The sequence below is a fragment of the Pinus tabuliformis genome, chromosome 1_2, assembly GCF_031772625.1.
Source record: "Pinus tabuliformis cultivar Carrire ecotype Pingquan chromosome 1_2, CPIR1, whole genome shotgun sequence".
Classification (NCBI taxonomy): Eukaryota; Viridiplantae; Streptophyta; class Pinopsida; order Pinales; family Pinaceae; genus Pinus; species Pinus tabuliformis.
The window spans coordinates 266641509-266785687 of record NC_142298.1 but is presented as its reverse complement, the minus strand read 5'-3'; positions in this window follow the sequence as shown (position 1 = coordinate 266785687).

The window sequence follows — 144179 nt, the reverse complement described above, 5'->3', positions numbered from 1 at the left end:
TTGGAGAGATCATTTATTAAAGTAGCTAAGGACCTATCGTCTCCATACTTGGTAAGAAACTCCTCTTGGCATGTGTTCCAACTGGTAATTAAACCAGAAGGTAAGGAAAAATACCAGGATCCTGCTGATCCTTGTAAAGTGTAGGGAAACAGTCTTACAACGACATCCTGCTCTGTCACTCCTTTCAAGTTGACTGCTAACATAAAATTGTTAATATGTTCTTCAGCTTGGGTTCCATTGTCTGGATTAAATTTAGGCAACCATTTTTCGGGAGCATCTGGGAGATTATGTAATGGTCCAGGCATGTTAACTGCACCTGGCCTAGTCCATGGATCTGCCATTGTGCTAACAACAGGGGTTGGTACTACTGTCGGGGTTCCAGATATTTGAGGAGGTATCAAAAATGAAGAGTGACCAGGTTGGGATATGGGAGCTCCTATTCCCTGATGAACGACAATCTGTAATGGAGGAGTGGATGGTCGACTTTGCAGATGAGGAGATGAAATGGAGGATGTGGAAGAAAAATCTCCACTATCAGATCCTTCAGTGTTTCTCTTTGGCCTTTTCCTTTTGGGTAAAGGAAACTCAATGGGTTCAATACCAAGTTTTTCGCTCTGAAGTCTGGTAAGAGGATGAGTGAGGTTAAACTGCGAAGTCGCACTGCTTTCTGATATCTCAGATTTCTGTGGTGAGATGGAGAAGGTCTGAAGTTTCTGGATTAGAGACTGGACTTCAGGGGATTCAAGACTCAGTTGTTCTGAAATATTATGGGTATGAGCAGTGGTGGTTGATTCTTCTATTCTTTGATCATGTGCTGGTAAACCAGCATGTGATTGAGAAGGAGAAGATGGTTTGGAGGGGGAATTACTCTTAGAATGGTTTGTGGGGTTGGACCTACTTGCCATTCACAGTTGATGGCCCTCCTTCTAGCGCCAAAAATGTTGAGGCCCCGAAATTCGTTGCAACAACATCGGGGAAACCACCCGGTCCGGAACTTAGTGCAGCTCCTTTTCCGTTTGGAATAGTGGCTCCGACTGGGGATAACGGGACCAGTTTCCCAAAGATCATAAGTAAACGGGATGGATGGATGATTTAAAATATGAAATGATAATAAACAAAAATAACTAAACTATAAAAGAAATACCAAAACTATAAACTAATCCCGGGACTTATCAATTCGGACAGTACAGCGTTTAATGAACTATGCTTAATGACAGGCATATAGACGACACTAACAACAAGCATAGATGTTTAATCATTTGAGATTGCTCTGCGTAAGTAGTTACGCAGAGCTATAATAGCGAATTACTGTACTCCGATATTTATATCATTGATACATACATGGGTGGAAGATAACAAATCTCTAAACATTCAATAGTGATATGAAATAAAGACCTGTTGTTGTATTACATACATGTATTCAATAACAGCAAAGTAATAACACAGCAATTGATATAATTGAAAAGAGAACAGATACAGATAATAGTACCATGCAAGCTGTTTGATCAATCCAATGTATTAATCACTATGTAGCAGTCCTTCCTTCCAACCAGAAAGCATTCCAAGCAAACGACAATAGTGCACAATTTACTTAAACAGCATTCCAAGTAAAATTAAGGACCGGTGGTCGAGTTTCAAAAAGAATATAAACTGAAGCACAATAGTGCAAACTTCAGCCTTTTAGTCTTTTACAAAATTTTACGACCCTTTCCAAAACAATGAAAGGGTCTATAAATACTATTCTAATCTAACTATTAAATATCTAAAAACTGAAAACTAAGAAATCGGCATCAACAAATATCATCTTGTAATTTGGGTGAATCGGCAGTCGGCGGCGATGCTTCAGTCAGCTGTCTCTTTGCCTTTATTCTTTCGCTGACATATAGCCAGCATTGGCTCTACCTCAGGCGGAGTATTAAGGCGAGAAGTCAGCTGTGCATCATATGTGGCATCCTGGAAATCGGCAATCAGGTATTGTAAAGCGTCGGTTAGACAGTTGAGAGCCGACCTTTGAGAATGCGGTTTAATCAAGAAAAGCCAGTATGCATCGGAGGTCAAGGTATTTACTCCAGCAATTAACCGCCCTTGCTCTTCTAGCTTAAGATAATTCTTATGTTCTAGCATATTTGCGGTTGCTATGTTTCCAGGTGTGCATTGTGAAATCATATTAGCCAGATACAATGTATCATTGACTATATTGATCATGTTCGTGGAAATTGTTCTGCATCTGGATGCTGCCCTCTCTGCCTTCATTACCTGTGTTTCCCATTCCATGAAAAGTATATTCTTGTATGTTTCACTGATTCGGGCTAAATTAGCAGCTTGCCCTTCTGGAGTATCTTGCCACTCAATATATTCTATTATCTCATCTTCGGCCTGATCCAAGTTCGTCCTTGCTTTCTCGATTTGACTACATACTGCTGTAGATATATCACAAAGTGACTCAGCCTCAACTAGCTGTCGGCACAGAAGTCTAATCTGAGATAAGTTTCTCAATTTGCTGGATTAACAAATGATTTTCTTGTTGTTGAGCCAGCAATTGTTCTTCCGCCTGTGTCGCTTTATTCTTTGCCTCTATCACTTCTGCTTGCAATGCATATACCTCATGTTCTTTAGTCTTCAAAAGAAGACTCACTTCGGATGCTTTGTCAATGGTTGCTGCCGAATAAGCTCCCGCAAATTGCGACAGCTTTGTTAAATCTTCAGAGGGACTTAATTCTCCCTTCCAGACGACATTGCCCGTGACTGTTTGCTCATTCGAGACAGAAAGTTGATCAAGCCTTCGTCTCTTCCTTGAGCGCCTTACAACGGCTTTATGCTTAGGGCTGTAGAAAATGTCTAGAGGAGGAATTTCCTCTACCTGAAGATCAACTTGACCTGATGGATCCTGAATAACTTCTTCAACACTCTGTATTATGGGTGGGCCGCTGGTTCCTTCAAGAACCGGAGAAACAGTAATATCGGGAGTCTTTAAGACATCTGAGTCTTTGGAGGCTTCTTTACGACTTATAATGGAATCAAATTGGTTCCATTCTTCAATTAATTCAGTATCGACAGAGATTTGCTTACTCTGTTCTTTTTCCTTTTCAACCTTCTGCTGTTCTTCGAATGCCTTCTGCTGTTGCTCCTCTTGTATTCTCCGTTGCTGTTCCTCCAATTCCTTTTTCTGCCTATCTTCCAGTTCTTTCCTTATCTTTTCTTCTTCCTCTTGTTTTCTCTTTTCTTCTATCTCCCTTTGCTTTCTCTTTTCTTCTATCTCCCTTTGCCTTCTCTGCTCTTGTTCAATTTGTGCTTTTTGCTGCCTTTCTGCCTGTAGTTTTCTTTGGCTTTCCTCCTGTTCTCTAATTGTAACGGGAGGTACATTTGTCTCTGGCTGATCAGGCTCGCTTGAGGATGAAGTTGGGGTCGTAGATAATAGCTTTAGAGGCAAAGTTTGCAACCTTTGCTTTCTAAGTCTATTAAATTCTGTTAATTCCATATCTCCATATCTCATTGCAGCAAATTGTTCGACTTGGCTTATTGAATCGGCACCCATGAACAGGTCGTCAAACTGGTCTTCTTGATGAACCACCTTTGTCAGCTTAGCCTGTTCCAAGGCAGTGAAAGCAGCCTTGTTCGGGTCATAGAGTCTGTTGGGAATAGAAACTAGAGATAGCATTTGGAGTTTTGCTGCTTCCTTTTCTGCATGTCTATAATTTAGCAGCGTATAAACTCCAATTCTTAAAGGAAACGATGGCCATCCTCTCTTCTTCTCCTCTTTGAGAGTTTGGGTAACACCTTCAGACATTATCTGATAAGAAATTTCTCGGGCCAACAGTTTGTCTGGGATGTATATGGGAAGAACATGTGGCCTGGCCTTGCTTCCAAAAACTCTGATATAAGAAAAACATTCCTCGCCGAACCAATGGGCTACGGCTGGCAGGTCAAAAGAGGCTTCATAGGAAATCCTAGGGATAGGTCTGTCAAAAATAGAATGATGAACGGGAACCATAAAACCATTGCAAATTTGGTATAAATGGTCTTTGTGAGAAGGTTTCCACAATTTACGATGATATAAATGAATAGGTGTTGGGTCATGGGTTGTCCATCTCCAACCAAGGACAGGGAACTCAGAATTAAAACAAAGGGCATCCATAATATATGCAGAATAGTAAAAAGGTTGGACTTTCCTCTCACTGACTCTGGTTTTGGCCCTAAACTCGCGAATAGCTAAGACCAACTTATCGGACAGGATAGTGGCCCAATCCATAATTATACTATTAACAGCCGCTTCCATCAAGGGAACCATATCAACATGGATATTTGCAGAATCGTGAAGTCCCCATAATCTACACATCATAATTCCAGCATAGCAGTAAGGTGAAGCCAGAGAAGCATTGGAGTACTTACCCGACATATCTTGTTTGTGTTTTGCTGGATTTTGCCTCCACTCTCGTAGAGGTTCGGCTGGTGATTCATTCTCTCTGGCAAATTTTTCCACAAATGCTCTGTTATAGACTTGCTCGGGATTGGGCAGATGATACATTTGTCTTAAGTCTTCGGGCTTGAAGGAGCCGAAAATCCTTCTATCCTTAGAAACGAAGGTCCTATTAGTGAGAGGAACTTCTTCAATTGCCCAACGCACCACGTCAGTATAAGGCAGGACTTGTTCCCTGGCTGCTATTCTGTGCAGAAAAGAGTCCGCCAAATCTTTAAGAGTTGCCTCAGACTTTCTTAATTCATCTACACTTGCCTCCGCTACTGTTACTTCTGGTTGTTCTCCTTCTAGCAAATTGTATGTCCCTTGCCATGTAGTACCAGTAAGACCAGTGCATGTAGTATCTGAGATTAAGCCCTTCCTTGACGGTGTAGCAGCTTGGCCTGAGGCGGGTATCGCAGTAGAACCTGCCATCTTCTTGGACTTCTTCCCCATCATATTCAGACTTCTCTCGTCAGTCGAATTCTACACAAGTGCAATAGAAACCGTAACAAAGAAATAACAATGATAATCCATAACGGGATACATATATGATTTGAAGCATGGCGAGATTATTCTAAAAAGAGGCTGCGGATTTAATGATTTGAGCAGGCGCCGTAGATGTAATGATGGTGATTTTACGGCCTTCAGCTTCATAAATGACCATTACTTAAGTTATTAAACCGAATGACTCCTTAAAGCGTGTAACAGATCCTTCAAAGGTCTAATCGTAGTTGTTCGTTGATTCGAAGGGGCAAGGCTTTTAAATACGCATGCATTACCTTATCCCTTTATTTAACGGCTTTTTGAAATCTGTGATTTTGTCAAATCGATTTAAATATAACTTTAATGCTTTGAAATAATCACCTTTTGAAACTAAGGTCATCATTATGCGTCATCATATCGCATCGGAAATGTGTGTGTGGCGTTATCGTTTGGGAAAGTTTTCAAGCGAACGCCGATTGCTGTATCGCATTCGGTGCGCGAACATAACCCCAAATGTGAGTCAATTGCTTTTACCGAATGCCGATAGCCGATATCACATCGGGCCGGAGTGTTAGAATGTTTTCCACACGACATAGTGGCATGCCGATAGCCGATCGCCGATATCGCGTCGCATCGGGGAAAAGGCATGTGCCCTTTTGTGTGTGCATTTGCTATTGCCGATGGCCGATAGCGATATCGCGTCGGGAAAAACCAAGATGGCAACCGAACATGCGATTACACCTTTGGACTTAACCAAAAATTGCTTAACACTTTGCTCAATAAGGGTTTTTTCCTAAATTCATTTGATTATCATACCTTATTTGAGCAGGTTTATTAATGCCAATTAAAAATTTTAAAAGGGACCCATTTCATATGTAACTTGTTTGTGATAAAATTATTATGAAATGGGGGGTTGTTGTAGGGCACAACAATTGGCGATTCGCTGGAAGAACCAGTTATCTCTGAATTAACAATTATATTTACATTTTCTCAAATAGAATCTTCATAAAAGAAAGGGAATTTCTAATATAACTAGACATCTATTGATTCTAAATAAAACAGGTTCCTTCATTAAACTTCCTCTTTTTATAAATGCACTTCGAGTAGTAAAATAAGTCCTTATCGGTTTGTAAGAGTAAAAATAGAAAACTTTTCCATATCAGCTTTTAAAATAGACTCCTCTGTCACAGGTAGAGCCTCTGCTGCCAGCAAACGTTTATAGTCTCGGCAGGGTTACCTTTTAACCATATTCTTGTCCATTGTTCCATTCACCTCAGAGTGTGACTAAACAGAATGAATTCAAAAGATATTCTCGTATTTTTTTGAATTTCATTCCCTTTTTTTTTTTTATTTGTTTAAGATAAAAGCCATTGTCCTGGTTTGGTGGCCAGATGGGTGACAATGCCATTCACGGGTAGTAATTAAACTGAACAAGCTGGCTCGTGATGAGACCCCTTGTCTTGAAATTTCAAGCCATTACCCTGTTTGGTATGCAGTTTTGGTAATGTCAGTTAAATTATTTTCCTATGAACATGGTAAGCAGGCTTGTGATAAGACCTCTTATCTTTAATCCTTTATATTTTAGAATTACACTCTGAGTCATCAAAAACTGTTGGTGAATGGGATGAACAATTATCTTGTTAAGAATAAATGGATGACAGGTTTAAGAGTTGAAGATGCTGAAGATGAATTAGCCCCTATTTTTGTATAGATAACCTTTGGGGACTAATTTCAACCACTCAAGATGATTCATAGATCTTTGTTTAGAGTGAAATTTGCGAAGGTGAGTCTGTAATGCTTAGAATAAAAAGACATCTAATTTCCTAGAAATGATCTCTCTTGGTTCAAGATGCTATTTTTTGAGAAAGTAAATATTAATATTACTATGGCGAGACAGCTTTTATTTACAGCGAAAGGTCAATGGGAATGTCCCACATTCTTATTCCTACAAATCCTACAAACTATGAAAAACTAATAAGCTAGAAAGAGAAGGGGTTACCTCCTCAATTAAAGAATTTCTTCAGAATTAGACCATTGACAGGGAGAGAATCTCTCACCCCTGATAGATTTTGAAGTATGAATGTAGAATGGCCTACGTTTTCACAAATCTGAAATGGTCCCAGCCACATTTTTTGGAATTTGGAATGTTTACCTTTGTCTTCATGGGCTTTGTCCCATTTCAGGACTAGATCTCCGACTTCAAATTGTCTAGGGCTGGATGAGGCTAGATCGAAAGCTGTTTTAATGACTTTCTGATGTCTTGCATGTGTAACCTTGGCTTTGTTCCTTTCTTCTTCAAGTTTGAGTATTTGATCATGTCTAAACTGTATAGAAGAAGAAGGAGTCTCGTCTATAAATTGCACTAGGGCCAAAGATGGGAGAAGAAGATTGGTTGGTACAACTGCTTCTTTTCCATAAACAAGATTAAAAGGAGAGGTCCCTATGGAAGCTTTCTGTGTAATTCTATCGGCCCATAATGCAAATACCAAGGATTTGTGCCAGTTCTTATGATTTTCTTCGATTGTTCGCTTAATGATTTTGATTAGATTTTTATTAGTTGATTCTGCTAGACCGTTGCCCTGAGGGTAATAGTTGGCAGAATATTTTAATTTGAATCCTCTTTTGATAGCGAAATCAATCATTGCATTGCCTGAGAAGTAAGAAGCATTATCAAAGACAAGAGCGTGTGGAACACCAAACCTGGTTATGATGAATTGATCTATAAATTCGATGATTGCTTCCGAGTTTGTCGTCTTTAATGGAACTGCTTCTACCCACTTTGTAAAGTAATCAGTTGCTGTAAGGATATACTTGTGTTGCTTGGAAGATGAAGGATTTATTTCTCCAATGATGTCCAATCCCCATTGTTCAAAAGGTTGTTCAATGTTGATTGGTTGTAAAGGGAAAGCTGGCTTTCGTTGTCTTCCACTGGCAGTTTGGCACTTAACGCATTTCCTTACATATTCATGAGCATCCTTAAACAAAGTAGGCCAGTAATATCCGGCATGAATTACTTTATGAGCTGTTGTATCAGCTCCAAAGTGTCCTCCTGCCGGTCCATCATGTAGCTCCTGCAAAACCTTTTGAGCTTCAGGTTTCTCAAGGCATCTTAGTAATACAGAATCATAGTTTCTTCTGAAGAGCACATCGTTAATAAGAGAAAAACTTTTAGCTTTCAATCTAATGGCTCTCTTATTTTTGTAGGACAAATTGGTAGGTGCATAACCATTCTTTAAATAAAAGATTAGATCCGAATATTGAGATTCGGAATCCGGTATACTTAGCTGATTGACTTCTTGATTTTGCTCTGTATCACCTGATTCAGGAATGTTTGATGCTCCTGCTAAGATCCTGCAAAAACCTTGACCTTTAACAAATTTCGCTGGCTTTATTTCTAGATCATATTCTTGAAGAGCTGCGACCCAGTTTGCCCTCTTTTCTCCCAATTCTTTTTGAATTAATAGTTGCCTAACTGCTGAGAAAGGAACTATCACTTTCGTATGGGTTTTAAGAAGAAAGGGTCGATAATGTTTGACTGCTTTAAAGACAGCAAAAGCTTGTTTCTCAATTTCTGAATAATTCAATTCGGCGCCTTGGAAATTAGAACTGAAGAACGAAATAGGCGCTTCCAAATTATCCTCATTCAACTGAGTTAGTACTGCTGCGTAAGATAAGTCGGATGCAATAGTATATAATATAAAATGATTAGAAAGATTTGGAGTATTCAGGGCTGGGACATTGATTATGGATTGTTTAATATCATGAAAAGCTTGCTTTTCTTCTAGTCCCCATCTGAAGGTTGAATTCTTTTTAATCATCTTTTGCAGTGGTAGTACAATTTGTGAAAAATCTGGAACAAATCTCTTAACGAAATTAATTTGTCCTAAAAATGACTGCATCGATTTTTTATTGTGTGGAAACGGAATTTCAGAAATTTCCGTAATTCGCTCAGGATCTACATAAATGCCGTCCTTAGATACAATAAACCCTAAGAGCTTGCCTTGGTTGAGGGCGAAAAAAGACTTTTTCGGGTTAAGAGAGATACCATATGTTTTGCATCGTTGAAAAATCTGATTCAAATCATGCAGGTGATTATATCTCTTTTTAGAATATACAGTAATGTCATCAAGGTAGACAACTACTGTTCGGTTAATTAACCCTCTAAAGGCTGTATCCATAGCTCTTTGAAATGTCGCTCCTGCATTTATGAGTCCGAAAGGCATCTTTTGATATGCGTAAGTTCCCCATTTTGTTCTGAATGTAGTTTTTAATTGGTCATCAGGGTGGACCAGTACTTGATTGTATCCTGAGAAACCATCCAGAAAAGACATCAATTCAGATCCTGCTACCGATTGAAGGATTTGTTCCATGGTAGGCAGAGGAAAGTTATCCTTTAAGCTTGCCTTATTTAAATTTCTGAAATCAATACAGATTCTGATGTCGCCGTTTTTCTTCCTGACGGGTACCATATTGGAGACCCAGTTTGAGTGTCGGACAGGAAAAATAATCTTAGCTTTTAAAAGCTTATTAAGTTCCGACTTTATCTGGCTCTCCAAATTTGGATGAATTTTCCTTAACTTCTGTTGGACTGGTTTTTGATCGGGAAGCATAGGGATAGTGTGTTGTATGATAGATGTATCATATGTTTTAAGGTCATCATACTTCCAAGCAAAAACTTGTTTGTTTTTTCTTAAAAGTTTGATAAAGGCTTCCTTTTCTATTGTAGAGAGTCCTAATCCTAAATTTACATTCTGAGGAATTTGAGCCGTTCCTAAATTAATCAATTCAAACCTAAGAGTAGAGCTCTGGAGTTTAGCATTAATTACAGGTTTAAACCTATCTTTAATGTCATAAAGGTCTTCGAGCTTTACCACAGGTTTAGGAATAACGTTATCTTGAGACTTTTGCTTCATTTGAGAATCATGCTCTTCCTCTTCAATGATTTGATTATCATAGGATTTTTCAGAGGTCAAAAATTGCAGAATATCCTCGTCATGGTTGAAAACCCTCCAGTTAGTGATGTTATCAGGAACTGAAGGTCTAAAAATTAACTCTACAGAAAATCTATCAAGACTATAGTCTTCGGAAGGGAGAAGCTTGGAAGCTACGTTGGCTAGTAAATCAGCTGCTGAGTTTTGCGATCTTGGGATTGATAAAATATTGAATGCAGAGAAATGGGAAGTGAGATCTTGCACTAGCGTTTGATAATGCTTAAGGTGGCTTGAGAGGCAATGGATTGTATTCCTTACCTGTTTAACAATGATCTCGCTATCGCCGAACACTTTTAAATATTGGACTTTAAGGTCAATTGCCTTATATAATCCCTGAAGTAATGCTTCGTATTCGGCGGTATTGTTGGTGCATTCAAATTCTAATCTACAAGAAAGCATTGTCTTTTCGCCTTTTGGACTAACCAAGATGCAACCTGCTCCTGAGCCTTCACTGGACTTAGAGCCATCAAAGTACAAAGACCAAAATAAAGGCGAGTCAGAAATATCTACATCCTTTTGATCTACATTAAAACATTTGGATAAATTTGATTGTGAAAAATTTTCTACTTGAGATGTACAATGATTAACTTGAAAAGGGGAAGATTGGGCAATAAAATTGCCAAAAAATGATTGTGAAGAATAATTTCCCAAAATGTTATTGTTGAAAGCCACCGGCTGGTTTTCTTGTTCGAAATCGGTTACTGTATGAGTCATATGCTTCTCACGGTCGATCCTTATTTGATTTGGCTTACCCTTGTAGGGGAGCCACATATGTGACCAATCGGTGGAAATGTATCCATGTAGTTTCTCAGACCAGTCTCTGCTCAAAATTAAACCGTAAAATTCAGGTATGTCGGCTATCAAAATGTCTATTCTCTGTACTATTCTGGGATCAGCAGACAACCTGATAGTCACGGAATTAATTTCTCCTATGACCTGAACTTTGGTTCTGTCTAACTGTACAATGTGGATGGCTGATTTCTGGGGTTCTATGTTCAGCTTAGAACAAACTGAAGCTGGCATAATATTGGATGAAGCCCCTGAATCAATTAGACAGTTATGCAGATTTCGATTATAGATTTCATAGGTGAGCAAAAAAGGTGGGGTATGGGAATTGGATCTATCTCCAATCAGAACCGAATCGGTAGCCTCGACCATATCTGGAGGGGGTTGTCCTGAATCATTAGCAGCTTTTGAACTGGGAAGAGGGGAAGAAGGAACAGCGTTAAATTCCCTTAGGAGCAGTTTTTGCTGATGTTTTAATTTACCTAGCTCAAACATAGTTATGTTTGCCTTGGTCTTTTTCATATCATCGACAATATTATACTCCATATGGTCAGATACCACTAGTGTTTTGGATGTTGAAGGAGAATTAGAAATTGGAGGCTGGTTTTGAGGGGATGCTACCGGAGATTTCTTTGGAAGGACTTTTTCTTTTGGTGTGGCAGCACCTGCACTCCTCTTTTTTGTTTGAGTAGGTTCAGAAGCGCTTCTACTTCTTGTAGTAACCGGAAAGGCTTCTTCTTCATTCTCAGTATCAGAATTTGGGAGTATAAAATCCCACATTCCATGGCACTCAACTAGTTCTTCTTCATCATCGGTCTGTTCAATTGTTTCACCTTCCTCTTCTTCTTGGTCTGAGTCTGCATTTGATATAACATTGGGTGGCTTTGACTCTGTTTTCTTGAAAGTTCTAAATGGTTTTCTGTTGGAGGTTTCAGCCACCTGTTTCTTGATATCAACCATTTCATTAGACAATGTTTTAAGGACCTTTTGTAAACCCTCCATATCATAGGGGTCCTTTGGGGTTTTCTTCTTGGAATCATCTTTAAACGAGACTTTTTTAACTTTTCGGTCTTCAAGAGCAGCTTTCTTCTCAAGAGCATTAATGCGCTTTTCAACAGCAAGTGCTTCTTTCATGTTTTCAGCTAAGGTAGGTTTGCCAGCCCTGTCTACAAAAATAGCTATGTTGGCAGGTAAGGCAGTAATATACCATTCGCTTCTGATTTGTTCACTTGGTTTAGAGTCAGTAGGGATTTTATTCAGGAGTTTATTAAATCTAGCATTAAACTCTTTTATTAGTTCCCTATGCTCTATTCTTAAGTTGGAGAGATCATTTATTAAAGTAGCTAAGGACCTATCGTCTCCATACTTGGTAAGAAACTCCTCTTGGCATGTGTTCCAACTGGTAATTAAACCAGAAGGTAAGGAAAAATACCAGGATCCTGCTGATCCTTGTAAAGTGTAGGGAAACAGTCTTACAACGACATCCTGCTCTGTCACTCCTTTCAAGTTGACTGCTAACATAAAATTGTTAATATGTTCTTCAGCTTGGGTTCCATTGTCTGGATTAAATTTAGGCAACCATTTTTCGGGAGCATCTGGGAGATTATGTAATGGTCCAGGCATGTTAACTGCACCTGGCCTAGTCCATGGATCTGCCATTGTGCTAACAACAGGGGTTGGTACTACTGTCGGGGTTCCAGATATTTGAGGAGGTATCAAAAATGAAGAGTGACCAGGTTGGGATATGGGAGCTCCTATTCCCTGATGAACGACAATCTGTAATGGAGGAGTGGATGGTCGACTTTGCAGATGAGGAGATGAAATGGAGGATGTGGAAGAAAAATCTCCACTATCAGATCCTTCAGTGTTTCTCTTTGGCCTTTTCCTTTTGGGTAAAGGAAACTCAATGGGTTCAATACCAAGTTTTTCGCTCTGAAGTCTGGTAAGAGGATGAGTGAGGTTAAACTGCGAAGTCGCACTGCTTTCTGATATCTCAGATTTCTGTGGTGAGATGGAGAAGGTCTGAAGTTTCTGGATTAGAGACTGGACTTCAGGGGATTCAAGACTCAGTTGTTCTGAAATATTATGGGTATGAGCAGTGGTGGTTGATTCTTCTATTCTTTGATCATGTGCTGGTAAACCAGCATGTGATTGAGAAGGAGAAGATGGTTTGGAGGGGGAATTACTCTTAGAATGGTTTGTGGGGTTGGACCTACTTGCCATTCACAGTTGATGGCCCTCCTTCTAGCGCCAAAAATGTTGAGGCCCCGAAATTCGTTGCAACAACATCGGGGAAACCACCCGGTCCGGAACTTAGTGCAGCTCCTTTTCCGTTTGGAATAGTGGCTCCGACTGGGGATAACGGGACCAGTTTCCCAAAGATCATAAGTAAACGGGATGGATGGATGATTTAAAATATGAAATGATAATAAACAAAAATAACTAAACTATAAAAGAAATACCAAAACTATAAACTAATCCCGGGACTTATCAATTCGGACAGTACAGCGTTTAATGAACTATGCTTAATGACAGGCATATAGACGACACTAACAACAAGCATAGATGTTTAATCATTTGAGATTGCTCTGCGTAAGTAGTTACGCAGAGCTATAATAGCGAATTACTGTACTCCGATATTTATATCATTGATACATACATGGGTGGAAGATAACAAATCTCTAAACATTCAATAGTGATATGAAATAAAGACCTGTTGTTGTATTACATACATGTATTCAATAACAGCAAAGTAATAACACAGCAATTGATATAATTGAAAAGAGAACAGATACAGATAATAGTACCATGCAAGCTGTTTGATCAATCCAATGTATTAATCACTATGTAGCAGTCCTTCCTTCCAACCAGAAAGCATTCCAAGCAAACGACAATAGTGCACAATTTACTTAAACAGCATTCCAAGTAAAATTAAGGACCGGTGGTCGAGTTTCAAAAAGAATATAAACTGAAGCACAATAGTGCAAACTTCAGCCTTTTAGTCTTTTACAAAATTTTACGACCCTTTCCAAAACAATGAAAGGGTCTATAAATACTATTCTAATCTAACTATTAAATATCTAAAAACTGAAAACTAAGAAATCGGCATCAACAAATATCATCTTGTAATTTGGGTGAATCGGCAGTCGGCGGCGATGCTTCAGTCAGCTGTCTCTTTGCCTTTATTCTTTCGCTGACATATAGCCAGCATTGGCTCTACCTCAGGCGGAGTATTAAGGCGAGAAGTCAGCTGTGCATCATATGTGGCATCCTGGAAATCGGCAATCAGGTATTGTAAAGCGTCGGTTAGACAGTTGAGAGCCGACCTTTGAGAATGCGGTTTAATCAAGAAAAGCCAGTATGCATCGGAGGTCAAGGTATTTACTCCAGCAATTAACCGCCCTTGCTCTTCTAGCTTAAGATAATTCTTATGTTCTAGCATATTTGCGGTTGCTATGTTTCCAGGTGTGCATTGTGAAATCATATTAGCCAGATACATTGTATCATTGACTATATTGATCATGTTCGTGGAAATTGTTCTGCATCTGGATGCTGCCCTCTCTGCCTTCATTACCTGTGTTTCCCATTCCATGAAAAGTATATTCTTGTATGTTTCACTGATTCGGGCTAAATTAGCAGCTTGCCCTTCTGGAGTATCTTGCCACTCAATATATTCTATTATCTCATCTTCGGCCTGATCCAAGTTCGTCCTTGCTTTCTCGATTTGACTACATACTGCTGTAGATATATCACAAAGTGACTCAGCCTCAACTAGCTGTCGGCACAGAAGTCTAATCTGAGATAAGTTTCTCAATTTGCTGGATTAACAAATGATTTTCTTGTTGTTGAGCCAGCAATTGTTCTTCCGCCTGTGTCGCTTTATTCTTTGCCTCTATCACTTCTGCTTGCAATGCATATACCTCATGTTCTTTAGTCTTCAAAAGAAGACTCACTTCGGATGCTTTGTCAATGGTTGCTGCCGAATAAGCTCCCGCAAATTGCGACAGCTTTGTTAAATCTTCAGAGGGACTTAATTCTCCCTTCCAGACGACATTGCCCGTGACTGTTTGCTCATTCGAGACAGAAAGTTGATCAAGCCTTCGTCTCTTCCTTGAGCGCCTTACAACGGCTTTATGCTTAGGGCTGTAGAAAATGTCTAGAGGAGGAATTTCCTCTACCTGAAGATCAACTTGACCTGATGGATCCTGAATAACTTCTTCAACACTCTGTATTATGGGTGGGCCGCTGGTTCCTTCAAGAACCGGAGAAACAGTAATATCGGGAGTCTTTAAGACATCTGAGTCTTTGGAGGCTTCTTTACGACTTATAATGGAATCAAATTGATTCCATTCTTCAATTAATTCAGTATCGACAGAGATTTGCTTACTCTGTTCTTTTTCCTTTTCAACCTTCTGCTGTTCTTCGAATGCCTTCTGCTGTTGCTCCTCTTGTATTCTCCGTTGCTGTTCCTCCAATTCCTTTTTCTGCCTATCTTCCAGTTCTTTCCTTATCTTTTCTTCTTCCTCTTGTTTTCTCTTTTCTTCTATCTCCCTTTGCTTTCTCTTTTCTTCTATCTCCCTTTGCTTTCTCTGCTCTTGTTCAATTTGTGCTTTTTGCTGCCTTTCTGCCTGTAGTTTTCTTTGGCTTTCCTCCTGTTCTCTAATTGTAACGGGAGGTACATTTGTCTCTGGCTGATCAGGCTCGCTTGAGGATGAAGTTGGGGTCGTAGATAATAGCTTTAGAGGCAAAGTTTGCAACCTTTGCTTTCTAAGTCTATTAAATTCTGTTAATTCCATATCTCCATATCTCATTGCAGCAAATTGTTCGACTTGGCTTATTGAATCGGCACCCATGAACAGGTCGTCAAACTGGTCTTCTTGATGAACCACCTTTGTCAGCTTAGCCTGTTCCAAGGCAGTGAAAGCAGCCTTGTTCGGGTCATAGAGTCTGTTGGGAATAGAAACTAGAGATAGCATTTGGAGTTTTGCTGCTTCCTTTTCTGCATGTCTATAATTTAGCAGCGTATAAACTCCAATTCTTAAAGGAAACGATGGCCATCCTCTCTTCTTCTCCTCTTTGAGAGTTTGGGTAACACCTTCAGACATTATCTGATAAGAAATTTCTCGGGCCAACAGTTTGTCTGGGATGTATATGGGAAGAACATGTGGCCTGGCCTTGCTTCCAAAAACTCTGATATAAGAAAAACATTCCTCGCCGAACCAATGGGCTACGGCTGGCAGGTCAAAAGAGGCTTCATAGGAAATCCTAGGGATAGGTCTGTCAAAAATAGAATGATGAACGGGAACCATAAAACCATTGCAAATTTGGTATAAATGGTCTTTGTGAGAAGGTTTCCACAATTTACGATGATATAAATGAATAGGTGTTGGGTCATGGGTTGTCCATCTCCAACCAAGGACAGGGAACTCAGAATTAAAACAAAGGGCATCCATAATATATGCAGAATAGTAAAAAGGTTGGACTTTCCTTTCACTGACTCTGGTTTTGGCCCTAAACTCGCGAATAGCTAAGACCAACTTATCGGACAGGATAGTGGCCCAATCCATAATTATACTATTAACAGCCGCTTCCATCAAGGGAACCATATCAACATGGATATTTGCAGAATCGTGAAGTCCCCATAATCTACACATCATAATTCCAGCATAGCAGTAAGGTGAAGCCAGAGAAGCATTGGAGTACTTACCCGACATATCTTGTTTGTGTTTTGCTGGATTTTGCCTCCACTCTCGTAGAGGTTCGGCTGGTGATTCATTCTCTCTGGCAAATTTTTCCACAAATGCTCTGTTATAGACTTGCTCGGGATTGGGCAGATGATACATTTGTCTTAAGTCTTCGGGCTTGAAGGAACCGAAAATCCTTCTATCCTTAGAAACGAAGGTCCTATTAGTGAGAGGAACTTCTTCAATTGCCCAACGCACCACGTCAGTATAAGGCAGGACTTGTTCCCTGGCTGCTATTCTGTGCAGAAAAGAGTCCGCCAAATCTTTAAGAGTTGCCTCAGACTTTCTTAATTCATCTACACTTGCCTCCGCTACTGTTACTTCTGGTTGTTCTCCTTCTAGCAAATTGTATGTCCCTTGCCATGTAGTACCAGTAAGACCAGTGCATGTAGTATCTGAGATTAAGCCCTTCCTTGACGGTGTAGCAGCTTGGCCTGAGGCGGGTATCGCAGTAGAACCTGCCATCTTCTTGGACTTCTTCCCCATCATATTCAGACTTCTCTCGTCAGTCGAATTCTACACAAGTGCAATAGAAACCGTAACAAAGAAATAACAATGATAATCCATAACGGGATACATATATGATTTGAAGCATGGCGAGATTATTCTAAAAAGAGGCTGCGGATTTAATGATTTGAGCAGGCGCCGTAGATGTAATGATGGTGATTTTACGGCCTTCAGCTTCATAAATGACCATTACTTAAGTTATTAAACCGAATGACTCCTTAAAGCGTGTAACAGATCCTTCAAAGGTCTAATCGTAGTTGTTCGTTGATTCGAAGGGGCAAGGCTTTTAAATACGCATGCATTACCTTATCCCTTTATTTAACGGCTTTTTGAAATCTGTGATTTTGTCAAATCGATTTAAATATAACTTTAATGCTTTGAAATAATCACCTTTTGAAACTAAGGTCATCATTATGCGTCATCATATCGCATCGGAAATGTGTGTGTGGCGTTATCGTTTGGGAAAGTTTTCAAGCGAACGTCGATTGCTGTATCGCATTCGGTGCGCGAACATAACCCCAAATGTGAGTCAATTGCTTTTACCGAATGCCGATAGCCGATATCACATCGGGCTGGAGTGTTAGAATGTTTTCCACACGACATAGTGGCATGCCGATAGCCGATCGCCGATATCGCGTCGCATCGGGGAAAAGGCATGTGCCCTTTTGTGTGTGCATTTGCTATTGCCGATGGCCGATAGCGATATCGCGTCGGGAAAAACCAAGATGGCAACCAAACATGCGATTACACCTTTGGACTTAACCAAAAATTGCTTAACACTTTGCTCAATAAGGGTTTTTTCCTAAATTCATTTGATTATCATACCTTATTTGAGCAGGTTTATTAATGCCAATTAAAAATTTTAAAAGGGACCCATTTCATATGTAACTTGTTTGTGATAAAATTATTATGAAATGGGGGGTTGTTGTAGGGCACAACAGTACCTTAGAGCTTGCATGCCTCAGTGGAAAGTTCTTCGCATTCGACGACAAGTTTGCATCATTGACCTTCGATTGGATGATTCCATGGGTGTTTGACTTCAACTTCATTGTTCACAGTCATGGATTGTGATGGTTTTACCTTGAGATCCATTGTCGTTATTGGTGCTTTCTCTCATACCTATTAATGGCTTAAATCATTGACAAGTAATCATATGGTTTTCTATCACATTCGACTTCAACACATCTATTCACGTGTTAGAATTCATACATTGATTGGGTCGAGATGGAGCACAAAACCTTGGATTTTGTCTAATAAAGTATAGGTTGTGTGGAGTTATAAGTTATTCATGATTGTACACATGTTTCCACTAGATGGATGGCTGTGACCATACTGTGGATCCATACACATGATCCCTTCTATTCGGATGGATCCGTCCATACCACAGGTTCATGTATTATTAGATTGCTATTCATGTATCATTAGGCATGATCATTAGAGATGTCAAGATATGTATATGTATATGATTGATTTGTAGGTCTCCTGAAAATGTTGTTCTAGTCCTTTCCCTAACTTGTAAAGCATCTCAGCCATCACTCCCTGTTCTGCCTTCATGCTTTAGGGTGAATCTGTTACACAAAATTTTGTTATACCTCATGTTCACTTCCTATTCCATATCCCAAAGTTCCGAAACATTGACTACTTTGCAGCATATCCATCATGATATACAGACTAAAATATCCATAAGAGATCAAAGGAAAACTTTCCTGAATACATTCTGAAGGAGGTTAACTAAAACCTAAATTTTAGCATTAGTGTGCATTGCTCCACTGCCTACCCAATCTAATGGAAGGTTTCAAATTTATACACTAGCACTGTCAGCGTGGGTTTTGATATTAAAACCTACGTTGAACCTCTTCTGCCATGTTTTCCCAAACTGGAGGAGAAGCTTCCTGCACTAGAACCTTCAAGAACAATGATATGGATATTGGTTGTTGTTTATATGGCCAAGATCTCCCATTCGGAACTCTTCATCTTATCATCATGGGCTTTCCCATTGAGATGTGGACCTTCCTCCCTCTTTTGTGGATCCCTAACTCTCTCTCCCCTCCTATAAATTCATTCCCTTCCATCCCCTAATGGTTGGTCATTGATTGTTGCATCCCTATGATGAGATTATGCTTACATGCTACCCATTCTAGCTTGGAGAAGGAGTGCTTGAAGAGTCTTTGCTTGGACTTGGACATCCACCAAAGGAGATCTCCAACATCAAGTCATAGGTTATATGCTTCCCTTTTTATCTTATTAATATATACATATGATGTTCACTTTCCATAATTGTATAAATGTCTATGCTTTTAGCTTAATACTCCTTGATATATGTTGACAGTGCTGGACCTGCCAGCATGTCAAGGGGATCTCCCCGGTAAGAAGTCCCAATTAGACCTCAAAATATTTGGTGTAGGAGTCCCAACAATGGGTCATAAGGTAATGCCTTGATTGCGATGTCACATAGAGTTAAGTAAGATAACTCTGTCAGTAGCAAGGGTGTGACTGTTGAAGTGAGTCAAGGAAGATGTATGAGAGGTTCTAACACATAGGGGGGAGATAAGGGTGAGGGTGAGTTCCAGGTTGAAAGGGATCAATCCCAACTTGGCTAGGGATAGACAACACAAAAGGACATACATAGCTTTTGATGGAGAATTCCACTTAGATGTGGTAGTCACAATGTACAAGGTAAATAACACGTACAACACTCACGGATCAGTCCGAACGAGTGCAAGGTTTGTTACAACAATGTTCATGTGAAGGGTCTATCTGGTGTCCGGCAGAGTAGTCTACATGGATGGTGACAACATTAACAACATATACAACACATTTGCAACAAGATTAATATAATTGCATGTGAATCAGTTCATACAAAAATACGTAAGTTAAACAACATATATCATTAAGGAAACTAGAGAAGTCGAACTACAATAACAACATATGCATGAAAATGTGTTGGCTCTTATTATATAAAAGTGTAAGTTCCAATCAAACAATACATCCATGTAAACCTGCTAGCCCCATGAGTGAAACGTTATAGCCACATCCTCTTGCCCCTCCAAAGAGATGTACTAGCTCCATGCAGTGGAGAAGTCAAGGCACGTTACAATACTGTCCAAGCCTTCTTCAAGATAGTCTTAGTAGAAGCTTGGTTGACCGAAAGCCCTTACAACGAGTTATGAGGGACTATTTATAGCAAAGGGTGGGGTAACCCTTGAAATTCCCCTTTGTGATAGTTTAACTACCCTCATGAGTCTTCACCTACTCTATGATTGTTACATCCAACCATTAACACTTGACTTAGACTTCACATGAATCAACATTACAATGCACATGTACTCATGTGAAACAACATGACCTGAACAAGCCTTGCAAGACATCATTGACACTCAGTCCGCTATGATGAGACCAAACCGTCACTTGATAGTCAGAGTCTCCAAAGTTGCTTTCATCATCAATGGACCTGCTTGAGCTTGCAACCTTGTTCCACCTCCGTGTTGTCAACAATCCTCATCTTGCATTTGTTGCATTTGGTATGCTGTCTTCAACTGCTATTCATGACGTTGCTTGCTGTGATGCTGCTGTTGTCATATCTTGATGTCCTTGTCTATGAAAAACTTGATTTCTTCATGGGTAGGCAAGTCCATGGACACTTGATCGACTGCATCCCCAAGTGTGCTCTGAACGGTGTATTCGTCTCTGCTCTCTTGGAAACCATTGTACTTGTACTACTAAGAGGCAAATGAACACCTGGGATACATGGAGACATGGCAACACCCATGGCAAGCAATTTGTCAGTCAAAAACCAAAATGAACATGAGAACTAACTTGCAACATATTTGGGTGCATGATCACAAAGGTTACGCAATTTCAGCCAGGAGGTCAGGAGACCAACTGCCAAGACTGCACAAGGCACAGTTTGGGCTATTAGGAAACTGGATGACTACTGGAACTGCATAATGCATAGTCCATTGTAGCTACTGACTGTTTGGATTGTGCAATGCACAATTCTAGCTGGGAAGGACTACTGGCCTAGGGATAGATTTGCTGAATTTCTTGGGCCAAGTAGCCATTATCCTCCAGAAATGCGCAAAACGATCCTAGAGGCTAGTGCTAGGTAGGAATGCACAAATATGGAGAGGAAGGTGAGCCAAGGTTGGCCCGACTTGCCAACGAGAAACTGAAAGAAACTAAGACATGGCGACACTAAGTGATAGCAGACGTTATTGACAGTGCATGAAAAACATGAATGAAAGATTCAGCGAATAGATTATCATGCATGTGGGTGAGGCAATTTTCTAGTTGGGCGAACATCTGTGCAAAACAATTTCATGCATGCGACAACAGTGAGATAGCAATGAAAACTGAAATAGAGCTAGGAAAAGCTAGTATATATGTAAACGGCAGCAAGCGTTCAAATAAATCAAGCAAACAATACTCCTACAAGTGAAAACACAAAATGCAATAGAAATGCAACACAAGACATGGGAAGCGGGCTTACCCTAAAACAACTGAGCTGAATGTGTCAACTGCTCCTAGATGTGATGTGGGATGTCAAAGCTACAAGATTGATGTGAGGGATGAGATCTTTAATGTTTGGTTGACGAGTTTTTATAACATCAAGGTTGTGACATGCATGCCACGAATCTAGGGGAAGCGATACTTGGTGGGAGGTTTCGGAATTGCTCCTTGCATGTAACCTCCAATTTCTAAACATAGATCCTTGAAACAAGGGATGCATTTGCATGCTGCCTTAGGAGAAGCAGCCCATGCATGCAAGTTTGTTTTGCTCAGTCCTGGAGGGAACCGGTCAACTCAGCTATACATGCAAGAGACTGCTCGACTACTAGAGAAAAAATGTGCATTCCTAGCTGGGAGCTGGGCTGGCTACCCAGGAGATTTTCACAATTTCTAGGCAGAGCAGTTGACTACTGCCTAGATTTACGCAAATTCTGGGCTGAGCAGCCTTGCTGGGGAAATTTGTGCAAATCCTGCTGGGAGTGTTGGCAAGCAGGATTGCACAATCCTAGAGCCCAGCAGGCTGCCAGAGAGGATTGTGCAATTTCTAGAGGGAAGGATGGTTTCCCTCTAGAAATGTGCAATTTTCAAGGGGAAGCTGCTCAACCTGCAGCTGGACCAAGTCCGGGTGAACATCCTGTGAGGGGAATGGATCAAGCTATGACTGACAGGCTGCCTTTGTGCAAGAAAGACACTAAAGCTTGTGAAATTGATGAAGTAAGGCAAGCTACTGTGAAGGTTGGAAGGGAGGCTCCAAAATGAGGTTAAGGAAAAATTTTGGAGGGTGGTTGTAGCCGCTACAACAATATATTAAGTAGTTTATGTTTTATGTATGCCATATATGCTCTTGTATCTTGCATAGCTCTTTGATCTTCTTTCAGGTACTCAAATGTGAAGAACAAGTAAGGAGCAAGGCATGGAGTGAAAGATTCAAAGTCATCTCCAAAGGATTGAGTGATTATCATCAAAGTGAGGTAGGTTTCTCCTTCTCTCTACATTTTTTAAACATAAGGTAGGAAAGTGTATGTTAGTTTGTTTAGTTTGTTGTTAGACCCACTCATTGGGCTAGAGGGATCACCTCTGTCAGCAGAGGGGTTTACCTTCACAACAAGCTATATGGTTCTCCTAGAAAGAGGAAGAAGATTATTATGATAATTTTTCTCCAGTTACCAGGTACACTACCATTAGATATATTAGTTCTATTGCTTCTTCTATGGGTTGGAACTTACATCAAATGGATGTAAAGATTGTTTTTCTTAATGGCATAGTTGAGGAAGAAGTGTATATTGAACAACCTTGAGGTTTGGAGGTCCATGATATAGAGTTTCATGTTCTTAGGTTAAAGAAATCCATATATGAACTTAATCAAGCACCGAGAGCCTGGTATACACGAATTGACAGTTATCTGACAAGACTTGGTTTCTTCCAAAGTGATTTTGATCCAAACCTGTACTTCAAGGTCGAGAAAAATGAACCTATGATTCTATTATTATATGTTGATGATTTATTTTTGACAAGCATGGAGCATCTCATTATTGAAAGTAAGAGGGAGTTGGCCTCTAAATTTGATATGAAGGATTTTGGGTTGATGCACTACTATTTGGGGCTAGACGTCTGACAGAAGGCTGATAAAACATTTATTGGTCCAAAATATATATATATATATATATATATATAATCAAGATCCAACATAAATTTGAAATGATGGATTGTAAGTCAATGTTGAATCCCATGGTTACAAATCTGAGAAAGTTGAGAGACACTAAGTTTGATTTAGTAGATCCATTCATGTACCAGAAGTTGATTGGCTCATTGAGGTATTTAGTTAATACCATGCCGAAAATTTTCTTTGTAGTGAACACATTGTTCCAGTTCTAGGTGGAACTAAGACATGATCATTGGTTAGCAACAAAGAACTATTGAAAATGCAGTAAGAAAATCTAGTTTTGACTTTTCCTTTGTCGAACGAGATTAAAATTTGAATTTGAATTTCAGAAGAATACTTGGAGGTAGTTAACTGAGGTGGCATGCACTTGTCACTTAGTTAACTCAATAAATTTTAGTTGGAGACACTTGAGTTCAGTTATACATGATTGATTGCTAATTTGTAGCAATCTATTCTAGTTAATTTGAGTCATCGTCAATTTAACTAGTTCTAACTATTAGAAGAACTAGTGGAGGTCAGGTTGTGGGTGTGTAATTTTTTCCACACTTAGTGATCAACCAATTAACTGATCGATCAACCCAAAATAAGTGTTACATGTATATAATTCGAGTTACACAGTTGAGATTGGAGTTCAAGGGTAATGTACTATCAGTTGTAAACTAATGCAAGTTGTAAAAGTGGTGCATCCAATCTGAGGATTGGCCTATGGTAATTGTGCAATTCCTTGGTGTGAAATTCCTAAATAATAGGGACAATTTCCCAAGGAAACAACACAAGGAAATAGGAGCTTGGGAAGGCTTGAAATTGGCTAAGTGTTGGGTCAGGATCAGTCATTCAAGTAGAGGGATAGACTATACTAGTGCAGGGTGTGCTTAGGCTTGAGAAAGCGTTGTATTTCTTCTCTATTATCTGATTAATGCAATACAGATGCCAAGGGGTTTTGAGAAATTTCTTTCCCTAGATAAGTCTTTTTGTATGCGTAATGTTTTCTTTTGCATGTCAATGATTCTTGTTTTAGATGGTGAATTAACTTCCGCATATGAGTAGAGTAGCTTCAAGTCTTGTGATTTAGTAAATTTCATGAGCAGTTTTGAATCTACACATTAATTTCTATGTGGTATCAAAGATGGAATCACTGTAGAGAAGAGATTTTGAAGTTGTCATTGTAGGAGATTCAAATTTCAATATCAAGTTGTACGTTTTCTTCATGAATGAGAAGATGGATTTCAATGAACTAAGGCTCGAGTATGCCCTTGAGGGAATCTCGAATTATGTTGCATGGAAGGACTGGATGGAGGAAGTGTTGGAGGATAATGGTTTGAAAGAATGCATTGATAATTATATTATGAAACCAGCAATAGTTGATGCTCAAAATCTAGCATATTAGAAGAAGAGTGTTTCCAAGGGAAGTAGGATCATATTGGAGGGAGTACGAGACCATATTATCTCTAATATCCATGGGGAAGAAACTACATATGCAATGTGGGAAGCACTGCCATATTTGTTTCAGAATAGTAGTTAAAACATGAAATTGGCACTCAAGGACAAGCTTCAAAATATCATGATGCAGAGGAACAAGACCATTCCACAGTACCTGAGCAGGTTCACACAGTGTCATGATGAACTTGGTCAAGTAGGTGTTATTGTAGTAGAGGATGATTTGGTTAGCCTAACACTTCTAGTCCTTCCCAAGAGATGGAATAGATGTTGGGTAGCGTAGGCTCTACGTAATGGTTTTGGGGCTCAAATCTCGAAATTTTGGGTAAAGAGTAGGGAAAAGACTCCGTGAAATGCGTGGAGCGTGAATTGTAAGAAGTCAAGTAAAGGGTTGTCCACTTGAAATACTGTAAAATAGTAAGAAGTAAGTCGGCCTACCCATGGTTCATGGACCAGGGGAATGTATAAATAGAGCAAGGCTCTATGGTTAGAAGGCAGTTTTTTGGAATGTATTTTTGGATCTCGCATGTAATGGGTTTGTGAAGAAAGAAGTCTTGAAGCATCTGTAAGTTCGAGTCAAGGGTGTTGGTATATATATAGAGCCTCTACAACTGTGTGCATAGAGGCCTGGTAAAGTCCACACTTATGTGTGCGGACACGTGCAGCAGAGTGCGCAGGGAAAATTTTGTTATATTGGCAAAGAGTTGAATAAAGATAAGTTGATTATAAAATACTGTGTTGCTCTTGAAATATTGTGGATCTAGTTAATTTCTAGTTAAAATATCTATTTGATCTATGCGCTTATGCTTATGTTCTGAGTTTATGCAAACTTATAACGTTTTTGGGTGCGCGCATTGGTTATCTCTATTAAATGTTTGCTTAAAGACCATAAGAAGTAGATATGATCTATAACAAACTCAGTAGTAATAATTAGTAAGAATTTGCCTTGTTTTAGATCTACACGGAAGCAGAGTGGCGAGAGGCCCTAGAACGGTGCGCGAGTCCTCCAGACCACATTAAGACATCCCAAGGGTGTGGAAACCTGGTTCCAGCACCCTCCCCTACTACCTCGGGTGAGACCTCAGTCTGCACTCCACGGACTATTGCCGAAAGGGCCAGTAGTTGCGGGATTTGTTTGGCTAATAACTCTTCCAAACTTGGGTCAGACCCCAATAAGCCAACAAATGGTTCCATTGTCGGGACTGGGATCTGCCTAAAGGGATGTCTAATGTTGGAACACTGGAACCCTACAAAGAAAGAGCTTGAAGATTGGTTGTATCAGAAGCTTCACGAGTTCATGGTTCAGGAAAACAGGAATCCGTGGGTATCAGAAGAAATGTGGTTGGATCATTATATATACACAGAGACCCACGCAATATTCTTTGTGTCATTCTCTATAGATTTGTACGAGTGGATTGCGAGGCTAGGTGACAGCATGGGAAGGTGCATAGTAGATCAACCCATTGTGTGGACTCCAGAATTGGTGCGCAGACTAGAAGCATTTGAAGATAAAGTTGCAACGCAATAGATCACTGGTTGGATTGGATAATAGGAGGATTTATTACCGAGTTCGTGATAGACACAACTGTGAGTTATAGTGAAGCAGAAAGGTGTTTTCTCCAAGGACCGCGGGGTAAGTATATCAAATCGTTGAATACTTGGATTAAAATGTTGTTGTGTGAAAAATGGATTATGTGCATTCATTAATGTCTGGTGTAACGTGGAGCAGAAGAGGCTACCGAGGAACCGAAGGCTTAGAGAACAGTCCTCTGATTTCTATTTCGCGAGAAAGCAAGGAAGAACTCACAGGGTTCTCTCCAAGAAGCGTAGTCCGACTGATAAATCAACGCATTCCACTGATACCACCACTGTCCACACCACCACCTGCTTCGCCGGCATCAAACCCATCTTCACTTACCCCACCACCGCCACCGAGGGTTGGGATGGTAGGTGCGATCAAGTTGCCAGTACTTAGGGGCGTAGGAAATGAGGAACCAGAGTAGTTCTGGTTCGTGGTAAAGGCTGTGTGGGAAGCCCAAGGAGTAATAGATGAGAACATCAAGAAGGCTTCTCTAGTTAGCGCGCTACAGGACCATGTGCTGACATGGTATATAAAGTACTTAAGTGATCACCTGAATGCAGGAATAGCGGCGATCCAGGATGCATTGAATAAGGAATTTAGTCAGCCTAAATCAGAAACACAGTCGGTTATTGGGTTCAAGGAAATCACGATGCTACCTGGTGAAACCCCATGGGATTTGGATTAGAGATTGAAAAGCACAATTTGTGAGGCTAACATGACATTGACGGATGCACAACACTGTGCGTGGTTTGTGGCGTCTTTGAAACCACATCTGAGGATGGCACTATCACAGCAAAAGATCTCAACCCAAGCCGAAGCACTAGAGATAGCCATGAGGTTGCACGAAACTCCAATATAGGATCTGGGGTTTTGAGTTCAGAAAATCCACGCACAAATAAAAAACCTATGTTTAGAGATGTGAAGTTTGAAACAAGGATAGGCGCCTTGATTAGAAGTGCATGAGGAAGTGTGGTGTATCAAATGTAAGGGCCAGGGCCACAATAAGTATCACTGCCCAGTCATTGCGAACTATGTGACAATGAGGGGACTAATACCATTGCGACCAGAGGTACCAATAGGGCCAAGCACAGTGGCTGCACTCTGGTGCATGATCTATCAGGTGAGAGGAAAGCATGCTACAGACAACTGTCATCTACTACAGAACCTGCGACGACGCGCCCCCCCCCCCCCCCCCAAGCAGCTATTTAACTTTTATAGGATAGTGGGCCATGATGAAAGAAATTTCCAAAGTTATGAGTTGTTGATGGATCGAAAAATTGTGTATAGGATGCAGATGGAGGCATACGGGTAGGATCCCATCGTGGCGATATCATGGGGAGGATTCCAAGGACGCAGACGAGGCCAAGGGCAAATGGGACTCGAATGTGGGTGGAGACAATTAATCTGCTATAATTGTATAGGAACAGGGAACTACGCGCGTGATTGCACGAACCTGACCAAAGCTTGTTTCCCATACTGCTACCAATTTGACCATGAAGCAGTCGATTTCCCCACGCTAATTTCTCAAATGTGGGAGAAAGGGGTGCTTCCAGCTAACCCCACTCAGAACGTTCAAATGATGAAGGCTGAACTGTGCGAAGAAGACCCTAACGTGAATATGATGCTCAGAAGTGGTGCAACTACAGGAGAAGATAAGGGGAAGCAACCAGAGGGGGATGCGTGGGTTCGTAAGGCCCCTACCAAACAACCAGAATTTGATTTGGAGCACACGAAGGAAACATTTATGGAAGCTAAGAAGAGCTTCGTGGAAGCTTCTACTTCAGGCAGCAAGGATCAAATGGAGTCAGATATTTCTATGCTAACTACCTTCTTAGAAACATGCATGAAGCTACTACAAGATACTAAAGCGGTGAATGGATTGCAAGAGTTGATGACTGGGTGCGTAGGATCAGATGAACCTCGAATGCTTCGGAAACTAGGCAAGCATGCATTGTGCACTGGGCGGGAAATGTGATTAATTGCCCAAATTGGGGACTATGAGATGGATTAGGTCGTTCTAGACTTGGGGTCAGATGCAAATGTCCTACCTAAACAGACCTAGGAGCGCATGGGCAGGCCCACACTACAATGGTCCCCTATCCAATTACGGATGGCGAACCAACTAAAGATCTTGCCTATGGGAAGACTACAAGGAGTTACAGTAGACATTGACAGTGCGAGCACTCAAACCGATTTTGAGGTCATAGAAATCGTGGATGACAGTAACCCATATCCTGCATTGTTGGGGATAGACTGGGCAATGGATATGAATGGAGTGATCAACCTAAAGAAACGAAAAATGATATTCAAAAAGAAATCTCTCCGCGTGGTGGTTCCGCTGGACCCAGCCAAAGGAGCGCACTATACGGAGCCAGTGTGCGACGAGGATAGTGATGATGAACTGGACTGTATCTACCAAATCATAGCGCAAGATTAGGACCAGGTGAATCCGATAGTGGATGGAAGAATCTCATGGGACCGTGACAGTTCTTGCACGTTGGACTTAGATGAAGAAATTGAGTGATGGTAGAACCGATTGCATGAGGTAATGACACTAAATTGCAATAGGATGGTTAGATCACTAAGACATGTCATGGTAGAGGCTAAGGAGCGGCTAGCTAATGCAGATGCCATGAAGGCGGAGGAACCAGTCGACCAATGCAAAACAACGAATCGGAGACAAAAGCCACAAGATGCCCCTACAGAGGCACCGTGCACGAAAATTTCTCATAGAGGGAAGACAAGCCTGAAGATTCGATGAAAGTGGTGAGGATGTCGGAGGTAGGTGCACGTACAGGTTGGTGGGCCAGACGGGGCAAGCATCCCTCACTAGCGTAGGCTGTAGGTGTGTGATGTGCAGAGCCGCAACCTACAATCCAGTTCGCCAGCAGCCCACGACAATGTTAGGAGGGGAATAGGGGGAAGCACGCACGATGTCCGCTCGATAAAATGACCCACTGAGAAGTTGCGGATACCACAGGGTCGATGGGCCTAGACTGCAAAGGAGGCGAAGATGAGGCTGTTAACAATAGGACAGGAGGGAGCTCAGAATAAGCAGGCTAGTAGGAGGTCTCACGAAACCAATGAACCATGGGCACAACTAAGAAAGAAAGGCGTGCTAGAGGAAATTAGCAGGATGAAAATTGGCGATGCCTTCGAAGGTCACATGAGTCTGTACATAAGGGAATCAGGCTTGGATGGGTTTCTCACAGAACCAGAATGAGGCGCGATCCTGCTATCATGGCTGCGCCCGCACCTACGGGAGGATACACCCCACACAACAACACTCGAAGAGATAGCGGCTACAAAGGAACTTGGAAGGTGCTTGCAGCTCGGGCTAGTAGGAAAGCTGAGACATCGCACCGGAGGTGCGACCACCTGACTAGCTGTGGAAAGCATAGTCTCAGTGCTCCCCATAGTTGAAAGAGGGCGTGGGACTATAAACAAGTCTGCGGAAGGTCGTTGTGGAAAGAAGGACCTGTATAGGACCAGTCAAATAGCACAACCATGGCTGCACCAAAAGGGCTACGCTGCCACATGGGGAGGTTGGCAGGTGACTGTTAACACCACTAGTCCTAACAAGAAGTTCCAACTACAGTAGAGAGGAGCGGGTGGCGGGTCATTAAGACAGAAGTTCCGAGATAGATACAAAAATATTTGTCGACTTGAAGCTATTAATGACCAAGAAATCGAGGGAAGGAATATATTCAAATCTGCGTGCTTCTATAACACCCTCTGGCCAACATTAGGAAAGGTGAGATCTGAACCAGTGACGACTAGCAAGCACCCTGCCACCAGAAGCCCCATGAGCTCCATGGCAAGAACCCGAGCACGGTTCGCGGAAGAACTGCATCCTACCCAGGAAGAACTAGATGAAGTAACTGCGGGCCTTGAGGTTCCAAGGTCCCCACGCACACCGTGACCCTAGAAAAACAAGCAGACGATGGGGCCAGTCAGGGTGTCACCAAGATTCAACAAAAGGTCAGTAGCTGAAAAGGGTAAGGCCGTCACCACCGAACCTGTCGAGGACGACGATGATTTGCAAGACCTGATCACCCAGATTGAAGCACAGGATGAGGATGAAGAAGATGTGTTCCAAATACCTCCATTACCCCCATATGTCTCCCCATGGAATGACATGGCAAAGATACCGAAGGACCTGGACACTGCAAAGAGTATGCTATAGACCCCGCTTCTCCCGGATGAGATAAGGTTTGATGGTTTGCCGCTGGGTCGAGTACCAAGTATCAAGTTCGAAGATTGGGATCTAGCGGATAGCAACAAGTTCCCCCAATTGGCCGTAGATAAATTTCTACCATGGAAATGGTTACTGGGCGTGGAAAAGGCAGGCTTACTTCAGCTAAGATGGATACCTCACTATCACCGCGCGACCATCACCATTTTTGTGATCTGACAGCTACTCTATTTGGTACACAATGGGTATCTCTGGTTGGAAGAGTTGATTCCGATCATACCCGATTTAGTCCACCGGATTACTCACCTACCAATTAAAGGGAACGATCCCACAGACATCGCCAGAACCAGTAGCGAAGCAGGTTTAGCAGAAACAATGAAGGCCAAATATAAGTTGGAAAAAGGGAAGCGTGGCTATGTAATAGCGAGCATCAAAGACCGAGGGGTGCGAGTCACCACCCAACTACTAGCCAGTAAAATCATGAGAAAATGTCATGCAGATGAGGTGCTAGCCCCGATTATTGCACTTGTAGGACCATGTGTAGAAGGAGTCTAGTTCAACTGGGTGCAGTTCTTATGCAAGGAATTTCTGACCAATTGCAATGAAGCACAGAAGAAAGGTAAGACTTTCCATTATGCATGGTTTCTACTATCAATCTTTCTGGTTGCAGGGAATTGCCACAGGGTAGCCAATTCCCCAGCATCGAGCCCACCCCACCTAAAGCAGTGTGGTTTGCTTCGCTCTGGGAAATGAAGGATGCCACAAGGGTCTAGGAGATCAAGGTATTTTCGATATTCATGGAAGCAAGTATCTGGACGCGGATCACGTGTAGACTGCGGATGTCCCCCACAATCTAGGATAGGTTGATCAGCACGACTGAGTTCAAAGCAGACATGCACAACCTATATATGCGAGCGTGGCAAGATCCAAAGTGAACATGGGTCAAGCTCATGTTTATTGCTACGGACGATGCAATTTACGAGGCATTGGTAGCATGGCCTCTGGAGTGGCATGCCCCGGACATGGCCACATTAGAAAAGATGGCAGCACAGCAGCAGAAGAAGGAAATCCAGCTGCGACTCACTAAACTGGCAGAGAGGGCATGATAGGGACAACAGGCCGCCTCGCTACAAGAGGCAACATAGGAAGCACCTGTCGACCAACTTACGGAGAATCAAGGAATGTCCTTAGAGCAGGACATGCAGAAGGAATTCGAGACATAGGAGTGCACGGACCTTATCACAACCTCGCCCCAAGGGAAAAGGCCACGCGACAAGGAATCGCCACATGACACAAGAAGTCAAAAACTGTGAAAACCTTGGAAAATGAATTTCTGGACAACAGCGAACCAGCGTGCAATGTCGGTGCTGGTGCATTAGAGGCATTGATGATAGAGCAGACAACTGTGTTGGGGGAGCTCAGAGCACAGTTGCAGGCACTGTAGGTGCGACCCTCGGAAGGGATGTTCCTAAACCTCGTGAGTGATATAACTGCCGTTGAGCAGACCATGCATAGTCACACAACAAACAATTTAGTGTTGCCAGCAAGTGTGGTACGAGTCGAAGCCGAGGGGAACATGTGATGTTGGGAGTTGAATCTGGCTGCTCTACCTTGCAAAACCATCCAATAATTGCAAGATGTGGTAACCGCTAAGATGCATGCCAAGGAAGGCCGTGCCCTCCAAATTGTAACAGAACATAAGGCAAATCTGGAGCAGGTCAGCTTACAATGTGATGACTTGATTGCCAGCAACCAGGAAGTGGAGTAGGTCATGGCCGAGGCTTGCAGCAAGATACCAGAGTTGGTTGTCCCAGTAGAACTTCCAATAATAGATAAGATCCATCGCATGGCAGCGGGATTTTCTATAGCCCGGGAAGAGGCCATGAGAGCTCAGTGTGAATTAAATTTGCAGATTGTGGAGTTACGGCTGCACACACCACCACCCACACCCCTGAAGGTTTGCGACTAGCAATGTGGCGAAATTCAAGCAGGGTTGGAAGTCATAAAGTGCGCGGTCCAAGATTGCTCAAGATTGTTGGATCAGTCCCTATTGATGCTCACATCTCTATAGGATGACCCAACGCTACAGCAGGTGGAAACAGAAGTGCGGGAGTTACAACAGGCATATGACAATGTCCGGGGAACCAGACAATCAATCATAGTCACACAACGACTGGCCAAAATGAGGGAGGCCCAGGATCTCCAAGCATGGGTCGATGCGGCTCAGTAGAAGGAAGTTGTGCTTAAAGAACGTCTCTAGCCATGGCTTGATGAGGCATTCGCGGTTTCCACCACCATTGAGAGCAAGGTGGCACACATGCAGGCTGAATATGCATCCAAGGAAGCAGTAGAAAAAGAGACTGATGTGTCGGCGGCCTGCGTCAAATGGGTACAACAGATGGCAGAGGAGTTTGTTGTAAGTACGATCGAAGCACAGAAGTTGCTGACTGACCTCCATGTGAAGATTGGCACACCAGCCGAGTGACTCAAGACGAGTCATGATGATTGTGTTGGGGGACTATTTGGTAGCGTAGGCCCCGCGTAACAGTTTTAGGGCTGAAAGCCCAAAATTTTGGGTAAAGAGTAGGGAAAAGACACAGCGAAATGCGCGGAGTGCGAATTGTAAGAAGTCAAGTCAAAGGGTTCTCCACCCGAAATAATTTAAAATAATAAGAAGTAAGTCGGCCTGCCCATGGTTCACGGACCATGGGAATGTATAAATAGAGCAAGGCTCTATGGTTAGAAGGCAGTTTTTTGGAATGTATTTTTGGATCTCGCATGTAATGGGTTTGTGAAGAAAGAAGTCTTGAAGTGTCTGTAAGTTTGAGTCAAGGGTGTTGGTAGATAGATAGAGGCTCTGTAGCTATGTGCGTAGAGGCCTGGTAGAGTCCACAACTATGTGCATGGACCCCTGCAGTTGATTGCGTAGGGTAGATCTAGTTGTATTGGCAAAGAGTTGAATAAAGATAAGTTGATTCTGAAACACTATGTTCCTCCTGAAATATTGTGGATATGGTTAATTTCTGGTTAAAATATCTGTTTGATCTGTGTGCTTATGCTTATGTTATGATTTTATGAAAGTCTGTAACATTTCTGGGTGCGCGCATTGGTTATCTCTATTAAGTGTTTGCTTAAATACCATAAGACGTAGATCTGATCTATAACAAACTCAGTAGTAATAATTAGTAAGAATTTGCCTTGTTCCGGATCTACGCGGAAGCAGAGTGGCACAAGGCCCTAGAACAGTGCGCGAGTCCTCCAAACCATATCAAGTCATCCCAAGGGTGCGGAAACCTGGTTCCAGTACCCCCCCCCCCTGCTACCTCGGGTGAGACCTCAATCTGTGCTCCGAAAACTATTACCGAAAGGACCAGTAGCTACGGGATTTGTTTGGCTAATAACTCTTCCGAACCTGGGTCTGGCCCCAATAAGCCAACAATATCTACCAAGATTTAGTGAACAGGAGGGAGAAGCTACCGAATTGGGAACGCTTGTGGTCCGATTTAGTACAAGAGGAGATACGGCGGAGCACCAGAGACGAGACCTCATCCAAGGGCAAGGATGAGAAGAATTGTGCCTTGGATGGAAAAGGAAAGGGAAGAAATCCTAATCCAAAGCAGATTCGATTCAAGGGGGTTATAAGAAAGACTTTTCCAAAATCAAGTGCTTTCATTATAATGAATTCGATAACTATGCAACAAAGTGTACACACAAGAAATCCAACAAGAAGACCACAGGAGGAGAAACTAGTGAAGCCTTGGATTCATAGTTCAAACTTTATTTTACCCTCATTGCATGCATGACAAGTACAATGATGGGTAGTGTGTGATATCTCAATAGTCATGCCACATTCCACATGATGGGAAACAAAGAATTTTTCAGTGACTTGGAGGAGAAGGATCTCCAAATGCACATTGAGATGGGAGATCATGGAAGGTATAGTGTGATCGATATTAGTACAAATAATTTTTAGAGGGAGTCTGGATACCCTCTCAAGCTCAAGTATGTGATGTTTGTACTAGGTTTGAAGAAGATTCTAGCTTTTGTAGTTGTGTTGGAGGACCGTGGTTATGATATGATATTCAGCAAAGGGTAGGGTTTCCCGAGACATACCGCCATGGGACAAGTGAAGAATATTGGGGTTCGAGTGAAGAACCTTTAAAAATTAGATGCGGAAGACTATACAACATTGATCACAAAAGAAGAGAAGGTGCATAGATGAGATATAGATGAATTATGGCATATAAGACTTGGAAATTTGCATCATGGCACTTTGAAGATCATGTAACATATTTCTATGGTTCTCCCCAAAGGAGCACTAGAGTAGTGGGATACATGCAAATGGTTTACGTTGGGGAAGTACACAAAATCCACCTTCAATGGTTAGGACAATAGGGTGCATGCATTCCTTAAAAGGATCCACTCTGATGTATGTGGGCCTTTCTCAACAACCTCCACTTCCAAGCATAAGTATTATGATATATTTGTATATGATTTCTCATGAAAGTGCTCGATCTACTTCATGGAGAAGAAAGACTAGACATTCTCCAAATTTATTGAGTTCAAAGCACTTGTTGAGAAAGAATCTAGTAGGAAAGTGAAGGCTCTCACGAGTGATAATGGTGGTGAATACGTGTCGAATGTGTCTAAAAGTTTTTGTGTAAAGGAAGGCATTCAACAGGAGTTGACAACACCCCATAACCCACAACAAAATGAGGTGGCTAAGAGGAAGAGAATAAGTATTGTGGGAGAAGCACAAGAAATTTTGCATGACCAAAGCCCACCTCTACACTTATGGGTTGAAGCATGAAACACAACGGTCTATTTTCAGAACATGACTCCTCACAGGATTCTTGGCATGAGTACACTAGAGGAAGAATTTTTAGGGAAGAAACCAGATGTGTCACACTTCAGGATCTTTGGATCATTAGTTCGTTGTCATGTTTCCAAGGAAGTAAGGAAAAAGCTAGAGCCGACAACTAAGTTGGACATATTTGTGGGGTAAATAAATACACCTCACAACTATCAGGTGCACTTTCCATCCCCTAGGATGATAGTGGTTAGATGGGATGTGAATTTCGATGAGGAGAAGGAAATGATGTGTTCTCTTGAGAGGGAGATTCAGTTGCAGCCTAATCAAGAGATTTTTTCTTCAAAGAAAGAATCTCAAGAAGTTGTGGAGCAACCCTAAGTAGAGGAGCAGAGAGTGTAGACACCCACTAAAGAAGAGACATCTAGAGAAGGAAGGAAGCAAACTAGGGAAGTTGAGAGATTATTGTAGGATGCTAGAGAGAATGTGGGAGCACCCACATCATAGTGCATGTAGAGGAGGTCACTAGATCGGTACATTGGCTACATGGATATGATGAGTGAGCTTGTAAAGACAAAGCCATCCTCAGTCGAGGAAGTTGTAGAGAAACTAGTATGGGTTGACTCTATGGTAGAGGAAAATGATTCCATTGTTAGAAACAATGTTTGGGAAGTGGTCCCAAGACCAGTAGACAAATCAATCATTAGTTTGAGATGTCTTTACAAGGTAAAGCATGTAGTAGATGAGAGAATAGAGAAACACAAGGCCAGATTTATGGCCAAGGGGTTCTCTCAGGTGGAGGGAATTGACTACGAGTAGACCTTTGATCTAGTAGCAATGTACTCATCCATCCGGTCAATTCTAGCACTGTCAGCGTAGATGGGGTGGAATATCCACTAGATGGATGCGAAGATAACATTCGTCAATGGAGTTATTGAGGAGGAGGTGTATATTGAGAATCTAGAGGGGTTTGAGACCTTTGTCAGAGATTCACATGTGTGCAGACTCAAGTGAGTGTTGTATGGACTCAACAAAGCACGCGGTGCTTGGTATACCAGAATCAACAACTATCTCTCTGGTTTGTGTTTCACCAAATGTGAAGTAGATGCAAACTTTTAGCACATTGTGGTATAAGGTAAATTATTGATTATTGTTTTATATTTTTATGACTTGATCCTTACAGATGATGAGAAGCTGATAAGATTTTGCAAGGAGGACCTTGCAATAGAGTTTGAGATGAAGGACATGGGCCTCATACACTAATTTCTTTGTTTGGAAGTATGGCAATGAGATGGGGAACTGTTTGTCTTTGAGGCAAAGTATGCCGATGAGATACTTCAAAGGTTCTGCATGGACAGGTGCAAACCCATGGAGACTCCTCTAGTAGGAAACAAGAGGAAGGAGGATGTTACTTCAGGTGAAGTAGTGGAGGATACAATTTATATGAAGCTTGTGGGTTCACTCATGTATTTTGTGAACACACATCTAGACATGTATTATGTAGTTAACCAACTTAGTCAAGAAATGGTTAAGCCAACCAAATTGTATTGGAAGGCATCAAATCATGTATTGAGATACCTTGGAGGCACTACTCAGTTTGGTCTTTGGTACAGACAGACAGAGGGAGTGAAGTTGCAAGGCTTCATGGATGAAGATTGGGTAGGCATTCCATCAGACGGGAAGAGCACTTCAGGAGGAATTTTGAGTGTTGGATCAGCAACAATTTCTTGGTATAGTAGGAAGCAAATATCTGTGGCACTTAGCTCAGCAGAAGCATAATACATGGTTGAAAGTCAAGAAACATGTGAGGATATTTGGATGAGAAAGATTATTGTTGAGTTATTTGGTTAGAATATGGATCCTACAGTGATTTACAGTGACAATCATAGTTGTATCAAACTATCTGATAATCCAGTATTTCATGATCGTTCCAAGCATATCGAGATTCGACATCACCATCTACGATATTGTGTGTAGAGGCAGATTATGTTGTTGGAGTACATTCTGACAGAGGAACAAGATGCATATATTTTGACAAATTCCTTGTCAAGAGGAAAATGCGAGTTCCACAGAAGAAAGATTGGGGTATCTAATAATCCCTTTCTTGTGTAGAGGGAGTGTTGAAAATGCAGCTAGAAAATCTAGTTTTGACTTTGCCTTGGTCAAACTAGATTAAAATTTGAATTTGAATTTCAACATAATACTTGGAGGTATTTAACTAAGGTGACATGGTTATTGTCACTAATTTAACTCAATAAATTTGTTTTGGAGACACTTGAATTCAATTCTTAATGATTTATTGCTAATTTGTAGCAATCTATTTCAGTTAATTTGAGTTACTATCAGTTTAACTAGTTTTAGTTATTAGAAGAACTAGTGGAGGTCAAGTTGTGGGTGTGTATCTTTTTCCACATTGAGTGATCAACCAGTTAATTGGTAAATCAACAAAAAATAGTTTTTGCATGAAGAGAATTCAAGATACCCAGTTGAGATTGGATTTCAAGGGAAATGACTATCAGTTGTAAACTAATCCAAGTTGTACAGGTGGTGCATTCTATCAGAGGATTGACCTATGGTAATTGCACAATTCCTTGGTGTGAAATTCCTAAAGAATAGGGGAAATTTCCCAAGGAAATAAATTAATGAAATAAGAGCTTGGGAAGGCTTGAAATTGGTAAAGTGTTCGGCCAAGATTAGTCAATCAGGCATAGGGATAGACTACACTAGTGTAGGGTGTGCTCAGGGTTGAGAAAGCATTGTATTTCTTCTCTATTATCTAATTAATGTAGTACAAATACTAAGGGGTTTTGAGAAGTTTCCTTCCCTTAGATAAATATCTGAGTATGTGTGATTTTTCCTTTATCATGTCATTGATTCTTGTTTTAGATGGTGAATTAACATTTGCAGATGAGTAGAGTAGCTTCAAGTCATCTGATTTAGTACACTTCATGAGACGTTTTGAATCTACACATTAATTTCTATAAGCACATATTGAGATATTTCCATGGTATAACTGACTTTGTTTTGAGATGTCTCAAACAATTATACACAACTAAAGGGTTATACAAATGCAAATTTCACAGGGAGTGTTGAAGATAGAAAGAGTAACTCAGGAGGTTGCTTTAGTTTGGGCTCCATTATGATTTCATGGATGAGAACGAAATAGACATTTGTTGCACTCCGCAATGTTGAGGCAGAATATATTGTAGCTATCTTGGTGAGTTGTGAAGAAGTATGGCTTTGAAATTTACTTGCGGGACTGTTTGATCATGTGATCGAGTTGACCTTGATATATTGTGATTATCAAAGTTGTATGAAGCTAATAGAAAACCAAATTTTCCATGATAGTTCGAAGCACATCGAGATTAAGTACCACTTCATCTGTGACATGGTGCAAATGGGAATAGTGAAGCTCCAATATATATCCACCGATGAGAAAATCTATGATATTCTTACAAAACCTCTTTCCCAAGCGAAGTTTATATGCTTCAAAGATAAGCTTGGATTTGTTGAGAATTACTCTCTCATTGAGAGGGAGTGTTGATGAGATATCATCATGGCCTGACATTCTCCCTATGTCAAGTACTTTGACACAAATTAGGGAGATTATCCATGTTTCAAGTACATTGACCCGAATTAGGGAGAATGGTCCGATAGAGGACTAAAATTATTCTTGTGTCAAGAACATTGACCTAGATTATGGAGAATGGTCTAACAGAGGACTGCCAATCTTCCTTTGTTAGGTATGACCCAAATTAAGAAGAATGGTCCCAAAGCATCATGTTCAATTTGCATCAAGATGTGGATTATGTAACTAGAGTTTGGTCTTTGGTGATTCACCATGTGTCATTGGCCTGAATGATGGTGAACCGAAACTAGTTAGGATGCCATGTGTTAGGTACTGATCCAAATTATGATGATTACTTATATGTTAAATGATATCCCATGTGTCTGAGGCACTGACCTAAATTATGGTGAGAACACACCATATGTATGAAGTACTAAACCAAATGATGATGATTAGTGATGTAGTTGATTTTCCATTCGTCTAAAGTGCTGACCCAAATTATGGTGAGGATATACCATAGGTATGGACTGCTGACCCAAATTATGGTAAATGGTTGATGCTATTGGAATATCATGTGTCATAATTATGACCTGATTATGGTTATGATTTTTTATAACGTTTCCTTAAATAAATTTTTTCACAATGAAGTGTTGAAAAGTGTGCAACAAGAAATGCTAAATTTAGAATGTGCTAAAAATAGAACTCCTAAAAATAGCATGTTTAAAAATTGCAGTTTGTCCAGTGAGGTCATTGGCCACCTTGAGTGAGAGGTGAAACTGCTAAAAATAGAAAGTTCTAAAAATAGCATTTCTGGGTCCCTTCCTATTTATAACAGTCCCTGGTCTATCTATAGGACGTAAAATTGAATTTGGTCTTAACAGAAGTTTAAAATATTAATTAACTAATCTCCATGAGTTAATTAGTTGTAAAAATTAAACTTGAAGTCTTTGTGAGAACATGCAATTAGTTGTCCCACTGATTGAGGAATTTATCCTTTATTCTCTCCACTCATTGAGGAATTAAGTATGAGTTCTATAATGAGAGAATCATTTTACCTATTGCTAACTAGTCAAGTCCAGTTAGATTATTTCAACAAGTTGTTAAAATAGTAAAATATAGTTTGTTAATGCTTGCATGCATGTGACAACTATTATTTTAGATACTTGAGTATTTTCTCATGGATAACTGATGCATGGTAGTTCAGACAGAGACCCAGTTGAGATCAGATGAGGGACAATGTACTATCAGATGCTTAGATCTTCCCTTGGAATATTGCATGCAAGAGGAACTAGTGTCCTCAAGGATTACGTAGTTGGACCTGAGGTTGACAGCAGGTATGATGTGGGGCCAATTCACATATGTTTTGTAATTGGACCCCAATCAAAATTGCACAAGGAAATAGGGGATTGGAGGACTGGTGGCCAATATATCAAGGCCTAGTAAGTCTATGATCTTCATCTTTTGATTGTAGAGAGTACAGGATAGCTCTTGAGCTGATATTTTTTGTAACCAAAAGAGGATTTCCACTTGATTGATAATACAGTGTTGGGGGTTTTATGATGGTGCTTTCCCCAGTGATACATCTTGTGTTATGTGTGATTATTTCTCTTGATCAGTTATATGTGTTTATGCTTGATGTTTCTCATGAAATCGATTTTGTTTCTGCTTAATGTTTTGTAGAAGTAGATCAAGTATTATGCTTTAGTAAATTGCATATATCAGTTTGATCTACAGGTGAAATTAATACATGGTATCAGATCACAGTTAATCAAGCAAGGAATGATATAAAAGAAAGAGAAAGAAAGTCAAAGTTTATTATTCGGGATATAGATATCTAGTTCTCATCACAGTTTAGATTTCATCCAGATGGCCTTCACTGGGTTAAGGCTTGAGTATGCCCTTGATGGCAGCTTAGACTACATAGCTTGGAAGGATCGCATGGAGGTAGTATTGGAAGATAATGGCATTAATGACTTCATTGATAAAGATGTCCCTAAGCCTACTAATGCTACTCAGGTTGCAGATTGGAAGAAGAATGTGGCTAGAGCTAGGAGAATCATCCTAGAGGGAGTTCAAGATCACATAGTCTCAAGCCTCCATGGGAAGGAAACTCCGTTTGCAATGTGGAAAACATTGAAAGATTTATATCAGAATAGTAGTGATTAGAGGAAGCTAGAACTGAAGGACAAGCTTCGAAAGATCAAGTGTGAAAAGGGCGACACGATCACTACATTCCTGAACAAGCTCACCAAATGCAGAGATGAGATTGCAAGCTTAGGGGTCCCTACTGTTGATGATGATATGGTGAGTCCAGCACTCCTTGGCCTTCCTAAGAGTTGGAATTACCAGGACTCAATGAATGGAAGGGACAAACTGCCAGATTGGGAACAACTATGGTCAAATTTGATGCAGGAGGAGATCAGGTGGAACACCAGAGACGGAGCTTCTTCATCAAAGCATGATGATGAAGAGAACTTGGCTTTATCATCTAAGGTTAAGAAAGGGAAAGGGAAGGCATCCCAATCCAAGTCTTCTCAAGGAGGGAAGAAGTTTCACAAGTCGAAGGTGAGATGCTTTCATTGTCATGAGTTGGGTCACTATGCTACTAGTTGCCCAAAGAGGAAGAAGTCCAAGAAAGATTCCTCCAATGAATCTGATGGTGATGCTCTAGCTTCAAAATTTGAGATGGATTTCTCACTTATTGCATGCATGGTTTCATCCAACATGATATGTGTTTGGTACATGGACAGTGGAGCTTCTTTCCACATGTCAGGTGACAAGACTATTTTCAACACTTTGGAGGAGAAGGATCTCTAGATACGGATCGAGATGGCAATGACGGAAAGTACCGTGTCTTAGGTGAAGGTACAGTTGTGTTTTAGAGGGAGCATGGTTCTCCCCTCTCTCTTTCTAATTTTATGTACGTACCAGGGCTGAAAAAGAATCTTGTGTCTATTTCTATGCTTGAGGATAAAGGCTATGATGTAGTCTTTAGTTTTGGAAAGGTTTTCCTAAGGCATATAGGCGCTGGATAGACAAAACAGATAGGGATTCAAGTTAAGAATCTCTATAGTTTATAGGTAGAAGATTGTGCTGCTTTGAGTTCCAAAGCAGAGGTGATGCATGGCCAAGATATTGGCGAGTTATGGCATAAGAGACTGGGCCACTTGCATCATGGGGCCTTAAAGATCATGCAACAAATTTCTACCGGATTACCCAAGTGCAAGTTGGAGCAAGTGAGCACATGCAAAGGTTTCACTTTGGGTAAGCATGCAAAATATTCCTTTCATGATCAAGATGGTAGAGCAGGAGAAGCTTTGGAGCGAGTTCATTCAGATGTATGTGGGCCCTTCTCTAAAACCTCCATCGGAAAGCAAAGGTATTATGTTACTTTTGTTGAAAATTTTTCTCGTAGATGTTGGATCTACTTCATGCAAAAGAAGGGTCAAACCTTCTTGAAGTTTTGTGAGTTCAAAGCTTTGGCAGAGAAAGAATCAGGGATGAAAGTAAAGGCCTTGCAAAATGATAATGGTGGAGAGTATATTTACCAACAGTTTAAGGACTTTGACTGAGGCTTAGCCTCCCCAACTTGAGAGGGCTCTCTCACTAGGTTAAATATTTTAGTAAAAGATTAGATGGATAACTCTATGAAACAATTAAAGGAATATGAATGGTTGAACACAATAAATACAAATCCATTGGGATTATGGAGTCAGAAAATGTTTAGTATGACAACAATATTAGCTTAACATGGAAGTCAATGCATCAAGAGTTCAATATATCAGTAACACATAAGAACATGTAGGAAACACAATCTACAAATGCATGAAGGAAGTTAGAGAATTTCCAATGAGTTCTAAGTAACATACATTCATACCACTGCAAATGAGGAAATGAGGACAACCATAAAACAATCAAGCATTGAACTCTCTTTTGAATCCTGAGTAGTAAAGCCAAACTCTAAATTACATAAAAACATAGTCTTCTACAATGACACAATATGAGTGTTTTTCTCAAAGAATTCCAACCCTTGGTGCATTACACCTCTTGTCATATATAGAGTTCATTAAAATCTTGGATTCTTTCCTCCAGCATGAGGGGAATTCGAATTTTACTTTACCTGACACCTATTGATACTTAAACAAACTATTAATTACAACTAACAGTTAACTAATAGTCCTAGAGTCCTAATACAATTAGGAGTACAACTACTTTTATGATAGTAACAACCTAATCTATGAATTAAATTTGATATTGATAGCTTCTCGTCCTTAAATTTCACCTTGGTGATGTCCATAACCCCCCAGCTAACCTTCAATAGCTTCTCCTTCATCTATCCTGAAAACTAGGAAACTATCCCCTGCTCTGTTCTAGCTGAAAAATAGGTGTTGGGACAGAGCTTTTATCTCCTCATAAAAAAATTATTTTGCAAAAATGAAGGAGGCTTTTGTAGAAAAATTTGTGTTGAACAAAAACCTCTCTTGGGTTTTTTCAATACCTTTCCTATTTCCTAGAAACTATCTTTGAATATCAGGTATAAACTGGAAAATTGTGATTTCTGAAAAACTGCTCCTACAACAGTTTCGTAGCGCAATTTGAGTCATCAACTTCTCCTAGCTCATAATGAATTTGAAGAAACTGAAAGAGGTGTTTGTATATAGGTATGTTAGGAATACTAACCTCACTCATTTTTCCAGAATATGCTTTCAGTTGCTCAAGAGACCTTCTTGAAGTTGACTACTTAAAACAATTTTTCTACTGAAAAAGGCTGCTTCAGTGATTTCATAGCACAAAACTTTGTTCTTGCAAACATTTTTCATTTTGTGAATTTTTCCTTTACTTGGGCTTTAAACCTTCTCAAATTCCCTCCTCATATTCTCCAGTAGAATCCTCTTTCAAAAATATCCCCTTCTTTCCTTTGAAGATTGATCAAAAAGAGCAAAACTGCACCTACAGCAGTTTCGTAGCGCGCTACAAAACTGCTGTGTATTGCATGTTACCTACAACAGTTTTTTCCAAAAAATTTCCTCCTTAGGATTCTTCTCAGCTATTTCCTTATTCCAATATGCCACATATACTTGATATTACCCATCCATAAAACAACTTCAAGAAGTAATGTCCTAGCTTCAATCAAAATTGTGTTAAGGTTTCATCACTTACTGCTCTATTCTTTTGTGCTAGGGCTGTCCTCTAGATTTTCTCAGTTGAATCTCCAGGCCTTCAATTTTCCTTTTCATCACTCTAATATTTATTCTAAGCCTGTCATTAATCCATCTGATGTATCTTGCCTCTTTAATGGCAAGGACAGTCCAGGTGAAGTATTGGGCCTTTCTTCTCACTACTTGAGGTTTTGAATTTCTTTGATGTTCCCACAAGGCCTTCATTTTGTTGAAGTTGGCTATCTCAACTACATGTTTCCTTTCCCTTTTCTTAAGTTTGGAAATATCAAGATTAGCAAGCTTCAATTTCTTCTTTCTTCTGACATTTCTCCTTTGAAATCCCTGTAAAGGAGAATTGGAAAAAATTGCCTTGTTTTAGTTTGAGCACTGCCTCGCTTGAGTTGAAATGGAGAACTGCCTCGCTTGAGCCTTCAAAGAACTCTGATGTATGCTGACCCTGAGCTTTCCAAGTGCTTCTTATGCATGAAAGGAACATGAAAATGACCAGGACCAATTCACCCTTACCTTTTCTTTTTGAAATTTGAAAAGAGTGTGTACAAAGACCCCTAACGAATCTAATGATGAGAGTGAATGGCTACAAGTGATGGGTAAGGTTAATGGACTGACACCTAATGATGAAACATTAACGAATTTGGGTTGATTTGACAACTAGACTCGTTTTGACACGAATCCCCGATTTCGTAGCACATCCAGTGTAAATTCTATGTTTTGCGCTACGAAAACTCCAAACTACGAATCCCCAATTTCCTAGCGCATATAGTGCATTTTCTGAGTTTTGCGCTATGAAAACTCCTAGGCAATTTCATAGCGCATGTCAATTTTGAAACAACCTAACACATGACACTTTTGAAATAATGTGGAATCTATGATAGTAGAAATAAGGTTGTTGACCTTTATTTAATAATGGAAACAAGACTCCAACTCTATGATTTAGACTCTAAAACAAAAACAATAAAAAATGACTTGACCATGTTTAACATAAAAAATTTGGAACCATGCGGGCTGTCCAAAATTTTAAAAACTTTTACAGTGATAACAATGGCTCCACTTGGGATAGTGTGCCCTTGTGGTACACTAAGAACCTGCAGTTCCAGTGCTGCTATCCATCCTTTAGAATAAAATTCTGAAATGCTGCCCAATCTGCTCCCCAAGCTTTAATGATTTCTACAAGAGGGACTCAACCTGCACCTACTAAAAAATGCTCAGTCAACCTACCCTGAACTTATTTGCACATTCCTACCTACCCTATCAGCTACAATTTCCACTTTAGGTCAGGCAACATGATATTTCCAATAAAGCCAATCAATTTTCTTTTCTGATACTTGAGGCTCTTGACTGCATTCAACCTCAAAATAACCATGATAGTGAGATGACCAAATCAACTTATAATGTATCTGATCTTCATAATGAAAATGAAATACTAGTGTGCAAAGCTTTGCCATGTATTCATTTATAGGGTCAAAGAGGACATGGTTATTTTGATGATCATCATAACATTCTATATCTTCAGACAACTGATTTTTAGCCACACATGATTCCTTTTATATGTTATCCAACTACTTTTCTGAATGGTTCCCACAAACAATGTAATTTTCCTCATTATTAAGATCGTTCATTGATGTAAGCTGTTGCAAAGTATGACATAAAAAATCAAACTTTTCCTCTACCTGAGGATTATAACAGCTATCTTCCAGTACCTCTTCTTGGTGTTTGCAATCATTTTCATACTCTTTATGATCGAAAGACTAGCAAGTTTGCTACATATTTACATTAATCTAAGAGGATGTAACATGATTTTCATAAGTAAACCTCTGCTGATTTTCATGTTGCATGTCATGGGATGTCATCCTTTCTTCTAGTTGTTGAAATGTATTGTTATGAAAAGCCTCTAAAATTTCTTCATCCATAAATTCATCATCATAACAATCCTCCAAATATTGAATAAAACATGCAGAATGTTTACAGCAATCTTTGACCAGCAATAAGGAGGGATGACACTCTTTATACATTTCATAGAATACTATCATGGAAATTAGCAAGAGAATATAATGAACCATTTTCCAAGCTTTTATACCAAGACCATGCTTTTCCTTCTAAAGTGGTCATAAACATCTTCATGAGACAATCTTCAGGGAATTGAACCTTAAGACTGCGTACATGCATATGGAACCTGACCAAATGAAGAGAAGCATTGTCTTTCTTTTCATCTTTGAATATTGGAATATCATCTAACCAATCAACCTTTGGCATAGGATTTGGAAAACCAAGGATATGAGACCAATTCATAGGGGCATACCTGGCATTCATTCTTGCAATGGAACTCATCTTGAAACTTCATCAAGCTACTGGTCTTCTAGCTGTGGAGTCACCTTCTAATTTGTTATTTGATGTGTGGAGTCACCAAGGTAGATTGCAGCCTCAAAAACTTTCTGAGCTCCTACTACCTTCAGAAGTTCAGCTTCTTGATTTTGGGAATGATTAATCTTCAGGCTTTCGACAGACGCACCAAAATTTTATCAAAAAACCTTCTCCTGGTAGGTTGCTGGCCAGGAAGACCTTGAGTAACTATTTCAAACCAACTTTTGGCTGAGGCTTAGCCTCCCCAACCTGAGAGGGCTCTCTCACTAGGTTAAAGATTTTAGTAAAAGATTAGATGGATAGCTCTATGAAACAAGTGAAGGAGTATGAATGGTTGAACACAATCAATAAACATCCATTGGGCTTATGGAGTCAGAAAATGTTTAGTATGACAACAATATTAGCTTAACATGGAAGTCAGGGCATCAAGAGTTCAATATATCAGTAACACATAAGAACATGTAGCAAACACAGTCTACAAATGCATGAATGAAGTTAGAGAATTGCCAATTAGTTCTAAGTAACATACATTCATACCACTGAAAATGAGGAAATGAGGACAACCATAAAACAATCAAGCATTGAAATCTTTTCTGAATCCTGAGTATTAAAGCCAAACTCTGAATTAGATAAAAACATAGTCTTCTACAATGACACAATATGAGTGTTTTTCTCAAAAAATTCCAACCCTTGGTGAATTACACCTCTTGTCATATATAGAGTTCATTACAATCTAGGATTCCTTCCTCTAGCATGAGGGGAATTCGAATTTTACTTGACCTAACACCTATTGATACTTAAACAAACTATTAATTATAACTTACAGTCCTAGAGTCCTAATATAATTAGGAGTACAACTCCTTTTATAATAGTAACAACCTAATCTATGAATTAAATTTGATATTGACAGATTCTCCTCCTTAACTTCGACCTTGGTGATTTTCATAACCGCCCAACTAGCCTTCAATGGCTTCTCCTTCATCTACCCTGAAAACTATGAAATTATCCGTTGCTCTGTTCTAGTTGAAAATAGGTGTTGGGACAGAGCTTTTATCTCCTCATAAAAAATGTATTTTGCAAAACTGAAGGAGGCTTTTGTATACCACTCTGTGCTGAACAAAAAAATCTCTTGGGTTTTTGAAATACCTTTCCTAGTGCCTGGAAACTGTCTTTGAATATCAGGTGTAAAATGGAAAATTGTGATTTCTGAAAAACTGCTCCTACAGTAGTTACGTAGCACAATTTGAGTCATCAAATTCTCCCAGATAATAATGAATTTGAAGAAACTGAAAGTGGTTTTTGTAGATAGGTATGTTAGGAAGAAGAACCGCTCTCAGTTTTCCAAAATATGCTTTCAGTTGCTCAAGAGACCTCCTGGATGTTGACTACTTAAAACAATTTTTCTATTGAAAAAGGTTGCTTCAATGACTTCGTAGCGCAAAACTTTATTCTTGTAATCATTTTTCATTTTGTGAATTTTTCCTTTACTTGGGCTTTAAACCTTCTCAAATTCCCTCCTCATATTCTCCAGTAGCATCCTCTTTCAAAAATATCCCCTTCTTTCCTTTGAAGATTGATCAAAAAGAGCAAAAATGCACCTGCAGCAATTTCGTAGTGCGCTATGAAACTGCTGTGTATTGCATGTTACCTACAGCAGTTTTTTCCAAAAACTTTCCTCCTTATGATTCTTCTCAGCTATTTCCTTATTCCAATATGCCACATATACTTGAGATTACCCATCCATAAAACAACTTCAAGAAGTAATGTCCTAGCTTCAATCAAAATTGTGTTAAGGTTTCATCACTTACTGCTCTATTCCTTTGTGCTGAGGCTATCCTCTATATTTCTTAGTTGAATCTCCAGGTCCTCAATTTTCCTTTTCATCACTTTGATATTGGTTCTAAGCCTGTCATTAATCCATCTGATGTATCTTGCCTCTTTAATGGCAGGGATAGTCCAGGTGAAGTATTGGGCCTTTCTGCTCACTACTTGAGGTTTTGAATTTCTTTCATGTTCCCATAGGGCCTTCATTTTGTTGAAGTTGGCTATGTCAACTGCATGTTTCCTTGCCCTTTTCTTAAGTTTGGCAATCTCAAGATTTGCAAGCTTCAATTTCTTCTTTCTTCCGACATTTCTCCTTTGAAATCCCTGTAAAGGAGACTTGGAAAAACTTGCCCTGTTTTAGTTTGAACACTGCCTCGCTTGAGTTGAAATGGAGAACTGCCTCGCTTGAGCCTTCAAAGAACTCTAATGTATGTTGACCCTGAGCTTGCCAAGTGCTTCTTATGCATGAAAGGAACACGAAAATGACCAGGACCAATTCACCCTTACCTTTTCTTTTTGAAATTTGAAAAGAGTGCATAAAAAGACCCCTAACAAATCTAATGATGAGAGTGAATCACTGCATGTGATGGCTAAGGTTCATGGACTGACACCTAATGATAAAACATTAACAAATTTAGATTGATTTGACAACTAGACTTGATTTGACACGAATCCCTGATTTTGTAGCACATCCAGTGCAAATTCTGGGTTTTGTGCTACGAAAACTCCTAACTACGAATCCCTAATTTCATAGCACATATAGTGCATTTTTTGAGTTTTACGCTATGAAAAATCCTAGGCAATTTCGTAGCGCATGTCAATTTTGAAACAATGACACTTTTAAAATAATATAGAATCTATGATAGTAGAAATAAGGTTGTTGACCTTTATTTAATAATTGAAACAAGACTCCAACTCTATGATTTAGACTCTAAAACAAAAACAATAAAAAATGACTTGACGACGATTCAACATAAAAAATTTGGAACCATGCAAGCTATCCAAAATTTTAAAAAATTTTACAGTGATAATGGACAGGTTCATGGTTAAGTTTGATGCTTTAAGGCAGAAAGGTCTGCCAAATCCCTTGGTGATAAATGACAGATTAATGCCTCATGAGGACTACAACAGGAAGATCAAAGAAGTGGCAAGAGATCAAGCCAATAATTCATCCATGAAAGGGATGCCTACAGGAAAGGTTCTGTACCAGACATTTGAGAACCTGTTTTACCTCCAGCATGAGGTAAAACACCTTTTTGTGAACAAACCCACCTTTGCAAACTACATAGGATCAAATGAAATCTACAGAAAAATGGTAAATATCAAATTACCAGATGTAGATATTTGGGAGAAATTAAATGACTTACTATAAAAAGGCAAGGTAAAAGTCAAAACAGAGCAGTAAAAGAAAAGAAAAAGGCCAGCTCAGATGAAAGAGTATCAGTTAAAAGGGAAAAGTAAAGAGAACAGTCAGTGTGGAAGACCAACAACAAATGAGAATAAACAACAAAAGATCAAAGAATAAGACAACAAATCCTAATAAATAGGGATAGATTGCAGCAGTTGAATATCTGTGTCTATCTTCTTACATGAAGATATTTCTTTTTCCTAGATTAATTCCCAAGACAGTTTGGGATATTTTGTAAACTATTTGGTATAAATACTTCATAATTCGAAGTATAGCGGGTGGATTGCTAGACATTTCTATATTTTTATTGATCTATAACCTGAGGGTTCATTGTACCAATTCTCAAGTCAGTAGACTGGACTGAGTAATAAAGAAATTTCATTACAGGATTCATGTGTTGGGCCACTTCAATAAAGTATTCTCTCTTTGTCAAATTGTTATTTTCTTAAGTGTTTCACAAGCTTGCATGTTACCTAAATTTGAATGCATTAACTAGAATTATATTACAGAATTTAGGTACACTCTATCTTGAAAAATTAATCATTTTAATGTTTTCTTCTGATATCCAGATTAGGGAATCCTTCATTGCTCCCTAGTTTCGATTGACCCCTACCTTTTCACTCATTATCCGGTTTAAGGAACCCTTAGTTACTTCTTGGATCCGATTGAAAACCACTTCACCATCTAGCCTTAATATTTGAATTTACTCAGCTACCTTTCCCTGTAAACACTATCTTTAGAACTTGATCCAATCCTGTTTGCTTGACACTTGACCCCATAGCCCAATGGTAAAATGCATCCCTCTATCCATTGAAGTCAGTGACCCCACCACCAAATCTAAATCAAAAAGCAAGTACAATCATAACTAGCCTAAAATAAATTAACTAAACAAAGTTAAATCATAAAGAGAGAGCCCTCTCTAAGCATTAGGAAGGCTAGATCCTAATCTCCAAAGTAGGTTTGTGGTTACATCTATCATTTCTTTCACAACAACTCTAGAGAAAATTTGGAGTGATAATACCTTTCATAAGTGTCGCATTGATTTTCTCGCTTTTGCACATCAGTGATCTTCATTTCGGCAACTCTCCTCACACATTTGTTTTTCCTTCCGTTTGTTAGGTTTCAACACTCGATTCACATTGATCCATCCACACTTAGTCAGATATATGGTTTTACATTCATTATCTTCCAGATATGCTTGTTTCCCACACTTCCACAAGGAAAATTTGCACATACTCTTAGCCAATTTTCACATTGCCCAGTTGGGCATTACACAATCTAGAATCTCAAGTTGAGGATTGACGTTTGATACTGTGCAATGCATAGTACAGGTTGCCCCAATTGCACATTGTGCAGTTCCACAGATCAGTCTTCCCTTTGGCCATTAAGACTGTGTATTCTCAGTCAGTACCCCAGATGTATTGCACATTGCACAGTCTCAAGCCTCACGGTTGCACCTTGGCTACTTGGAATACACAATGCACAGTTCCCACAGCTAGTCTCCCTCACTTGCCCAGAAAAATTACGTATTTTTTCTCAGTAGTGCATTGGTTTACTGCCTGATCTTGCTATGAAGATAGATTTGCAAAAGGCTAATGTTTTCTTTCCATGAGTGCCTTTTCTATCCCACATGTACCACATTTGTTGAGCACTTCTCTCCAGAAGTCACTGTTACCATGGAACCCAAGAGAACTGCTTCAAAATATACCACTGAAAGCAGTACTGGGGAAGCAGTTTAGCAAACGCCAGTAAACTTTCCAGTATACTTAGACACTTAATTGTATGTAGAGAAGGACTCAAATATCATATGGTAGCAAGTTAATGAAGCTTTTCTAGCAAAGGAATTTGCAACAGATCTAGAGGACCAACAGGTATAAATTAAAGTCCTGATATTAGGGCTACACAGTGTTGCATGGAGATATCCAACCTTCCCATTTGTAGATGTTATTAGCTAGATTTTCTCATATATTGATGTGAATATATGGGTGAAGGAGCCATCAAAGTTTTGACAGACACCCACCAACACATATAACACAAGGTCTCTCAGGAGGGGCTATCAAATACTGATCATCTTAGCTTGCAGAATCCATAGTCATCAGAGCACAAAGGCCTTTCCGGAAGGGTGGGAAATCTTTCTGAACCAGGTTGTGACCAATGGGAAGCCTCTCAAATGATCAAATTTTTTGGCTCAATAGTTAAAGGTCCATGTAGGTAACACCCTAAATCCTCCCAAGGGCAAGAAAGCAATATTCTATATGTCTTAATATTTACTAGATGCAATATGTGCACATAACACAATTCCCGGAATGAGATGGGATTTGTCACCTCGAGATCCTGATGTGCACATCCACTGCAAGATACTCTTGGATTACATCCATTGAGGGGTGATGGAGAAGCTAACTGACCACTTCCTAATTTTGATATACAGGATGATATTTGAGGAAGAACCACCTTGCATGTCGCCTACGAAAATGGAAGAAATATCAAAGATTGCAGATTGGTTTGCCTCACCAGATGGCACCTTCCTTAGAGTGTTATATGGAGATTAATCGTCACATGCGTTTCGAAGGTATTCCACTGACAAGCTCATCATACAAGGTGTCATATCATCTTGCCACAGGGTTTTCAACTACTTTATACAGGAAGAAGAAAGCACCTTGGCCAACTCTTCATATGAAAATTGGATTGTAGGAGATAAAGAACCTAAAAGTCATGGATACCAAAGGAAATCTGATAGAGAAGTTTGTGTTTGATACTTGATAATTTAATCCATACAATCCCCATAGTATTTTCAAGAACCATTGAGTGAGAATTCACTTTCATTGGCTCAGCAAGACATTTCATTGGCACGAGGAGGATCCATTGAAGAATTTCCATAATTCCTCTAAGACCTGTGAGCCAGTTAGTTTTGTAGGAACTTCACAGGTCACTCCATAGAAGACAAAAACCCTATAAGTGGTGTCGACAAAAGGGAGAAACCTTGTGTGGGATAAAGGAAACAAAAAGTTTGCTCACAATCCAGGGGGAAAGAAGCCACAAATTGAATCCAGCTATTATGAAAGCGACATTACCAATTAAGGCAAAGAATGAGCAGAGATTGCAGAGAGTAGAACAACAGAGGAGGGAAGAGGAGAGGATATTGGAGGAAGAAAAGTAGAAGAAAGAACAATAAGATAAGAAGGAGCAAGAAGAAGAAGAAAGGCAATGCACAATACTAGAAGAAACAACACAGAAACAAGTTGAAGAGTAAGAACAAAATCAGCAACTAGTAGAGGAGGAGGGTGGATAGATGCAAGATCAAGAGCTTGTTCAGAAGATTGAAAATTTAATAGAGATCAATGACATGGAGGTAAAACCAGAGCTGCAAAACCAATATGTCGACCTGATGCCTAGCACACAACAAGTCACTATTTAGTCTCCACCACCTCCAAGAGTAGAGTCAGCTCCAGGTGAGGAAGGGGAAATTCTTCCTCTTGATGATGATCTAGTTATGGACATGTACTATCCATCGTAAGATGAAATGCAGAAGAATATTGTACAAGTACATAAGAACAAGTTTTTGAATGATCTTGAATCTCCTACTTTTATGAGAGAAATGGTAATTGTGGGCGACACTAGGAGAGATCCCGAAGCCATCTCCTCCACCAACTTGGCCTTCGCAGGTGCAACCAAGTCAAACACTCAGTGTCTGATGGCTTATAATAAGAATTGGCAAAGAAATTGCAGGATGCTAGGAAAGAGGTTGAACAACTCCATGTGGCAACTTAGAACGTAGTTTTCACATGAGTCCACTTGGAGGAAATGAAGGCAGTGTTACTTAATGAAGTATCAACGCTTGGAGAGACGATGAAAAATATTTATGAGGAGCTTGTTACCATGCATAAGGTAGTTGTCTACGTGCATATCTTGCAACAACAGTGTAAAGACTTTGTCAAAAATCTCAAAAATGTGAAAGCTACAATTGCTTTCGTGCATGAATGGACAATGTGATACAAAGGGGCACTCCTTGACTTGGGTAAGAAAATGAAGCCACAGGTAGAGATAGAGAAAAAAATATTGCAAATGTTGATCCAGAAAAAAAAAACTCACCTCATTCATTAGTAACATTCATCCCTCATATGCACATATTTATAACAGTCTAGATTTCTTGGTGAAGACCCATAGGATCCCATCAGTTGGCTCACTCACTGAAGCCAAACCCAGGAACCAAGTCAAAAAGTAGATAGAGGAATACTTGGAGTAGCTAAGACATATTTCCACCAAGGAGGACTTGGAGGTGAATAGGAAAAACATGCACAACTACATTGGTGGCCCTATCCAAGTGCAGAAAATGTTGCTCATGCCTCAGAAGGAAGTTGAAAATGGTTCCAAATCATTATACCTATATTCCATGGAGGCTAGATTTTCATTCTAGCTAGACACTATCACACAGTTTGGGGATATCATCACATAGTATCAATCTTGGCATGGCTACATGACTGAAAAATAGTAAGTGGAAGTGTATGAGATAGATTTTTCCCAAACTCAAGCATCATAGTGTTTTGTATTTTTAGGTTGTCAGGTTGTCTCTACCCTATTTTGTCTTATATGGGTACAAATGTAAATTGTAATATTATTTGTAATTAATGTGTAAGTGGAATGTCAAGTGTCAATATTGGAATGCGAAGAGTCATGATGTAATGTAATGGGTTATTTTATAAATAAGTTGAAGAGTCATGAGGATAGCCCAAAGTCACAAAGGAGAGTTGAAGATTCACCCCCTCTTGTTGTAAATATAACCTCATAACTCATGTAAAGGGATTTTTGGGAGCCAAGCTTTTGACTAGGCTTAGGCTTAGAAAGAGCTTGGGAGTTTTGTGAGAGAATTGGCTTCTCTGTAGCATAGAGAGAGTATTCTTCTTTAGAGGAGCAAGTGTTGTTGACTTCACATTCCACTATTGGGTCTAGTGGTTCATCAATGGTGTATGTATGATTGGAACTTTCACTTTTAATAAAATCTCAGAGTCAGCACACTTTCATGCATATATTGTGAATATAGTAGGACTATTTTTATTATATTTGCAATGTATGTTATTTAAATTACACTTATGCTTATGAACTATTTTGTTTGCATTGGTACGAATCTTGTTGAATGTGTGCTATTGTATTAATTCGCCACTGTTAACTTGTGGACTATTCCACATATTATCTTGTGATTTAATTATGCTTGTGTGTTCCTTTCAAACTGAGTACTATTAGAGACTTCTAAGGGGCTCAATTATTTTTCCCTTCATATGTTGGAACCTCCATGCATCGCACTTGACCTTCCATAGGGTCACACACTTTCTCTCACCAAAGTCATCGTACATCACTTTATGCGTATTCGCAACCAGGGCATATCATTAACACCTACTGTTGGGACTCCTACACCAAACAGTATGAGGTCTGATTGGGACTTCACATCAGGGAGATCCTCTGAATGTTGGTGGGTCCAACACTATCATCATTTCTGGCGCTGGAAGGAGGGCCAGATGACAAGCTGAGACCATGAATTTTATTTGAACTTTCCTCTCTCATTGATTGCTTCCTCCCATATCTTATCCCCAACACATTTTTATAAAATTTCAAAATTAAAAGTGCCAGTGGAAATAATTAATGACTTGTCAAATCTCAAATTTAGTGGTGAGGGTGAAACAACCTTCTTTGAGCACACCACTCATTTTCTTGAATTCTGCATGAAGCACAATATTCATTGCAAGGAAGTTGCTTGTAGGGAATGGTGTTACACATATTTGTCGCTTACATACACTCTTTCAAAAATCTTTCCACATAATTTTACCATGCCTTTGATAGATATGATTAAAAATCTATGTTCAAGAAAATTATGCATCAGCAAAAAACACCTAATGAATCTCTTGATGATTTTCACGATTGTTTCATTCATTTTTGTTTTGAATATTTTGAAGGTGATGTTGATTATCCTTTAATGAAAGAGAAATTAGAATTTCTTGTTCACATTTCGATGAATCTGCATGAGTATGAATCTTTCAAAAGTCTCCCAACATACTACAGTATTAGAGCTTCAAAATATGCAATGGATGAATTCATTGTTCCAAGTGACTCTCTATCTCCTTCTAATTAAAAAACTCCAATTCCGCAGGTTGAGGTGGGAGAACTTAAGAATTCATCCACTGATTTACCACCATCTTCTTCCACCCCACATATTCAAAATTCTTACACAAGTTTGGACTGTGAATTTGATGTTTGTAATGAAGTGTTATCTTCTCATCCTCCACCCTTTAGTTCCTTTGGTCCTCCAGATTGTGAGTTGTTGCATTCAATTGTTTCAAATGTTTCTTTGGATGTTCATAAGGATCAAGTTTTGGATGGAGTTGGTATTTCGTAGAAAACTTGTGATATCATTTATGATGAATATGTGTGGGAGTCCACATCTGAATAAGAATATTCTATGAAGGTTGGTCTTTATACTTCCACACCTCTCCCTCATTATCCTGACATTTTTTGCGATTCTGTCATTCCTGATGAATCTTGCGAAAATTATTTTCTTATGATATTATTACTCCCAATCATTTTTAGAACTCATGGAATGCTAGTTTTTCATCTGAATGCAGAGAGGAAAAATATTCCATTTTAAATCCCCCCAATCTATCATCTCATCATTGTAGAGAACTAGAGGGTGAAATTTCTTGTTTTCCATCTTCCCCTCTTTATGACTCGTCAAATCATGAGGATGCCTCATTTTTTGATCTTGAACTTTGTGATCGTGGTTGTCGTGATCCTTTCACTCATGCATCTAATCATGATTATGATCTTTCTGTTGTTGATTTTTCGAAGCCCTCTTTGATGATGTACCTTCCAATGACTTGGAACTTCCACAAGATTTCAAGGCACTTCAGCCTCAGCTAATGGTTATTTTAGGTTCTCGCAGTATTGAGATCAGTTCCAGTTCCGATCAGAACAATAATCTATCTTTCAAGGCTCCTCATCACTCTATCGCACACATTGAAAATCAATCTCTCTCACAATTTTCACATCCTCCATCTGCATTACACGATCCTATCACTCAGTCATTGGAGGAGTCATACCTAGTGAGCACGGTTGCAAAATGAAAATTTTCTTCTTTCTTTACGTTTGCTTTTTTCCGCAGTTCGAAAGTTTGTTCTTGCATGTCTTCAAGTCACAATGTGTCTAAACACTACAATGAACCCATAGAATCTCTTTCGTGTACATTTCTTTCAAACGTTTCTGCATGTACTTTTAAACTTTGAACATTTTTGTTTATATTGTCATATCTTTTCTATTTTCTATTATGCTTGAATATATTTCTTGATATGAATTCCATCGCTTACATAGGCCAATCGATACATCAATAGTTACATTGGGAATATAATTTTACGTAGGTATCACCTATTCTCTGTTAATTTAGGAGTAGGAGTAGTTTATTTGTTTCTTTGTTTTTTTTCTTTGATTTACTTTTTATCTTTCTCCTTTTTCTATCTTTTCATTCCTTTTCAGTCATAGAATAGTTTCCGCATGAGACTGTGTTTGGTTTCGAAAGCAAGCATGGTGAAGTCCAAGAGGAAGTTATGCTACTGCCAATGCTTGGTTATCTATCTATTACCTCTCTTTGCATGAATCTTGCATCCTTTTAGTCAATGATACTTTGATGGGAAATACGTGATTTTCGAAGAAAACCATAGGGAAATCACAATTCTTGAACCTATAACCAATACCGCCTACTCTAATTAGTTTTTTATTTTCAGTTAATCCTTGTCAGCTAAGTCAAGTAGAGTAAGGAGGGGAGGATAACCTTAAAAAGTGTGTTAGAGGTATAAATAAGTATCCTTCTCTGAGGGGAAAACCTTTTCTGCTCTCAATCAGTCGGGATCCCTCTTCCACCTCATTAAACCAGTAAGTTCCTAGTAATAGTTCTATGAAAAAATGAAAAAAATAAAATAGAGGTGAAAGAAGAGAATTAATTCATGCGCAGAGAGGTGAAGCAAGAAACTCCACCAGGGTATTGTCTGGGCTCGCAGGTAGTGGAGAAATGTTTGTGTTCCTGAAGTGACTCCACCAGGGTACTACCTAGGACTGCTGGTAGTGGAGAAACACCAAAGATGAAAACTAAGACTCTAACATTTCTTTTCACTTGTGCATTTATATACTCCTCATCCCCAACTGAAACAACTTAGGCTGACTTGGCTTGGTTAAGTGTGTTTTCAATGAAAATAATGGTAGGGATTATATCTTTAACACAAGCTAAGTGAAGAAGCTATGGTAATTGATGACTTGAACAATACTTCCTGAAGATTTAGACCTATTTTTCATGAGACAAGACCCCCATAGAGAGATGGAGTTCTACCAATGTGTCGCCAAGTGTTGCAGTGGCTACAAACACTCTCAAATATTTTTCCTATGCTTTGATTTTGGAGCCTTCCTTTCTGTTGGCGTGATCTTACCTTTTACTATCGTCAAGTATTCATGATCTAATCAAGACTTATTATTTTTATATATGCTCATGTTTTCTTGATTCCATACTTAAATGATCTTTTGAAGTCATAAGCATCCTTCTAACTTGATCTTGCAGTAGTTCTGGTCTTGCCTCCAGAAACTATGCAATCATGGAATGAAAGGTAGCCTTGATGATGGAAATTATGCAATCCAGATAGGAAACTCAACCTTGAGATTGAGAAATGAATATTCATGGATGGCATCCCAATTCTAGGGTCAGAAACTACGCAATCCTCAAACTGCGCAACACATTGAGCCGTAAAATTGCCCAGTTCCTAGAATTGCATAATCTTTCATGGTAGTGTGCATGGAAATGTTCTCGAAAAAGAAAAATAAAAAGAAAAAATCCCTAGAAAGAAGGGATTCATCATTAGTTTACCGAAGGTGGCACAATTCCTATTTTTATAAAATTTATCCAAGTGTCACTTTTTCCTTGATTTTAGGCATGCACATCATAAACCCTGATCCGCCCAAATATATTTAATAGATGCCTCTAGAGCTCATTTATACATTTGATATTGGAGCTCTAGTATTTCGGAGGAGATCAAGAAACCTTCGGTGGAGTTGTCATCACTTTTCTTGGTGAGTTTTGTTTTGTTGTCTTTTGCTGCTTTTTCTATGTCTTTTTGTCATTTTTCTTTTATGTGTGTTGTTTTTCTTGTTTCTCTTCATGGTTGTTGGCGTTTAACTTGTATTAGCTTTTATAAGTGTTTTTTTTTTCAGTTTTTTGTTTGCCTTTCATAAGTGTCGCATTGATTTTCTTGTTTTTGCACACCAACGATCGTCATTTCGATGACTCTCCTCACACATTTGTTTTTCCTTCCATTTGTTAAGTTTTTGCACTTGATTCACATTGATCCATCCACACTTAGTTAGATCTATGTTTTTAATTTCATTATCTTTCAGATCTGCTTATTTCCCACACTTCCACTAGGAAAATTTGTACTTTCCCTTGGCCAGTTTTCACATTTCTCAGTTGGGAGTTACAAAATCCATAAGCTGAAGGTGAGGCTTGACCTCTGAGACAACGCAATGTGCATTACAGGTTGGACCAACGATGCATTGCATAGTTCCAGGGCTCAGTTTTCCCCTTGGCAACTAAGACTGCGTAATGAGTAGTATCTCCTAGACACTTCCCAAGCTGGACTGCGCATTGCACAGTCTGAAGCCTAAAGTTGCACCTTGGCTATTGAGACTGTACAATGCGCAGTTTCCATAGCCAGTCTCCCTCACTTACCCATAAAATTTATGCAATTTTTCTCACTAGTGCACCAGTTTGCTGCATGAGCTTGTTGTGAAGATAGATTTCCAAAAGGCTAATGTTTGCTTGCCATGAGTGCCCTTTTTATCCCATAGGTACCACATTTGTTGAGCACTTCTCTCTAGCAGTTGGTGTTACCATGGAACCCAAAAGAACTTCTTCAAAAGATACCACTAAAACTGGTAGCGAGGAAGCAGTTGAGCAAATTCCAGTATACTCAGACACTCAATTTTATGTAGAGAAGGACTCAGATCTCACATGGCAGAAAGTTAGTGAAGCATTTTCAACAAAGGGCTTTGCAATAGATCTAGAGGACTAGGAAGTATACATTAATGTCTAGATATCAGGGCTACACAAGGTTGCATGCAGATATCAAACCTTCCCATGTGCAGATATCATCAACTAGATTGTCTCACATATTGATGTGAAGACCATCACTTTTAGCAATGCTAGTGGATGGAGGCTTGCTACTTTTCTGGAAGTAGATGACCGATGTATGTACCATTTTCCTAGGCCATAAATGCTCATGTATTCACTCTTCTATGCCACCAACAACTATATGGGAACAAAGGATGTTGTTAAGTGATGAGTGAAGGAGACATCAAAGTTTCGATAGACACCCACCAACACATATAAGACAAGGTCTATCAAGAGGTTCTATTAGCTACTGATCATCTTAGCTTGTAGAATCCACAGTCAACAGAGGAAAAATATATTTCTAGAAGGGTGGGAAATCTTTTTGAACCAAGTTGTGAACAATGGGATGCTTCTCAACTGGTAATATTTCTTGGCTCAACAGTTAAAGATCCATGTAGGTAACGCCCTGAATCCTCCCAAGGGTGGGCATGCAATATTCTATATGTCTACATATTTAATGGATGCAACCTGTGCACATAATGTATTCCCTAGTATGAATAGGGGAAATCTTAGGGGCTAATATTCGGAAGTGAGCTAATTTTCCATTCTTTTTCCAAAAACAAGATTCGCTAAATTCCATTGTCGATGAAGAGAATGGTAGGGATTATATCTTTAACACAAGCTAAGTGACGAAGCTATGGTAATTGATGAAATGAACAATACTTCCTGAAGATTTAGACCCGTTTTGCATGAGACAAGACCCCCATATAGAGTTGGAGTTCTACGAGTGTGTCGCCAAGTGTTGTAGTGGCTCTTGATTTTGGAGCCTCCCTTTCTGTTGACATGATCTTACCTTTTACTGTCGTCAAGTAGTCATGATCTGATCAAGACTTATTATTTTTATCTATGCTCGTGTTTTCTTGATTCCATACTTAAATGATCTTTTGAAGTCACAAGCATCCTTCTAACTTGATCTTGCAATAGTTCTGGTCTTGCCTTTGGAAACTACACAATCATGGAATTCAAGCTAGCCTTGATGATGGAAATTATGCAATCCAGATAGGCAACTCAACCTTGAGATGAGAAATGAATATTCATGGATGGCATCCCAACACTAAGGTCAGAAACTACGCAATCCTCAAACTGCGCAACGCACTGAGCCGTAAAGTTGCCTAGTTCCTAGAATTGCACAATATTTCATGGCAGTGTGCATGGAAATGTTCTCGAAAAAAAAAAGAAAAAGAAAAAAATACCTAGAAAGAAGGGATTCATCATTAGTTTACCGAAGGTGGCACAATTCCTATTTTTATAAAATTTATCCAAGTGTCACTTTTTCCTTGATTTTAGGCATGTGCATCATAAACCCCGATCCGCCCAAATATATTTAATAGATGCCTCTAGAGCTCATTTATACATTCGATCTTGGAGCTCTAGTATTTCGGAGGAGATCAAGAAACCTTCGGTGGAGTTGTCATCGCTTTTCTTGGTGAGTTTTGTTTTTATTGTCTTTTGCTGCTTTTTCTATGTGTTTTTGTCGTTTTTCTTTTATGTGTGTTGTTTTTCTTGTTTCTCTTCATGGTTGTGGGTGTTTTAACTTGTATTAGCTTGTATAAGTGTTTTTTCAGTTTTTTGTTTGCCGTTCATAAGTCTTGCAATGATTTTCTTGTTTTTGCACACCAATGATCGTCATTTCAATGACTCTCGTCACACATATGTTTCTCCTTCCATTTGTTAAGTTTTTGCACTCGATTCACATTGATCCATCCACAATCTCACATGGCAGAAAGTTAGTGAAACATTTTCAGCAAAGGCCTTTGCAATAGATCTATAGGACTAGGAAGTATACATTAATGTCTAGATATCAGGGCTACACAAGGTTGCATGCAGATATCAAACCTTCCCATGTGCAGATGTCATCAACTAGATTGTCTCACATATTGATGTGAAGACCATGACTTTTAGCAGCGCTAGTGGACGGAGGCTTGCTACTTTTCTCGAAGTAGATTACCGATGTATGTACCATTTTCCTGGGCCATAAATGCTCATGTATTCACTCTTCTATTCCACCAACAACTATATGGGAAAAAAGGATGTTTTTAAGTGATGAGTGAAGGAGCCATCAAAGTTTCGATAGACACCCACCAACACATATAAGACAAGGTCTATCAGGAGGGTCTATCAAATACTAATCATCTTAGCTTGCAAAATCCACAGTCAACAGAGCAAAAATATCTTTCTAGAAGGGTGGGAAATCTTTCTGAACCATGTTGTGAACAATGGGAAGCTTCTCAACTGGTAATATTTCTTGGCTTAACAGTTAAATATCCATGTAGGTAATGGCCTGAATCCTCCCAAGGGTGGGCACGCAATATTCTATATGTCTACATATTTAATGGATGCAACCTGTGCACATAACGTATTCCTTGGTATGAATAGGGAAAATTTTAGGGGCTAATATTCGGAAGTGAGCTAATTTTCCATGCTTTTTCCAAAAACAAGATTCGCTAAATTCCATTTTTTCTAAAAATGATTCGCCCAAATTTTATAGTAAAAGAATATTTTACTTTAAAAATCACCAAAATTTATATATAGACCATATAAAATTATTAAAAGTTTGAATATTTTTACAAAAATATCACCAAATTTTTTTAGAGATTTCATATTATGGACTTGTGAGATTCACCAAGGTTTCGAAAAAATTTCATCCTTAAAATTTTCCTTGGGTATGAATTGGGCTTGGTCACCTCGAGATTCTTATCATGCACATCCACTGCAAGTTGTTGTTGAATTGTAGCCATCGAGAGGTGATGGAGAAGCTAACTAACCACTTTCTCATTCTACTATACAGGATGATCTTTGAGGAAGAACCACCTTGCATGTTGCCTATGACAATGGAGGCAATATTAGAGATCACAGATTGCTTTTCCTCACTAGATGGCACCTTCCATAAAGTGTTCGGCAGAGAGAAGTTGTCACATGTTTTTCCAAGGTATGCCACCGATAATCTCAACATGCAAGAAGTGTCATATCATCTCACCACAAGGTTTTCAAATGATTTACACAAGAATAAGAAAGCACCTTGACCAACTCTTCCTATGCGAATTTGATTGTACGAGATAAAGAACCTGAAAGTCACGGATACCAAAGGAAAGGTGATAGAGAAGTCTTTGTTTGGTACTCCAAAAATTAATCTGTATGATCCTTGTGGTATTTTCAAGAATAATTGTGTAAGAATTCACTTTTAGTGGTTGAACGGGACATTTCATTAGAAGGAGGAGGATCCATGGAAGAATTGCTATAATGCCTCCAAGACCTATGAACTGATTGGTTTTGCAGGAACTTCAAAGGTCACTCCATATAAGGTAGCAACTCCATAATAAATTCTATTAGAAGGGAGCAACCCTGTGCAGGATAAAGGAAAGATAAAGGTTTCTCATAGTCCATGGGGAGAAAGAAGCCACAATATGAAAGCATATCTAGCTATTATGAAAGTATCTTTAGCAATTGAGGCAAAGAGGAAACAAAGAATACAGAGAGCAGAATGAAAGAGGAGGGAAGAGTAGAGGAGATTGGAGGAAGAAAAATGGAAGAAAGAACAAGAAGAAAAGTTGGAGTAGGAAGAAGAAGAAAGGCATTGTGCAATAGCAAAATAAACAATGTGGACACAAGTTGAAGAGAAAGAACAAAATTGAAAACCAATAAAGGAGGAGGGTGGAAAAATATAGGATCAGGAGATTTCTCAATAGACTGAAAATTTAATAGAGATCGATGACACTAAGGTAGAATTAGATTTGTAAAATCAATATGTCAACTTGATGCCTAGCAAACAATAGGTCACTATTTAGTCTCCACCACCTCCAACAGTAGAGTCATCTCTAGGAGAGGAAGGGGAATTTGTTCCATTTGATACTGATCCAGATATGGACACATACAATCTATCATACGATGAACTCTAGAAGAAGATTGTACAAGTGTGTAAGAATCATTTTATGGATGATCTCACATCTCCTGCTTTTATGAGAGAAAGGGTAATTGTGGTCGAAACTAGGAGAGATCCTGAAGCCATTTCCTATACCAACTTGGCCTTTGCAGGTGTAGTGAAGTCAAATGCTCAGTGTCTGATGGCTAAGAATAAGAAATTGGAAAATAAATTGCAAGGTGCTAAGAAATAGGTTGAACAACTCCATGCAACATATTAGAATGCAACTTTTGCTTAGGTCCACTTCAAGGAAATGAAGGCAATGATACTTAATGAAGTATCAACACTTGGAGAGACCATGCAGAATCTCTATGAGGATCTTGTTGTCGTGCATAAGGCAGTTGTCTGTGAGAATAGATTACAACAACAATGTAAATACTTTGTTAAAACTTTTAGAAATGTACAAGCTACAATCGTTGCCATGTATGAATGGAAAATGTGATACAAAGGGGCACTGTTTGATTTGGGTAAGAAAAATGAAGCCATAGGCAGGGAACGAGAAATAAAGAGTGTGGATGTTTATCCATAATAACAAACAACTCACCTCATTCACTAGTAACATTCAGGCCTCATATGAACAAATTTATAATAGTTTGTATTTCTTGGTGAAGACCCACAGGATCCCATCAATTGGATCACTCACTAAAGCCAAACCCAAAAACCAGGTCAGAAAGGAGATATAGGAATACTTGGAGCAGCTGAGACAGATTGCCACCAAGGAGGACTTGGAGGTGAATAGACAAAACATGCACAACTACATTGGTGGCCCTGTCCAAGTGCAGACAATGTTGATCATGATTCATAAGGAAGTTGAAAATGGTTCCAGATTATTGTACCAGGATGCCATGGAGGCTAGATTCATGTTCCAGCTAGACAATGTCACACAGTTTGGAGATGTCATCGCACAATATCAAGCTTGGCACCGCTACGTGACTGAAAAACATCAAGTGGAAGTTGTTGAGCTAGATTTTCCCCAAAATCAACCATCATAGTATTTTGTCTTGTTAGGTTGTCAAGTTGTCTACACCCTATTTTGTCCTATATGGGTACAAGTGTAAATTGTAATATTATTTGTAATTAATGTGCAAGTGGAATTACAAGTTTCAATATTGGAATGTGAAGAGTCATGATGTAATGTAATGATTGATTTTGTAAATAAGTTGAAGAGTCATGAGGGTAGTCCAAAATTCACAAAGGGGAGTTGAAGAGTCACCACCTCTTATTATAAATAGAACCTCATAACTCATGTAAAGGGATTTTTGGGAGCCAATATTTTGGATAGGATTAGGCTTAGAAAGAGCTTTGGATTTTTGTGAGAGCCTTGGTTTCTTCGTAGCATAGAGAGAGTATTCTTCTTTGGAGGAGCAGGTGTTGTTGTCTTCATGTTCCACTATTGTGGCTAGTGGTTCATCAATGGTGTATGTATGATTGGAACTTTCAATTTTAATAAAAGCTCATATCCAACACACTTTCATGCATATGTTGTGAATATAGTAGGACTATTCTTGTTGCATTTTCAATGTATGTTATGTAACTTACACTTATGCTTATGAACCATTTCGTTTGCATTGGTACAAATCTTGTTGAATGTGTGTTGTTGTATAAATTTGTCACTGTTAACTTGTGGACTATTCCACATATTATCTTATGATGCAATTATGCTCATTTGTTCCTTTCAAGCTAAGTACTATTACAGGCTTCCAAGGGGCTCACTCATTTTTTCCTTCGTGTGTTGGAACTTCCATGAATCATGCTTTACTTTCCGCAGGGTCACACACTTTCTCTCACCAAAGTCACCATACATCACTTCATGCATATTCGCAGCCAAGGCATATCATTAACACCCACTACTGAGACTCCTACACCAAACGATGTGAGGTATAATTGGGACTTCACATTGGGGATATCCCCTGAATGTTGGTGGGTCTAGCACCATCAAAAGAAGGGTAATAAAGAACTAGTATGCAGGTTAAAAATGTCATTGTATGGATTAAAGCAGTCACCAAGAATGTGGTATAAAACATTTGATACATATATGTAGGATTGTCTTCACAAGGAGCAAAGCAGATCATTGTGTGTATTTTAGATTGATTGGTTATTGTATTATTTATTTGGTCTTGCATGTGGATGATATGTCATTGATTGGAAATGGTAGAGAAATTATCCTGGATGTGAGGACCCAATTTTCCTCTAAATTTGACATGAAGGATATTAGTGCTACAAACTTTATTTTGGGCATCAAAATTAAATGAGATTAGGAAAAGAGGAAGTTTTGGTCAAACCAAAGGAATTATGTCATGAAAATACTATAGAGGTTTAATATGTAGGATAGTAAACCAGTGAAGGTTCTTATTCGTGTAGGTGTAAATTTATATATAGAACAGTGTCCAAAACACCGGAAGAGGAAGATGACATGTCTCTTGTTGCATATGTGAGTGTGGTTAGTAGTTTGATGTATGCAATGGCATGTTCCAGACCATAAATTGCACATGCACTATGAGTATTTAGCAAGTTTATGTTAAAACTAGGGAAGGAGCATTGGACAATAGTAAAGCGGGTTTTTAGATATTCATGTGGCACTAGTGATTATGCCATTTCTGCTACCAGGGAATACTAGGATTGGACAAAGTGTTGGACATATGTGGCTTTGTTTATGTAGATTGGGATAGAGATCTAGAACAAAGAATATCTACAAGTCGGCATGTGTTTATCCTATTTGGAGGAGTAGTTAATTGGATGGGAAACAAACAATTTGTAGTGGCACTTTCAACTACATAGGTTGAATACAAGACAACCACTCAAGCAAGCAAGCAAGTAGTTTGGTTGCATAAATTATGTTTAGGTATGGTGTTGGTACAATGAGCTACAAGGATAGATTGTGCTAGCCAAAGTGATATTTCCTTCGGAAGGAACCCTGCTTATCATTCAAAGAAAAATCATATTGATGTTTAGTATCACTTTGTGAGAGATATGGTTGAAGACAAAAAGGTGTTGTTGGTAAAGGTGGGCACTTTGAAGAATGTTGCAAATGCATTAAGAAAGTTTGTGAGCGTTGAGAATTTTTATTAGTGTAGAGAAACAATGGCTGTTGAGGCCTTTCATAGATGACTATGTACTCCAATAAACCCCTTTGTCTGAAGAAAATAACAAGTGGGAGAATGTTGGGTATGTGTTGTATTATTTTCACAAATAGTCCCAGGATGGTTGGGAGGACCTAAGGATGAGGGGCGGACCCAAGGATGGTTGGGCAGACTCAAGGATGGGGGACAGACCCAAGGATGGTGGGAAAACCCACCCATGGTTTTGTGCATGTTTTTTTGCACATGGTTTTGGAAATGATGGTTTTTCCCATGGTATTTTTTTATATCTGGTCAATGGGAGCTATGATTTTTTTCTATTCTAGGGTTGATGGATTGAAGTTTTATGAATGCTTCAACATGTATATAATGTATTGTAACATTGAAAGGAATATAATTAGAAACCAATTTAGTTTTCCTGGTTTTGGGTTCTAGGAGAAAAATGTATATGTATATTTTCTATTCTTGCCATTGTATATTTTCTATTTTTTTAAGAATTTGTTTGTAGGTAATTTCTGTAGTGTTAAAACCTTCAATAATAATTATTTTTAGGGATAATTTGGTTTTATTATAATGGAAAAATGTCCTACAAATCTTGCTCAAGCTAGAGACTACACTATCAACATTGAAAAAAACCATTTAGCTTCAAAGGTTGATATTTTCTATAATGCTAGAGAAAAATTTGAGACCAAGTCTAGATCCATGAATCATCTTGACCCTACCCAAAGAAATTTTTGTATTTTTCTCAAATTTTCTATAAAGAAACTCATGAAATTTTCTAAGAGAAAATTTCTATGATGAATAGATTGAATTCTAGATAACAATAAGGAACCACATCCTAATTATCCTCATAGACCCCAATTCAATAAGAATAGGCGACCAAGATGGAACTAGACAAAAACAATAGAAGTAATCCTAAGAAAAGTGTTCCTAACACCTTACCTCCTTTAGACATGGGTAACCAAGAATATTATGGAAGGTGTACATATTTTGAGAAACCTCATAGTGTTGATTATTTCCCTTATAAACAAGAAAATTGTGGGGAATATCCCAAGCATTTGAACTTGATCTATAATACATATCACCCTGCAATGTTATCTAAGAAAGAGTGTCATATTACAAAAAAAAACATGAGAAATTGGTCAAATATTATGTTAAAACCTCTAATATAAATGTGAATACCATTGAAAAAATGGAGACGTTTATTAAAGAGTTTCACGATACAAGATGAAAAAAATACTAACCCTAATACCAACAATGATGATAGCCCTTCCAATGGATGGACTAGAACCCCATTGCCTTTAAATACCAACATTAGTCCTCCTTCAATCCAAAATAATTATGAATTTGATTTGAATGTTGATTTGGGTAATGTTTCTAATGAAGTAAATGTTTTTATTCCTATTCCTAAAGATGACTAAAATCACACCTCAAAGAGATCTAGTCAATTTTTTTCAACTTTGGCAAAGAGGCTGAAAAACCTCTTGTTATATAATTACGAAAAATGCATTATGAAGGAATAAATGGATGGAATCCACCTTACTTCCTCACATTAGTAGTTAAAAATTTGTTACTTCATAATTGTATTCTTGATTCTAGTGCCTTTGTTAATGTGAGGATATTAAAAGTCATGAATAAATTTGAATTGAAAATTAGTAGGCCATATAGAAAAAATTGTGGTTTTTTATTCTAAATATATCATGGTCCATGGCCTTATTAAGGACTTAAACTTTACTCTTGTTTCTTTTCCTAACATATCCATGCTTATGGATGTGTTTTTGATAGATATCCCTTATGCGTGGGGCATTCTCCTATGTCAAAAATGGTCTTCTACCATGGGGGAAACCTACAAATTGACATGCATATTCCATTATCCCTAATATTGATGGTAAACCATTCATATTATATAAATAAGCCAGTAAAAGTTACCATATAGGGTACCCTAATGATATTTTCTATCAAGCATCCCTTTTTGGTAGAGAGTTATTATTGAAGTCTGAAATTGTTTCCTTTTTTACTACCCTTTTACCATCTCCTTTCACCTTTTGTCACCATTTTTGTAGTAGTCTCAGCATGCTCAAGGTCAATTCAACTTATAAAAAATGTATTTATCATCCATGTTTAGAATCTATGTTTCTTTATGAATTATAACGAAAACATTCTTACAATAACAAAATCATAAACATTCTGCAACTAATGTTGAATTCCACAACAATATCCATGGTTAGACAGGTTGCAATGCTTCAGAAAAAAGGATGAAGAGTGTTTGGAGATGAAAAATGTTTACCACATGGATGACCACCTATCAGCATGACTTGGCAGGCTATGAATATTAAGAGATCTAAGAGTCAAACTCAAAGTCAAACTTTGAGAATGACAGTGCAACAGTTAAGTAAAGGCAACAGGAGAATAGAACGACATCAAGCGAGCATGTTGAAGACATGTTCAATTGTTAGGATATGGTTTGAGAAGAATATCTTATGTATTTGTCTTTCAGTAGCAAGTCATAAGGAGATATAGTTTTAAACTAAATCCATTTCGTAGATGTTGAATTAACTCATTTCGTATCAGCATAGAACTCTTAAAAGTTGTTTAATGAAATTTGTATAAATGTCGTAAGGTGAAACCCAGAACACAGTTCGATTATTAAGTCTACAATGGTTTATTTTCAAGATTGTTAATACTTTGTTCTAGATTAATATAGTTACTATGAACTCAATACGTGCATAAAGGATCCTTTGATTGTTAGCAGACTTACGCCCATGACAGGGCCCCCTATCGAGTTGTGAGATTATTTTGTTTTTTTTTACATTTCCAATTTTCTTATACTGTAGTAGTTTCTCTAAAACAATTCATAATCAATTTCATCACAGAGATATTTTGATCAATTGTTGTTTGATTTCATAGCTCAAGTTAATTTCTTAGATGATAACAAAAGTGTTCTTTAGAGTTAACTGCGCACACAAGTAATCATTTTAGAGTTACAAGTTTTCCATCTAATCTTTCTTCTGCAATTAGAAATTAAGTCCTTTTGATGCAATTTCCTTTTATGTGATTAGTATAGAAATTCCTTATTGCAATTTAGTGTAGAAGTTCCTTTCTGAAAAATAATGATTGTAGTGTTTTCAATTCTACAAGTAACACTAGATTCTTTTTCTTGCAATTTAGAATTTCTTTTTATGCAAGTAGAAGTAGGTTTTGACTTCTGCAATTAAGATAGATTTTCAACTAGGCAAAGTAATGAATTTCAAGTCAGATAAGTAATTATGATTTAATGTAACTTTAAATTGAAATAACATGTGTGTAATTATTCTCTAAATATAATTAAAATCATTTGTCCATACTTAGGTTAATTTCATCTTTAGAGTCAATCAATCCATAGAAATAATCCTAGCATATATGGTGCACATTCATCTCATAGGTACACGAACCTTGGTTGACAATTAATGAAGTAATTTAAGAATAATTAAATTATCCAATATTTTGGCACCTTTGTCAGGGAGGTGTATATAGGATTCTATTCTTGGTTTTCATATCATTTTAGGTGCATTCAACTTTGTAGATGCACAATTAAAGCATAGTAAAAATAATTTGTGCATATAGAAAGGGATTCTAGGGGTATATTTGTAGGTAGAGGTTAGAGTTCAATTCCAACATCACCACTCACCCCCGCTAGACCTCGTAGTGCCACACCATCCACTCATACTCGCATTCCATCATGGGAAGGTAGAAATAAACTTCCTCAGGTGCATAGATCTTACATCCAACCAAAATATTCACCAACTTCCTCTACCGCAGCTATAGTTGAAGAACCTACATCCCCAACATAAGGAGTAATTTTCCTCTTTTCAACAGGAGAGCAACTTCTAGGACAAGAACTAGAGGTTCCTAGTGAATAAGAAGAAGAATAACTTATTATAATATACCATTAGTAGAGGAACCATAAGAAGAGCTAGACAATCCTATTATAGAACCTTATATTAGCTTTGAAGAATGCATAATGGCAAGGGAAGGAGAAGGAGAAGTACATAATGTAAATGGTGAACCTAGGATTGGAGGTGGAAGAGGTGGAGGAGGAAATAGAGGAGGAGGTGGAGGTCGAGGTGGTAGAGGTGGTAGGGGAGAGCCAGATCCTTATGGATTTCACATCTTTGATGAAGATACCACAACCACAATGAATAACATCTCACCTTCCATCCTTCCTAATTTCCATGGTTTGAGAAATGAGGATCCTGAAGCATTTCTTTTTGAGATTGAAGTTTTATGTAGAACATATGACTACTTACTTGATCCTCAAAAATTGAAAATATTTCCAGTAACTCTTAAAGATGGGGCATTTAAATGTTTCATGGGATTAGGAACACATACTATTAGAACATGGGAAGAAATGAAAATTGTGTTCTTAGAAAAATATCAGGATTATTGCATGCCCCATAATCTTAAGGATGAAGTATTTAAGATGATGTAGAAAGAGGATGAAAGCCTTGAAGACCTAGTTGAAATATTTTCATACAACATCAAAATGGCTAAGATGTATAATTTGGATGATGAAACACTAAAATCTCTTTAATTAAAATCCATCAGAGATTAATGGATTGACCTTCTTAAGTTAATGGGAAAGAGAGATGTTTCTAAAATTTCATTTGGAGAAATACGTAATTTTTGTAAACATATTTCAAGGGGTAAGGCCAGAACTAGCAAAAATCCAAGGGATCATGTGATTTCTAGAATTGATAAATCTACAACTAGAACAGTAAGTAGAGCTGAAATAGGTAATTTGATTGATAATTTCAAAACAGATATCCTAGGGAGTCTTAGTGAACTACTAGATACCCTCAAGATAGAAAACAAGAAAAAAGATGAGAATGTTGCATTATCTATATTATGTCCCAAGTGTAGGAAGAAACATTCCTTAAGAGAATGTCCCCTTGATAGTATAGAAAATTTTGTCATATGTGTTGAAAATCATAATACAAAGAAATGCCCTTCGATACCTGGCCTTAAAGTTGTTTTTCAAGATGAAACTGGAATGAGCCAAGTTTAATCTCTTTTTTTTTATTGCTAAAAGACCATGGAAAAAAAAAAACATTCAAATATGACTCAAGATTTCAATACTCAATCATATGCACAACCATAAAATAATTGGACTGAACCCATTCCATGGCAACCTTGGCCCCCACAATCTCAAAATCCATCTTGGTCACAAGTTTGGAAAAATCCTTATGGTAAATATCCTCAATATCCTGAATTCCAAAAACCTTATCCTCCTTTTCCACCACAATATTATCCTCCTCAACCAACCCAATCTCCTCAATTTCAAAATCCAAATCAACAACTCTCATTACCATTTCCTCAAGAACCCAATCAACTATTTGTTCAACCACTTCCAAATATGAACAATAAAAATAAACAAGTTGTTTATAATATTTAAGGACAAAAATTTCAAGCTTGTATTATTAGCCCATTAGGTCTAAATGATGTTCAACTTAGACCTGGGATAGTTTTACAAAAGAATTCATCAACAATCGCCATCCAAAAATCTAAAGAGGGTGAAGTTCAAGAAAAAGATGCAAATCTTGATCAAGTGAAAATGCCTCTAACAGAAGATGTTCCTGTACAATCAAAGGATGAGAAAATAAATCAAGCTTCTATAGTTCCTCTAGTAGAACAACCTTTTATTTCTTTGCAAGATCCACCTTTTCTTGAAAGGCTCAAAATTGACAGAGGAATAGAAAGGAAAACCGTTTTACCATACTATGATATGCTAGATGAACTTAAGAACATTTGTATACAAAACCCTTTACTCTAAGATATAAAGGAAATATCAATATTTGCAAAATCTATTAAGGATCTATGCATTAGAAAACCAGGAAGAAAGAGAAAAGATGTTAAAAAAATCGAATTGGTAGGAAAATTTGCTGATATCATGATGGAGAAACATATTGTTCAAAAATATCTATATCTTGGTAGTCCCATTGTGAAAATTCATATCAATGGTATTGAAATTCCAAACACTTTAATTGATCTAGGAGTAGTCATCAATATCATGAGTAAACAAACAAAGGAGCAACTTAAGCTTCCTAATCTTTAATATACTCCTACATTATTACAATTAGTAGATAGATCTATTATCAAGCCAGATGGAGTATTAGAAGATGTATCTATTTCTCTAGATTCTTGGGAATATCATGTAGATTTCATGATTTTAAATCCCAAGAATAATTTAGGAGGCCATCTATTGATCCTTGGTAAACCTTGGCTAGCTACAACTAATGTATTCATAAGTTGTAGATTTGGTGATATGTATATATTTGATGGAATTTCCACTAAGAAATTTACATTGTATCCTTTTGTAAAAACAATAACCGAAGTAGAAAGTGAAATTTGGATAGATGATGACAATGAATGCTTTGATGATATGCAATCAATTTATACTCGTTCACAATTACATGAAGAATATCAATTGATAAATTTAATGAATAATAATTATTCTTCTTCACAATGTCAGAAAGATCAATTTTTTCACGAACAATGCAATATTGAATATCTATCATCTCACCAAATGACTTTACATTCTATGGAGAAGTTCGACAATTCTCGAGTAGAATTTTTTCTAGATAAAACATTAACTATTAACAATAATTTGGAAGAATTTCAAAAGAGAAAATTGATGCTACACAAACACTCTTCTGCTTATGCATGGGAGTACACTGATATGAAAGGGATTCATCCTAAAAATTGTATGTGTCATATTTATATTCAAGAAAATGCCAAACCAGTTAGACGACCTCAGAGAAGGATGAATCATAACCTAAGAGAAATTGTTAAGGAGGAATTACAAAAGTTAATGTGAATTTCATCTATCTAATATCATATATTCAATGGGTGTCACCTTTAGTGATTTTTCCTAATAAAAATGGAAAATGGAGAGTGTGTATTGACTGTGGGGAATTAAACAAAGCTACTTTGAAAGATCATTTTCCACTACCTTTTATAGATCAAGTATTAGATACCAAGGTAGGAAATAAGTATTTTTCATTTTTAGATGGATTTAGTGGATATAACCAAATCCAAATAGAACCATAAGATCAAGATAAAACTACTTTTACATGTCCATGGGGAACATATTCCTATAGGGTTCCTCCCTTTGGATTATGTAATGCACTTGCCACATTTCAGAGAGCAGTCTTGGGTATCGTTTTTGATATAATTCATGATTGTGTGGAAGTATACATGGATGATTTCTGTGTATGGTGATATTTTTGAAGAACTTATTGAAAATTTGGAAAAAGTTCTTATTAGATGTAAGGAGGAAAACCTTTCATTAAGTCTTGAGAAATGTTTTATGTTGTTCAATGAAGGCATTGTTTTAGGCCTCCATATTTCAAGTGATGGAATTAAAATGGATACATCTAAAGTAGAAATAATTTCTAAAATTTCAATTCTTGTTTGTCAAAGAGATGTTAGAAGTTTTCTCGGATTTACTAGATATTATAGAATATTCATAAAAAAATTCACAAAAGAGCCTCTTCACTTTTCAAACTCCTTACAAAATATTGTGAATTTGTTTGGAATTATGATTGTTAGAAAGCACTTGAGATATTGAAACAAAAGATTATTGAAGCACCAATTTTAAGGGGACCTAATTGGGCTCTTCCTTTTCACATTTCTACTGATGCTTTAGATACAACTCTAGGATCTGTGTTGGGACAAAAATATTTAACTCCTTATGCTATCTATTATACAAGCAAAAATTTGACTCCAACAGAGTTAAATTATACTGTAACAAAAAAGGATTTTTTAGCTGTTGTGCATGCCATTAATAAATTTCATCATTATATCACTAGTTATGAAACTTTCATTCATACAGATCATTCTGCCATTAGATATCTAATGAAAAAACTAGTTACTAATGGTAGAATCACAATATGGTTGTTATTGTTACAAGAATTCAACATTACTATTCTTGATAGATCAGGAAAAGAAAATACAGTTGCTAATTTTCTTTCTAGAATGCAGAATAATAATTAGGATGTTCGAGTAAAAGATAATTTTCCTGATGAATATATTTTTGTAGTATCTGCTAAAACACCTTGGTTTTCATATATTGCTAATTATTTCGCTGCATGAAAGTTACCTCCACAACTATCAACCAGAGAAAAGAAAAAAAGTGATCAAAACCAGTGCACCTTATTCTTGGATAGATGGAGAGTTGTGAAAAATTGGACCTCTTCTGATTATCCAAAGATGTGTTTGAGAAGATAAAGTACTTGAAATATTAAAATATTGCCATGATGAGCCATGTGGAGTACATTTTTCTAACAAAATAATTTCTTACCATCTCATTTTCGGATATTATTAGCCATCAATTTTCAAGGATTCCAAATAATATGTCAAAAGATGTGATAATTGTCAAAGAATGGGGAAACCAATTCCATCAAATGAAATGCCTCTAAAACCTCAGGAACTTATAGAACCCTTTGATAAGTGGGCTCTACATTTTTTTGGACCAATAAATCCTCCATATAAACAGAAAAGGTACATACTTGTTTGCACAGATTATGTTACAAAATGGGTAGAAGCTAAACGTCTTTTATTTGGAGCTGAAAATGTTGTAGTTACATTTCTTTTTGAAGATATTTTTACTCATTTTGGTGTTCCAAGAGAAATTGTAATAGATCAGGGTGCTCAATTTACATCCAAGTTGGTGCAAAAGATCATGGAGAAATATAAGATCAAACATCGAAAGTCTACTCCATATCATCCACAAGCCAATGGGCAAGTGGAATCAACCAACAAATTACTTGACACAATTCTTACCAAGACTATGCATTTTCATAGGAAGGATTGGCCAAAAAAGATTCTAGAAGCACTATGGGCAGACCGAACTACATGGAGGAACATAACTAGACATACTCCTTATGAGCTTGTCTGTGGAAAGAAAATTTTTCTTCCAATTGAGTTCCAAGTGGAGACCTTTAGAACAACAGCTAAATTGGACCTTGATATATCAGAAGCTTAGAAACTGATATTAGCATAATTAAATGAGCTAGATGGTATTTGACAAGATGTTATTCAAAGAACCATCATAGTTTAGCAACGAAGATCAAAGTGGCATGAAAAATTCATCAACGTTAAAAATTTCAAGCAAGGTGACTGAGCTATTCTTTTTTATTCCAATTTTAAAGATTTTCAAGGGAAATTTCTAACTCATTGGCTTGGTCCTAACCAATATGTGAGGAAGAAAATATTGAGAAATATTTTACCTCTTAGTAATCTTGCTTATAGAACTTAGAAAAAATCCAGAAGTGCATAGCCTCAGAAGAATGCTTCCATAAACAATAAGAACAATTTTGTCACTGTTGAGGTATGAAAAAAAGTAACATCGCCTACCACTTCAGCACACCCTGCACAAGATGAAGACATAGATTACAATTTTCTTGAAGATATGAAGAAAGCTTGTGCCAATATTTCCATATTTGAGCTAGCAAAGTTGGCAAGGAAACGTGAGTTGATCATCCAAACACTTGCATCTCAACCTTCATAAGGTAAAATGGTTCTTGCTTCTCAAGCCTTGTCTGGTAAGTTTCCTACTATTCTCGAATCGATTGTTAATGTGACTAATGTAAATTCTAGATCTACTTGCCCCCCCTTTTCTTTTAACTTTTGAGATTTTAAATTATAATGTCCATAATTGCCTCATTGATTATGGTGCCTCTGTGAATGTCATGCCTTTATATATTGCCAAGAAAATCAATGCTAAATGGGAAAATATTGATGCCATAATCATACAGTTAGATATATATTTAGTTTAGGAAACCAATGAGCTTAGAAATGTTATAATATGTTTATCATTTGATCATAGATTTCACCAATGTATTGCTATTGTTATTGTGGACATTCCAGAAGTGTATGGATTGCTTGTAAGTAGATATTGGTATAAAAGGTTGCAAGGATACTTTACTTCTGACTGGTCATCTTTGTGGCTTCCTTATAAGTGAAAGAATAATCAAATTCAAGTTGAGAGTGAACCTTTCATGAAACATACCATCACGATACTTGAAGAATCTAATGAGCCTATTAGTTATGTGCAACTAATTTTCGTAAAAAATTTTTTAGAAGTTAATCATGTATGTTATCGTGCACAACCATCCTTTGTACCACCAGATTGTAGGTTTTAACCTTGTACAGAAATTACCTGCATAAGAATTCTAAAACACAGAAAATAAACAATGCGAGAGAATAACACATAAAACACATATACACAGATATTTTCCCCTGAATCCCAAAAATGGGACTACCAGCTTGATTTTCCATTATTTTCCTTTCAATGTTATAATACATATTATACATGTCGAAGCATCCAATACCATGGACCAAAAACCATCAAGTCCAATACCATGGACCGAAAACCATTGCATCCAAAAAACATGTGTGAAAATCATGCACAAAACCATAGGTGCGTCCGCCCAACCTAACATAGGGTCCAAAACCAAAATTTTCCGGGGCGCTGCCCCAGACTCCATAAAGTGGGGTTACGGGTATGCCTCAAACCCCCTGTGATCTCCCCCTCTCTAACCCCTGGTTTAGTACGTGGGTTAGTCGTGGAAAGAATATAACACAACCCAACATTCTCCCACTTGTTGTTTTCTTTCCACAAGGGGCCACAAGAGAGCTTAGTCATTTATCCAGCACTACAACGCCCATTGTTTCTCTACACCAAGAGAACTTCTTAGAGCTCACAGATTTTGTCAATGCATCTGCAGTATTCTTCTATCATATCCCTCACAACAACACCTTTTTTTCTTCTATCATATCCCTCACAAAGTGATACTGAATGTCAATGTGCTTTGTCTTTGAATGATATACAGGGTTATTTGCCAAGAAAATTTCACTTTGGCTATCATATTCTATCCTTATAGCTTCCTGTACTAACCCCATACTTGAACACAATCTCTGCAACCAAACTACTTCCTTGCTTGCATGAGTGGCTACCATGTATTCTGCCTCTGTAGTTGATAGTGCCACAACAGATTGTTTCTTACTCATCCAACTAACTGCACCTCCAAATAGGTTAAACACATACCACTTGTAGATCTTCTCTGATCCAGATCTCCATCCCAATCTGCATCAACAAAGCCACGAATATCCAACACTCTATCCAATCCTGGTCTTCCTTGGTAGCACAAACCATAATCACTAGTGCCAAATACCTGAAAACCCGCTTCACTGTTGTCCAATGCTCCTTTCCTGGTTTTGACATAACCCTGCTCAATACTCCCACTACATGTGCAATGTCTAGTCTAGTACATACCATTTCATACATCAGGCTACTGACTGCACTTGCATATGGAACACAGGACATGTCCTCTTCCTCTTCTTGTGTCTTAAGACAGTGTTCAACAGATAACCTCACACCTACAGGAATAGGAACCTTCACAGGTTTACTATCTTGCATATTAAACCTCTGCAGTATTTTCTTGACATATTTCCTCTGGTTTAACCAAAGCTTCCTCTTTGCTCGATCTCTTTTAATTTCCATGCCCAAAATATAGTTTGCAGCACCAAGATTTTTCATGTCGAATTTGGAGGACAATTGGGTCTTCAAATCCTGGATAATTTCTATGTCATTTCCAACCAGCAACATATCATCCACATACAAGACCATATAAATAACATGGTCACCAATTAATTTAAAATACACACAGTGATCTGCTTTGCTTCTGGTGAAGCCAAGTCAGGGAAAATTTTAAGAACCACCCTAAATTTATATGTATAATAAATGGTCTAATCCCCATGATACATAGGAAAAGTGGGAGGCGATTTTATCAATAATATAATATGTATATATTTTTTTTTTTGGAGAATCTCTCACCATATTATATTATCTTGTACAGTGATGGAGAATCTTTCACTGAATTATAAAATCTTGTAAGATCTTGGAAAATATTTTACTAAATAATAAAACATTGTGAAGTCTTGGCGAATGTTTTGTTAAAGTATGAAACCATATATGAAAATAAGAAAACATATTCATAAAACTGTAATATACTAACATACATGTTTGGAAAAAAGAAACATAATTTTCTCTTCCTACAAACAATGTTCGAAGCTTCAGTGGCTGTGTTTTTCAAGGTTCTTACAATACACTCTTTCATATCCTTCTATTAGTTTTGATAATATTCCACAACAAAGTTCTTGTAGGTGTTGATATTGACAACGAGTTCTGTCAAGGTAGGAGAGATTAATCTTTTCTCTACAACTTTTGTCAAGCTACCACTTTTTTCAAGTTATCAAATTTCTTTCTTATTCCATAGACTCCAACTGCGAGATAAAAAAAACACATCAAGTTTGTTCACCCCAACAGGCCAACAAGTAGCAAGACCCAACTATATTTTATAAGAAAGTATTAGGTATCCCAAAGGCTTGAAGGGGATCTAATTGAAAGAAGTGACCATTGTGATAATCCTTCCAATCAATATATGAATATATAAATATAGATTTATTATTATTTCAATTGGAAATCTTCAATTAAATAATAAAATTTAATTACGTCTCTCCCAATCTAAATTGCTTATTAGCATAATTCACTACCCTTATAGGTCTCGCATTTTTTAACAGCATTGTAACATGTAGATTAATTTCCTTTTTGGTGAACAATCTCCACCTTTTAGGAAAATATGGTGCAGTGGCTCCAACCCCTACAGATCATTAGGACAAACTAAGAATAGCACAGAAGATGAAAAGTTGTACAAACCAGCTTATTTTTCAAACAACTAATCGAACATCAATACCTAAACTTTTTCATGAAGATATCATATTGAGAATGTTTGAAAAATGGTGAGAAATATTCTGCGAGGGTGATGCGGAAAGAGTGATAAGGTTTCATTGTTTTGAATTTTTTTGTTAAATCAGAAAAAGTTAAAAACCAATATTAATGGAGATATTGGTATTTTTTACTAAATTTTGTGAAGTGACTAAATGTAGCTTTAACCATTCACCTTAAGATGTTTTTACAATATAATTTCCTAAGTCTATTTAATATCTTCATTATCATAAAAACCAACCTATATCCATCTTAACTCCACATCTACCACTCTTAGGGGGATGAAATCTATTTATCTCTCTGAGCACTTGGTAGATCCAGAATTAAGATGGATCTAAGATTATAGAATTTCCCCTTTAAGTAGTCTATGCTCACATGAATACCATGGTATTACCATGGGTCAATACCATGGATTATCATAAACCTGGAGCTTAAAAATTACTATTAGTAATTTATAAAAATTAATAAAATGAATAATTGATTTTTATTTTATTTTTTATTTTAACCAAGTTAAAATGTTTAACATACATTAAATTACAACATCCATTTTTACTCTTGATCCACCAAGCCCCGAGAGGGATCAAATATTTTTTCACTTTATTCTAGTTTGCATATCACGATATTTGATCCCTCTCAGGGCTTAGTAGATCTAGAGTAAAGATGGATCTATGCTGGTTTAATTACCCCATTTAAATAGGATACATTCCACGTGAATACCATGGGTCAATACCATGTTCCATTTTTATTTTTATTAATACTAATAGTAGGGTTAATAATGTTTTTTTTGCATGGTACTAATAATAATCTAGCCCATGGTATTTGGCCCATAGTATTTTGCCCATAGGTTTCACCTAAATATAACACATTTTTTGAGTGTTTGTAAATATAAGGTGACTTATGGAGTAAATATAAAAAAAATGTTTTATTTGTTTACAATACCTCTCATTTATTTATATTTTTATTAATTTAGCATATCTCTTTTACAAATATGGTATTTGGCCCACAGGATTCACTTAAATAAAACCTCTTTTTTGAACCTTCATAAATAGAAAGAGGGTTATGGACTAAATATAAAAAGAGGTTTTATTTATTTACCATATGTCTAGTTTATTTATATTTTTATTTTTTTACACCCTTGCATGTCTATAAGGTGACTTACAGAGTAAATATAAAAAATGTTTTATTTATTTACCATACCTCTCATTTATTTATATTTTTATTAATTTACCATACCTCTTTTATAAATATAGTATTTGGCCCATAGATTCACTTAAATAAAACCTATTCTTAAAATTAGGGCGAATGGAAGGTTGTAACTCCTAATTTCAAGGGCTAAATTTACCTTTTTTACCCTCCCCCTTAAAATAAGGTGGGTTATTTGAGGCGATTTGTAAAAATGTACTATGATATAAAATATTCGTGCACTAAAAATTTAAAACCCCTTAATTTCGCTTAAGGGCGAAAATTCGCCCCTAAAATTTTCCATGAGCCAAGTCCCCGTATAAATGTATCAAATTTCTGATACCACATCCTTGGTGACTATATTAACCCATACAAAGACTTCTTTAACTTGCATACCAATTTTTTGATACCACATCCTTGGTGACTATTTTAACCCATACAAAGACTTCTTTAACTTGCATACCAATTTTTTCTTACCCTTCACCGAAAAGCCTTCAGGTTGCTTCATGTAGATCTCCTCTTCCAGATCCCCATGAAGAAATGTTGTCTTCACATCCATTTGTTTTACCTAAAAATCAAAAGCAGAACCAACAGATAAAAGTAATCTTATAGAAGTTACCTTGGCAACAAGAGAAAAAATATCACCAAAATCAATTCCCGGCACCTGGGAATAACCTTTTGCTACCAACCGAGCTTTGTATTTCTCCACTTTTCCTTCTGCATTTGTCTTCTTTTTGAACACCCATTTGCTGCCAATGGGTTTCCTTCCAGCCGGAAACTCCACCAAATCCCAAGCCTTATTTTTGTGCAAAGATGCCATTTCATCAACCATGGCCTCTTTCCAGAGTTTTCCGTCCTCTGAATCCACTGCTTCCTTCACAGTTTTGGGATCATCATCAGTAACAGACAAAACAAAATTTGAACGGAAAGCAGATGGACTCTACCTTTCTAGTTGCCTTCTTTCTCAAACTGATCTTCTCATAGCCAGAGTTTGTGGCTCTTCATCCTCTAATTCCTCCTCTACTATAGAGTCTGATTCTTCCTCCTTTAGCTCAAACCCTATCTTCTCATGTTCCTTTGGTTGGACTTAACGTTTAATAGCATCTTTCACCTCTCTGAACACCACATATCGGCTGTACACAACCTTCCTTGTTACTGGGTTCTAAAGCTTATAACCCTTTAAACCATCCTTATACCCAATAAAGATTCACTTTTCATATTTACTATCCAACTTGGTTCGTTTATCCTTTGGAACATGTACATATGCATCACATCCAAATAACCTCAGATGTGAAAGAGAGGGTTCCTTACCAGTCCATACCTCTTGTGGAGTTTTATCCTCCAACGCTGATGAAGGTGATCTGTTGACCAGGTAACATGGTGTCTCCACCGCCTCTGCCCAGAATTCTTGTCCTAACCCGACACCACTGAGCATGCTTCTTGCCCTTTCCATCAACGTCTTGTTCATTCTTTCTACAACTCCATTTTGCTAAGGTGTATATGGAGTAGTCTTCTACCGTGCCATAGCACACTTCTTACAGAATTCTTCAAATTCCTTACTACAAAACTCTCCACTGTTATCTGTCCTCAGCACCTTTATCTTCTTCTTTGTCTGATTTTCCATGAGAGCCTTAAATTCTTTAAACTTGTCAAAGACTTCAGATTTCTTCTTAAGGAAATATATCCATGTATTCCTTGAGAAGTCATCTATAAATGATACATAGTACATAAACTTACCCAATGATGGAACCTTCACAGGTCCAAACACATCACTGTGCACAAGCTCTAATATCTGTTTCACCCTCTTACCACCAGAGAGGAAACACACATGATTCTGCTTCCTGTATACACAATTTTCACAGAAATCAAAATCCAGAGAGCTATTACTCATACCTTCTACCATACCTTTACCATGAAGTATTCGAAGGCCCTTCTCTCCAATATGTCCAAGACTTTGATGCCACAACATGGTCTTCTCTCCAGAGACCACTAAATTTTCAGCTCCATTTTCAGGAACCACAGAACTGTTTCACCCATCAACAACAGTGCTACCTTGCAGCTTGTACAGAGTTCCAATCCAAACTCCCTGCATCAATACTAGTGCTCCCCGAACCATCTTGCAGGTATCTTTCTCGAACACCATCTTTACACCTGCATCATCTAACTTGCTTACAGAAATCAAATTTTTAGCTAATGCAGGAATATGTAGAACACCCGGAAATGTTCCATCCCTTCCAGCTTGCAACTTCAACTTTACTTTTTCGCGACCAATGATTCTAGCCTTCCTATCATCCCCCAAGAAGACATCACCACCATCGTATTTCTCATACTCGCATAACCACTCTCTATGGGGAATGAAGTGAAAGGATGCACCTGAGTCAATCAACCATGCCTCATGATCTACATGTGTACTTGAAGAAGCCAAGTACACATCCCCACCTTCATCTAAGGTGTTTTTCGCCTCTATAGAAGGAGCATCATCAGATCCCTTTCCTTTATCAGGAGCTTTAGATTTACAATCCCTTTTGAACTGCCCTTCCTTTCCGCATTTCTAGCACACCACCTTTACAGGTTTTCCTGGAGATTTAGATCTCCCTGTAGATTTAGATCTCCCATTTGATGACTTATTTCTGTTTCTGTTCTAGGACCGTCCTCGTACAGACAAGGCATCGCCATTCCGGCTCTCCATATTTTTCTGTTTCATCTCCTCCGTCAATAAGGATGAGATTATTTCATCAAACTGCAAGGTAGTTGCATTGCTACCTATTGCAATAACCAGACTATCCCACAAATCTAGTAGAAAACACAAAAAACTGATGCACTTATCTTCATCTGAAATTTTAATATCAATAGATGTTAACTGACTTACCACAATATTAAATGCGTTCAGATGCTTTGTCACCGAGTCTCCATCTTTCATCCTTAGGTTATACAACTTTTTCCGCAAGAACAATTTATTCACCAGAGACTTAGATTGGTACAAAGTCTGTAACTTGTCCCACAAAGCCTTCATCGTAGCTTCCCCTGATACATTCAACAATACTGAATCTAAGACACATAATCGTATTGTGCTCTTTACCTTCCGATTCAACTTCTTCCATTCTTCATCAGACACTCTCGTTTGTTTAGTACCCAGATCTACCACAATCCACTGATATTTATCCACCAACAGATCCTCCATCTTGAGTTTCCACAACTCAAAACTCTGACCATTAAATTTCTCAATCTCTATCTTTTCACTGCTCGCCATCTTCTTTCACCAACAGAATCGATCTCGCAGATCTCCCACTAAACAGGGTCTACCACAGGCCCAAGCGAAACCCCTCAGCAACAAAGGCGTCCCCTTGAAGCCAAAACAGCTCTGATACCAAATGTAGGTTTTAACCCTGTACAGAAATTACCTGCATACGAATTCTAAGACACAGAAAATAAACAATGCGAAAGAATAACACATAAAACACATATACACAGAGATTTTCCCCTGGATCCCAAAACTGGGAAGACCAGCTTGATTTTTCATTATTTTCCTTTTAATGTTATAATAAATATTTATACATGCCAAAGCATCTAATACCATGGACCGAAAACCATTGCATCCAAAAAACATGTGTGAAAATCATGCACAAAACCATAGGTGCATTCGCCCAACCTAACATAGGGTCCAAAACAAAAATTTTCCAGGGCGTTGCCCCGAACCCCATAAAGTGGGGTTACGGGTACGCCTCAAACCCCCTGTGATCTCCCCCCTTCTAACCCTCGGTTAAGTATGTGAACTAGTCGTGGAAAGAATATAACACAACCCAACACAGATACACAGTTGGAACTCCTTCCTTGCAGTCCAACTGGTGCTAATGACTTCTGTAACATATATGTAAATAGTACTAGTATAGTAACTAACCTTGTTGTTGCTAACATTTGGACTTTATGTTTTGATGGTTTGAAAACATAGGAGGATTCTAGAGCTAGTTATATTTTGATCAACCCACAAAAGAACAAGTATTTGATCTCACGCTGATTGGAAGTTGAGTGCATGAACAACATTGTTGAATATGAAGCACCCATTCTGGGACTAAAGATGACCATTAACCTTAAGGTGGAAGCACTAAGGGTAATAGGTGACTCAGAGATTGTCACACAATAGGTACAAAATACTATTCATTGTGTGTCACCCAATCTGAAAAACTACAAGCAAGAGGTATGGTGTCGTATTTATTTCTTTCAATATTTTAATATCAATTTTGTTCCTAGGATTCACAATACAGTTGCAAACACATTAGCTAACATTGTTGCGTGGTTGTCACCAGTTAGAAATGGTTTTTCCATTGGTATTATTTATAAGCCATCTATACCCAATAATGTTACTAATTTTCATGTTTTTAATCATGACCAACAAATACTAAATTTTATGGATAATGATGATGTGTTTAAAGATGTGGCAATAAACGAATATGAGCACAAAAGGACTTTGTAGGAATCAACTCACGCACATAAAGGGAACCCCATGCCTATGGGTGTGGTATCTTTAGATAATATTTATGATCTGTAGAACCACTTTAGGGGGCCAACCAAAGATAAGACCCACAACTCTTCGCTTTTGCATGAATAAGTTAACTTGAGTACTAAGGAAGATTTGAAATATGTGAATATCGGTAAATGTTGTTCTACCCAAGAGCCACAAGCTTTTGTCCATATTTTCAAATAGTATCGAGATGTGTTCAAATGGACATATGATGATTTGAAGACATATGATACGTGAATTATCCAACATGTGATACCCATTAAGAAGGGGGTAAATCCATTTCATCAAAAGTTAAGAAAACTCCATCCTACGCTTGAACCCCTCATTCAGAAAGAACTAAGGAAACTATTGGATGCTCAAATCATATTTAAAGTTCATCATTATACTTGGGTCTCAAATTTGGTTCTTGTTAGAAAGAAGTCTAGAGAGATACACTTATGTGTTGATTTTTGTAACCTGAATTGTGCTTCAGATAAAGATAATTATCTCGTGCCATCTATGGAGTATATACTCTAGATGGTATCTAGGTCAAATATGTTCTTGCTATTAGATAGATTCTCTAGATAAAATGAAGTTCTAGTGATAGAACTCGATAGTTTAAAAACTATGTTCAGGACTAAATGGGGTACATTTTCTTTTCAACGAATTCCATTTAGACTCATAAATGTTGTAGCTAATTTTCAATGAGCTATGGACATCACATTCCATGGTTTGATTGGAAAAATTGTAGTCATGTACTTGAAATATGCTACAATATTTTCAAGGAAAAGATCTGATCACTTCTGCCATCTAAGGAAAAAAAATTAGCGATGTTGAAGATATGGTATACCTTTAAATCCTACGAAGAGCGTCTTCAAAGTGTTTGAGGGAAACCTCTTGGGACACATCATAGCTAAGAGTGGAATTAAAGTGAACCCAAAGCAAGTCAATACTATTTCTCAAATCCCCTTTCCTGTGAATAATAAAGCTATGCAATCCTTCTTGGGGAAATTCAACTTCCTACAAAAGTTCATCTTGAATTATGCACAAATTGTTAATCCATTACAACATATGATCAAGAAGTATGCAATGTATAAGTGGTACCAAAGGGAGCAATATTCCTTCACCTAGATTAAACAAGTGATTGACAATGCCCCAACATTATATAGTCTGTATTTTAACAAATATTTCTTGTTGTATATTTTTTCTTTTGACACATCTCTTGCAGTCGTTCTTACTCAAAAGGACAATCAATGAAATGAGTGGCCCATCTCTTTTATGAGAACTGTCTTACGGGGATCTAAATTGAATTATACCGCCATTGATAAACAAGCTTATCTAGTATATAAAGCCATGAAGAACTTCAGGCCTTATCTCTTGAAAAGTCATGTCATCACCTTTATGCCTCACCCAACGGTTAGATCGCTCTTTGTGTAGCAAGATTTGGGTGAGAAGAGGGTGGACTGGATGAGAAGACTTCAAGAATATGATCTAGAATTTAATCCATTTCATACAATAAAAGGCCATGGTCATTTTTGAATTGCAGTAGAAGCAATTAATTCACCAAAAAGGATTCTTATGTATGGGAACAAGAAATTGAAATGTACCATATAGAGAATCTTGATCCATGTGGATATTAGTGGCCACCTGCCTATTCCACTTGGACCCCCACCATTGTTTCTTTTCAATTTCCTTAATTGTAGCACAACTTACTATTTTTGGCAGTTTTTCGGGTCCTAAACTTCTGAAGCCATTTTGAGGGACTAAAAAATGTTTTTAGGGAAAACGAAGAGATCAAAAAAGTGCCAAATCCATTTATCAATTTGTTTTTGGCCTCCTCTTTAAAATCTTTGAAACAAGTCATTGTGATAGCCAAATGGAGATCGTATTCCAAAGTTACAACCATGGGAATTTGACATTCCAACTTACCCCAACGAGGCCCACAAGCTTTTGGCGCTTCATCTCCTAGGGTTAGGTTTTTGGATGTTTAGGGTTTCTCATTGTTTCTCAATGATAAAAAGGCCACCAAGCTTCATTGTAACATAATTCAGAGGCATGTAGCCACCACATCTCTTCTCATAGATAAACTACCATTGCTCGAGCTAGTTTAATTCCATTATGTATGTAAGCATATTTTAGTTCTTTGATATGAATGAAATGAAGTTTTATTTTTTCTTCATCTCAATGTTTATGTTTGTATCTATATTATGTTGCATTCTTGTATAAGTCTAGATCATTGGTATCAGAGCAATTTTCTCTTTCTCTTTTTCTCTTTGCATGTCCCCAACGAGTTCAGGGTATTGGGAGTTAGGGATCGAATTGGTTGAATATTTGCAAGACCAACCTCGCAAACACAGACAACCTCACATGGAGGAAGAAAAGAAAGATGAGGGAGAAGGAGATCCTTTAAAAATATTTCTTGAGGAAGCTCTCGAGAGACAAAGGAATGTGGTGATGGATAACTTTGCCCATATCCTTCAGGGACTACCCACAGGCGACAGATCTCCATCCAGCAACCACTCTGGAGGTGCCACTCCCCTTAAGGTACAAGTCAACTTTGACATTTTCATATTTGAAGGCCAGATAGATGTAGATGTTGTAGATATATTATTACATATTTTGGAAGGATATTTTTCGGTTCATGACTTTTCCAATCAGGAAAAGATTACTTTTTCACTCCTCAAAGTCACCCCCCATGTCAAGGATTGGTGGGAAGACTAGTGTGAATAGAAGGACGAGAGAGAAGCCTCATTGTTTTCAGTCGCACCCAATTTGAATTATTTCTAAGACACCATCAAGGAATAATATTACCCTATCGGGAGCTATGAAGATAAATACATAAATTGGACCACACAGTGGCAGGGAAGGGACCAAGAAGTGTTGAAGTTCATAAATACTTTTCATACCCTTCGTACGAAGTTCAGTATTAGGGATTCTGAGTAGCATTTGGTACTAAAGTACTGCAGCTGCCTACACAAGTACATCCAGGATGAGTTGGAGTTCCTAGACATCTCCTCGCTTGGCACTCCTATCGATACACTGTCAAGATTGAGCATAAATTTAAACATAAGAAGCGAGACTTCGGATCTGTGAATTTGAAGCAAAGAAAAGGTGCACCCAAACCACAAAATAAAGGACAAATCCAAGGCTAGGTGACCCAAGCCAATTTGCTGAAGCTACAAGCAAAGAACATTACCATGAAGACAAAGAAGGGCATAGGGAAATGGTGTGAGTTCCATAAGAGCCCCACTCAAAAAACAAGTGAGTGGCGAGCCAAGTAGTCACTAGTGGCCGAGATGAAAGATTTTGAATCATATGCATGTTCTGACTTTGAGTCAGAATCTAATAAGGTTAATGACAAAAGGAAGAAGATTATTGATGTGGAGCCCAATGCCACCATTGCTACAACCAAGCTCTAGAATATTGAGCTTGAAGATCCAGAGAAGGGGGGAAATATTCTACTCACAGATGTGGGTGAAGGGTTCTTCACTACAGTTCATTATTGACAGTGGAAGTCAAAAGAATCTCATCTCAATAGAGTTCGTGAAGTGGTTGGACCCACTAAACACACCACACCCACAGTTATTCACCATCGGGTTGCTTCGCCAAGGATGAGATCTCTGCATCAACTAACAGTGTCGCCTTCCCTACAGTATCAAGCCCTTCATAGATGAGGTATTTTGTGATGTTGCTCCTCTTGAAGTTTGTGATGAATTATTAGACCAACCATACTTGAGGAAGCGTCATGTTGTATATGAGTCTAGGCCTTGCTCTGTTATTATTTCATTGAGTAATAAGTTATACATGATACTGAAGGTAGCTCCCATTGGCACACTCACCGAGGCGAAGTCAAAGAACCAAATCCGACTACAGCTGGACATGTACTTTGATCAATTGATGCGTGTAGCCACCAGTGTAGACTTACAAATGAGCACAGACACTATGCATCAGTATGTTGCTGGCCCAACTACACTCAAGACTACGATGCACATGTTATCTGATGAGTTGGACAAAGGTGCCAAATCAATGTACTTGATGCAACAGAGGCAATATTTTGCTTTTAAAAGGATGTCACCATAGAGTACGTGGAAAACATAACAGACTACCAAGCTTAGCATCAGTTTGCTACCGTCAATCATCGCAAGGATGTCGAAGAGTTAGACTTCCCACATCTTTCTGAGTCTTACTGATGTCTTGCATGGCTTACTCAAGCCTATTTTTGTCTCAAAGGGTACATGTGCAGATTGTAATGTAAACATGTTGTAAAAGTGAAAGACCAAGTGTCAGTAATAGAATGTAACAGTCGTGTAGTAGTTGAAGAGTCATAGGGTAGGTGAAGAGTCACAAAGGGGAATGTCAAGGGTCACCCTAGCCTTTTATATTTATAGAACCTCATAACTAATTGTACATTATTTTTGGGAGCCAAGCTTCCTATAGGTATAACTTAGAGCAAGCTTGGAGTGTATTGTAATGAGCCTTAGTTTCTCCACAGTGCAGAGCTAGTACATCTCTTTGGAGGAGCAGGTGGTAGTGACTGTAATATTCTACTATCGGGGCTAGTGGAAGTCATGGTTGTATGTATGATTGGATCTTTCACTCTTTAAATATAACAGAGCCATCACATTTCATGCATAGGTTTTTATTGTAGTTAGATTATCCTAGTTACTCTAATGATGTATGTAGTTTTAATTTACGCATGTATGTATGGACTATTCCGTATGTGTTTGTATGAATCTTATTGAAGCGTGTTGTTAATATAATCCATCACTTTGGATCATCCGCTATCCTTCTTTCCATCTCGTGATGTCTTTCTTCTCCTGTGTTCCCTTTGAAGCTGTGTGCTATTACAAGGTTCTAAGGGGCGCACTCTTCCCTCTTTCAGTGTGTTAGAGACTTGCATGCACCTTCCTTGACTTGTTGCAAGGCCACACCCTTTATTCCAACAAGGACATCTTACTTACCTCTGTGCACAACCGCATTCAAGGCAATACTGTACTACCCACTTCTAGGACTCCTACTCCAAACGGTCCAAGGTCTAGTTGGGACTTCTTACCAGGGAGATCCCCTGACATGTTGGCGGGTCCAACACCATAAAAAGGGATCAATGTAGACAACAAGGAGAGAATATAGGGGGTTGTTCACCTCTTTAACTCCCTCAATCAGTCCAAGATTCCAACACACTCTCTCTCTCATCAGCTTCAGGTCATTGGAAGCCAAGCAAGTGAAAGTAATGAGGTCATTGGCAACCAAGCAAGTGCAAGTAATGAGGAACAAGATCAACCATTCTCAATTTGCAGGAGACAAATATTCCTATTTTCTAGGGATCTGCTAGTAGCCACCCTCTTGTATAAATAAACATGTAGAAGATCTCATTAGGATTCAAGTTTTGTTTTCAACTAGGTAGCTATTGAGCTCAAGAACTTGGCACTATTATTTTGACTATTATGTGATGTATTAGACTTTGATTCAATGATAATGAGAATTTTCTTATTGATTCATCATTGAGTTAGTTCCAGAGGGATGAGGCTCTTGGGTTTGGGCCCAACCCAGTAGATTAGGTCTCTCATGTATTTTTATCTCTTTTAGTTTCAAAGTATTGCTTAGTTTCTTGCATTTCAATAGAGAATAATCCATCAAAATATGTGATTGCAGCCTCCACCACATCTCCCTCATGGGAGCATGAATAGAAGGATTTACAACCACAACCCAAAATAATTATGTTTATGATTTCTTGGAAGAATATTTGTGTTATTTATATTATTTTTGATGTTCTTGTTATAGCTTAGGAGTCAGTTTATTGATTAGATCAGAGTTCTGACATAGATTAGATGGCATTTAAATTCAACTCGTCTTTTCCACTACTGGTTGTTTCATTTTTATCAACGATAAATGGATGCATGCATGTAATGATTGCAGGGTTGTTTGGATCTATAGGCAAGAGAAATTTCACCACCTCCATCTTGGAATCCATCACCTTCTATTGTGAACCCCAAGTTCTATCCGAAAAATTCTATTACAATAGATCATTTTCCTAGGGTCACCGATAGCATCCCTCCTAGTGCAAAACAGGCCTTCAAAATGCTTTGAACTTGGCTAGGGGCTTTGGACATCCTTCACTCATTTACATCAACCTCCATCCACCTTTCCATACCTCTAAACCATCATTTTCACCTCTTAAGCCTTCTCAGAAGCCCTTTTGTAGCAATACAAACCTTCCTATAGCGATGCAGGGCACCTGTAGCAGCCTCATGTAGCACAGTTGTAGAAGCTTGTTTCTTCACAAGTTTTGATCCTTGATGCAATTTGGACTTAGTTTAGAAGGATGTTGACCCTCTAACTTCATGGTCAAGGGAAGCCCCTAGGCCACTCCAAACCCCCCTTTACTTCACTACAAAAACATAATAGTGTTAGTTTCATTATCACAGATTTGGCAAAAATAGAACATTGATTTACATACAAGTGTGAGCTAGTTAGATGGTACATAAAATATTGAATTATTATTTGGTAGATTAGCTTCTTTTTTGCAAGTAGATCTGATAACTAGATGGATTATTGCAAGATAATGTAGTTTCATTTCTGTAAGTAGTTTAGCTCCTAAATTTTACCTTCATCAGCTATATTTCATTCTAATTCAGTAAGAGGAATGATCTTGGAGCACTATTGATCAAATGTCCTAGTTGAGGGTGGCGTTACTAGAATTCCATCTATTGTGCATATAGCATTGTCACATCGAATTTTATATGAACGCCAGGTTGATAAATAGAGTTGAGGAGCCCTTGGGAGTTGCAGCACTCTTGGTGCAATACCAAAGCTCACCATGTTTTGGCGTCATTGCCGAGGAGGTGTTTAGGTAGATGTTGTTTCTACTTAAGCATTTTTTTCTGTTTTGCATATATTTTTGAAGAAGTAACATAAAAGAAAAAGAGAAAAAAATTCTTTCATGCCTCATAGGAGTAGAGATACTCAAGGAAAATTATTACCCAAAACCCCCACACCCTCAAGAAGTCAACCTTCACTCTTCTTCGGTGACTGTTAACTTCCCTCTCTGACTACAAGGGAGTTAGAAGACCCTCTAAGTGAGCAACCTGAAATTTTTGAAGAACCTATTGGGGAATAAGAAGAACCCACTTCACCTACCCAAACTATGGTTGGAAACAAGAATAATGAGGTTTTCCCTATCAGAGAGGCTAATGTAGATGTTAGAATGAAGAATATAAGCCCTATTTCCCTTCATCACTTCGATGGCTTAACCTCTGAGGATCCTAATACCTTCATGTTTGAATTTTATATTGTCTATAGGACCTATGACTATGCCTCTAATGACCAGAAGTTGATGTTATTCCCCTCTACCCTTAAGAATGCAGCCTTGTGTTGGTTTATGGGTCTGCCTGGGGCTAACATCACTACCTGGGCCCAAATGCAACAAGTATTTAATAACAAGTATATGGACTACTATAGGTCCAAAGAAACCAATGAAGAAATCTTTAGAATGACTCTTAGAATTGATGAATCCCTATAAGAATATGAGGATATATTTGAACTCAGATATAGGAGGGTCAGGTGTACCCTTGATCTTGAATCACTCAAACTAGTTATTCTCTGAGGGATCAGGGAGGACATGTTGGAGACCCTCAACATGCTCTCTAGGGGATATATCTATCAGTTATCCTATGATGACATCAAAATTGTGTTCAAGAATCACTCTAGGGCTACAAGAAAGAAGGGTGGGAGTAGTCAAGTCTTGGTTGGTTCCTCTCCTTCCAAAACATCCATCAAGAATGATATTGGGAACATGTTGGAGGATTTTAAAAGTGAAATGATGCATACCTTTGCTTTGAAAATGGATACCATGAAAATCAAGAGGAAACAAGAGGAAGCAGAGAGAGTCCTAGCTATTTTCTGCCCTAAATGCATTAGAAGGCACCCCAGGAATGAATGCCCATTAAATGTCATAGAGGTCTGCTCATTCTATGAGGAAAACCATGCCACATATAAATTCCCTTCTTTGCCTGGTTTAAAAGTTGTATACCAAGGGGCAGAAGGTGGGGCTGAGAAACTCTACTTTATAAATCAAAGGAGGCCTCAAGGACCTTGGCTATACCAATAGGGCATGCAAGGTGTATACTAATCTTATTACAATCCAAACTAGAATTCACCCTTTCAAACCTGGTAATATTCCACTCATCCATTATGGTCCACACCTCCTTCTTAGCCTCATGCTCCTCAATATCCTCCTCAACCCATTAACCAACCATTTCAGCCATATGCTCCCCAACCTCCTCAATGGAGCAACCCATCAAAAGGGTGTAGGACTCAACTCAACCAACCTTCTACTTTACTGCCTCCACCCCAAACTCAACTACAACTCACTCATCCTGCTCCACCCAAGAAACCTTAGATGCCTACTCAACCCAATCCAAACTTGAAAAACAAGTAGGAAAAACAGGTCTATAGTGGAGATACATATTATCCCGCCTATGCTATGGAGATCCAACAGATCAACCTTAGGTCTGGGAGAGTGCTTCTAGATAACCTTCCAACATCTCCACCTGAAGAGTTGAAGGAGGAAAAGGAAGAGAGTACCCCTCAAGTAAATCTGCCTCGTTTTCCTGAGAGATTGATCCACCCTAGTTGGCACACCCCAGAAAAGATTGAACTTTTGGGAGAATTGAAGAATTTGTTTGTTAAAATACCCCTTCTCTAGGCTATTAAGGATGTTCCCATATATAATAAGTTTATCAAGGATAAATGTCTCAAACATATTGGGAAAATAAAAAGAGACACCTGCACCATCAATGTTATTGGCCAATTATCTAATTTGATGATGGGGAGAGTAATTTTTCCAAAATACTTAGACCCTGGAAGTCCAGTAGTGGATGTGCACATTGATGGCATCATTGTCCCTCATACCCTGATTGATCTTTGGGCTGCCATCAATGTGATGACTAAATAAACCATGCTAAAGCTAAACCTCCAAGGATATTTGAGAAAAACAACTACAATGCTACAACTTGCAGATAGATCCACAATAGCTTCTGAGGGATTTGTTAAAGATGTCATGGTCTTCATTGACTCTTGGGAGTATCCTACTAAATTCCTAGTTCTCCAGCCCAAAACCAAGTTCAATGTCTAGCCTCTCATCTTGGGAAGGCCATGGTTAGTCACTGTTGATGCTTACATTAGTTGCAAGGCTAGGAACATGACCATTAAGAATTGACATTTTTCTAAACAATTGTTATTGTATCCTCATGCTCAACCATCCATTGAGCATGAATTATCCTTTTGGCTAGATGAGGAGGAAGAAGATGAAGTGTATCATACAACACCCTACCTAATCTATACCCTAGATGTTGGAATAGGAAGGGGGAAACCTAATGAATATGACCTCATTGACCATATTCGTTAGAACCAACCCCCCAATACCATTCCTCTTGATGAGCTAGTGAAAGAATCCGAGTCCTTGGACTAAGTTATTCTCAGTTGACCCAAGTCCTAAAAATGTCAGAGTTGTAGAGTTTCGCACATCTAGATCTTAAATATTAAACCCTGTCTCTCATCCAAACAAGAAGAGAAATTGTGCAAGATGCTAAGAGAACACTTAGATGCCTTTTCTTGGGACTACAAAAAAATGAAGGGGGTGCATCCCTCGGTTTGTACTCATCACATATATATCAAAGAGGGATGCAAACATGTGCACTGAACTTAGAGGAGAATGAACCTAAACCTTCAGGAAATAGTGAAGGAAGAATTACAAAAGTTGTTGGATGTAGGGTTCATATGCCCCATCTCAAATAGTGAGTGATTGTCCCCTCTAGTCTTAGTCCCAAAGAAGAATGGAAAGTGGAGTATCTATGTGGATTACAGGGAACTAAAAGGCCACAAAGAAAGGCCATTTCCCTTTGCCTTTCATTGACCAAGTTTAAGATGGTCTTGCAAGGAAGAAGTTCTTCTTTTATTGGATTGGATGGATTTAGTGGTTACAATCAGATCCAGATCAACCCTAAAGACCAAGACAATATTGTGTTCACATGTCCATGGGGTACCTTTTCTTATAGATTCCACCCATTTGGTCTATGCAATGCCCCTGCCACTTTTCAAAGGGTAGTTTTAAGCATTTTTTGTTGACCTTGTTCATGACTCTATGGAGATCTACACGTATGAATTCACTCCCTATGGATGTGACTTCCTGGAGGCTCTCTCTAAACTGGGTAAAGTCCTAATAAAATGCATTGAAATGAACCTCTCACCTAGTCCTAATAAATGTGAATTCTTAATGAATGCAGGGACTGTTCTTGGCCATTACATATCTCAAGAGGGGATACAGGTGGACCCAAACAAGATTTCCATCATCAAAAAGGTCCCTACTCCTCAAAATAAGAGGAATGTTAGGAGTTTCTTGGGCTCAACGGGTTACTATAGAAGGTTTATTAAGGATTTTAGTAAAGTGGCTTCACCATTGTTTTGAGTGCTAGCCAAGGACTCAGAATTCTATTGGAAAAGTAGCTGCCAAGAGGCCCTTGAAATATTAAAAGGGAAATTGACCATTGCACCCATACTTAGGGGTCCCAATTGGAATTTTCCTTTCCATATCCATCCTGATGCATTAGAAAAAGTTGTGGGGGAAGCCTTGGGGAAAAATATATGATAAGTTACCCTATGCCATTTGTTTCATTAGTAAAAATTTGTCTAAGGCTAAACTGAACTACAATGTCACTGAAAAGGAACTCTTAGTTGTTGTACACTCAAACAAATTCAGGCACTATATCACTAGATACCAAACTTTTGTGCATATTGATCATGAAACTATTAAATATTTGATGAACAAGCCTGATGTGAATGATAGGATCATTAGATGGTTTTTATTGTTGAAACAATTTGATTTGTTCATTGGGTACCAAAATTTTGTGCATATTTATCATGCAACTATTAAATATTTGATGAATAAGCCTAATGTGAATGCTAGGATCATTAGATGGTTGTTATTGTTACAACAATTTGATTTGACTATCATTGACAAGCCAAGAAAAGAAAATGTAGTTGCATATTTTTTATCTAGATTTACTTTGCCTATAGGTGATGAAGGGATGGTCGATGATCAACTTCCTAATGATCACCTATCTGTTATCTCATTGCTCTCCCCCTGGTCTGCTGACATATCCAACTACCTAGTTGCTGGGAGATTCCTCCAAATCTGTCATCTAGGGAGAAGAGTAGAATTGTAAGGAAAAGTGACCCTTTCACTTGGATTGGGGACAACCTTTTCAAACTAGGACCAGATCATATTTTAAGGAGATGTGTCAGGGAAGAGGAGGTCTTTGACATCCTCTCAGCATACCATGATGGGCCTTATGGGGGTCATTTTTCTACCAAGAGAACAAATTTCAAAGCCTTACAAGCTGGCTACCATTGGCCCACTCTCCATACAGATGCAAGAAGATATACTACCAAATGTGATCAGTGCCAAAGGATGGGGAAACCCACACCCAGGGATTAAATGCCTCTACAACCTCAAGTGTCCTTAGAGCCATTTGAAAAGTGGGGCATGGATTTCATTAAGAAAATTGATCCACCATCAGGGCAGAAAAAGTACATCATTGTGTGCAACGATTACTTGACAAAATGGGTCAATACAAAGGTTGTCAAAGCAGAAACGGAGGAGAAAGTGGTTGAATTCTTAAGGGAAAATATTTTATACAAGTTTGGGTATCCAAGGTAGATAGTCACCGATCAAGGGGCTCAATTCACATCACATTTGATTGAGAATCTCTTGAAGAAACATAATATCAAACACAAAACATCTACTTCCTATCACCCTCAAGAAAATGGGCAAGTAGAGGTTACAAATAAGGAATTAGAGAGCATCCTCACCAAGGTTGTGAGCAACAATAGGAGAAATTGGGAAAACAAATTAGTGGAGGCCACTTGTGCCTATAACACCACTTGGAACACAACTACTAGATTCACTCCATATGATTTGGTTTATGGGAAGAAAGCTCTGCTTTCTATTGAGTTTGAGTATAACACTTTGAGAATGGTAGCCCAATTGGACTTAGATGTCACCAGAGCACAGCAAGAAAGGTTGCTTCAATTGAATGGCTTGGATGAGTTTAGAATGCAGGCCCTCCTACACACTGAAGTTATACAATTTAAAAGGAAGGTCTGACATGATAGGCATATCAAGGAAAAGGTTTTTCAAGAAGGGGATTCGGCCTTGTTATATGATTCTAGGTTCAAACATTTTAAAGGAAAACTTATTACAATTTGGTTAGGCCCATTCCTGGTAAAAAAATGTCATGACAATGGAGTTGTCCAAATTAGAACAATTGATGAAGAAGGGGTTCCCTTGCTTGTCAATGGTTATAGGTTGAAGTTATATAAGAAACCTATGTCTAAGGCATAATTCATTAGTACAATCAACAGAGAAGTCAATGTGATTGGGAGTGTCATAGCTTCTAGTCCACAACACTTTTAGATATTTTTGTAAAAGAAAAAAAGAGAGAAAAAATAAAAGGCTTGGATGAAAACCTATATGAGACATCTGAGGCCAACTCCTAGGTTGAAAACCTCTCTAAGGCAACCCAGGAGAAAAAAAGAGAAGAAAAAGTAAATAATATCCCTACGTGAAAACCTCTCTTGAGGAACCTAGTGCAGGCATGCGGGTTGAAAACTTCCTCTTAGGTAGCCTTTGTGTCTCAAGAAAAAAGAAAAATAAAAGAGAAAACACAAGGAAAGAGTTTTACCATATCTGCTAACTTTGTTTTCCATTTTGCAGGATTATACACAGTGGCAGATTTCATGGCCATAGGGCCAAAATTTTCAAGATTTCCTACATTATTCCATCCATCCCTTCCTATCCATAATCTCAACTCATGTGATCACCTCTCTCCACCATACCATTATCTTGAACTTGAAGTTTCACCTCCTCATTGGACTGCTACAAGAAGGACCTGTAATTTCTATAAGAAGGTCTTCTGGTGCTACAAGAGGGTTTTGAAAATCTATAGGAGGGATATTTGAGGACTAAGACAACCCAAAAGAACCTTATGAATTTTAAAATGATGAATAAGTATCCCCCATTATTGTCCACCATCCATCCATCACTCATTCATCTCACTTCAAAAAACGATTCACTCAGATTCTCCACTTTGTCCTACATTTTAATTTTTTTTATAAAAACACAGAAGCCATCATCTTCATTTCTACAAGTCCACATTTCTCCCTCATGATCCTAGTATTGTCCTCAGGAATTGTTACAATTTCTCTCATCACCCCCATGTATATTGAATACCCTAGAGGAAAAGGAAAGGAATCCTACATGAAGAAAACCTCTTACTGTAGCAGCCTGTGCACACATCGCAGAAAGCACTAATATTGTTTTTTCTCATCAAAGAGGAAGATGGAAACTAATGAGATAACGTTGAAGAAGTCATATCACTCCCAGGAAGACTTTCCACAAACAACAACAACTTGGACATCAACAAGGTACCTGCACACACATAGCAAACACAACAATCAAGCATCATGAGGAGAAATGAAGAAATACACAGGAAATAAGCCAGCAAGTCAACTCCCTTGATGCCAATGATATGGTCTAGCTCCAACATGAAAATCCCTGTAGTAGTTCGATCATGAGGTAGGCACAGGTATGGAAAAATCTTACCTCCTTCATATGTGTGAATAACAAAAATGTATAAATGTCAAGAGGGGATGTTTTAATAAGCTTGAGGTGGCCAGTTAACTTGGCCACCCTCAGCTAGTGAACTAAAAGTGATGGTAACCACTCATGCAATGTGGAGATGTCACATCGACTAATTTGGGATCATAAATAGTGGGTGGTGATTACAAGGGAAGGAGAAATAATTACTCATAGTGGGGACAACGGTCCAAAAGAGGAAACCTTGTGTGATGCCAGGTCACCACAGCGCTCCAAGCCTCAACTCAAAAATGACATATTATGTACTTGGGCTTAGTTTCTTTTGCATACTCGCTCATTTCAAAAATAGTTAGGGAGAGGACAAGCTTAGTGTGCCACTGAGGCGTTTTGAGCCCTGTTCTACAATTACAACAGAAAGGAGCTATAGGAAGACTTACAATTTCTATAGGAGGTCCGAGAGACTACTACAGGAAGATTGAGAAGGTGAAAAAGGGCCACAGAGATTTGAATTGACTTCTAAATTACCATATTCATCCCAGACTACTTGAAAAGAAGTATCACCATCTCCCTCATCCATCCATCAAACTGCATGCAAATTCTACTCAAATTCTACAGATAGTGGAAATATAATTATGCAATTAAAGGGTCTTTTTTTTAGCAGTATAGTGATTGAAACATAGGAAATTGTTATTGATAAGGAGTTTTGGTGATGCCACTAAATTAAACAATGAATCTATAGAAAAAGAATCTCTCCCTCACTTAATTAAGGACATAAAAGAGATTTTGGGGGAGGATTTAACAGGAGGGAGCCCTCATATACTAAGAGAATCCACCTACAAACTCTTGTGGCAGACATTTTTAGAAGACACCAATGGATATGATTCTTCAAGTTACTGAAAGGGTATGGTGATGACCTTCATCCATCCATCAAACTGCATGAAAATTCTACAGAAATTATATAGACAGTGGCAATATAATTATGGAATTAAAGGGTCTTTTTTTAGCAGTATAGTGATTGAAACATAGGCAATTGTTAACGATAAGGATTTTTTGACTCACTAATTCCACTGAATTAAACACTAAATATATAGAAGAAGCATCTATCCCTCACTTAATTAAGGGCATAAAGAATATTTGGGGGGAGGATTTAATAAGAGGGAGCCCTTAGATACTAAGAGAATCCACCTACACACTCATGTGGTAGACATTTTTAGAAGACACCAATTGCTAGGATTCTTCGAGTTACTGAAAGGCTATGATGATGACCTCGATCTTGAATTTTCCATGGCTTTGAATTCCCAAACAAAGGACAATTCCACCATTGTTGTGAGGGGGTTGGGTATCTCTCTCAACCATGAAATAATTAGCAGAATAATATCTATTAGAAAACTAGAAACGCAAAAAGATTTTCTTATACTTGATAATTACTTGTGATGTTCTTGACTTCTTATTAGGTTTCTTTATATCTTTTTTCTTTTATTTCATCAAGAAATTCCCAAATAAATAACACATAAAATAAAGGACACCAGATGTAGGCTCACAACCAAGGAAAATCCCCTTTCTAGGGGAAAATCCTGTCAATAATTCTTCCTTCAATAGTTTTTCAAGGATATCCAAGACTCTAGACCTTGAAAAAAAAAATCTCCACCCCAAGTCAAACTTCTTCTTCTCTTGCAGAAGATCCTACTTGACCTAGAAACAACAGCAGTAGTAGCAACACTTTCTTCAACCCAACAAATTCAACTTTCCTTTGGATACTTCAATCTCCACTGAAAGACTTCGATCTTCACATAGGAACTTCGAACTCAACCCAATACAACTTCCTGAGGTAGCAACACCCAACACCAACAAATTCGACCTATACTTTAATTTGGTAGAAACAACACACAACAACTGGCTATGACATAAATAAGAGAATTTTGATCTTCCAAACCAAGGCACGGGAGAGAGAGAGAGAGATGCACCAAAACTTTGATATTCTTCCCTTCCTTCTCCTATACCAAACTCACACTTCATTTTTTTCCTTCCTCTATTTTTCACTTTTTCCAGCTTCAATAGGTATCGAACTAACTTGTGATTGAGTGCTTCAAATGGAATTCAAACTACTTAATTTATAGTCCTTTGGTGAGGTCGAATAGCCATCTTTGAGGCCAACTTGATCATCTAAGGCCGATTTGGTGTGGAGGAAACATAATTCATATTTGAATCAATAATTAACCTTTTTACATGATTCAAAAGCTCAAGAAAGGTCTCTTTAAAAGTACAATGACTTTATTAACTGAGAGTAAATTCTAGAAGTCCTCAATGGGGACTTTGACCTAAAACATGATGACCCAAGCATGAAACCCATGCTTTAATAAGTCATAATAATAATAATAATAATAATAATAATTTTATTTATTATTTTGACAAGTACATTACAAGATGACTCAAATACATTTAATGAAGACCGAACCTAGTTACATTTTCCAACACTCCCTCTTAATTAGGGAGGTATTCATCATATATAAGTACAAGGAAGATCTCAACTATATGAACCATGAAGAACTTTAGGCATCGTAATTCCATGGACTAGATTCCTGACCAGGGAAATCTATCTAAGTAGGACTAAGATGGACTCAAGATTTTAGCCTCTCTATGTACCATCAGGCTTACTTACTAACCATCAACCCAGGGATCTAGGTGAGTATCCAAAACAAAGCTCTATAATCAGCACCACCTCTCCAACTTCGGGACCTAGACATCAAGACAAGGTGTCATCCAAATCTCCTCCCTGGAAATGCGTAACTCACAAAGCCTCAACACTCCTTGATCCAGCAAATCAAGGATAACCAATCTCTCCCAATCAAACTGATTGGTAACCAACATTACTATCAAAACCTTCGAGAGATTCACCTGTACAAACACAAACCCAATCAATAATATACTTTCACATCTACATAATCAAATACAAACCTCCGGGGTCTTCCAGAGAACTAATGTTTCTCCTCATCATAGTAGGACTGTCAACCAAATCCTTGACAAAATATTCACTTTCCTTTCCTAATTTATATTTAGCAACATATCTTCCCAAATGCATTCTCCAATCAAAACTATGTTATTCCCTCCCTATCAACCAGGAAGCTTTCCTTTATCCAGGCTCCCTCTTAATCTATGCAGATCAACTTATTTACTTTGACATCGAAAAATATTTTGTGGCATCCAACCATTTCATCAGAGTTATCATTTCCATCACTATTCACATCATGCTTATCAACAAACATCTTCACCATATTGAAGATTGTGTACCTACACAACTTAGATAGCAAGTACAACCAAATGTCTAGAAGCATGAAGTTAGCCATATCAGAATTATGGATGAATTTCAACCTTATATATCAAATACCCAAACTTACTTGTAAAGAAGAGACACATACTCTTCAACACCTTGCCAGGGACTTTGTCATAACCCCTAGACTACTTCATAACAACTTTCATTACATCTAGGGTTTCAATGTTTCTTTCAAAGCTATGACATACCTTACTACAACACATAGAAAACCCTAGAAACAATTCAAACAAATATATATCTACAAGGAATCTAACAACTTTCAGAATTAATATGTTATACTTTCCACTAGGGTTTCATACAAATCCTAAATTTCATACATGAGAATTAATCAATCAAAACCAATCACAACTCAATCATCAACATGACCACCTTCCACTAGGGTTAGTTGCAAACCCTAGAATTTTCAATCAAACATAAATAACAACTAAAAATAAGATTTCAACAATCTTACAAAAATCTCAAATTATCACATTGTCATCATACATCAGAGATTTTCTCTTCTACTAAGGTTTAGCTCCAAAACCCTAGAATTTCACAAATACCATCATCCTAGAGAAAAAAAACTTTAACTAGGGCTTAGTTCCAAACCCTATGCTTCATGACCATCGACAAATAAGTCAACTCATATATATAGGACTTCATCATATATCCATTTCATATCATGTGTTAGTCAAACCCAACTTCACAAATATCAATAAGAGTTAGACATACAACAAACTTGATTAGACTAGGGTTTAATCAGACTAACACACATTCAAAGGAAATCATTTATAAGACATTATAAGGGTCTTTCTTACACATTCCACCAAACCCTAATGAGTTAGGGTTTCAATATAAGAACACACAAAACCCAAAATTATCAATACTTCAAAGGTTTGGATTTTAGAATTTATCATTCAACCCTAACAAGTGTGGTTTTCTTGATCATACCAAAATCTCGAACATGACATCATCAATAAAAAGTTCAAATAGAATTTCTCAATAAGCCTAAGCACTTTAGGGTTTCAAAGTTTCATATATTCACATTAGCATACCCTTAGGTTAGGGTTTTTCCAGAGAATCTATCTAAGGTTCTATAAAATCAATTAAGAATATGAGGGGGTAGATTTATTAAGTGACGAATTACCCAAAACAAGAATCATTATGATTCAATATAGCTAGACATAACAATGCTAGTAATAGATTGTCAAATGAATAAACATTTATTATAAATAAATCAATGTTTTGTAGTTTAAGGCATGCCTTTGTTTCTTGACAAACCTTATCTTGGGTGGCTCTCTTCCTTGAGGATATAGTATATGTTTTGCTAATCAAGACAATAGAGGGAGAATGGTGATTAGTAATTGATACAATCAAAACTTAAATAAGTACATGAAACCAAAAAACTGAAAGGAAATGAGATACTTATCTTTGGGAGATGTTGGGAGCTTCCTTCAAAGCTTGAGGGATACCTATAAAATTATAAAAACAAAAAGAATTCCTTTTCCAAAAAACATGTTAAAAACCTATAAATTCTAAAGAATAAAAACTACAAAATAGGATATCTAAGATTACAAGAAAAGGACTTCTAGTGTAAGTCCCTTATGTCAGATACTTCGGGTTTGGTTTTCTTTGGATATTGTTCTTCAACAATGTTAGCTTGATCTCTATCTCTCTTCTTATTATTTGGATTGTCGTGATAGTCACTCCTGTAGTGACCCTTCTAATGACAATGATAGCATTCTACCTTAGACATATATGCTTTCTTTCTTGGTCCTTTTGATTTATTTCCTTTGTGTTGAGCAGTGTAGGCATTTGAAACTCCTTCAGGATTAGCAACTAGTGAGATCCTTAATTCTTCTTAACTACAGGTAGTCCATAGTTCTTCAAAAGTGGGAGCTTCCTTCCAACTGTTAAGTCCTACAACAAATGCACCCTAAGTAGGTGGCAATCCTAATAGAGTAGTGATCGCAAGTTCTTTGCTTGGAACAGTTTCATAAATTCCCAAAAGATCATCTCTTATTCTTACTATCTTCGTAAAGAAGGAGGCCATTGTGTCTTATTTAATCATCTTTGTGGTCCTTAGTTCATTCTTCAAGCTTGCTACTTGACCAATGTTCTTAATAGTGAATAAATTTGATAGGGCCTCATACATTTCTTGAGCATGATTAATGTTGGCTATAAATGGGACAAGGTTGTCCTTTATTCCTTCCACCATTAGGGTCATGGCAACTAATTCTAATTCTCTGAACTTCACTTTATCAACATCAATGGAGTCATTTGTAGGCTTCTTTAATATTCCTTTGACCAAGTCTAGAACCTTGTTCTTTTCTAGGATGAGGTCAATCCTCCTATTCCAAGACCTGTAGTTAGAGGATCCTTCAAGTTTGTTCTCTCCCTTATTTTTGTTAGAATTTTTCCTTGAAGATAGTAGACTTCTTCCCTTGAATAATCCTTTTGGATGATTCCTTGATCAAGTGCTTGAGGCTGCCTTTTCCTTCTTTCTTCATAATAGCTCTGATACCGTGTTAGAAAATCAGAAAGGAAGAAATATTTTCTTATACTTGACAATTACTTGTGATATTATTGACTTATTATTAGGTTTATTTATATCTTATTTCTTTTAGTTCATCAATCAATTACCAAAGAAGTAGCACATAAAACAAAGGATACCAGATATAGGCTCACAGACAGGGAAAAACCCCTCTCTAGAGGAAAGCCTAATTAGTAATTCTTCCTTCCATGGTTTTCTGGAGATATTCCAAGACTCTAGACCTTGACACAAATTTTCCTCCACACCAAGTATAAATTCCTCTTCTCTTGCAGATAATCCTACTTGATTTGGCAACAACAGTAGCAGTAGCAACACTTTCTTCAACTGAGCAACTTTGACCTAGCTTTGGAGACTTCTATATTCACTGAAAGACTTTGATATTCAAAAACCCAATTAGTAATTATTCCTTCCATAGTTTTCCGAAGATATTCCAAGACTCTAGACCTTGACACAAATTTTCCTCCACACCGATTCCAAATTCCTCTTCTCTTTGTTGTGGGGAAAAATGCCTATGCAGGACGATCCTATCCACCTAAGGTGTGACAGTGCCTTAGCAACAAACAGAGACAACTATTCTAGTATTCTTCCTTTATGAATTAAGAATGAAGAGAGATGGATGGACTAACTGGTGTCTTCCGTTTGTCCCTCGATCCGGTTTCTCTTCTCTTTGAGAGTTCCCATCTACTTGCCTTCTCGCTCGCCCAGCTTCAAGAGGTTTCTGCAAGATCACAAGAAGAGAACACTACACAAGACATAGATTCATATTCATAACTAGTTCAGGATTAGAAATAAACTAAACATACTAATGCAATCATACATCAAAGATACATCAGTATATAGGAGAAACCAAGATAGCTTTATTGATGAATAACAAGGTTCAAGAAGAGATACAACCCAGAGGGCTCCAATCCAGCATCTCCTTCCCAGCAAATGAAATTCCTATCTTCACCTTCCCTCAAAGCATTAAGCACCCAATGATTCCAATCTCAAACCAACAACAATTCTTTGCAATAACAAAATTCCAGCCTCTAGATCTCATGGAGGAGAGATCCATATATAGATGTTTGGAGAGAGGATGAGTTAGCTTGAGATCTGACTAGTGTCCTCTCCCTCTGTCAGTTCTTTTTTCCACTTGGAGATTGAGAACCTCTTACTCATCACTAGTCGAATTCACTGAGGCAAGTGTCATTGAGGAAGATTCTGGAAGCTTCCAGGGTCTTGACACCTTGTTGAATGAACTTGCCATTTGTCAATTCCCGCTCAGCGCACCCTGGTAGTGCTTCTACCTGCGTTGCAGTGCAGGTAGCCAGTGTTGACTTTTCATTTCAGCGCAGACAGCTAGTGGAGCTTCTGAATTGATCCTGAATTGACTTGTTTTTTAGCAGTTTCTGGTGGAGAACTTCTGTGAATTGCTGTGGTTTGTTAGCCTTGTTCCTCTAGGGGTAGGAACAACATGTTTAGGGACTTTGGATCCCTTGGATTATGGACATTTCATGCTCAATGCTGTAAGGCACAAAAATGTCTATAACAGTTGCCCCCTAAAGTATGAGGCCGTTTATCGGGTGAAATGCTTTATCAGGAGGATCCGAAGTTCATTCATTGCTGGGAGGAGACCTGTAATAAGATACAATACAATACATTATTTTTCATACTGCTTTCATGATCTAGCTGAGGCGGGCATTCCCATGCTCAGCTTTATAAATTCATTTTTCTGTACATAGAACAGACAATTGTCTGATGGTAGACTGATAATTTTGATGAAATTATCATCCTTTGGGTAGGATGATTATCTGCTGCAATGATGTACATGCCAATGTCTTTATCTTTCCTGAATATATATCGCAGCCCGGATGGATGAAACTAGATCCGGGGTCTTCAAACTCGTTCGATCTTCACTCTAAGTACAAGTCGATCCATGTGAGAAATGTTCTGAAGTTGAACATGGAAAGACATCGCTTGATTACCGGTCAATGAGGTAAACCGTTAACAAGCGCGAGAGGAATCACCGATAATGATAATGACCCTCAAGGTACTACAGTACAATTCACGTGGTGTGAATAAAGGACTTGGCGTCGAACACCACGCAAAATCTTTCGGTCGAAGGTCATTGATGTATACCTGTCGCCGGAAGTGAGAAACTTGCCATTGAGGCATGCATGCTTCAAAGTACTGAGGGGGTTGTTCCTAGATCAACTTCTTGGATACTGAGCTGATGTCGACAAGAAGCGATCCATCAAAGGAGGGCCTTAATGAATCCCACATCAGTGACACGGAACGGAGCAAATGATTTTGATGGAGGTGAAAACGATCTGATGACATATGATTCAGGGTGGCGGTCATGAAAGGATGAAGGATAATGTATGGCAGTGGATGGGACACAGTTGACTTTTCTGAACGACTTCTCTTGAACATATGGCGAAACTTATGCGATGGATCGGTAGCATTACCCCAAATATGGATGGTATGGCGAGACCATGGTGATGTGACCGGTGAATGAAACAACCCAACCCAATTGTGGTGCGGAGGAAAGGTGTCATGTTCAAGAGCGACTTGCTACCATCAAAGTTTTCTTGAGTTTCTCCCAATTTTTCCCCAGTCATTGCTGACCAGTACCTCTTTATCTTTGTCAAGCTTGAGGAGGATAACATATGCTTGTTCTATAACTTTCCCTTCGGGCAAGCCCATTGCTATGTTTTAACGAGCCTAGCGATAGTGAAACTCGTTCTCGTCTAAAGACAAGTTTGTCGCTATTTAATGTATTTAACGAGTCTAACGACAAGGATAACTCGGTCCTTTTCATTTTTAGAGAGTCTGAAAAGGTACGTAAAGTCAACTCCGGAAGTCCTTTTTCGTCATCTAATCCCTTAAGTCCGAAAAAGTATAAAACAATACAGAAGGGATGAGTTTTCGATAGTTTTAACGAGCCGAACAAAACAAGCGCTCGATCTTTTTGTGCAATAATCCCTCAGGTCCAAAAAGATTAAAATCTAGAGGAGGGATAGCTCTTCCGGTCGCTTTAACGAGCTGGAAGGCCAAAACTCGGCAATCTTTTCATATTTTATGAGTCAGATGAAAAGAGCTTAAAGAAGACTCGTCTTTTGAGGAACGAGTGATAAAACGGGTTAGCAGCTGATTCCAGGTACGGGTTGGAATTTTCCAATCACGGAAGTGTCACAAGGATGGCTAGTGAAATCACTCTTCGCAGCTATTCCTCAAAATGGGTAAACAATCATATGGAGGTGAACGATCGGCCAAATGAAAAGTGGAGGTGACGGTGCAAACACGACCAAGGCTTTAATGGCTGATGATATTACATTCACTGTGGCTATTTACCGGGATAGTTCATTTGTTAACGAGCTTAAACGTGGGTGTAAACATTTTCTCGATCTTATGTTTATTTTTTAACGAGCATGAACTATGCGCTAAAACTGCTCGGATCTTGCGTTTATTTTTTAACGAGCATGAACTGTGTGCTAAAACTGCTCGATTACCCAGTCATATGATAAGAATGTCTCATTAAGATTCTATTTTTTATGGAGCTTCATCTCACAAAGCTTTGCTCCGGATCCTTTCTTTATGCAAGTTTGGAAACAACTAATCCTACGAGTTTAAAGGGTTAGACCTACAGGTTTAAAGGGAAGGACCTAAAAATTTAAAAAATAAATAGCCGCCCCTTGCTTGCACTCCAAAAGGTTTGCATGCCCCCAGGCATAAAGTATGATTTCAAGGTTACCCCTTCTTAGTCCAATAAAACATTTGTTTTACCGGGAGAGGCCTACCTCTTTCAGGTTACCCAAAGATTGTCTCGTTAATCTTTCAAACAAAACACTTCTTCGGCGATATCTACCGAAATAGACAAAGGTGAGTGACGACGCCCGCCCTCTCACATAACTTTGACAAGAGAATCTTATTCTAGAATAACCCTCTTCTAGCATGGGCGGGGTACAGACTAGTCATATTCTCCCGCGGAAACCTACCTTATACCCGAAGTTTTCCTGCCGAAGCAGACCAGGACGCATGCCCCCTGGGTTCCAGTCATATCCTTCCGGATTACTCGCGCTCATCGGGAGGACGGACCGTGGGTTGAGACATTTCTTGCATGAAGAGACAATTTAGGGATGGTATATGACTATTTGTGAAGCGTGATCCGGGAAATGAAAGCTGGTCCACGAGCTTGACCACTCTTCCTTCGTGCGGAAAACACATTACTCTAAAGAGTGAGGAGACAATGGCTCCCATGCAATATATATAGTCTCGTCCAAGGAGTAGGTTATAATCCAAGGGTCCCTGAACGACCATCACGTTCATTTGAACGGTCTTCCCTTTCAATGTTATAGGCACATTGGGGAGGATCCCTAAAGGTCGACTGGTTCCTTTATCAAAGCCTGTCATATTTCTCATTTCAGGCAAAAGCGTTGGCGAACCAAGCGCTTTCCAAGCAATAGAGGAAAGGATACTCACAGATGCCCCCTCATCAATGATGGTGCCATCCATTACCATTCTGTATATTTGAACGATAATCCTGAATGGTACGCTGGCTGGCAAACGGGGTCTGCCTAGTTGGTTCCAGTCGAACGAGACAACTAGGTTGCTTGGTGGTGGGACCGAATAGACGGCCGGGTATGACTCTGATGGAGTTCCTTCGTGCGATAAAGGAATGGGCAAATTGCCCCCTTGTTCGTCAGAGTCTGTGTTGATGAAGAGAATTTGGACGGTGTCGTCTTTATTCTCCTCCGTGATGGTATCATTCGAAGATGGAGCCTCTGAAGGCAAAACCGGGTCAACTGCCGCCTCAACCTTTTGACTTTCGTCAGGTATGGATTCAGACGGTTCATCCTCAATGATAGGTGCTTCGGCTGACCACCTGAGTGGGCCAGCCGGGTTCTCAACTGGTGAAGGACTTGGCAGGAGTTTTTGATATCCAGGAGGAAGTTGCGCTCGTAAAATCGGGCGATCTTCCAAAAATCTTTTAGCCTCGTCTAAGAAGGGACAACGGTGGATGGCATGGTCGCCTTCAAACAGTTTGCAGGGGAATCTAGCTTTCCCTCTCTGTCCTGTGACTTCACTTTCACTAGTTGACGGTGAGCTGTCAACATGGCTATCAGAGGTTGACGCCACCGAATTGTGCAAACGGGGAGACCAGTCCCTTAGTATCCGAGGGATGCAGGGACAATCTCTGTGGAAGTGGTCTCCCTTGCATATGACACATGGCGATTTAGGCCTAGTCAGTGCTGTGTGTGGATTTCTATCAGACGCCACTTGTTTGCCCCCAGTCGCTTTTGGCTCCTTCTTCTTCTTCTCTTTCTTCTTCTTTTCCTTCTTCTCCTTATGAACTTGGTTTTTTGTTTTACCAGTTCCGTCAAGAGAAGAGGAAGGAGGAGAGGAAGAATTAGATGAAGTAGAAGGCTGGTGGGTAACTCTGGACTGGTCTAACTGTTGATTCGACTATTCAGGAATAGTGGTGTTCTGAACGACATTGGTTGAGAAGAGCCAGACCGGCAAGCCAATTGTCAGTCCTGGAAGCGACAATGTGGCCATATGGGGCGCACCAACATCTCCCCAAGAGGAGAAGGGACTAGGATTTCCACCAAGGGGAATTCCTTGGTTAGTGTGCTCCATTTTCTCAACCTAAAGATCAACGCAGGAAGAAGGGGTGATTGTTCCATTTAAAATAAATTTTAACGACGCTTTAGACACAACTTGCTTTTTCAATTTTAAAGAGTCGAGAAAAAGCTAAAGATGACTCTAGTCTCCTTCGATGTTTTAACGAGCCCGAAGTGACAAATTCTCGGATGGAATTTTTCCGTTATAGAGTCTAAAAAAGGCCAAAAGGAACTGCTCTGGAGTTCTAGGTAGAGGGTGTGCCAAACTTTTCGCAAAACCGTAGAATACTTTTTAAGGTACGGGCGGTCGATCTTCCTGAATGTTGTGTTCAGTGCATTGCGATCAGTAGGGTGGCCGACACGGCTTCCTAAGGATAAAGGTTTTATGCCTATAGGGGTCTCCCAATATATACGCGACGGTACGTGGGAGCACAATCCGTACTGGCGCTATCGTCCCTCAGGAGGAATCACCCACCATCAGCGAGATCGACACTCACCAGGCTTTACGACACCGGAACACGTCTCTAGCCTAGACCTCTATGTTGTGCGTTAAGTTACAAAGCGTTGTTAAGTTCATTCAATTTATTTTAGGTTGATCTTTTTAGAAGTTTGCCTTTCTGGATCACCACGAGATGTATGATACAATTCCTAAATGCAGTCTAAAGATGATAAGCAAGATTTATATCTTTTCAACTATGAAAATCCTAGCTACAAAGGGAAAAGAAAGACACCATCTTTTCTCAAAGAGCAAACAGCACACTCTAATGCACTTTTCCTAAATCAAGCATGCAAACTATCAAGATGCAAATGCACAATGCAGGTGTTTGTTTTCCGCTTTCTTAATATTGATGCCTAAAAAGAAAGCTTTTTGTACAACTTTGAATTTGCTTTTAAATGACAAATACAAACAAGTTTACTTTTTCGAAATCAGAAAGGGTAGAAGAGATTACAATACTTAACAATTTTCGAAATGACTACTTGTTTCGACACTTAAAAGAGACAAACTCAAACCAAAAGCAAAAGTAAATGTATAATCAACTGTAAACAGCCAATGAACTCTCTCCTAAGATCACAATCAACAGATCTGAATCAAGGGCTACAGGATGACTATTTCACTCTTGCAAAGGAAAACTGTAAATGACGCCACAAACACATAAAAACACTCACAGTCTTTTTGTACAAAAGGAGGCGGAATTTAAGCAGAGAAAAGGAGTTATCAGACAGGTACCTATGCTGGTTACAGGCTGCAAAAAACAGAGATCAAAACAGGGCAAAACAGAGCAGAGAACCCCAGCTTCACAAGGCCTAACTGGATCAACGCACCCTCAACACAGAGGTTTTGACATTCAGCGCAGGTAGCCTTCACGGGACCTGCGTTGAAATGCAGAACCTCTTCACAGGGTCTGCACTGAAGGAGAAACGAGAGTTTCTCACTGGGTTCTGGGTCACAGATTGCTATTTAATCTACAGTTTCAGGCCAAATAAAAGCAACAAGCAAGGTACAATCAAAGGGATGCTTTGAGGAAGGGCTAAGATCTATCAAAAAGGATCATCAAATCATTTGTGAGTCCATTGTTCAGATCATAAACAAATCCAGTGATTGGATCAAAGCAGCAGCTGTCTACTTTGCATCTGAGAATAGCATATGCAGTTCGATTGTTGCTGTTGAGTCTATGAAACAAACAATGATGGAAACATAAATAAAATGACTAGACAGATCTCCCCAGCGGAGTCGCCAATTTTTTGTGGGGAAAAATGCCTATGCAGGACGATCCTATCCACCTAAGGTGTGACAGTGCCTTAGCAACAAACAGAGACAACTATTCTAGTATTCTTCCTTTATGAATTAAGAATGAAGAGAGATGGATGGACTAACCGGTGTCTTCCATTTGTCCCTCGATCCAGTTTCTCTTCTCTTTGAGAGTTCCCAGCTACTTGCCTTCTCGCTCGCCCAGCTTCAAGAGGTTTATGCAAGATCACAAGAAGAGAACACTACACAAGACATAGATTCATATTCATAACTAGTTCAGGATTAGAAATAAACTAAACATACTAATGCAATCATGCATCAAAGATACATCAGTATATAGGAGAAACCAAGATAGCTTTATTGATGAATAACAAGGCTCAGGAAGAGATACAACCCAGAGGGCTCCAATCCAGCATCTCCTTACCAGCAAATGAAATTCCTATCTTCACCTTCCCTCAAAGCATTAAGCACCCAATGATTCCAATCTCAAACCAACAGCAATTCTTTGCAATAACAAAATTCCAGCCTCTAGATCTCATGGAGGAGAGATCCATATATAGATGTTTGGAGAGAGGATGAGTCAGATTGAGATCTGACTAGTGTCCTCTCCCTCTGTCAGTTCTTGTTTCCACTTGGAGATTGAGAACCTCTTACTCATCACTAGTCGAATTCACTGAGGCAAGTGTCATTGAGGAAGATTCTGGAAGCTTCCAGGGTCTTGACACCTTGTTGAATGAACTTGCCATTTGTCAATTCCCACTCAGCGCACCCTAGTATTGCTTCTACCTGCGTTGCAGTGCAGGTAGCCAGTGTTGACTTTGCATTTCAGCGTAGACAGCTAGTGGAGCTTCTGAATTGATCCTGAATTGACTTGTTTTTGAGCAATTTCTGGTGGAGAACTTCTGTGAATTGCTATGGTTTGTTAGCCTTGTTCCTCTAGGGGTAGGAACAACATGTTTAGGGACTTAGGATCCCTTGGATTATGGACATTTCATGCTCAATGCTGTAAGGCACAAAAATGTCTATAACACTCTTGCAGATAATCCTACTTGATTTGGCAACAACAGTAGTAGTAGCAACACTTTCTTCAACCAAACAACTTCGACCTTTCTTTGGAGACTTCTATCTTCACTGAAAGACTTTGATATTCACATAGGGAATTAGATCTTGGCCAAATACAAATTCCTGAGGCAGCGACACCCGACACCAGCAACTTCGACCTATACTTTTATCTGGCAGCAACAACACATGACAACTCACTCAACATCATCAAGAGAAATTTGATCTTCCAAGCCAAGGCATGAGAGAGAGAGATAGATGCACCAAAACTTCAATCTTCTTCCCTTCCTTCTCCTAGAAAAAACTCACACTTTCTTTTCTTCCTTCCTTTATTTTGCACTTTTTCCAGCTTCAAGAGATATCAAACTAGCTTGTGAGTGAGTGCCTCAAATGGAATTTGAACTGCTTCATTTATAGTCCTTTGGTGAGGTCAAATATCCCTCTTTGAGGCTGGCTTGGTCATCTTAAGGCTGACTTGGTGTGGAGGAAACATAATTCATATTTGACTCAATACTTAACCTTTTTACATGATTCAAAAGCCTAAGAAGGGTCTCTTTAAAAGTACAATGAATTTATTAACTTAGAATAAATCTTAGAAGTTCGCAATGGGGAATTTGATCTGAAACATGATGACCCAAGCATGAAATCTATGCTTTAATAAGTCATAATAATAATAATTCTTTTCTTTATTCTTTTGAAAAGTACATTACAAGATGACTCAAATACATTTAATGAAGACCAAACCTAGTTACATTTTCCAAAAAAACCCTACCACTAGGGATCAAGTGGAGCATAGAAGATAAAGCCACCGGTTTCACTGCTAAAAAGACTTTCTTCATTGCCAAATAAAATCCTTTTGAGGACAAGAATGGAGTTAGGAGGGAAAGGCTACCTTATCCTTGGGATAAGGTGGCCTACCATATTCTAAAGTACATCTCCTATGAGGGAAGAATGAGTGTGGTATATGCTTACCAATTTAGGTTACTTCATGAACTCAAATTCAAGGCAGATTTTCCTCTTGCTTAAAGACTTAGTGTGCCATACTTCCTCCTTCAGTTCATCAGGGAAATGTGTCAAAAGGTAAGAGAGGGAAAGCACCAAAACCTAGCCCACCATGGTGTCATCAAAATGATAGTGGTGGATGCCTGACACAATTTGAGAATCCCTATCCTTTGGTCCAAATTCATAGACCTGCCTAGAGAGACATTCATAGAAACGCAAGCCCTCACACTAGGAGAGAACCAAACATATAATGTTGTAGGAAGAGAGGGAAAAACAGAGGAAGAAGAAGAAGGGGCAAAGACAGAAGAGGAAGAGGCAACAAGGTTAAATACAAAGAAATAAAGACAGAGGTAGGAGAAGCAGAAGATGAAAAAGAAGAGGGGGGGAAATAAGAAAAGGAAACATTAAGTCCTAAGAGGACTACTGAGACCATAAAAACATATATATCCCCAAAGAAAACAAGCTTGTCTCCAGGAAACACTGAACATGAGGTAGTTGCAACTTTAGCTACCTTAGGCACCCCAATCAAACCTAAAAGAAAGAGACAAAGGCAAGCCCCCCTATATTTTAAGACCAGGAAAAGCACCAGGATCAAGAAAGGGAGGCCACAAACTCCCACAAAGGTCCCCATCACAATTGAGGAGTCCCCAAGCAAGAAAGAGGAGGTAGGATCAACTAAAGCAAAAATTGAAGAGTTCACCTCTCCAAAACCCAAAAAAAAGGCTCCTATAGCATATGTGAGGAAGCCTACCACCAAATCAACCTCCTTAAATCAATCCAAGACACCAAAAATCATCCAACAAGAAGAAAAAGGGAAGCTACAAGAGGGATAGAGTATGCTACAGGAGGGACAAAGTATGTTACGGGAGGGGCAAAATGTGTTTCTAGAGGAGCAGAATGTGATATTAGAAGGGTAGAATGTGACACAACATCTACAGGAGGCAACAACCTCCCCAAGAACATTTGAGGACTTCCCAAAGCTCCAAGAACCTAGTCCACAACCTAGCATGATCTTGTACTAAAATCTAATTGAAGGAGGGAGGATTATTCCCTAAAAATTTGCAGTTCCACTTCTTTATGAGCTGGAGATAGAAAGAAGAAGAACCCACAAGTGGATGAAAAATGATAAAAATAAGAAGGTAGAGGATGTAGGCCTCATGTAAGAAAAGGTCCTTGAAATGAGAAAATAAATAAGTGAGTTGAGAATGAGAGAGTCTATAATGAAGGAGAAGCTATAGGAAAAAAAATATGAGGTTGAAAAAGAGGCTGAAGGAGAAAGAAACATAACTTTCCACCATGGAAAGACTCTCCATGGAGGCATTGCAGTGCAGACAACTATCAAAGTCTTATGCTCTCTTTCTCAAAGAATAGTGGTTGCAATTCCAAATCAAAACCTTGGCACAGAATGGATCTATGTTCTTTCAGGATTAAAAATAGTTCATTTAATTTTACAACCAAGCTAACATGGAAGACAAAGAAAAATTGGTTTAATTTTACATACACAACCTCACTATGACATATATGAATTTTTGGGATCCCAATGCAAGATTGGAGGATACATAGCTGATGGCCTTAGCATCCTGAATGACTCTTGAGGAGGCTAGATATGAAGAAGTGAAAATAATAATGGAAAAGGAAGAAAAGGAACCATTGTATACCAGGGAATAGCTAGTGATCCCAATGGCTATCATTAGCAATCATGTAATCATATCCAATGGTGTTATTTTAGCACCTAAATACCTTGCCAACTAGGAATAAGCCATCATGTACTTTGAAGGCACATTCAAATTGTTGGGAATGGAAATCCTGTAAGCATGCCAAAGAATATGGCATGCCTTACCCCACAACCTATAGATCAGAGAATATCACTCTCCTGAAAGGCTAAGGAATTCCTTGGAGAGAACAACCTTATGCAAGAGGATCATGCAAAGGTTGAAATTCAGGTGGATAGGACTCAAGCTCAGTCCACCCTTTCTTATAGGCCTACAAGATGGAAGAGATGAAGTACAAGAGAAGGAGTGGACAGAAATAGAGAAGAATGAGGGTTTTTATCCTCAAGAGGGAAAACCATCTGAGGATCCTTGGGATGCTAGGGAGGCCACCAGGGCCATGAGAGAGATGTACATGTATGACTAAGTTTCTTAGAGGATGAACAACAATTTCAGTAGGGGGGTGATCACGAGGCTCATCAATAGGTACATTATAAGGGTCATGATTCCATCCTCCAGCTTTAGAACTATCTATTTCTCACATTTATTTACATTTTTTGTTATATTATGCTTAGTGAGAAGGATAAAATATGTTTTTCATGTAATGTGTCCTAATATGGTTTAATTTCAAGAAATGGAGCAATTTTTTAGATGATTTCTATGCAAGGGCTCTGAGTAGACCTTAAAGACAGAACCTAGGGGGTGCTCCACCTCTTTAAATCCCTTAATCAACCCAAGATCCCAACACTCTCTCTCTCATCAGCTCAAGGTCATTGGCAGACAAGAAAGTGAAAGTAAAGAGGTCAATGGAAACCAAGAAAGTGAAAGTAACGAGGTCATTGGTAGCCAAGCAAGTGCAAGTAATGAGGAACAATATCCACCATTCTCGAGTCGTAGGAGACAAATATTCCTATCTTCTAGGGATATGCTAGTAGCTATCCTCTTGTATAAATAAACATGTAGAAGAGCTCATTAGGATTCGAGTTTTGTTTTCATCTAGGTACATATTGAGCTCAAGAACTTGGCATTGTTATTTTGACTATGATGTGATGTATTAGACTTTTATTCAATGATAATGAGAAGTTTCTTGTTGATTCATCACTAAGTTAGTTCCAAAGGGCTGAGGCTCTTGGGTTTGGACCCAACCTAGTAGCTTAGGTCTCTCTTGTGTATTTTTATCTCTTTTAGTTTCAGATTATTGCTTAGTTTCTTGCATTTTAGTAGAGAATAATCCATCAAAATATGTGATTGCGGCCTCTACCTCATCTCTCTCATGGGAGAATGAATAAAAGGATTTACAACCACAACCCAAAATCATTATGTTTATGATTTTTTGGAAGAATATTTGTGTTAGTTATCTTATTTTTCATGTGCTTATTGTAGCTTAGGAGTTGGTTTATTTATTAGATCAAATTTCTGGCATAGATTAGATAAAATTTAAATTCAACTCATCTTTTCCACTACTAGTTGTTTCATTTTTGTCAATGATAAATGGATGCATGCATGTAATGATTGTAGGGATGTTTGGATATGAAGGCAAGGTCACCTTCACCACCTCCATCTTGGACTCCCTCACATTCTCTTGTGAACCCCAAGTGTTGTCCCAATTTTTTTTTTTCCATGAGATCATTTTCCTAATGTCACCAAGAGCATCCCTCCTAGTGCAAAACAAGCCTTCAAAAGGCTTTGAGCTTGGCTAGGGGCTTTGGCCACCCTTCACTGATTTGACCTAACCTCCATCCACCTTTCCATGCCTTTAAACCATCATTTTCACCTCTTAAATCTTCTCAACAACCCTCCTGTAGCATTACAAGCCTTCTTGTAGTAATATAGAGCACCTATAACAACCTCCTATAACAAACCTATAGTAGCCTGTTTCTTCACTAGTTTTGATCCTTGCTACAATTTGGACTTAGTTTAGAAATATGTTGACCCCCAGCTATGACTTCATTGTCAAGGGAATCTCCTAAGCCAGTCAAAACCCTCCTTTTTCTTCACTACAAAAATAGAATAATGTTAGTTTCCTTATCACATATTTGGCACAAATAGAACATTGATTTACATGCAAGTGTGAGCTAGTTAGATGGTACATAGAATCTTGAATTATGGTTTGGTAGGTTAGCTTCTTTTCTACAAGTAGATCTGATAACTAGATGGATGATTGCAAGATAATGTAGTTTCATTTCTACAAGTAGTTTAGCTCTTGCCTTTTCATGAATTGTTTCTATAGAATTTGCAAGTTGAAGTTAATAACATTTTCCTTTTCATAGTTAGAGGTAGCTTCTAAATTGCACCTTCATTAGCTATATTTCATTCTAATTCAGTAGGAGGAATTGTCTTGGAGCATTATTGATCAGACGTCCTAGTTGCAAGTGGCATGAGTAGAATCCCATCTACTGTGCATATAGCACTGTCACCTCGAAGTTTGTACGAACCCCGGGTTGATAAATAGAGTTGAGGAGCTCTTGGGAGTTGCAGCACTCTTGGTGCAATACCAGGTTTCACCAACTGCCACATCTCTTCTCAAAGATAAGATTCCATCGTTCAAGCTAGTTTATTTCCATTATGTATGTAAGAATAATTCAATTCTTTGATATTAATGAAATGAAGTTTTGTTTCTACTACATCTTGGTGTTTATGTTTGTATTTGTATTATGTTGCGTTCTTGTATAAGTTTGGATCAGTGGTATCAGAGCATTATTCTCTTTATCTATCCCTAATGAGGTAAGGGTATAAGGAGTTTGGGATTGAACTAGTTGAATCTTTGCAAGAACAACCTCGCAAACCCCGATGACCTCCCATGGAAAAAGAAAATAAAGACAAGGGAGTAGGAGATCCTTTAAAAATATTGCTCGAGGAAGCCCTCAAGTGACAAAGGAATGTGATAACAGATAAATTTTCCTAGATCCTTCAGCGTCTACCCACATGTAATGCATCTTCATCTAGTAGCCACTCTGGAGGCACCTCTCCCTTTAAGGTACAAGTCAACTTTGACATTCCCATATTTTAAGGACAGATAGATGAAAATTCCATAGATAGATGGTTAAATCTATTGGAAGGATATTTTTTGTTTCATGACTTTTCCAATTGGGAAAATATTACTTTTGCATTCCTTAAAGTCACCCCCCATGTCAAGGACTAGTGGGAAACCTACTGTGAATAGAAGGACGAGAGGGAATCCTCACTCTTTTAGGTCGCACCCACTTGGAATTATTTATGAGATGCCATCAAGGAACAATATTACCCTATCGAGAGCTATGACGATAAATAAATAAAGTGGACCACGTTGTGACAGGGAAGGGACCAAGATGTGTCAAAGTTCACAAATATTTTTCATACCCTTCGCACGAAGTTGGGTATCAAGGATTATAAGCAGAATTTGGTACTCAAGTACCATGACGGTCTACAAAACTACATCCAGGACGAGATGGAGTTCTTGGAAATCTCCTCTCTTGGTGCCATATATCGATACGATGTCAAGATCGAACATAAATTTAAATAGAAGAAGCGAGACTTTGGATCTGTGAATCCGAAGCAAGGGAAAGTCGCCACCAAACCACAGAACAAAGGAAAAAGACAAGGTGGGGCAACCCAGGACAACCCGCTGAAGCTGCAAGCAAAGAACAACACCATGAAGAAAAAGGAGGACATGGGGAAGTGGTGTGAGTTCCATACGAGCCCCACTCACAACACAAGTGAGTGTTGAGCCAAGCAATCACTGGTGGCCGAGCTGAAAGCTCCCGAATCAGATGCAAGTTCAAACTCTAAGTCAAAACTTGAAAAGGGAATGACAAAGTGAAGCATATTATTGATGCGAAGCCAAGTGCCACCATTGCCACCACCAAGCTCCAAAAAATTGAGCCAAAAGATACAGAGGAGGGGGAGTGGCTCTTCCACTCACATATGTGGGTGAAGGGTTCTATGCTATAGCCCATTGTCGACAGTGGATGCCAAAAGAACCTCATTTCAGTAGAGATTGTGAAGTGGTTTGGCCTGCCGAACACACCACAACCATAACCGTACACCAACGGGTGGCTTCACCAAGGATGAGATCTCCATGTCGGACAACAATGTCACCTTCCATATAGCCTCAAGCCCTTCACATATGAGGTACTGTGTGATGTTGCTCTTCTTGAAGTTTGTGATGAATTATTATGCTAACAATACTTTTGGAAGCGTCATGTTTTGTATGAGTCTAGGTCTCACACTGTTATTATTTATTTGGGAAATACGTTATACAGGATACCAGAGGTAGTGTCGCCTACCGCCATATCTTTGATCTGTATGAAGCAATGTAGTAAGATAATTTCCCAGACTGGGAAATTTGTCTTCCTTATGATTCACCCTCAAGGCAAGAAGAAGGTTGTTGCCACATCCACATCCTGTAGATAAGGCTCCTCTACATGACAAAAACACATGGCAAATGTTGTGGAAGAGTACAAGGATATCTTCACCTCACCCATAAGAATACCCCTACACTGTCATGTCAATTACTCCATTGATCTAAACCAGGGTGTGTCTCTACCCAATGGGTTGATCTATCAATGCTTTGTTCTGCGAAATGATGAAATCAAGAGGCAGATTCAAGAGTTCTTGCCAAAAGGGCACATCGGGTTGATTTCATCACCCTGTGGGTGCCCAATCATGTTGGTACAAAAGAAGGATGGGACCTAGAGACTCTGTATTGACTATCAAGCACGAATAACGTCATTATATGGAATAAGTATCCAATCCCATGGATTGTGACCTTATGGACTAGCTCAAGGGGGCCAAATATTTCACCAACATTGACTTGAAGTCTAATTTTCACCAGGTACAAATTGAACCCTCCGATGTGTGGAAGACTTCCTTCAAATCCAAGGAGGACCTTTTTGAATTGATGGTCGTTCCTTTTGGTTTGAAGAATGCCCCCACAAACTTTATGAGTTTGATGGATGACATCTTGCAACCCTTCACCAACTCATTCATGGTAGTGTATTTGGATGACATCTCGATCTTTATCCAGAGTTGGGAAGAGCACTTCCACCATATTCGAAAAGTCCTCCAAAACCAGTGACAACACAAATAGTGTTTCAATCAAGAGAAATGCACTTTTGGTATGACCTAGGTTCAATATATGGGGTACATCATTGATGAGCAGGGTGTGCATGTGGACCTAGCCAAGATACAAGTTATTCGGGATTGGCCAGCCCCAACCACTTTAACAGATCTCCGCAACTTTTTGGGTCTTTCCAATTTCTATTGCAACTTCGTGTTGGGGTTCTCTCATATCACTTAGCATTTGAGTCAAGTCACCAAGGGTGGAGAAAAAAATCAAATTATTTTTTATGAATCCCAACATAAGGTGTTTTTAGAGTTGAAGCATCATCTCTTCTCTGCACTAGTGATCACTATTAGAAAATTATATATATTACAGAGCAATTGAAAACTAAAATAGTACATAAACACAAACTCAGAAAACACATAAAACCAAAGAGACATAGATATACGTGGCTCACCCAATTTGGGCTATGTCCATGGGGAAATAGCCAATCCTTCCTTTTATATTATCCAACAAAATGAAGGGATACAACCTACAATAAATCCATTGTAATTTCCTCTTCACTCTCACACAATCTCCTCTCTCTTTCTTGCTCAGAATACACATCTTCACAGTCGCAATACAATTCCCTCATATATAGCAAGGGGTTTCCTTCTAGGGAAAAAAACCTTAAATTAAACATAACTTCTACCATAAGATCATCTGCCCAATGAATGACTCATATTGACTATGAAATTACAACATTTTACAAGGAAATTTTACATCTATTTTTTAGCTTTAGGGGCACTACCCCTGAACCCCCGTCGGGGGCCCATTGGCCCTTAGACCCCCCAGTCAAGTGTTATGAGGAATTTTTCATCTATGGATAAACACAATTTCCCTAGGTGGGTAGCTACACCTAGAACAATAGATTTAAAGCGCTTAACCTTTTTCTATAGAAGATAAATAAGACAAGGGACCTACTTGTTCTTTCGCTTTCCTTTGTCTCCTTTGTATGGCTCCCGTCACTCCTCCTCGAACTTAACTCGCTCAGAAAGTACTTGCAAGCATAAACAGAAGACAGAGAACCAATCAAAGCAAGATACTATCGACTATAAGTGAATGGAATCAGATACATTCACACATATAAACATCATATATCAAGATAAACATATGGAAAAAGGTTTAAACAACTTTATTAAGTAGAAGGAAGAATTACAACTATGAAGTCCGATCCATTGTCACTCTCCCAGCTTGGGTTCCAACCAACATCACATCAATAAAACAACACACCGACAACATAACAATACTTGCTTATAATCTCAATCCTCACACCAACAATATCTCCTTAAAAATTCTCAAAATCTAGCCCTTGATCACTTAGGTGAGTGCTCAATTTATAGGAATATGGAGGAGGTTTTTTCATAAATGAGGGTATTGAATGGCCTTCCATACTTAGGGTTAGTTTCCATGGAGGAAGGGATTAGAGGGTAGGAGGTTACTTAACTCATTCCTCGTCCATTTTTGAGCTCATAGGAGATGATAAGTGTGGGAATCCTCTAGAACGATCCAAAAGGTAAGAATATTCCTAGAATACTATGTGGAATTCGCTCAATCTCGCCCAGCGCAGGTCAAAGTGTGCCTAAGTGCTCTACAGATCACCCTTTCATGGGCCTAAGTGCTCTGCAGAGCACCCTAATATGGGCCTACCTATGCTGGTCCTTCTAGGAGTCATTTCAGGATGTCTTCAAGCCATGAAACTATCAGGGAAGGAGGCATTCAAAATGTTGACTTTTCTAGGGCATGTAGCAACTGAATTAGGGTTTGATGAGCCTGTAGAATTTTTCCACTGTAGATCAACAAATTATGCAATATAATAAAGTAAAATACAAGATCTACTTCTACAACAAACTTGCAGAAGCTTAATTGAATTTTAGCAAGATCAAATAGAACACATATAACTGAGAATCAGAAAGCAATCACACATGAACAGATAAGAATACTCTGGGGAAAGCCTCAGCTAAAAACCTCGACCTTTGTATTATCATACAAGTGGAACTATGTCCGGATTACACAAAGCATTAGCTCACAAGCTATCCTGCTCTCAGTACAATCCCTCTGCTGCTCATAGACAGTCAAAGGCTTCTCACAAACCTTCTCCCCTACCCTCCAAGCCTCCTATTTCCTTACGCAGTTTCTCTTGGGGTCCAATGCTGCCACCTGTGTGAATTTACCTCTCACACAACACATTAAATTAAGAAGTAACTACGCAGTCCTGAGGGAGATAATTCCTTCTGCATGGATGAGTTTCCTATATAGGAAAAATCCTCCAACTAATAGTACACTATCCCTTCCTCTGATCTCAACTGGGTCTCTGACTGAACTGACATGCATGAGTTATCTATGAGAGAATATTCAATTATCTAAAGTGCGGCAGTTACATGCATGCATGCATTAACTAATTGAACTCACAATTAGTTCAACAAACTATTTGAACTAATCTAACTGGACTTAACTTAGTTAACTAAGCTAACTAATTACAACTCAAAGTACAACTCATCATGATCTCCTTTAATCAAGGGATAACTTCCTCAATCAATGGAGAAACTGTTGCATGTCTTCACATAGACTTCACGTTTGATTTTCTCCAACTAATTAACTCAAGATGAATTAATTAATTATTTTACAAACAACTGTTAAGATCAACTTCGAATTTTACTTCTCAATTTTAGTTCAGGGACTAACTAAAATTGGAATCTATCCCGAAATACTATTTATAGCAATGTTGTTTTTAGCATTTCCATTTTTCATTCCTTGTTGCTATATCCAACACTGGTACCTGAGACACTATTTATAGCAATGCTATTTATAAAATTTATATTTTTAGCATTTCTTGTTGCCATTTTCAACACTACCTCTCAACAAGAAAGGCATTCAACTCGAACCTGATCCTGAACCTTTGGAATGTTCTACATGCAACACTTCTCCCAAGTGTTATTGCTCCAGCAACTCTAGAAACAAAAGAAACTCCCAACTGACCTCCCTATTGGGCTAGAAACATCCTTTGATGTTGAATCTTCCTTTACCACTAACAAGTGCTCCCTCTGTGACCTCTGAGCTGCTACAACACTCCATGCATCTCACACCGTTGCACACCTCTTTGTGCCATCCTGCACTGGTGCAACACTCCTATGCCTCTCCCATTGTTGTATCCTACTAGCTCTACACTGTCTTGGGATTCCTGCATTATAGCTCTCTCTTCTGCTCCATCTGCATCTGTCTCTACCCACTCATCCAGTCCTGCTACTCCTCATCAGGGTTCCCATAACATGGTCTAATCAAAGAGGTTGGGTACCTCAATGATCCTACCCCTATTCCAGCCTTCTTGGGACTGCCACTCCACATTGCCCCACCTCCTACCTGGAGGTGTGGATGCATGTGATCCCTCTACCCACTTGGCTTGAAATTCCACCCTACTAGAGGTCTCTGCATGAGTGGATGCCTCCACTCGGTCTCCTCTCGGCTTCTCTAGTTGTGGCTGCTCCACAACCTCCTGAAGCTACTTCACCAATTGTGGCTCCTCCACAATTGTATGAGACTTCTTTGGGTGCTGCACGTTGAGAGGTAATGTACTCTCCCTCTCAACCACCAAGTCTCCTACAATTGAATTGCTCCTCAAGGATTTGCATGCATCTTGAACCTCAAGAGCATACAGGTTCTTGACTCATGAACCAATCTGCTTCACCTGTCTCGTGGTGACATGTCTAAGGAAAACCTTTCCCGTACTGAAGACTACATCATAGCCTTTGTCTTCCAGCATAGCGATGGACACAAGATTCTTCTTCAGATCCGGTACATACTTTACATCAGTCAGAGTAATGCGAGCTCCATGCTCCCTCTGAAAAACAACTGTGCCTACTCCTGAGACACTATAATTTTCATCATTACCCATTGATATGAGTATCTGGAAATATTTCTCCTCCAAGGCACTAAACAAATTCTTATCTTCGGTCATTTGGAATGAAGCTCCACTGTCAAGAAACCAACCACATCCCACCATGGATGAAACCATGCATGCAAAGAGGGTGAAATCTAACTCGAACTGTGAGGCCAATGCCTCACCTTCAAATCCACCCTTGGATCCCATCTTAGATTTCTTCAGTGGACAATTTGTAGCAAAATGGCCCACCTCATCACAAAGAAAGCATCATACTTTTGATTTGTCAAACTTCTTCCCACCATAGGAAGAACTCAATTTGGGATGAGAATCCTTCTCCTCCCCTTTCTTTTCCTTACTCACTAAGGCGCAGTTTTCTTCATCCTCCTTGGATGAAGAACCATCTTTGGTGCTTCTTATTATCTCCTCTTGCATCAGATCCGACCAAATTCGTTCCCAATCTGGCAGTTTCTCTCTTCCATTTACCAAGTCTTGGTAGCTATGCCAGCTCTTAGGAAGACCGAGGAGTGCAAGACTCACCATGTCATCATCGGCTGTCATGATCCCTACACTTCCAAGCTCATCCCTTCAGGTGGTGAGCTTGTTCAGATATTGATGCAGGAGCATCATCTCCGAAAAACATATTGTATTTTATCTAAGCTAGGGGGCTTCATGTTTTAAAATTTCATGTAAATATTAATATTATTTTGAGTGATTAATTATATTTTAATTAATCATTTGTGAGAATTTGTAAATATGAGAGAAATTAGTTTCTAGATTATTTAGAATTAATGATGAAGCCTAAGTTAGAATTAGTTTCTAAGTCTTAGGGATAAGAATCTATCTTTTAGGGATGTTGAGAGATTTAGGGGTTTGTTGAGGAATTGAAGGGATAAAGCATTTAGTTAGATCACTTTAAAAATTGTATAAATTCAGCAAAGTCTCAAAGGAAATTAGGCAGATAGGGTAGAATAGAAAGGAGAAGTAAAGCTTGGGCAGCCAAGGCTTGTAAGCCTTCGGCAATTGTAAGGCCATCACTGTCGCACATTCGGCAAAGACAAAGTCTGTAAGTGCTTTCATTGTTAATGTAAAAAGTGGTTTCAGAATTGTGTAATTTGATTTCTGGAGTGGAATATATTTGCTGCAATTGGGTTTAAATGAAGAATGCTCATTTTATATAATTTGGTTGAGAAATCATTGTTTATGAGTTCATTGCAAAACTATTGAAGACATAAGACATTGAATCGAACATTAAATCTTGTGTGAATGGTTAATTTGCAATGTAATGGGAAATCGATTTGAATAATCGATGTTGTAATTGGTTTGTATTGTGACTCTGCACCGGTTTAAAGGAATTGGTATTATTAATATCAATATTGTGGTAATGATGGAATGCGATGATGGAAGATGATTGGGTTTCTGTTTTAATACAAGAATTTAAATCTATTTCTGAGAATCGATGTTGTGATACAAAAATCATGTTAAATTCCCAAATGAAGGGAGTTAAATGTATGTAAAAAGCACTGTCTGGAATCAATAGCTGACAGAGGTCGATGTGCAAGCGAGTGAGTGGTAAGCTGGATGATAAAAGGTTGAGTTGAGTTTTGTTTTGCAGAAGTGTCGGAGAAGAATAAATGCCCTGCGCAAGCCTGGAACATCTTCAAGAAAAGAGCGCTGAGTGAATTTGATTCACACATTGGGGAACTGCAACTACGTTGGCCAATAAAGACCATGAGATGAACAACTTTGAAAGGCATTTGGAGGGCGTATTGATCATTCTTGACAGTGGCACGAATTGCCAGACACAGCAAAGGTAATGTGTGTTGAAACTTTGTGAAGAACTGTGGTTGATTGTAAGTTGGGTAAAGGGTTCCATATAAATTTGGAGCATCGATTCTTTGTCGTGGCAATCGATACAAGTTTCGATCCTTCGCTGTGATGATTGATTGTATTTAACACATATTTCAAAGTTGAATGGATTGTTGTTAGGTTGACTGAAAGAATCGATGCCCAAGGAAAAATCAATACAGATTTTTAATTAGCACTCCTTTGATTGCTAAGCATTCAACCAGTCAACGACTTCAGTTTGCCTTTCTGTATATTTAAACAATTCTGCTTTGCAATAGTGTGGAAGTGATGTGAAAGGATTTTGTAAAACTGTGATGGTTATATATCCATGTAGACAGAAGTCCAACTGTAGGTTTTGAAATCGTGGACTTCACATAAACCACTATCCTCATTTACTCGGCAACCGGCTTCAATAGTGACTCTGGTTTTCACTGTGTGCTGCATAAACTTCTAATCAAATTCAATTAATGTTGAATTCATACGCTGTTTGGTTCGTTGTGGGACCATTGTTGTATTGGGTTATATGAATGCGAATTCAAGGTGTCTGGTGGGCGTTTATTCTTGAACAGATTCGAGTTGAATATTTAATCTGCTAATATATACATGATTGATATTGGGTCGAAAATACAGAGTTTTGTGCTGGTTGGGTCGATTAATATAATGTCGAATGGAATATGGGCGCATTGTTTCATGGGTTCAAGTCATATATGCATGAATTGAGTCATTGGATTTGATTGAAGATTTCAGAAGTTCTGAATTTGCCATGAAGGAGGAAACTCTCATATACAGAGATTGATTGATTGTGAAATGGTTTTATAACCATAATCTGAAAGATAGCTTCTGCATATAAAAGGGAAAGTGTGAATTTGCCAGTAATTGCGATTTTGATTTGGGTAAAAAAAGCTGAGAAGATGTTTATATGCATAAAAATATGGAGATCCTGGTTTTGCAGGTTGGTCCTGCATCATTTGGTATCAGAGCCTGGCTCTGAATGAAAGTTCTTGAAAAACGTTGAAGACTAAATTTGAATTTATATCAAACTTTGTGTGGAGAAGTAAGTCTTCGTTATGCATTCGAACAGAATAGAAATCTGTTTTGATTGGTAAACTTCGATATGAGTTGTATAAGTGATTGAAAAATTACAGGCAATAAGTGCAGGGATAAATTATGACATCATTTATGAAGTAGCAGATGTGCATGCAGGCAAAGGAGATCAGATTCTAATCTGACAGTCAAGCAACCAGAATGCAGCTGAATGAATGAAGAATTGTGCAGGTATTGTGTTGTTTAATTTTGATTTGAGTTTTACTGACAAAGAAATGGAATGAGGATTGATGATTGCAGAAATGAAGTATCTCAGCCAAGGAGATCAAGGGTTAGTAATGAAAGAAGCTGTTAATGATTTCTGAGTGGAAGAAACTCAACAAAGAGCGAATTATTACTGACAGCTGAAGTTTGCCAGAGGATTGGAAAAGAGGATCAGATTCTAAAATATGATTGACAGTAGTTGAATATCGAGAAATTGTGCAGAGGAAGCATAAAGATTTGCTGAAACAGATTTGCAGGAATTAATTGAAGTGTAGGTGAATGGAAGGACAAGATCGAACGAGATCTTGGAGGTAAGATGATATGGTTTTATTTGGATTTTAAGAATAGAATATTGTAGTCTTTGCATTGAAGTATTATTGCAACTCCCAAAAGGCAATGTGTTTAGAATTGCTAACAAATAAAGAAAACTGGTGAAAGTTTCTTAGTGAAAACATAGATGTGGCAGAACCTTGAGGAATTCTAATAGAGATTGGATAAGGAGGACAGTTGTGAACATGCAGATGAGTTGAAGCCCAGGAAGAGCAAAGAGAAGTGCTCAAAGGAGGTTCGAGAGATAGAGAACCAATTGCTTACCAAAAGACTGAGTGAGGAGAGCTTGGTGAGGTAAGTGGCGGCACGAGAGGACTTGCTGTTGAAGAGGCTTTAGTGCAACTCATAGTAAAGTGAGTGAGGGACTAATAGAGATGGAAAGGATGATGACTAGTGACAGTCGTAATAGAGGTTCTGAAATAAACCACAGCAGAAGACAAAAGGAAAAGGATGCCAAGGCAATTGGCATACAGAGACAGTTAAGCAAAGAGGAATATGAGAGGGAGAAGGCTGAGATAGTAGTTCAGCTTGAGGTGTTAATGGAGATGTTGCAAAGAAATGAGGAAGACCAGAAGCATGGTTATGTCATGAGAAAGAAGCTGAAGTGGCAGAGGCTACAAGAGAAGAGGAATCATCAGGTGAATATGCAGTTGATAAAGGAACTAAGGGAACTTGAACAGGTTATTGATGCCAGACAGAGGATAGAGAAGCTCGAAAGAGTTGAGCTACAACAAAATGAAGATGCTGAAGAAGATGTTGAAGTTTCGATATGTTACCCAGAGAGTGGACCATTACTTTTTGAAAGTGATGAAGAGCTAGAGGAGTTGAATCATATGAATGATTCGAAGCAACCCAAAGACTTGATGACTAAAGCATCAAATAAGACCGTAAGGTCTTGTGATTTTAAAACTAATGATTTGTGTGTGATTGCAGGTTTGGAAGAAGATAGGCAGTCTTTTGAAGTTGTCAAAGATGTGAAAGAATACCTTCCAGAAAATGAAAGTTTTGAAGTAGAATATGATAAAGAGGCTGGGAAAGAATTAGTTCACTACAGTGGACAAATGCTGGAAGACATCATTGAAATAGCTGATGAGAAGGGGAGACTAGCTAACAGTCTCAAGAGTTCTTTGAGTTTGGATCAACATACTGATATGCTGACAGAAGAAGAGAAATCAACGCAACATACTGAAGTGTTGCTAAAGGGAAAAGAGGTACAGAGGCCTTATTTTTTTTATTATAATGATTGTCTTATGATTGAAGATGTTGTTGCAGACGCTGGAACATATTTGGCACAAGTGGATAGCCAAATGAAAGAAGGAGAGGAAGAACATCTACTAAAGGATGTTAAGGAGAGATTGTTGACGAAGGATGACAAAGCAGTTGTCATAAATGATAATCAAGAAGAAATTGACAGATGCAGAAAACAGAGGCAAGAAATTGTTCTAAAAGAAGATGTAGCAGCAGCAGAAAAGGTGCAAAATATCAGTAAGGGTGAAAAGGAAGCGATCAAAACAAGTGAAGAACAAGAAAGAATGAGAGTTCAACAATCAAGAGATGGAAACAATCAGCAAACAGAGGACATACTGGACAGAGAAATTGAGTTGATAAGGAGGTTAATGATAAAACCATCCCAGAGAAAGACGACAATAAGAAAGAAAAGGAAAGACAACAAGAGGAAGACAGTAGCAGACTTGGAAGGCAGAGCAAGTGGAGCACTACAACACAAAATATGGAAACCTGGAAGACAACAGCAGATAACAACAGCAGTAAAGCAATTGACAAGCAAGGAAAATAAAATTTGGGATCCAGGAGGAAATAATTATCCAGACTTATGACCAGGTGGTCATGAATTTTCTTACATGGGGAGTCTGATGCAGGAGCATCAGCTCCGAAAAACACATTGTATTTTATCTAAGCTAGGGGGTTTCATGTTTTAAAATTTCATGTAAATATTAATATTATTTTGAGTGATTAATTATATTTTAATTAATCATTTGTGAGAATTTGTAAATATGAGAGAAATTAGTTTCTAGATTATTTAGAATTAATGATGGAGCCTAAGTTAGAATTAGTTTCTAAGTCTTAGGGATAAGAATCTATCTTTTAGGGATGTTGAGAGATTTATGGGTTTTTTGAGGAATTGAAGGGATAAAACATTTAATTAGATCATTTTAAAAATTGTATAAATTCAGCAAAGCCTCAAAGGCAATTAGGCAGATAGGGTAGAATAGAAAGGAGAAGTAAAGCTTGGGCAGCCAAGGCTTGTAAGCCTTCAGCAATTGTAAGGCCATCACTGTCGCACATCCGGCAAAGACAAAGTCTGTAAGTGCTTTCATTGTTAATGTAAAAAGTGGTTTCAGAATTGTGTAATTTGATTTCTGGAGTGGAATATATCTGCTGCAATTGGGTTTAAATGAAGAATGCCCGTTTTATATAATTTGGTTGAGAAATCGTTGTTTATGAGTTCATTGCAAAACTATTGAAGACATAAGACATTGAATCGAACATTAAATCTTGTGTGAATGGTTAATTTGCAATGTAATGGGAAATCGATTTGAATAATCGATGTTGTAATTGGTTTGTATTGTGACTCTGCACCGGTTTAAAGGAATTGGTATTATTAATATCAATATTGTAGTAATGATGGAATGTAGTGATGGAAGATGATTGGGTTTCTGTTTTAATACAAGAATTTAAATCTATTTCTAAGAATCGATGTTGTGATACAGAAATCATGTTAAATTCCCAAATGAAGGGAGTTAGATGTATGTAAAAAGCACTGTCTGGAATCAATAGCTGACAGAGGTCGATGTGAAAGCGAGTGAGTGGTAAACTGGATGATAAAAGGTTGAGTTGAGTTTTGTTTTGCAGAAGTGCCGGAGAAGAATAAATGCCCTATGCAAGCCTGGAACATCTTCAAGAAAAGAGCTCTGAGTGAATTTGATTCACACATTGGGGAACTGCAGCTACGTTGGCTGATAAAGACCATGAGATGAAAAAATTTGAAAGGCATTTGGATGGTGTATTGATCAGTCTTGACAGTGGCACGAATTTCCAGACACAACAAAGGTAATGCGTGTTGAAACTTTGTGAAGAACTATGGTTGATTGTAAGTTGGGTAAAGGATTCCATATAAATTTGGAGCATCGATTCTTTGCCGTGGCAATCGATACAAGTTTCGATCCTTCGCTGTGATGATTGATTGTATTTAACGCATATTTCAAAGTTGAATGGATTGTTGTTAGGTTGACTGAAAGAATCGATGCCCAAGGAAAAATCAATACAGATTTTTAATTAGCACTCCTTTGATTGCTAAGCATTCAACCAGTCAACGACTTCAGTTTGCCTTTCTGTATATTTAAACAATTCTTCTTTGCAATAGCGTGGAAGTGATGTGAAAGGATTTTGTAAAATTTTGATGGGTATATATCCATGTAGACAGAAGTCCAACTGCAGGTTTTGAAATCGTGGACTTCACATAAACCACTATCCTCATTTACTCGGCAACCGGCTTCAATAATGATTCTGGTTTTCACTGTGTGCTGCATAAACTTCTAATCAAATTCAATTATTTTTGAATTCATACGTTGTTTGGTTCGTTGTGGTACCATTGTTGTATTGGGTTATATGAATGCGAATTCAAGGTGTCTGGTGGGCATTTATTCTTGAACAGATTCGAGTTGAATATTTAATCTGCTAATATATACATGATTGATATTGGGTCAAAAATACAGAGTTTTGTGCTGGTTGGGTCAATTAATATAATGTCGAATGGAATATGGGCACATTATTTCATTTGTTCAAGTCATATATGCATGAATTGAGTCATTGGATTTGATTGAAGATTTCAGAAGTTCTGAATTTGCCATGAAGGAGGAAACTCTTATATACAAAGATTGATTGATTGTGAAATGGTTTTATAACCATAATCTGAAAGATAGCTTCTGCATATAAAAGGGAAAGTGTGAATTTTCCAGTAATTGCGATTTTGATTTGGGTAAAAAGAGCTGAGAGGATGTTTATATGCATAAAAATATGGAGATCCTGGTTTTGCAGGTTGGTCCTGCATCAGATATGTAGAGATCGTGTCGCCCTTTTCACACTTGATTTTCGAAAGCTTTTCTTTCAGCGCCATATTCCTCTAATCGCTACTGTTCTAATATAGTATTTCAATGTTTTCAACATTGAAAATGGTGTCTCCTTCCCATGGAGGCTCGAGAAAATGTGGTCTCGAACTCTCTCCAGGAGGATTCTCCTCACTCTAGCCACACATTTCTTCCATTTGACCAATTCTGTAGCATTAGCTGCTTTCGGCTTGGGGACTTCTTGATCAATGAAGTCCTTTAGATCATTGTCCTCTAATACTGCTTCCATGCGATCCTTCCAGGCTATATAATTCGAGCTACCATCAAGGGCATACTCGAGTCTTAAACCATTGAACGCCATTGGTGAAATTTGAGACGTGATAATAATTCACATACTATAATCAGGAACTTGAAACTTTGAACTTCTAACTTCTTTGTATATTGTTCTTCACTTTGATCACCTTTGCTCTAATACCATGTGGAACTTTCTCATTGTAGATCAACAGATTATGCAATATACTAAAGAAAAATACAAGATCTACTTCTACAACAAACGTGCAGAAGCTTAATCGAATTTGAGCAAGATCAAATAGAACACATATAATTGAGAATCAGAAAGCAATCACACATGAACATAGAAGAATACTCTGGGGAAAGCCTCAACTAAAAACCCTAATCTATGTATTATCATACAAGTGGAAATATGTCTGGATTCCACAAAGCATTAGCTCACAAGCTATCCTGCTCTCAGTACAATCCCTTTGCTTCTCATAGACAGTCAAAGGCTTCTCACAGACCTTCTCCTCTACCCTCCAAGCCTCCTATTTCCTTGCGCAGTTTCTCTTGGGTCCAATGCTGCCACCTGTGTGAATTTACCTCTCACACAACACATTAAACTCAAAAGTAACTGTGCAGTCCTGAAGGAGATAATTCCTTCTGCATGGATGAGTTTCCTATATAGGAAAAATCCTCCAACTGATAGTGCATTTTCCCTTCCTCTGATCTCAACTGAGTCTCTGACTAAACTGACATGCATGAGTTATTTATGAGAGAATATTCAGTTATCTGAAGTGTAGTAGTTACATGCATGTATGCATTAACTAACTGAACTCACAATTAGTTCAACAAACTATTTGAACTAATCTAACTAGACTTAACTCAGTTAACTAAGCTAACTAATTACAACTCAAAGTACAACTCATCCTAATCTCTTTTAATCAAGGGATAACTTCCTCAATCAATGGAGAAACTGTTGCATGTCTTCACATAGACTTCATGTTTTATTTTCTCCAAATAATTAACTCAAGATGAATTAATTAATTATTTTACAAACAAATGCTAAGATCAAATTCAAAATTTACTTCTCAATTTTCGTTCAGGGACTATCTAAAATTGGAATATATCCCAAAATACTATTTATAGCAATGCTAATTTTAGCATTTCCATTTTTCATTCCTTGTTTCTATATCCAACACTGGTACCTAAGATGCTATTTATAGCAATGTTATTTATAGCATTTCTTTTTTAGCATTTCTTGTTGCCATTTTCAACAGAGCCCCAATGGTATTGATATGAATGATGGGAGTGATGTGCCCAAATGGATCTGTAATAGCTACCCCCTAAAGCATGAAGTTGAAAATAATAATGTCGAGTGATATGCTTTACGATGTGATGAGGAGGTTCTCAAGTGGATGGTGACCTGCATCGATTACAATACATAATATCATGATATTTTGATTTTTTCTTATGAATTGCTGAGGGAAGGCATATCCATGCTCAGCGTATAAACTTTCATTACAAGTACATAGATAGTCGTCTACAAATATAGATTCATGATAGGATGACTATCAATGTAAAGCCATTGTACGGATGATTTGGTACATTTCCTGAAATCGCAGCCTGGATGGATGAAACTAGATCCGGGGCCTTCTATCTTGTTCAATCGTTCGCTCAAGTACAAGTCTAACCATTCGGATATGTGATATAAATTTGAACATGGGAAGACACCGTCTAATTACTAGCTAATGATGTAAGCCGTTAACAGACATGAGAGAAATCATCGATAATGATAATGATCCTCAAGGTACTGCAGTACATTCTTCATGGTGCGAATGGATTTTTTGATGTTGAACACCATACAAAGTCTTTTAGTCGAAGGCCAATGATTTCAACCTATCGTAGGAAGCGAGAAACCTGTTATTGATGTATGCAAGCCTCAAGGTACTGGAAGGGTGTTTCTAAGTCAACTTCTTGGATAATGTGTTGATGTCGAAAAGAAGCGACTTGCGTAGGAGGGCCTTGATGTATACCACATCAACAACACGAAACAAGTGTAATGATTTTTGGAGACAAAATGTGATTGATGACACAAAGTTCAGGAATGGCGGTCATGAAAATGAAGGTTTATGAGTATTGCAAAGGATGAATTTCAAACTGAGTTACTTCTCTTGAACATGTCGGCGACACTAAATGGATTGGTAGCATTGACCCAAAACAAAGTAATGGATGGTATGATAGACCAATGGTATGATAACCATCAAGAATATAACCCAACCCAAGTAGTCACAAAGATGAAGTGAAAGCGTCATGTTCAAGAGCGACTTGCTAACATAAAGTGGTTTACCCCTTTTTCCAATTTTCCCCAGTCATTGCTAACCAGTACCTCTTTATTTTTATCAAGCTTGAGGAGGATAACATATGCTTGTTGTATAATTCCACCCTTCGGATGAATCCATCACCATGTTATGTTTTAATGAGTCTAGTGAAGGTGAAACGCGGTCTTGTCATGATGGACAAGTTTGTTGCTATTTGATGTTTTAACGAGTTTAACAAAAATGATAACTTGGTCCTTTTCATGCTTAGAGAGTTTAAAAAGGGACAAAAAGAAAACTCCACAAGTTCTTTTTTGTAGATTTGTCTCTCAAGTCCAAAAAAGCGTAAAATAATACGAGAGAGAACCTATTGACCATGTTTGATCAACGTATTCCTTTTTCGTAAGTAATCTATCTCAGTCCGGAAAAGGGTTAAACTTATACTGAGTAGATGTCGTTTCCAATCCGTTAATGAGCTGAAAAGGACAAGTGCTCAACAATCTTTTCATATTTTGAGAGTCTGAAAAGAGCTTATAGAGGATTCCACTTTGAGGAATGAGTGGTGTCTAAGATAGAAAATGGTTCCGCTGATGCTGGAACTTCTCAAAACATGTTGATTTATGTGAAGAGGTTGGCTAATAAGACCACTCATTGCAAATGTTCCTCAAAAAGGGTAAAACAACCAAGTGAAAGCATATGATCGGCCAGGCAGATAGTGACGATGGAAGGAGAAAAACCAAGGCTCTTATGGCGAAAGAGGCTGATAGAATGGAAATCACGAGAGTTAATATGGAGATGGGTTCTTTTTTACACAAGCTTGAACCATAGGGGACTATGCTTGGATTCAGTTTCATGTTTACACAAGCTTGAAACGAAAAACTATGCTTGGATTCAGTTTCATTTTTACACAAGCTTGAAACGAAAAACTATGCTTGGATTCAATTTCATGTTTACACAAGCTTGAAACAAAAAACTATGCTTGGATTGGTTTACATGCCCCCAACATGATGACTTGATTCTAGGTGCATGCCCCCCAAGCTTCATTACATTCACCTAGGTAGACTACTTGTGGCTATCAAGTGGATGGAATGAAGGTTCATTTATGAGATCAAGTGAAAGACTCGACTGGGATTTTACGAGATCTAATCAAAGACTCGAGTTGGAACTTTTCTCCAGGGGACCTTGTTTCATTTTTTAATGAGCTTGACACAAGACAAGGAACTCTTCTCAGATTTATTTCATTTTTTAATGAGCTTGACACAAGACAAGGAACTATGCTCCAATTCCTTATTTCATTTTTTAATGAGCTTTACACAAGACAATGAACTATGCTCTGGGACCTGTTTCATTTTTAAATGAGGTTGACACAGTAAAAGAACTATCCTCATATTCCTTGTTTCATTTTTTAATGAGCTTTACACAAGACAAAGAACTATGCTCAGATCCTTTGTTTCATTTTTTAACGAGGTTGACACAAGACAAGGAACTATCCTCATATTCCTTGTTTCATTTTTTAACGAGGTTGACACAAGACAACGAACTATCCTCATTTTCCTTGTTTCATTTTTTAACGAGCTTGACACAAGATAGGGAACTATGCTCATACCCTTTGTTTCATTTTTTAACGCACAAGACCAAGAACTATCCTCATATTCCTTGATCATGACCCATAAGAGGTCATGACTTCCAAGAGGTTCTCATCAGATGGGAGAACATTAGAGAGATCTAGTTCCAATGTCCCCAGTACATACTGCAAAACATCACATAATTGATCGTCAATTGATGTAGGCATGGAACAGGTTACCACATAATTGACTAGTGGTGGGGAAGATACCATTGGGACAAAAGGACCATTTAGGCAAGATGGTTGACTGGAAGCCATATTTGGGCCGAGAAATGAAAGCTGGTAAATGGTGACAATTTTGCCTTCATGTGGGAAACACATCACTCAAAAGAGTGTGGAAACAATAGCTCCCATGTCATAAACATAGTCACACCCAAGAAGTAAATTGTAATCTAAAGGGCCTGGGATTACCATCACATTGAGATAAACAATATTTCCTCCCAAAGTAATAGGCAACTGAGGAAGGATCCCTAATGGTTGACTGGTTCCTCTGTTAAAAGCCAATAGATTCTGGGTAACAAGCACAAGTGGTGGCGAACTGAGCGCTTTCCAAGCAGTTGAGGAAAGGATACTCACAGATGCACCTTCATCTATAATAGTGCTAGGTACAATCATATTACAAACCTGTACTATGATCTGGAAAGGCACATAAGAAGGAAGATGACATCCTGCCAGTCGATTCCAATCAAAGGAAGTGACTAGACTAGTTGGAGGGGGTACCATAGAAACGAGAGTATTACCCCCTTGAGTTACAAGAGCGGGAGGATTTTCCTCCTGTCTTGACTGAACAGGAGGATTTCACCCAAGCTCATTGGAATCTGAAGAAACAAAAAGAACCTAGGTGGTATCATACTCACTCTCTATGGGAAAGGTACGATTAACTGAAGGTGAAATCAAGTCAACTGTTTCCTCGACCTGTGATGGGTCAGGTATAGACTCATGGGATTCACACTCAGAGAGAGTGGGTTTCATTAATGGTTGATTTTGGTTAATCACTTTATCAACTAGTGAAGGATTAAGGGATAGTCTCCTGTAACTAGATGGAAGTCGCTGCGGAGAAGCAGGATGGTTATCCAACACTTTTTTCACTTCATCTAGATAGAGACAAAGGTGAATGGGGTGATTCCTTTGACATAACCTACATGGAAACTTAACTTTACCCTTCTTTCCATGAACTTTACTACCACTAGTTGATGGTGTGTCACCAGCATGATCTCGAGAAGTTAATGACACTGAATGATGTGAACGAGAAGACCATTCTTCTAATATCTAAGGAATATCAATACAATTTCAAATAAGATGGTCTCCCGTACAAATTTTGCATGGATATCGAGTTTTGTGAGGCTTATCAGATGGTTTCTCATCAGAAGTTGCATTCAAAGCAATGGTTGCTTGGTTGCCCCCTTGCTGAATTTTCTTCATCTTCTTCTTCTTCTTCTTCTTCTTCTTCTTCTTAGCCACCTGGTTACTAGTGTCAATACTTTCACCAGGTAAAGAGGAAGAAGGGGAGGAAGAAAAAACCGAGGAAGAAGGCAAAGGGTCAACTTTAAGATCAACTGGAGGTTGATTTTGTCCAGTTGGAGGATTACTCGATTGCGGAGAAATCATGACATTTTGAACCAAGGAGGTTGAAAACAACCACTAGCAAGCCAATGGTAAATCCCAGAAGGGACAATGTAGCCATATAAGGAGCACCAATATTTCCGAAAGGAGGAAAAGGACTAGAATTCCCATCAAAAGTAATTCCTTGATCGGTGGACTCTGAAGTTGTTGCCATATGTCTCAACCTAATATCAACTAAGGAGTGAGAGTGGAGGATGTTATCCACGGTTAATTAATTTTATTTTAATCAAAATAACATAACAAAACAAAAGAGGGATAATCTAGGCAAAAGGATTACCAAGCAACTGTGAACTACAATATACTGCCTCAGTAAACCAAGGAATTAACATACATGCAGGCAATCTCCCCGAATGTTGTGTTTGGTGTATCAAAATATACAAGGTGGCTGACTCGATTAACTATGGATGCATAGAAACCTAATTTAGTCGTCCCATATATACCCGAAAGTACGTGGAGGCCCAATCCATGTTAGCGTTGTCTAATGTGAAACCGCACAGTGAGAGCATTCCCATATACTTTATGTATTGCAACACCGCATTATATACTTGAAGGTACGTGGACGAGCTACGATATACTCACGTACGTGGAATGAGGTATCACACTCGGGATGTATCACAGACAAGTTAGCGACAGTTGCTATGTTTTACGATGCCGGAACATGTCTCTAGCCTAGAACCTCTAAATGTTATGTGTTAAGTTACAATGCTCCATTAGGTTAATTCAGATGAATTTTAAGTTGATCTTCTTTAGAATTTTCCTTTCAAGGTTCACCGCATGATGTATGTTTGCAATTCCTAGAATGCAACTATTATGATAAAAATTCTTTTCATTCAATTTGAACAATGAAAACCTTAGCTAGAAAGGGATATAGCAATCAGATCTTTGACAAAGAGAAAAGAGAACATCTAATGCAATTTCCCTAACTATTCCTATCAAGCATTCACAAACTACAATATGCACAATGCAATTTTTTCTTTTCAATTCCCTTAATGTTGAAATGAACAAAAGGAAACTAATGCACATACAATCAATCAATATTTTTTCAAGAACGAAGACTTTAAGACAGTTCCTTTTCGAAAGAAATGAAGACTTTTACAACACTTTCTTTTGAACAAGATTAATTGACTATACTCCAACTTTGACAATGAATCAATAATAACAAAGAAATCATTTAAGAAACATTAATTAATCAAAGCCAAAGTAGGGCTAGCAAAGGAAATACAATGTTCATTTCAGAGACATAACATTCATTGATCATTCAACAAGCAGAAACAAAAGGAAATTTTGGAAAAAACCCAATCCAAAGGTGGAAATTTGACCTAAGGTAGATCAGCACAGGTCTGAATGGGAGACAGTATGCTGAAATACACTGTCTCTAAACCAAGGGTGCACTGATCAGCACATTGTCTCTAAGCCAAGGGTGCACTAATCAATGCACTGTACCCTGACCAAGGGTGCACTGATTCCAACACATTCCTAAAGTAGGCATTCTAGTGCAAATTTTGACAAAAAAACTTCAAAAAGGCTGAAATAAGATCAATGGAAGCAAGTAAAATCTACGAGGGTGTAGTAGGATGAAGGTAAACTACCTAGAACGATGATCATTCCCCAGTGGAGTTGCCAATTTGTTATGAGGAATTTTGCATCTACGGATAAACACAATTTCCCTGGGTGGGTAGCTACACCTAGAACAACAGATTTAAAGCACTTAACCTTTTTTTATAGAAGATAAATAAGACAAGGGACCTACTTGTTCTTTCGCTTTCCCTTGTCTCCTTTGTATGGCTCTTGTCGCTCCTCCTCAAACTTAACTCGCTCAGAAAGTACCTGCAAGCATAAACAAAAGAAAAAGAACCAATCAAAGCAAGAGATCTATCGATTATAAGTAAATGGAATCGAATACATTCACACATATAAACATCATATATCAAGAGAAGCATATGGAAAAAGGTGTAAACACCTTTATTAAGTAGAAGGAAGAATTACAACCATGAAGTCCAATCTATTGTCACTCTCCCAACTTGGGTTCCAACCAACATCACAACACTCTGACAGCATAACAATACTTGATTATAATCTCAATCCTCACACCAACAATATCTCCTTACAAATTCTCATAGTCCAACCCCTGATCACTTAGATGAGTGCTCAATTTATAGGAAGATGAAGGAGGTTTTGTCATGAATGAGGGTATTTAATGGCCTTCCATACTTAGAGTTAGTTTCCATGGAGGAAGGGATGAGAGGATAGGAGGTTACTTAACTCATTCCTCATCCATTTTCAAGCTCATAGGAGATGATAAGCATGGGAATCCTCTAGAAGGCTCCAGAAGATAAGAATATTCCCAGAATCCTATGTGGAATTCGCTCAATCTCACCCAGCGCAGGTCAAAGTGGGCCTAAGTGCTCTGTAGAGCACCCTTGCATGGACCTAAGTGCTCTGCAGAGCACCCTTGCATGGGCCTACCTATGCTAGTCCTTCTAGGAGTCATTTCAAGATGTCTTCAAGCCATGAAACTGTCAGGGAAGGAGGAATTCAAAGTGTTGACTTGTCTAGGGCATGTAGCAACTGAATTAGGGTTTGATCAGCCGCAATGGTACTGATCTGAATCATGGGAGTGATATGCCCAAATGGATCTATAACACTAGGGGGGATTCCCCCCCCCCCCCAAATCCCCGTAGGGGGGACAATTCCCCCCCGTGTGGAGGGGTTTATAACCTTCCTGGGTTATACTTTTAGCTAAAACAAAAACCTCATAATAAATAAGATAATCATGCTCCACACCCAACAATCTCCCACTTGGAGACTGATTATAGCAACTCCACCGCTGCTTCATTTGATGAAAAATTACTCCACTTTGGACTTGGTTATTTCTCATCTTCATCATCATACTTCAAGACCAATTGAACTAAGAAAAATCTTATTTTCTCCCTGGTTACAACTTTTGTTAACATATCTACAGGATTCTGGCTAGTGTGTATCTTTTCTAGCTTCAATTGTCCATCTTCCAACACTAGCTGTATGAAGTGTTACTTGAGTTGTATATGTTTAGTCTTGGAATGAAATGTTGAGTTCTTTGTAAGATGAATGACACTCTAGCCAGTGTAACCTTCCCAACTCCTGCTTCTTACCCAATTCATCCAAAAACCTTTGTAACCAAATCATTCCTTTACTAGCCTCTATAGTAGAAACATACCCTGCTTCCATCATTGAGAGTCCAACAACACTCTACAATTTTGAGACCCAACTGACAGCTTTTCCACCTACAGTAAACACATACCATGTGGTGCTCCTCATGTTATCTCTATCAATTGCCATATTTGCATCAACATATCCTTTTAGAGCAATGTTTGAACCACCAAAGCATAATGCTTGAGATGTGGTACCTCTCAAATACCTGAGAATCCACTTCACTACCATCCAATGTTCTTTTCCTAGATTGTTCATGTACCTACTTATAACTCCCACTACATGTGAAATATCAGGCCTTGTGTAGACCATTGCATAAATTAAGCTTCCAATTGTCGATGCATATGGAAATTTAGACATATAATCCATCTCTTCCTAAGTCTTGGGGCACATCTCCTTAGTTCGAAATGGCTAGCCAAAGGTGTAGTAATTGGTTTTGTGTTCTACATATTAAATAATTTCGACACCTTTTGTATGTAATCACTTTGAGACAATGTTAATTTGTGATTTTTGCTGTCTCTATTTATTCTCATACCAAGGATTTTTTTTGCATCACCCAAATCCTTCATTGCAAATGAATTTTCCAATTTTCTTTTGAGCACAATTACTTCCTGCATGTTAGAACCTGCAACAAGCATGTCATCTACATACAATAATAATATAATATAGTTGCCATCATTTTTCCTTTTGAGATAAACACAATGATCAGAGTGATATCTAGTATAACCTTGTTCAAACATAAACCTGTCGAATTTTAGATACCACTGCCTTAGAGCCTGTTTTGAACCATACAAGCTCTTCTTCAACCTACGCACTATTTTCTCCTTCCATTTGACCTCATATCCTTGTGGTTGTTGCATATATATCTCTTCCTCCAAATCCCCATGGAGAAAGGTCGTCTTTACATCTAACAACTCAAGATGCAAATCCTCTGTAGCTACTAGACTCAAATAGTTCTAATTGAAGTCATTTTAACAATAGGAGAAAACATCTCATCAAAGTCTATACCTTTTTCTGTGCAAACCCCTTCACCACAAGTCTAACTTTATACCTTTTTTTACCTCCATCTTCTTCCTTCTTCCTTCAACCTATAAATCCATTTATTCTACAATGTTATTTTACCTGCAAGCAACCTGACTAAGTCCAAATTCTGGTTATTTACCAAGGATTCCATCTCTTCTTTCATGGCTAGCTCCTAGTTCCTCCTGGTTTCTACCTACACCACTTCTTCATAACATTCTGGTTCACCAGAATTAGTCAACAATACATAATATGTTAGGTCCCTATAATACTAGTGATTCCCCCATTACTATTGTTATTGTTGTGCCCCTATTGTCCCCATATTGTTTTTATTGTGCCCCATAGAAGCCCAGATTATTATTGTTGTGCCTTTATATTATTATTTTTATGTCGGCTTTGATTGTATTGTGACCCCTTAGAATCCTATATATAGAAAGGAGGTTTTTTCATTTTTATCATCCAAGAATTGTTCATTTGTGTAATGTAAAGGAGGTTTCTCCCTCAAAGAGGTTGATTTCTAAGGCGTTGATCTTTCTTTTCTATCTTTTTGTGAGCTGGTTTCATAACATTTGGTATCAGAGCTTTGGATTCTAGGGTTTCGCTGCTCCAAACAAGGAACTGTGGAATTTTCGCTATAGAGTTTTATTATGTGATGTTTCAGAAGCTAAAAAAAAACCCATTTGAGCTGAAATTGCTCTGAATCTCGGCTCCAAATTTCAAACCTTGTCTCACTAAATTTTTGGAGATATGATCTGAGGAAGACATGGTTTTTTCATACTCCCGAATTACATTCCAAACAGGCGATCTTGGGAGAATCACCATAACATTCTCTCTTCAGATTGAAATTTTGTAAGAAGTTACATAAAGAGCACGGACTGTTTTTCTTTTTATCTTTTTCATATCTAAAGGTTGAAATAGTGACACGTGGCACATCGTACAAGTTAGCTCTACTAAAAAATTATATAATCAAGTCATCTTGGGAGATTGGGCATAACAGTTTCTTGGAGAATCCAATTTTGATAAGGCTAGTAGCATGGGAAATAGGACTCATAGGGCTACCACAGGAAGAAATTTCAGACCTTGGAGATCCACAATTATAGAGATACGACATATTCAGCGTTGAGATTCTACAAAGCGAAAAAAGGTGTGAAGTCCTTTTAAAATTTTGCATAAGTTTCAGTTGAAAAATTAGGTTGAAGTTCAAAGGGCATAGTGAAGCATAATTATCATTAATTGATGCCCTGAAGAAATAAAATGGAAACACTTAGTAAGCAATCTGAAATCTCTAGCATGACTCAAGAAGAAGAGGAATTAATGCAACATAATATATCAAAATTACAAGACCAAGTGAAACAAATTTCACTCTCACAAAAGGTAACAGAAGTTAAGATTGATGGCTTAAAGAAAGATGCAGAAGCTAATATGAATGACATGCAAGTTAAGATGGATGGCATGGAAGTTAAGATGAATGGCATGGAAGCTAAGATGGAAGATTTGAAGATAGATTTGACTAAGTTGCTCAAGAAATTCTTACTAATGGTGAAAGGGTAGTAAAGGAAACTCATGATGAGAACAAAAGAAATGTTAATAATGATTTCATAGACTCTAATGTTGGATTGAAGACCCACCATGTTCCAAAGATTGATATGAGGAAGTTTGATGGCAAGGATCCCGTAACATGGATACTACAAATGGATCAATATTTCGATCTCCATAATGTGCAAAACACATAAAAGGTACGCATTGTAACTTTATATTTGGAACCAAA